The sequence below is a fragment of the Cervus canadensis genome, chromosome 20, assembly GCF_019320065.1.
Source record: "Cervus canadensis isolate Bull #8, Minnesota chromosome 20, ASM1932006v1, whole genome shotgun sequence".
Lineage (NCBI taxonomy): Eukaryota > Metazoa > Chordata > Mammalia > Artiodactyla > Cervidae > Cervus > Cervus canadensis.
In genome coordinates this window covers 31,812,838-31,956,294 of record NC_057405.1, presented here as the reverse complement: position 1 = coordinate 31,956,294, position 143,457 = coordinate 31,812,838, and the positions used below count along the sequence as shown (strand labels likewise).

The 143,457-nt window shown below is 38.8% G+C and overlaps 1 protein-coding gene and 1 long non-coding RNA gene across 4 annotated transcripts; one reads left to right on the top strand and one right to left on the bottom strand.

Moving 5' to 3' along the window:
* Positions 1-26,381: 26,381 nt before the first annotated feature.
* LOC122422792 lies at positions 26,382-44,158 on the bottom strand. Its single transcript, XR_006263963.1, has 3 exons — positions 44,148-44,158; positions 34,813-34,817; positions 26,382-26,509 (listed from the first exon to the last, which is right to left on the bottom strand). It is a non-coding gene; the product is annotated as an uncharacterized LOC122422792 (long non-coding RNA).
* LCA5 (lebercilin LCA5) lies at positions 32,097-87,829 on the top strand. Of its 3 annotated transcripts, none has more exons than XM_043439458.1 (9): positions 32,140-32,219; positions 35,101-35,178; positions 46,824-47,175; positions 51,431-51,960; positions 80,089-80,226; positions 81,159-81,255; positions 81,987-82,129; positions 84,392-84,524; positions 84,887-87,829. In XM_043439458.1, exons 3-9 carry the CDS (start codon positions 46,983-46,985, stop codon positions 85,744-85,746), a joined length of 2,094 nt encoding a protein of 697 aa, XP_043295393.1. In that variant the 5' UTR covers positions 32,140-32,219; positions 35,101-35,178; positions 46,824-46,982; the 3' UTR covers positions 85,747-87,829. The 3 variants fall into 3 exon arrangements, with proteins under 3 accessions (XP_043295392.1, XP_043295393.1, XP_043295394.1); XM_043439459.1 differs by lacking the exon at positions 32,140-32,219 and adding an exon at positions 34,647-34,661; XM_043439457.1 differs by lacking the exon at positions 35,101-35,178 and having other exon boundaries at positions 32,097-32,219.
* The last annotated feature ends 55,628 nt before the right edge of the window (positions 87,830-143,457 follow it).

The following is a 143,457-nucleotide window of genomic DNA, read 5'->3' as shown; positions in this document are numbered from 1 at the left end:
CAAATTTTTTTTTTTTGGGCTCCAAATTCACTGCCGATGGTGATTGCAGCCATGAAATTAGAAGACGCTTACTCCTTGGAAGGAAGTTATGACCAACCTAGACAGCATATTTAAAAGCAGAGACATTACTTTGCCAACAAAGGTCCGTCTGGTCAAGGCTATGGTTTTTCCAGTGGTCATGTATGGATGTGAGAGTTGGACTGTGAAGAAAGCTGAGCTCCGAAAAATTGATGCTTTTGAACTGTGGTGTTGGCGAAGACTCTTGAGAGTCCCTTGGACTGCAAGGAGATCCAACCAGTCCATCCTAAAGGAGATCAGTCCTGGGGGTTCATTGGAAGGACTGATGCTGAAGCTGAAACTCCAATACTTTGGCCACCTCATGTGAAGAGTTGACTCATTGGCAAAGACCCTGATGCTGGGAGGGATTAGGAGCAGGAGGAGAAGGGGACAACAGAGGATGAAATGGCTAGATGGCCTCACCGACTCGATGGACATGAGTTTGAGTAAACTCTGGGAGTTTGTGATGGACAGGGAGGCCTGGCGTGCTGTGATTCATGGAGTCACAAAGAGTCGGACCCAACTGAGCAACTGAACTGAACTGAACTGATATAATTGGGTAAATTTCTTAGCTTTAATGACTTCATCTGTAACCTCAGAGATTTGCTTTTCCTAATAAAACATCATGACAGAAGTGAAGTCGCTCAGTTTTGCCCGACTCTTTGCAACCCCACGGACAGTACCAAGCTCCTCCATCCATGGGATTTTCTAGGCAAGAGTACTGGAGTGGGTTGAATTAGCAAAAAATTTGCAGACTCAAGGAAAGTACAAATTAATATTGAATAAAAAGTTAAAAATTGAATAAAATATAATGCAGTTTTATGTTCTTAAACTTTCTCCTGCCAGGCATGAAGGTCATTGTCTTCTATTTACATACTGCCCAGTCTCTTCTTTGGCTCATCTCCCTCTTACAGTACTTTAAAAAAAAATTTATTTGACTGCATCAGTTCCATGCAGGATCTTTAGTTGTGGCATGTGGGATCTAGTTCCCTGACCAGGGATCAAACCCAGGCCCCTTGCATTGGGAGCATAGAGTCTTACCACTGGACCACCAGGGAAGTCTCCTTAGGGTACTTTCTAATAGACAGCTAGCAGAAACCAGTCAGCACTGCCTGGAAATCTCCATAGTCAGCTCCACAATTTTGTTAGCTATATTTTCTATCTTCCAGAGTACCGCAGGTGACAATTATGAATTGTTGCAGTAGTGTGTGAATGGGTCACCACTTTTTTCAGCCTGCTGCCGTAGTTTACTTATTCTTGTTCCAGCCTTCACTGGTGGTTGGTTCAACATTCTTTGCAGCCTTTGCTAACTGTTTCCTTGCTACTATCCCAGTCTTTGTTTACAGCCATGGTCCACAGCTCTTCCAGCCTCCGCAGATTGCCTAGCCCTAAAGTCAATTGTCACACATTTCAGATATTTGCAATAGCAATGACCCACTTACAAAAAAAATTTTTATATCAGTTCATGTTTGCTTGTAATGAACCACTCCAAAACTTAGTCCCTTAATAGTATAATCATCTGTTAGCTCACAAATCTGTAAATCAGCGATTTTGGCTGGACTTACCACGGTGGTTCACCTGGACTCACTGACGTGGCTCCATTCAGCTGGTATGTAACTGGGGTCTGGTTATTTATAAATGGGCTCACTGACATATAGTGGGTGACGGGAGCAACAGGGACATGCCTCCAACGTGTAGCAAGGAAGTCTAGGCTTCTTGTTATAGTTGCTGAAAACCAGGTCAAAACAGCAAGAGAAAGTGAGTTCCAATGCATAATCACTTTTCAAGTGTTTGCTTGTGTCATATTTTTTTATTCTCATTGGCCAAGCAAGCTCCTTGGCCATGCCAAAAGTCAGTGTGGGAGGTGATTATCCGAGTTTGTGGCTGTAAGGAGAGAAATTTTGTGAAGGATCTGTAACAAATGGTAGTGCCTGAGTTTGGTTTTGAATACCACAGGATTTTGTCTATTTTACAGACAGACAAGTAGGAGGGAAATTCATTGCAAAAATAGGGGACATTGTATTAAAAGCTGTGTAGGAGTAAACCCACCCTGAAAACATGGGATTTTGCCTTTTCTTCATATCACTGTCATTCAACACTGCATGACTCAAGCTTCAAAAGAGAACTTAGAGGGAATTCCATGCCGGTCCAGGGGTTAGGACTCCACACTTCCACTGCAGGGGAACTGAGTTCGATCCCAGTCAGGGAATTAAGGTCCTTATAAGCTGCGTGGCCGAAAAAAAAAAAAAACCAACTTAGATTATTTCTTCAGATGTAGAATTTTAATTCCAACCCATGCATATCCTGACAGAATAAACTTTAAAAATCATGGAGAGAACATGATTTTTTTAAAGGCAGTTCTATTGTCATTACTTTATAAATAGGATAAAATTTCAAGGGTTAACTCACAGACAAATAATAAAATGAATGATTAATATTATTTCCATTCAAAATGATTCAGATTGGGAGCGGTGACGGTGGTTGGCAGTGCGTGAAACCAATAAAGCACAGCAGTGGAAATCCTTGAAGAAAGAGACACTGGTGGCTATGATGGATTTTACATAGAAGGGGGACAAATGACTAAGTAAAGTTTATTGGTGATGGTCAACTGTATGTTGAAAATGGATTAACCACTAATAGTAGTTGACCTGTTATGTTATACACCTTGCTCTGTGCTTAAGTGACATTATTCAACTCTCAACATTCTAATATTCTGGAATCGAAAGAAACATCCATGTTTAAATGCATTTCACATTAGATGCATTTCACATTTAACTGCAGGGGCTTGCAAATTTTGCCACTGGATCTCTTTTATGCCACTGTCAAGGTGCCTGTTTTTCAGCATTTTACTTCTGTGATCTAGATGATGAAAATTGTTGTTCAAAGCAGTTGTAACCCAACTTTGTGTCTTGGTTCCCTCGTGACCTGTCTGATATGATAGTTTTCAGAAGAAAATGGAATACCTTTGAAAATTAGTGAGTTATTAAGCTGTTATATCTGGAGTTTTGCGAAACTGTTGATAATGAGTTTTTTTGGCAAAGGTGTGAGGAGATTAATCTGAGTGTGTTAGAGGTGAATTGGAGACTGGAGATATGGCCTTTCATCTGAGCACTGTCCAGGGAGCTGAAGGAACTTATCCAAAACTACAAGTCAGTTAATTGCATAGCTGAGCTCCTAACCCAGACCACCCATCAATACTATTGCTCTTTCTGCCACATCATGTTACTGCTCATCAAAATAAAGTTTGTGGTACAAATAAATCACGATTTCATAGCCATTTCAAAAAGTTTTATTTTCACAGCTTTTCATATTTATTTTCATAGCTACTTCAAAAGTTAAATATTTATTAGCATGGTGCTAGTGGTAAAGAACAGGCCTGCCAATGAATGAGACCGTGAATCGATCCCTGGGTTGGGAAGTTTCCCTGGAGATGGAAATGGCAACCCCCTTCAGTATTCTTGCCTGGAGAACCCCATGGACAGAGCAGCCTGGCAGGCTACAGTCCATAGGGTCGCAAAGAATTGGACACAGCTGAAGCGACTTAGAATGCACTTATGCATGCCCCAGTTCTAGGTGCCTAAGATAAAGAAAGCTGAGCTCCAAAGAATTAATGCTTTTGAACTGTGCTGTTGAAGAAGACTCTTGAGAATCCCTTGGACTGCAAGGAGATCAAACCAGTCAATGGCAAAGGAAATCAGTCCTGAATATTCATTGGAAGGACTGATGCTGAAGCTGAAACTCCAGTACTTTGGCCACCTGATGCCAAGAACTGACTCATTGGAAAAGACCCTTATGCTGGGAAAGATTGAAGACAGGAGGAGAAGGGGATGACAGAGGATGAGATGGTTGGATGGCATCACCGACTCAAAGGACATGAATTTGAGTAAGCTCTGGGAGTTGGTGGTGGACAGGGAAGTCTGGGGTTTTGCAGTCCATGGGGTCACAAAGAGTCAGACACTACTGAGTGACTGAACCTACTGAACTGAACTAAAGACAGGATAGTGAACAAAATATAGTACTGGCTTTCAAATGTTATTAGTATCAGATTAGTTAAGATATCACATAACAAATGATTTGTGTGATAAACAGTCTTATAACTGTTTGTCCATACATTCATTTGTTCAAGAACTATTTCCTAAGCATCAATAAAGTGTCATTACTTTTCTAGGCACTGATAAAATGTCAGTGAATCAGAAAGAAAATATCCCTATTCTCAGGGAGCTTGCAGTATAGTATTCATTTGAAAATATGTGAATTTTTCTTTATAAGTAAATATAAAAGTATAAATATAAAATATATAAACATAAAATATAACTAAATAAAATAAATATTATATGCATACAAACATTTATACACATAAACAATGTGACATAGTGCAAAGGCAACTTTCTAGGAATCAGGAGATGTGGGTTTTAATTTTGACTTTTGCCTTTCAAACTGTATGACTTTGAAAAAGTTACCTAACTTGCTGAGGTCCCTATTTACTAGTCTGTAAAACAGGGGGAAGAGACTACACTTGTATGATTCAGTATGGTAGCCGCATACCAGCCCTGGAATCAGCCATTCCTCTTAGAAGCCCTGGTTCCTTTCTGTAAGGATGACATCAGAGACCAAGGTTGTGCTACTTGCTATACTTGCTGTTTTGCTTTCAGATGCCTCTTACTGGCCTGAACGCTTCCTATTTCTTTTCCTTCAAAGTTCCTACCTTCTATTTATCTCAGTCATTTCTACCTGCTTCTGATTCTTTCATCCTGCTGGCTTCCTTTTTGTATTTGCAATATGCTGTTATTTATCAATCCCTGTTTCGCCAAAAGTTTTCACTTTCTCAGGTTTGAAGGATTTGTTAACAAAATAAGCCATTCATTATATACAAATAAATAATATAGATATTTATTAAAGAATTATGTAGCCTACTTTCAATATACTAATGTTAAAAGAAAAGAGAAATAGAGGGCAGAATACATCACCAAATTGGGTTTTTGACCAACATCCGGACTGAATCAGCCCTGGGAAGTCCCATATCATAGCACATCTGGAGTCCCAATTGGGAAAGAGTCCCAGGGAACCTGTCTGCTTGGGGCGGGGGGTGAAAATTCAAAGATTGCAGTTCGGATTCCTGTTTATAATCCCAGGACAGCAAACTGATTTCATCATAATGTGTGACCAAATTGCAGCTCTGGTTTCATGTTAATGCTGTTTGTTTTGTCTTGTCAAACTTGGAATGTTGCTAAACCGGGGCCTTGGTTGCCCAGTTCCCCTCCAGGGGCTCAACAATCTCAAGATTCCTCCCCCATCTTCTGTAGGGTGCTGCCAGTCTTGCACTCACAGCAGGCAGTCACTCACAGTCACTCCTGGTCAGGGCAGTGTCCAGGCAGGTTAGAAGCTAGCTCAGAGGCCTGCTCTGCTTTGTCTCTGAAGCCTAAACAAGACGGTCTGATTTCCCTAACAATCCCATCCCTCATTCCTGACGTGCCCCTTCTTCTACACCTCCAAAATAGCTCCTCTTTTATTCTTTGGAAAGCTGGTACATGTTAACCGCTTTCTTTTCTTCCTTCATTCTGGACCCTGGAAAGTGGATCAGCCTACCTTTTTGGTGTGTGTGTACTGGCAGGCAGTGGGGGGTGAGGAGGGGTGGTGGTATGTGGTTAGATTGTGATTCATTCTGTTTCATACTTTCATCTAACCAGTTTTAATATCAAACTGGTCTACTAGAGTGCAGTGTTCTTCCAACAGTGGTCTTAGCTCCCTTTTTCCTGTTACGACTTTGGGAACTAAATCCTTTTTTTTCTTGTAATTTGAAATTTGTTCATTAAATCCTTGCTTGGTATTCCAGAAAATAAAGAGAAAGAGAAGACACACCTGCCCGTGGTAATTCTAATCAAAGTCCATGCCATGGAAATATTGATAATTGTTTTCACTTAGTGATAGACACATGGAGATTCAGTATATTGTTCTATTTTTGCATATGTTTGAACATTTTGATAAGAGGGTGTGGTATATACACACAATGGACTATTACTCTCCATAAAAGATGAACTAATGCCATTTGCATGGATGGACCTAGAGATTATCATACTGAAGAAGGAATTCATAGGGCCTGGACTCCATCTGAGGCCTGTTCATGCTGATCATGCTCGGCCGCCTCTCCAATGGACTCTGCACTCTTGTGTTCAGTGTCTATGGAAACTACAACAGAAGGATAAGACCCCCTCCGGACAGGCGAACCTTGAAGATCGTATCCAGGTTACTCATCACCTAAGAGAACACATACACTAATCACCCCTTCCTCCAGACCTCCAGACAGGCCATAAGTTTTTCTGTACCTGCCGGAGTGTAACCTCGTGCTTATTGATTAATGGCTAATTGTTTAACTGTCTGAGCATAGGGCACATGAGTGATGGGGTTATTGGGGTTGTATTTACTCTTCCTTAGTTTATGTAAGTCTCAAGGAATTTGGGGTGGTGGGTTCGGACACGTACACATGGGATATAAAAGATTTTCACAAATGCTGGTCAGGGTCCTTGGCTAAGAGGAGACTCTGCCTTGGGCCCACTGGTGTAATAAACTGCACTCCACTATCTGCATTGTCCTTCTGAGTGAGTTTGTTTCCTGGAACGCATGGCTACAACAATACTAAGTGAATTGAGCCAAAGGCAAATATCATATGATATGGCTTATATGTGGAATCTTAAAAAATGATACAAATGAACTTATTTACAAAACAGAAAAAGACTCACAGACATAGAAAACAATTTATGGTTACCAAAGGTGAGGGAAAGAGACATAAATTAGGAATTTGGAATTAAAATATATACACTACTATATATAAAATAGATAACCAAAAAGGACCCATTTATGGCACAGGGAACTATACTCAGTATCTTGTAATAACCTATAGTGGAAAAAAGTCTAAAAAAAGAGTACATATGAATCACTTTGCTGTACACTAGAAACTTCCACAACATTATTAATCAGCTATATTTCAATAAAATTAGAAAAGTAAAAAATGAAAACTCCAACTTTTTTATTTAAATTAAAAAACAACACAAGTACCAAGGATGCATCTTATATATTCACGTCAGTTTGTCACCAGAATATTTTGCTGAGTAGTAGCCATCTCACCATTGGTCAGAAGGTCAATTAGAGATCTTTCTTATTTCACGGAAAATTTATATGTTACTATAGACATTGGGGTTCATGTATCTTTTCAAGTTAGAGTTTTCACTGCGTATATGCCCAGGAGTGGGATTGCTGGCTCAAATGACAGCTCAGTTTTTAATTTTTCAAGGAACATCCATACTGTTCTCCATAGTGACTGCATTCCCACCACCAGTTTAGAAGGGTTTCTTTCTCATTTCTTAAAAGTAAACCTATGACTATATGTTTGTTCTCCAAGTTTGGCCTTGGAGTACAAAAGGAAGCAGGGCAAAGGCTAACAGAGTCTTGCCAAGAGAACACACTGGTCATAGCAAACACCCTCTTCCAACAACATAAGAGACTACTCTACACCTGGACATCACCAGATGGTCAATACTGAAATCAGATTGATCATATTCTTTGCAGCCAAAGATGGAAAAGTTCTATACAGTCAGCAAAAACAAGACCAGAAACTGACTGTGGCTCAGATCATGAACTACTTACTGCAAAAGTCAGACTTAAACTGAAGAAAGTAGGGGAAACCACTAAACTAGTCAGGTATGACCTAAATCAAATCCCTTACAATTATACAGTGCAAGTAAGAAATAGATTCAAGGGATCAGATCTGATAAACACAGTGTCTGAAGAACTATGGATGGAGGTTCATAACATTGTATGGGAGGCAGTGATCAAAACCATCCCCAAGCGAGAGAAAAGCAACATGCAAAATGAGGCCTTACAAATAGCTGTGAAAAGAAGAGAAGCAAAGGGCAAAGGAGAAAAGGAAAGATATTCCCGTCTGAATGCAAAGTTCCAAAGAACAGCAAGGAGAGATAAGAAAGCCTTCTAAGTGATCAGTGCAAAGAAATAGAGGGAAACAGTAGAATGGGAAAGACTAGAGATCTCTTCAAGAAAATTAGAGATACCAAGGGAACATTTCACGCAAAGATGGGCACAATAAAGAACAGAAATGGTAGGGACCTAACAGAAGCAGAAGACATTAAGAAGAGGTGGCAAGAATACACAGAGGAACTATGCAAAAAAGATCTTCATGACCCAGATAACCACGATGGTGTGATCACTCACTTAGAACCAGACATCCTAGAGTGTGAAGTCAAATAGACCTTAGGAAGCATCACTATGAACAAGACTAGTGGAGGTGATGAAATTCAAGCTGAACTATTTCAAATCCTAAAAGCTGATGCTGTTAAAGTGCTGCACTTAAAATGCCAGCAAATTTGGAAAACTCAGCAGTGGCCACAGGACTGGAAAAGGTCATTTTTCATTCCAATCCCAAAGAAAGTTCAAACTACCACACAATTGCACTCATCTCACATGCTAGCCAAGTAATGCTCAAAATTCTCCAAGCTAGGCTTCAACAATACATGAACCGAGAACTTCCAGATGTTCAAACTGAATTTAGAAAAGGCAGAGATACCAGAGATCAAATTGCCAACATCTGTTGGATCATGGAGCCAGCAGAATTCCAAAAAAAATCTGCTTCATTGACTATGCTAAAGCCTTTGACTGTGTGGATCACAACAAACTGGAAAATTCTTCAAGAGATGGAAATACCAGACTACCTTACCTGCCTCCTGAGAAATCTGTATGCAGGTCAAGAAGCAACAGTTGGAACCAGACATGAAAGAACGGACTGGTTCCAAATAGGGAAAGGAGTGTGTCAAGGCTGTATATTGTCACACTGCTTATTTAACTTAAACACAGAGTACATCATGCAAAATGCCAGACTGGATGAAGCACAAGCTGGAATCAAGATTGCCGGAAGAAATATCAGTAACCTCAGATATGCAGATGACACCACCTTTATGGCAGAAAGCGAAGAGGAACTAAAGAGCCTCTTGATGAAAGTGAAAGAGGAGAGTGAAAAAGTTGGCTTAGAGCTCAACATTCAGAAAACTAAGATCATGGCATCTGGTCCCATCACTTCATGGCAAATAAATGGGGAAACAATGTAGACAGTGACAGGCTTTATTTTTGGGAACTCCAAAATCACCGCAGATGGTGACTGCGGCCATAAAATTAAAAGACGCTTGTTCCTTGGAAGAAAGTTGAAGTGAAGTGAAGTCGCTCAGTCGTATCCGACTCTTTGCGATCCCATGGACTGTAGACTACCAGGCTCCTCCATCCATGGAGTTTTCTAGGCAAGAATACTGGAGTGGGTTGCCATATCCTTCTTCAGGGGATCTTCCCAACCCAGCGATCGAATCCGGGTCTCCCGCATTGCAGGCAGACGCTTTACCATCTGAGCCACCAGTGCATGCTATGACCAACCTAAATAGCATTTAAAAAGCAGAGACATTACTTTCCCAACAAAGGTCCATCTAGTCAAAGAGCTGAGCTGTCTGCAGGGGTTAAAGTAACAGACTCCACACACATCCTCTCATCTGTTGTTCATTCCTCATGGCTATACTATCTCCTTCCCTACAGGAATAACTCATTCTTTTCATTCAAGTGAAACTCATTTGACCCTCATAGCAAATCAATGTGCTGATGTGTTTAAATTAACTTTTCTCTTTTAGGAGATTCATTTACGTTATTCATTTGCATTGTAAACATTTTCTCCCTTGATGATTCCAAGGAAAACAAGAGCCAAGTCAGACTTGAATGATCATGTCTTAAATCAGTGAAGTTCAAAATAATAAACTGTAATATACATAATTGTTTGTCCATTCCAGCCTGATTAATTCCAAACTCTGTGCAATCAAGGGTAACTTTTCTCCTGGAAGCATCCTGGAAAAAGTTTTGCATGCCAAATGGGACACATAAATGAATTGTAAAATATTAAAATTGGCTTAGAAAAAAGACATTCTCTGGATTTCTAATGTTTGCTGGCTGAAGCAGTGTCCTAGCAAGCTTATCCAGTACTAATTACAATGCATTTTCCTCCAGTGCACATTTAGTCCAAATATAAATATTCCAAACATAATTACCTTTAGTAGGCTACTGCATGGTAATATTTGCTACAATCTGGGAACACTCCCAGGGGAATAGCCATTGCTCTCATTTCTCTATTAATAGCTCCTCACATTGTTTATTTCATTTTACAGATGTTTTTGAAAATCTTTTCTGGATGCTTTTTGTTGCTCAATAAACTTTTAAACCTTTCATATTTTAATAACAATCTGGAAATTTAAAAATCTTCTCAAAGTCATTAATTCTATTTTTTCTTGTCATAAATCACTAAAACGATCATTAATTAAAAGGGAAAAATTTGATAGGTATCAATTTTAATAAAAATTACAGTGATTCACATTATAATTCTGTGTGTCTTCTTTACTCAATCATCTTACTTATCATCATTTAATTTAGAAATTATCTATAAAATATTATAAAATGCAAGTACTCTTTTATATCTGCTGATTAAAACAAACAAATCATGTTTTTAGATCAAAGTTTATTGAATTGTATGTAATAGCATTCTACTTGGACACCTTTGTTGTTGTTGACTCACTAAGTCATGTCTGACGCTTTGCAACCCATGGACTGCAGCCCACCACACTCTTCTGTACATGGGATTTCCAAGACTCGATAATTGTGTTTGTGGTCTGTGAAGATATATAAATTGGCAATTGTTATTTTATATATTTCTCACATGGCAGAAAAGCATGAATTGTTATAAAAGTAAATATGTTACTGAGTTTTCTAAAGTACTTTATCTTTTTCTAATCATAAAAGTTAAACATGTTCATAATAGACAAATTAGAACCTATATTTAAAACACAAATTCAAAAATATCCAGTAGTTCCATCATCCAAAGCTAGAGTTAATATTTTTGCACATTTATTATGCTATTATGCTGAAGTTTGTTTCTCGGGTGGAGAGGGAGGTGGGAGGGGGGATCGGGATGGGGAATACATGTAAATCCATGGCTGATTCATGTCAGTGTATGACAAAAACCACTACAATATTGTAAAGTAATTAGCCTCCAACTAATAAAAATAAATAAATGAAATGAATAAAATAAATGAATAAAAATAAATAAATAAATGAAAAAATAAATAAATAAAAGCTTAAGGAACATAACACAAGCTTTTGTAGTTGCAGTGAATAATAAATAAACCAATTTCAAATAAAATGCCTATAATACTGTGAATCAATTGTTTCCTTTCCTTGGGTAATGTTTGTTTTCATGGAAAAAATTCAGGATGATTTCCATTGGGAATTTTCATCCAAATAATATTAAAATCTTATCTTGTACTTATCTAAATTTCTGTAAAGTATTTTTCCCACTTTTAACATGTATAATATTCACAGATATTTTCTAAATGTTAGACAATCTCTCCTAATTAAAGAACATAAATACATTATATTAAAACTAAAAAAATAAAAATAAGAAAAATAAAAATTATTGTATTATTTCCTTTCCTCATTATAAGTTTAACATTTTTAATATTTCCAAAGTTTAATCAAATATGATAATATTTAATCACATTACAATTGATAGTATCTTCAATTTTCTTTTTTAAATACTTTCATGATTATTGAATTTCGCACATTATAATTTTTGTACAGAGGAATTTCTTCAAACAGAATAATTCTAAAAGTGGAATTATTGGATTGAGGGATACAGTCATTTTAAGACTTTGATATACTACTAACAAAACAATTCAAAGCAGTTTATACTACCAGAGTGTCTGAGAGTGCCTGTTAGAATACCTCCTTACCAGCATTCAATATTTTTATTTTTGAAATAAGAAATAAGTGGAGAAATGAAAACAGAATCTACTTGGACCTAATCACTTGATTTTGAAAAATTTTAAAGGCTTCTAATGATGTTAGACTTTTCCATATTTCTAACATGCATTAACTTCTCTTTGGGCAACTGTCTATATTTGTATCTTTTGTTTATATGCTTTACTGGAAACTTCTTTCACTATTTATAACTTTAGAAAGCTTCCTGCTTGCAGAAATTGGATAAATATTTCATGTTATACTTGCTTTTTATATTTTGAATATTATATTTAGTTCTTAAATTCATTTGGTATGTATTTGATGAAATAATATAATATATTTGTTATAAATAGAGATCTCTAAGTCTGTGATTTTCCCCAGAGTCATTTAATGAATAATTCTTATTTTTATTTGAGAAGTTTTCTTTATCATATATTAAATTTATGGCATATTAAATTAAATAAATTAGATAAATTAAATAAATAAATTAATTAATTAAATTAAATTAAATTAAATATATTAAATTTATGTTACTATTATAAAAACTTTGGTAGTGCTCTAATATTTTAATGTTTGAACATTTTATATTTCTCCTCATAATTATTAGTTTTCATTTTTAGCCTTACTTTGTATGCTTATTCATTTGAATATATTTTAAGATCATTTTGAAAAAAATTTTTAAATGGAGTTTGGACTGTCAGTGAACTTATAAATCAATTTGGGATGATTTGACACCTTTAAATTATTCAGTTTTCCTTTCCAGGGACATGGTATATTTTTAGCTTTTTCTTTATGTAGGTCATGAAATGTGACTACTGTGAATGAAACATCTTGTCTTTTACATTATCTAGCCAGATACTGATAGATATTTCATAACAGTATCTGTAATGACAATATTTATCTATATAATGTCTATCTCTTTCATTGTCTAATTAGATATTGCTAGGTATATAGTAATAATATAATAATATACATACACTTACATATACTTACACTCATTGGCCTTAGGGTTTACTACTCAATTATGTTATTTAGTTTACAAAAATCTGAGGAAATGAACATTTTGGCTTCCATTTTACAAACAAAGAAACTAAAACTCAGAGCGTTTTGAGTAACTTGCCCCAATATGCACCTTCTGAGTGACAGAGCCAAGTCTTTCTGACCTCTGACCTCAGAGTCTGTGTTATTAACCACATCACTCTGCCGTAGGAAAGCTATTCCATTTTATATTTTTGACTTATGTTCTGATGGACTGAAACTTAGGATTTGGAGGAAAGTATATTTGAATTACAAATTTCAAGTCAGCATTTTTTATTCCCTGTTGCAGACTCCTCAATAAATCCTCTATTGAATTTCAAAGAATACTCTAGAAACAAGAATTCTCAAATGACTGTCAGTAGAACTTGTCAAAAGAAGATTAGAAAGGCTCTATTAATATTTTTGCATATATTATGTCCTTAGCACAAACTTTGTGATTTAGAAATTATGTTTCTCTCCCACTTCTGGAATTTCTTATATAAAAATCTTCTAGATACTTCCAGAAATTCCTATTTAATTTTTTTCAGTAGACAGCTATCATGATGACATAGCATGAACATACCTACTATGATCACAACATGAAAAATAAGAGGGAAAACAGGTCATTTGCCTCTCCAAAGAACATTGAGAATTATAAGCTCTACACAGCTCATTTGGCCACATAATTTTAAAATGACATTAAGAAATGGATGATAAATAATAACTTATGGTCCCCTAAGAAATGAATAATAAATAATGACTTATGAACAATAACAGAATGAAGAACAGCCCTTTAAAAATGGGGACAGACCATATAATTTTCTCAGAAATCTGTTCATTATCAAAGACACTGAATGGAAAAGGAAGGAAGATGGCTCAGTCTTCCAAGATTAAGTCATCTAGAATCTTTGCTATTCTGATGGTTTCTGTCCATCATGACTGCAAAAGTCACTCTTCTTGTTTTGATGTTTACATGCTTGTCCAAGTGGTACATAAAAGGAAACAAGCCAAAACACACAATTTTTGGATCTCTTCTTTTCACTGGGGCCACAAGCATGGTTATCTTCATTTATGTGATAAACTTTTCCTTTGGCACTCAGTTCTTCTGCACATGTGTGTATCTTGTCTAAAATTGAAGTTTGTTGTGATTTTGAAGAGTTTCAATAGAAAATAGTCCTGAAAATTATTTCCACCCATCTTCCTCAACATTCCATAACTTTGATCGGAGTAACATTGGGACTGGCAGATACAAACTCAGAGACCGTGGCTAATTAGATGGTAAAACGAGAACTTTGTTCCTTGACTCACACCAACTACAAACTATTTTTTTCTTTCTTCACTTTGTTGTGTATATTATATAAGTTGCTTCTCAAAGGAAGATTCCAGCCATGATTGAAAAGCAGCTTCCATACCAAAACTGAATACTCTTTGGAAGATGAGATTCTCTCTGGTCTAGTGCAACACAATTAAAAGGGTTTGAATCACCAAGACAATGAGGGGTTGATTCCAAACCTTTGGCATAGAGTCTCATGCCTAGAGTAACTGCAATCTGAAATACTGCAGTCATTATGAGAAGCATGTAACCTCCCTTAAGTATCAAATAACCATTATAGAATGCTCAGATAGTATTTGTAAAATTCATAAATGAAGAGTCACTGTTTTGACAACTGAAAACATTCCCAAAGCAGCCTTGGATTCTCCTAACCTAATGCTTTTCAAACTTTGCTGTGTATACAAATCACCTGGATGAAGGCTTTTATTCCGTAAGTCTGGGGCGGGGCCTGAGACTAAGTGCCTCACAGAGATGCTGACACTGCTTGTTTGTGGACGCCACTTTGAGAAGTAAGATTTTAGCCAAAAATATCCCAGCTCACTTTAGTGAGCTCACTTAGCTCACTGCAAAGCAGCCAGGACTCCTTTAATATTTCAATAGCTTCTACTGCTCCATTATATAATAAAGGATTTAAGAGATGAGGCTTTCTAACTCTGAAGAACTTGTACATAATTCAAAATCTCTTTATAGCCTGCAATGCAAAAAGCTCACCTGTAGCAGTCCTGGGCTTCCCTGGTGGTCCAGTGGTTAAGAATCCACCTGCTAATGCAGGGGACACAGGTTCAATTCCTGGTCCAGGAGGATCCCAGACAGCAAATGGCAGCTGAGCCTTTACAACATGACTACTGAAGCCTGTTCACCTAGAACCCACACTCGGCAACCAGAGAAGTCACCGCCATGAAAAGCCCACATATCGCAACGAAGAGCAGCCCCCACTCGCTGTAACTAGAGAAAGCCTATGCACAGCAGTGAAGACTCCGTACAGCTTAAAAAAAGCAACAGTCCCCCAATTATGTATATTAAAAAATGGAGTAAAATCTTTAAAAATTGTAATTATTCTACTGTATACTTGAAACTTACATAATATTGTACACCAACTATACCTCAATAGAAAGATTTTCAATAAATAAAAGCTTGGAAATGGGGGTAAGAACAACAAATTTTGAAACTTTGTGAAAAAGTTCTCAATTAGCCTTCATCAGGGTTCCTTAAAATGATGGATATTTCTCAAGGAGCTCTTTCTCTGTAGTAGACTGGCACGCTCCCCTTTGTATATTCAAGTAACACTGCACCCTTGACTGTTGACTTTCATAGAAAATCTCTACTGGATGTTGCATGAAAGGATACACTCTTCTGGCACATTGGCAGAAAAAGTATTAGAAAGGCCCAGAGACAGACGCCGAGGTCATGACATCGAAGTCGCAGTAAGACAGGTTTGCATAACTATCTGAGACACAGATAGTTATGCCGGCAAGGCAGAGGCATCTTCTAGGGTCATCAGTTACTGAAGGACAGGGAAGCCTGGTGTGCTGCAGCCCATGGGGTCGCACAGAATCAGACATGACTGAACGACCACCACCACACCACACCATATGTGGTGACCACCCTGTAAAGAACTTAACAGCCCATGTGGTCTTGACTTGACCATTTGTTGGAATAGCAGTCAGGTGACCATGGAGGTAATTCTATAAGATCAGGTCTGGTTTCTATCAGACAGGACCAGCCAGCGCAAAGCCCGGAAGCAGCAGGTCTGGGTAGAGTAAGCCCTAATGTGGAAGGTCTCCTTAGTGACCTCTGCAGTGGTCAGGTTTTTGTCTCGGTTATATTAAATCAGGGAGGAAGATGGATATGCATGTCTCATCCTACAGAAGAATCTAGAGAAGCAGAGAAGCCCAGTTGGGGGGAAATTCAGGGGTGGCTCAGTAAACCCATAGCTGGTCAAACTCTCCATTCCAGTGTCCATGCAGAATTCATTCCTTTCTGAAACCAGTGCCAGTTTCTGCTCTTCAGGTCCAATTTCTGTCTCTTTCTGTTACCAGTAGTTACAAAACCAAGCCTCCTCCCTTTAGCTATATGTTGTTTCAAATTCTTTGTCTGCATGCATAATACTGTACAGCAAAGCCATGGTCATGACAGTTACTTCGTGTGTGTGTGATTTGAGAGCCTAATTTTTCATATCTTTTTAATTTTTTTAAATTTTTTAATTGTAGTATAGTTGATTTATAATGTTGTGCTACTTTCAGGCATACAGGAAGTGATTCAGTTTTATATATACTATAGCCTGCCAGGTTCTTTTCCATGGGATTCTCCAGGCAAGAATACTGCAGTGGATAGCCATTTCCTTCTCCAAGGAATCTTCCCGACCCAGGGATCAAACCTACATTGAAGGTAGATTCTTTACCACCTCAATCATCAGGGAAGCCCATAATATATTGTTTTTTAGGTTTTTTCCCTTACAGGTTATTGCAATATATTGAGTATAGTTCTCTGTGCTATACAGTTCCATAATAAAATTTTTTTTTCTATGATGGAAGTAATGGAGATAGTAAGCTTGGATAATGTAGAGCTATAGAAAACCCCCAAATGTCCCTAATTCTTATAATTCAAAAGCAATCACTATTAACATTTTAGTGTGTTTATTTCTGTTTTCCTCTTGAAGTGAAAGTGAAAGTCGCTCAGTCGTGTCTGATTCTTTGTGACCCCATGGACTATACAGTCCATGGAATTCTCCAAGCAAGAGTACTGGAGTGGGTAGCCTTTCCCTTCTCCAGGGGATCTTCCCAACCCAGGGATTGAACCCAGGTCTCCCACATTGCAGGAGGATTCTTTACCAGCTGAGCCACAGGGAAGCCCAATTTTCCTCTTACTAAACATTTAACAATTTATTAAAGCAATATCAAAACTTAGATATCTTCTAAGTGATACAGATTTCTCTAAGACTCCTTGCCCCTCCCCCCATCACCCGTGCCAAGTCTCACTCTCCAGGGGTAACCATTTTCATCTAGTCCTCTGAATGTAAAGGATTTTATTTTTTTGTGGTGGTTACCCTCTAACTTCTCACTTCTATTTATTGACATTAATTTTAGGTGGTCTTCATCAACTAGTTATGAAAGATGAGGAAATTAGGACATTTACAGATACTCCACCTTTTTCCTTCCTGCGTTTTGTTAAATTTTTTAAAAAATTGTTGACATTTATAATGCTGATAGGGCTTCCCAGGTGGCGCTAGTGATAAAGAACTTGCCTGACAGCGCAGGAGTTGTAAGAGACATGGATTCGATCCCTGGGTCAGGAAGATCCCCTGGAGGAGGGCATGGCAACCCACTCCAGTATTCTTGCCTGGAGAATCCCATGGACAGAGGAGCCTGGCGGACTACAGTCCACGGGATTGCAAAGAAGCGGATACAACTGAAGTGACTTAGTGACACACAAGCACATCATGCTGATAGTGTCTTCTGGCTTTAAGAGCTCTTCCATGCGTGCTGTTTGTAGACGGAGTTTGGGGATATAAACCCAGGGAAAGACAGAGAAAGAGAGGGAAAGGGGAGCAGGGAGGACCCAACTGTCTCAGTAGTTCTTTAATTAATTATACTGATGATAACCCCATCTTAAATTGACTTTTGCCAACAGTGTCTCTGAACTTGGAATTTCTCTGGGCCTCATTTAGAAAGGAATTCTCTTACCATGAAGTTTTAAGAAACTTTTAAGAAAATTAAATGTGCATTAATTTTTTAAAACACCATCCTTGTAGAGAAGGGGGACAAAAAGAAGCAAATGTAGAAAAATATGGGAAATCTATTGAAAATGTGTCCATTTCCCCAGTACCCCTATAGCTTTTCACTTCTCTATTTGCACCTTCAGCCTGATCCTAATTAGTTTCTGTCTTCTTGGATTTCTGCAAACTTTTGGCCAATTGCTATCTCTGGCCCATGGACGTATGTTACGTTTTTAATCTTTAAAATGTTTTTTAAGATTTATGTGATGGTTCTTCTATTATTTCCCTGGGACTTCATGGGACAGAGGGTTAGATGTGTGTGTTCAGTCCACACTTGGCAACACTAGGAATAACCTCCCCTGTATGACCATTGCATGGTTTCAGCCACGTTATTATGAATCTGATATCTCACTAATTGAATTGGTTAACTTAAATCTCAATAAATACAAAGCTGTAGCATGGTGTCAATATTTATTCAGATACCAGAACGTGAAGCTCCTTCCCTGGCTTGGTCCTACTAGCTGCCCTGCCTCCCGTCATTTTCTTCTGTTAGGTCTATTCTTATCCTAACCACCTCCTATGTGGTTCTCATAAATGCCCTCTGCAAAAACCAAAAGGAAATTGAAGAGTAATTACGTCCCATTCCTACTGAAAACTACATTCATTTTTTGTTTTAAACTATTTTGGTGCCTACTCTTGTGTGGATCCCTGTTCTAGGTGCCAGGCATATGACAGAGAATCAAACAGAGACAAACTCCCACCCTGAGGTGCTTATATTCTAGAAGGCAGGGACATGTTATATCCTTTAGGACTACAGCCATCAGCTCCATACAAATTGGCAAGCACCAGAAGCATAAAATGTGTAATGCTGCCAGCTTAGAAAATGCATTATCAGAAACTCCTGGCTAGCTTACCAATACCACAGACTCTTCTAATGGATTACTTGGTGGTCAGAATATCTTTGTCCATGGATCAGCGGATATTTAATAATGAAAATAATAATCACATTTAAAGGAACAAATAAATGCTAGAATTCTTAAAATTTGAAAACAACATCAGTATCCTATAATATTAATGGTTAACAAGTTGTGACATATCTGTAAAATGGAAATAGACTATTATAAACAATATTTATATAGATTTTTTTGCGAGTGTGAAGATTTTTTTAAGATGAGAAAATTGTTGTCATCAAGTGAAAAAAACTCATAAAAAATCATGTATATAGTTGGATTATGTATGTTAATGAAGCTGTCTCCATATTAAAAAATACAGCAGTATCACTGCTTTCCACTGTGTTCTCTTGAATTCCAGATTAACATCTTGGGCAGATTCTATAACACAGCTGCTACTTTCAGGGTTGGAAGTATATTTCAGTTTTAAAGCCTCAGGCTCATTTCTGACTCAATCTCTTTTCCTCCCCTCACATAGTAGAAGCTGGAGCTCTGAACACAATGAAAGGCAGGGAGCTGGTCCGGCTGGCTATGGAGTATGGAGGGGATCAACCTCCACCTTCTTCTGTGATGGCCCATGGGTCTCAGTGGGGAGGCATCACTGGTCTCTCTGTGGTTCATCACGTTCTTGTCTGATGCCAATGCCTCCGAGGATGAGGTGGTCCCCAGGCAGATGAAGTGTAGGTGCCTTGGGGCAATGCTCAGCTTTCCCCTGGTCCCCTCCGTTGGTGTGAGGAAGAGAAGGTCCAACCAGACTTCCTTCAGGTTGCCCTGCTGGTCATCCTTCCTGTCTGTCTGGGTTGTTCATCGACCACCCATGGGTCTCCTGGGCTGCTCCATGCTCTTCTGCTCCTCCTCTAATTCCCTGCTCCTGCACATGGAATCTTGAGGCTCCAGATGTCCCTGCCGTGTCCTTTAACACCAAGGCCGACAGACTGGGGCCAGGAGCCCTTCCTTCTTCTAGGCACACTGTATCTTCAAGTCTTATTGGGAGTGGCTTCTCTATTCTCACCATCAGAGATTTTAGCCTGGAAATGAACATTTAGTCTCTGCATGCCTCATAAACACTGGGAGACACCCCCAACCAGCTCAAATGCTTTAGTCCAATGGCAGCACAAAGTTCCCAAGAGGCTGCAACTTAGCAGACATCATTCAGAGACCAAGATGCTTAGCCTGCTCTTCTTCAAGGCACCTGATGAATCTCTCTGAATTATTCTCCTGGATTTCTTCCCCTCACGCCCAACCACTAGGCCTTTCCTTTGGTAAGATGAAGGCAAAGAAAGGAGTTTCTGAGGGTGGTGGTTGGTAGTGGTAAAGTTGATTCTATACTTTTTAATAAGCTCTGGTGGAACGTTTTGAGTCCTAATTATTTATGGCTCTTTAGAGAATGATGGGGCTTCCCTGATGGCTCAGACGGTAAAGAATCTGCCTGCAGTGCAGGAGATGTGGGTTCAATGCCTAGGTCAGGAAGATCCCCTGGAGAAGGGAATAGCTACCCACTGTAGTACTCTTGCCTGGAGAATTCCATGGACAGAGGAACCTGGCAGGCTACAGTCCATGGGGTCGCAGAGTCGGACATGAGTGATCGACTAACACTTTCAGTTCACCTCAGAGAATGAGCTCTGCTTTGGGCAGTAGCTACAACTCTGGACCAACAGGAAATCTCATGTAATACTAGGAAGTGGGTAAGGGGAAGACCAGAGATACTTTTCAAGTTCAATAACTTTTATCCCACTCTCTGTCTTTATATTATTTAATTTGTATTATCTGGTGAAAAGTCTTCTTAATTCATTCAACTCTTAGTTTTCTTAAATGTCTTAGGTAATGTCTTACCTAGTAACCTGCTGCCTCTTGATACCATGACCACAACCCCACTCTTGTCCTGTCACCAGGAGCAAGCAACTGGCCACTGTGCCTTTGACAAGAAGAAACAGTTCAGGGACACCAAACAAGATAAGTGGGATCTGGCTTCCTGCTGTCTCGTTTCTTGCCTGAGTCTTCAGATTCAGTGTCACGCATTCTTTTCTTTTTTTTTTTTTCCTGAAAGCAGCCATAGGCAACTGGGTATATTTGTGTTTCTTATTTATTTATTTACTTGGCTGCATCTGGCCTTAGGTGTGGTACTTCGTTGTGGTACTCCGACTTCTTAGGTGTGGCGAGGGGGCTCAAGGGTGCTTGGGGTCAGCAGCTGTGGATGGGCTTCTTTGCCCTGCAGCATGTGGGATCTTAGTTCCCCAACCAGAGATCCAGCATGCGTCTTCTGCATTGGAAAGCATATTTTTAACCACTGGACCACCAGAGAAGTCCCAGGTCCCTCACTCTTATCTCAGGATCCAGTCTAATGAATCGCACGGTTACTGCTGCTCAGCCACGGCCTAGACTTGCCCTGCATCCTGCTTTGCTTCTGAATTTTCAGGAAGGGCATCCTGTGCATGCCAGCTTCACTCAACTTTAAAGCCAGATGTGACCACCTGTGCCAGTTCACAACAGCTTCTGTCATCAAGGCTAAGAACAGCCATGAATTGCAATATTTTTTAAAGTTGTGGTAAAATATCCCTGGTAGCTCAGTGGTAAAGAATCTGCCTGCAATGTAGGAGATGCAGGTTTGATCCCTAGGTTGAGAAGATCCCCTGGAGAAGGGAATGGCAACCCACCCCAGGATTCTTGCCTGGAGAATCCCATGGGCAGAGGAGCCTGGTGGGCTACAGCCCATGGGGTTGCAAAGAGTTGGACATGACCGAGCAACTAAACCACCACCAAAATAAACATCACTGTGTAAAATTTACCACTTTAAGCGTACAATTCAGTGGCAGTAAATAAATGTAAAAGTTGCATTATCATCACCATTGTCTATTTCCAGAAGGCTTTCATCATCTCAAACAAAAATTCTGTATCTTTTAGACAGTAGCTCCCATCCGCTTTTCTCGCTTTTGTTTCTGGTTCTGTTCTACTTTCTGTCTCTATGAACTCGCCTGGATTCTGGATTGTTCATATGATATTAATGTTTTTCCCCAAGGCTTACTCACCTCTGCTACATTGATCATTGAGTGTCAGACTTTTGTAGGTTTTTTTTTTTGTTGTTGTTGTTCTTTTTTTCTATTTTTAAAATTGAAGTATAGTTGATGCACAGTATTATATTAGTTATAGGTATACAATTTTAATGGTTATATCCCATTTATAGTTCTTATAAAATATTGGCTATATTCCCTATGTTGTGCAATATATCCTTGTAGCTTATTTTATAACCAATAGTTTTATACCTCTTAAAATCCTACACCTGCCTTCCCCCTCCCATCTTCCCTGTCCGTACTGGTAACCACTAGTTTGCCCTCTGTATCCGTGAGTCTTTCTTTTTTGTTTTATTTACTAGTTTGTTTCATTTTTTAGATTCCACATATAAGTGAGGTCATACAGTATTTGTCTTTCTCTGTCTGACTTATTCCACTTAGCATAATATGCTCCAAGTCTATTCATGCTTCAAATGGCACAATTTCATTCTTTTTTTTTTTTAATGGCTGAGTAATAGTCATTGTATATATACACCCCATCTTCTTTATCTGTTTATTTGTAGATGGATGTCTCTGTATTTTGGCAATAGCAAATAATGCTGCTATGAACATTGGAGTGCAATGACCCAGCAATCCCACTTTTAGGTATATATCCAAAAAACAAAAACACCAATTCAAAGAGTGTCCAGACTTTGGAGCAGGAAAATAAGAGAGGTAATAGTTAAGAAAAGTGTACAAATCCATATCACCCCCTCGCCCCCTTCTCCACCAGAAAAACAGGACCTTGGCTCTTGACTGTAGCCCAAATGTGGAGAATTAAGTGTCCCATAACTGCTGCCTTCATGACTTCTGCTATTTGTTTGTATCATCTGTAGTATTTATTACATTTTTTTTAATGTAAAGAAACTTTAGATCACTGAAAAGTCAGTGTCATTCATAAATGAGAAGGAAACTATAAACATTGATAGAATGGAAAGAGTTAATACATTTTAACTAGAAACAATTGCTTGCAAAGCTTGTTTTTAAAAAATGCTTGTTTTTAAAAAAGCTTGTATTGATAAAACAAAGCCTGTTTTTAAAAAATGATCGGCAGATATTAGCATTAGTGCTGAAAACTGCCACCAGGCTGAGATTTTCTCTTTCCTGAATTCAGAAAGATTTGCAGCCAGTTATGTAATACTATACTTAGAGACCACTGAAGTCATTTCACATACTGGTTTTAAGAGGCCAACATTTTGGGAAGTGACACTTTGTAAATGTTTTACAGTTTGCTTATGTATTCCCAAGTGTTATACAGGCTCTCCAATCTTTACTTAGCCTAATACAAGTCTCTTATATACATGTGGTGAGGAGGAACTTTAAATATCTTTTGTAATTCCTTTTCCTTTGGAATCATATTTCTGAAATTATTTTTGTGTTGATTTAATTATCAAGAAAAGAGTTGCAGATCCTGAGATGAAAAAGATTATTTGAACTTAGCAAGGCAAAAAAGATTTTTAAAAAGGAAGAAAAGGAAAAGAGAGGAAGGAAAGAAAAGGCATGTTAATTCTTTAATAATTCAAGATTTCAGTGATCTGAAAGTACTGGGGCGGGGCGGGGGGGCAGCAGGGGGAAGTCACCTGCATAGTAATAAAGCATGCATCATTTGAATGGATTAAAGTTTAAATCACTCCAAAGCAGCTTATTTTTCACCCATCACCATGGATACAAAAAGGACAGCTCAAGTGCAGGCATCTGACATCACAAGCATGTCCAGACAGGCCAGGGAGGAGAGCCCAGCCACAAATGATGGGAAGAAAAGCCACGAAGGGAGGGGAGGCAGAGGGAGAGGGTTATTGTTAAAATGATGAATCAGATGTTCAGTTGGGAGGATTAAATAGAAGGAGGCGCGAAGCCAACTGAGAAGCTTGGAGACAGGCAGTCGTTTACAGTGACCTTTAAATACCTTCTTAGCCAGAAATAGAAGCAGAGAAAGACTGAGAGGTAGATCAGATCAGTCCCCTCTCAGATGGCAGTTTCAATAGTTTTTTTTTTTTAATGTTCTTATTTTATGTGTAGGCTTTCATTTTAACTAATGTTCTAGGGGCCGTGCAAAAGGCGATTACCTGTATGGGTTAAGGGGACCAAAGAAGAGAGGTGGGGGGGGTCACTAAAACTTAGGAACTCAGAGGAAAGATCCAACAGGGCTGGTATCTATACCCATAGGAGAGAAATCCAGGTATCTAGTCCAAGGAGCAGCGAACAACATGTCAGACTAGAGCTAACTGCTGCTGCTGCTGCTGGAGGAACATTATAGGAGCAAGGACATGAAGAAGAACATGGCTCTCCTCATTGCCTGCCTTCTAGCCTTTTCCATAATGCCTCCTGCTCTCAGAACCTGACAGTGAGCCAACTCGCAAGGGAGCCTGGGAGATGCAGTTAGCTGCGTTCTAATCTCAGCATCACATAAGAGAATATAGAAAGGGAGGCTAGGAACTGAGAAACAATAGCGTATAACTGGCTGAATTCCAGTTCAGCTTTGGCATGGACGTAAGTCATGGTACCTGGTCGATCAGTGACAGCCACCAGCGAAAACTGCTGGGTTCTGAAGACAAATGAGGTAGATTGTCACATGCTAGGGCAGCAGCCCTGCTCTCTTTCCTGAGGATTACCAGTGAGGTTAGTTGTAAGTATGAGATACTCTCTGGAAAGTTCTGGAAATTATTGATGGGGGTGTCTTGACAGTGGCTGCTGCTGCTGCCAAGTCGCTTCAGTTGTATCCGACTCTGTGCGACCCCATAGACGGCAGCCCACCAGGCTCTGCCGTCCCTGGGATTCTCCAGGCAAGAACACTGGAGTGGGTTGCCATTCCTTCTCCAATGCATGAAATTGAAAAGGGAAAGTGAAGTCGCTCAGTCGTGTCCGACCCCTAGCGACCCCATGGACTGCAGCCTACCAGGCTCCTCCATCCATGGGATTTTCCAGGCAAGAGTACTGGAGTGGGGTGCCATTGCCTTCTCCCTTGACACTGGAGATACTATAAATCAGAAGGGGTCAGCAGACAACCAGTTTGGCTGATCTTATATATATTAAAGACTAGGGAACTTAGACTTACATGTGCTTTTCTTAAACGAATTTAAAAATCACCAGATGCTATGAACCCGTTTGAATAAAAGTTTATCATCACCTTGGGGACATCTATTGGTTTTGTCCCATAATCCTTCTTTTAGTAGCAAGATTCCCATTTTCCTTTGGATAACCACCTCTCTCAACTCTCCTGGATGAACATGAAAATTCTTTTCTGCCTTCCCCACCCAAAGGATCCACCTGGCCACAGTAATTAGTTCATGCTCAGGTATGAGCAGAGATTTTAATACCAGGATTTCTTCTGGATCAATCAGAAAAGAGGTATTCTTTTCCAATGGGGTTGTTAGACGAATAGAATGTAAGCCTGGAGCTTTGGTGGTCAAACCTGACAGGGAAAGCCTGCCAGATATAAAACCTGCACATTAGAAGGTACGTGCAAGAGATAAAGGGAAAACAAAAATGTAATTGGGCTTCCCTGATGGCTCAGTTGGTAGAGGTTCTGCCTGCAATGCAGGAGACCACCTGCAGCGTAGGAGACCCGGGTTCAATCCCTGGGTTGGGAAGATACCCTGGAAAAGGAGATGGCAACCCATTTCAGTATTCTTGCCTAGAAAAATCCCATGGACAGAGGAGCCTGGTGGGCTACAATGCATGGGGTCACAAGAGTCGGACAGAACTTGGGGATAAATCACCACCATATTTGGAGCTGGGTCTATTTCTAGATTTTTCTATTAATTTACTCTTCTTTTTTATTTTTTTGCTAAGCCATTTTTAAAAATTGAGGTTAAGTTCACATACAGGGAAAAACATCTAAAGTATAAATTCTGATAAGTTTAGATAAAGGAAACACTCTTTTAACTACTACCTCAGTCAAGGTATAGTAAAGTCACATCACTCTAAAATTTTCTTTCACTCCCTTTCAGTCAACCAGTACCCTGACTGTTCTGATTTTTAGTGGTACAGATGAACTTTGTCTGTTTTGAACTGATTAATGGAAATATACAGAATATATATTTTTTTGTGTCTGACTTCTTTTGCTCAACATCATGTCTTTGAAATTTATCCATGTTGATCAGTCGTTAATTCTAGTGATGACCAGGATTACATTATAATTTTTATTCTCATGGGATGGGTATTTGAATTGTTTCCTATTTTGCCTAATATGAAGAAAGCTGTTATAGACACTATTGATTAAGTACTTTTTGGATATATATGTTTTTATAGCTCCTGTGTAAATGCCTTGGAGTGAAATTACTAAGTCATGTTAGAAATGTATGCCCCAAAGATATCTCAAACATGGTCACCAAACCACCTATTACTGTCCTTGACAAGTACCGTTCATACTTGTCCTTCTGTTCTCACCATCTTTGGTGAAGTGTGCGTGCGTGAGAAATCACTTTAGTCGTGTCCAACTCTTTGCAACCCCGTGGACTGTAGCCCACCAGGCTCCTCTGTCCATGGAATTCTCCAGGCAAGAATACTGGAGTGGGTTGCCATCCCCTTCTCCACAGATCTTTCCAGCTCAGGAATCGAACTCTGGTCTCTTTTACTGCAGGCAGATTCTTTACTGTCTGAGCTCCCAGGCAAGCCTGTCAATTCTTTCTAAAGCAGAGATCAAATCATATCGATCCCAAAATTTATTCGTCACTACCTCATGGCTTTTGGGATTAAACAGAAGCTTAAAAGGGCATTTAGGGACTTCCCTTGTGGTTTAGCAGTTAAAAATCCACCTTGCAGTTACAAATCCACCTTGCAACGCAGGGGACATAGACTCGATCGCTGATCTGATTGGGGAACTAGGATTCCCAAGCCTTGGAGCAGCTCAGGTCATGCACAGCAGCTAAAGAGTTCATGTGCTGCAATTAGTGAGCCCTCATGATGCAACAAAGATCCCGTGTGCTGCAACTAAAACCAGCACAGCCAAGTGAATACATTTAAAAAAACCAATTCATTTAAAATCTAGCCTTTGCTTCCTCTTCAGGTGTACACTGGAGAGAGGGCGCCATTCCCTCACCCAGTGTATGCTCTACGTTTCCCCACGCCCGCCCTGTGATGTTTACTGAAGGATTTGCCCTGCCTCTCTGGGCATGTGCTGTCCTGCTTGGGTATATACTGATTTATTTCTGCCTTATTTATTTCTTCCCACTTCTGGTTAGCTTTATGTGACATAAACTCTAATTCAAGAGTCATTTCCTCTGGGAAGCATATCTGGGCCACCAGGATGAGTTGAGAGCTTCTTCTCCAAGTCCCCTTAGCACCTTAGGCATATGTTTATAATTGCCCTTATTGCATAGGATCTGCAATCAGAAAGACTTACCTTTCTTGTTCATTAGATAGCAGGCAGCTGGAAGACAACTTCATTTTTCATCTCTGTATTCCCCCAAGTACTCAATATGTATTTAATGAATGAATGAAGGTTTCTAGTTCAGATTTTCCATTTTCCAAATGGCAGTTCTTCTATGCCATTTACCTGTTTTCACTGAAAAAATAGCTGGCTATTCTGCTAGAACTCTGAAGTAGTAGGAATATTTTTTCTTTACATAGAATGTTTATTGTCAATTAAAAATAGTCACTTATTTATTTTATTTATTTATTTTTTTTAGTCACTTATTTTAACAGAATCTCCTGTGGGTTATTTTCAGTTGAGAACAGACAAGTTATCTACTAAGGAAATTATATTATTCTCCCTTTCACATTGAACAATGTGAATACAAATAGAATTACATTTTCCTTCAATGCTAGTCCTACTGTGTTGAAGACAGCATTTTGATCTAAAAGTGACTTACTTAAAGATGTAATTGTGGAGGAACAAAATATGAAAACATGTATTAAAAACTAGCTTAAACCAACTTTGGGTTTCGTTCTTTTTATGCAAAACAAAGCTCAGATGGTAAAGAATCTGCTTGCAATGCAGGAGACCAGGGTTCAATCCCTGGGTCAGGAAGATCCCCTGGAGAAGGAAATAGCAACCCACTCCAGTATTCTTGCCTGGAGAATCCCATGGACAGAGGAGCCTGGTGGGCTGCACTCTATGGGGTCGCAAAGAGTGACAGGACTGAGCGATTTTCACTTACTAACACATTCATGCGAAACAAACGCAACACCCCCTCCCCCATTCAAATAGACTCCATGAAATTGAGAAACTATTAGTGATTTACTCACCAATTATGAAAGAAAAGTACTAGTAAATATCTCAATACTTTTCTTTCTCCACTAACAAAATAATTAACTTGTAACTCTCAAAGTGATCAAATAAAATTTATCCTTTAAAGAAAAGTATGTTAATCACTCAGCCATGTCCAACTCTTTGGGACTCCATGGACTGCAGTCATGTAGTACAGCATGTAGCAGGAAGCCCACTAGGTTTTTCCATCCATGGATTTCTCCAGGCATGAATACTGGAGTGGGTAGGCATTCCCTACTCCAGGGGAGCTTCCTAACCCAGGGACCAAACCCGCATCTCCTGCATTGCAGGCAGATTCTTTACCATCTGAGCCACCAGGGAAGCCCTTACTTAAATAAAGCAATAATCAAAGGGTATCAGCCTTTCTGTACTGCAAAGGCAAATAATAACAACAATCAGACTAAATTTGTTCTTATACGAGGAGACCACTTTCTGTGTCTCCAACTTTACTGTTCTTTATACTCAAGTTTTCTGAAGCCATTCAATTTCTTTTTTTTTTTTTTTTGGTCGTGCTGGGTTTTCATTGTAACTTCTCTAGTTGTGGTTTGTAGGCTTAGCTGCCGCACAGCATGTGGGATCTTAGTTCCCCAACCAGGGATGGAACCTGTGTCCCCTGCATTGGAAGGTGGATCCTCAACCACTGAGCCACCAGGGAAGTCACTCAATTTCTTTTAAACACTTGGTGTATTAGATTATGTTAAAGTTAATAGTATGTGCTGACAATCTACTATTTACCTGGAATTTATTAATGAATTTAAAATTTTCTAGCAATATATCACCAAAAGTTAGATTTAGAATTTTTGAATTTTGCATTATGTATCACATATCTAGGTAAAACACACAAAACTACGACAGTATTTTTTTTTAATTGTATACATGGACAACTGAATTTTAGCTAAGAGTAACTATATGCTGGTGAACTTTCTAAGTTGTGATTATTTTTAGTATGGCCATTTTAAATTATAGTTATTGTAATTTCTGGATTGTCTACAGGTGCAAAGTCTACTTACTACTCTGCCTATTAATTTCATGAAGCTTCTAACAAATTGTTCAAACACTTTAGTTTCTCCCTATGGAAAATGGAAATAAGTCTGTTCATAAGCATTTCTAGGAAAATCTTCATTAATATCATCTGTATCATTGGCCATATAGCATTAAACAAGGCAATCAGAGTACTGCAAAAAATTAACATTCAGTTAAATCTGGAGATATTGTAATACCAATGTAAGCCTAAGAGTATTAAAATAAAACTCTAAAGTGCTTAATGATTATTAGAATAATTTTTTCATAAATATAATCTTTAAAAACAAGAAGAAGCCTGTTTACTGTTGATTATAATTTCAAGTGGCAGAAATATAAAGGTGTAGTTTTATTGATTTTGCTTCCTTTTTTTTTTTTTTTGAAAAGCAGAATTCTATGTAGTATAGTGAAATGAGATGGCAAATGGTATAATCTTAGAAAATTCTAGTCCTATCAGAATATCAAAATCGTGTAAAATCACATAAAAACATCTGAAATTATCTATTTTGGGATAACCTAGTTCAATAAACTGATCTCTAACTTCTGTAGGTTTATAAATTCTTTTGATCATTTTCCTAGGTCCAATAAATTGATAGTCACTGTTATTTCAAATATGATAAGAGTGAATAAAACTCTACATTGTAAAGATCTTGAAAATGTGTCACATCCAATTAGACAATTTTATGGAGCTTCTTAAACTTTTCAGTTCTTTCTTGCTTTCCAGAAACTCTTACCAACTTGTTGGTGAAACATATTAAAGGCCTTAAACTTGAAACCTCGAATTTAGCTAACCTGACTTAAATCTTGGTTTAACCACTTACTACTTTGGTATCTAGTGGTAGGTCCTTTAACCTCTCAGAATCTTTTTCTTCAGGTAGAATGATGAATAACAATACCCGTCTAGTATCTGGGTGAAGATAGAATGAGATTACACTGACTATCAAATTGTGATGGCTGAATAAATACCATTCATTCTCAACTGTCCTTGAGTGCTAGCAAACCTCAGTTGATTCTGGAGACTTATTTGTCTTTCGGGTTTTTCGACTCTTTATACAACTTCCTTTAAAAGTAATCCACTGAACTATGTAGTATTAACTTTCAGTTCAGTTCAGTCGCTCAGTCGTATCTGACTCTTTGCGACCCCATGAATCGCAGCACACCAGGCCTCCCTGTCCATCACCAACTCCTGGAGCTTACTAAAACTCATGCCCATCCAGTCGGTGATGCCATCCAGCCATCTCATCCTCTGTCATCCCCTTCTCCTCCTGCCCCCAATCCCTCCCAGCATCAGGGTTCTTTTCCAATGAGTCAACTCTTCGCATGAGGTGGCCAAAATATTGGAGTTTCAGCTTCAGCATCAGTCTTTCCAATGAACACCCAGGACTGATCTCCTTTACGGAGTACTAACTAGTGAGCTATTTTAGTGAAGAATATTAGCATTTAAACAAATTAATGAAAAGTTATTTCAGTGCATTTTCTGACATTACTCATCTTTTTCACTAACATAATTACTTTCTTCAAGCGATTATTAGCGCATAGAGAAAATTATATTTAATTATGGTATTGTTTGGGCTTCCCAGGTGTCACTAGTGGTAAAGAATCCGCCTGCCAATGTGGGAGACATGAGAGATGAGGGTTCAATCCCTGCGTAGGGAGGATTCTCTGGAGGAGGGCATGGCAACCTACTCCAGTATTCTTGCCTGGAGAATCCCCATGGGCAGAGGAGACTGTCGGGTTATGGTGCATATGGTCGCAGAGTCGGACAGGACTGAAGCGATCACGCAGGCACACATGATATTGTTTAAGTGGGTTAATCTTTAACTTGAAATATATTGATAGGATAAAATGAAAGGTTTGAAAGTGTGTAAGTCTAAAACAAGGCCAAGCAAGAAAAGGAATTATCATAATTCATGGCAAGGGTTGATTAGAACACCTTTGCCTTCAAGAATTAGATTGTCTGCAGAATGCAAGTTCTAGAGCTTTTAACAATGGCGAGACAGCGGAGTGTGGTGTTAAACCATCTTGATATCATCAGAAGGCTTTGAAAGGCTTAAAAGGACCTTCATCACAAAGAGGATTTTTTTTTTAACCTTCCTCGCCTCCCGCGATTAATGCCGTTTAATACACTATTATTTCTAAAGGGAAAATATGCCATACAGCAGCTCTTAATAGTTACTGGCATGCGCCACAGATGTTTCCTTTAAAAAAAAAACACACACGCAAATGTTTCACATGTCATTCCACCTCAAACCCTTTCTAAAACACGGGGCGCTTTCGTCCTTCACGAAAGCCAGGACTTCGAGGCAGAAGAATCATTATGGTTACTCCACATCCTCTTGAAAATCAGCAATTTCAGGGCTAAAAACAGAGAAGCGACTGGCTGTTTCTAATCCCAAACCAAGTGATTTCCAAAGCGATCCGAGACAATTTTCAATGTTTTCAATTAGGCAGTGGCTCATTTTTACAATTCACTTCAGCAGAGGCTTTCACCTCCCAACCACCCACGAAGCCCCTAGACCCTCTGCAGCCATGACTGCCTCCGCGGAGCCTAAAAAGCGCCGAGAGCGCTTCTCAGGTCTGCGGCTCGCAGGGCTTCGGCCCTCTCCTCAGCTGCCACAGCGAGAGCGGTCAGCCAATGGCCGCCTTCCCTTGTACGCATCGTTCCGCCTTCCAGTTCCACCGAAGCCAATAGAAAGAGAATCCTGTAACAACAGAAGCCAATGGGAAGTCGGGGGCGGGCATATCATTGGCTGCCGGCGCCCCGCGGTGCAGTCTGGGCCTCCGCCTCCGTTACCTTGGAGCCGAGGTCGCCGCGCTGTGGCCGCCCGGGGCTTACGTTTCCGCCCCTGCTCTAGCGCCGTGTTCAAACCTCCCGCACCCCGGCCCCCTCCGCGCCCGCCCCGCAGCTTCCCCTGCCCCCCGCAGCCGAGTCAGGCACCCCCCACCCCCTCCTTAGCCGACAGACGCCGAGGCCCCGCGGAGAGAAGGCAAGGCGGCGGGCGCCGCGTCGGCGCTGAGGAGGGGCCGGAGAGGGTTGGAGGTGGGCTTTGGGGTGGGCGTGGAGACATGGGGGGAGTTGGGGGTGCGGGGTGAGGCCCGGCTTTTGGGCCGTTGGCGAAGTGTTTTTCGTGGATAGGGGCGTGCGAGTGGACTTGTTAAAGGATTAGGGATGGAGGAGGATTTGGGGGCGCGGGGAGGAGAAAGTCCCTAGGAAAGTAAATCTCGAGCCCGGCACGTAGGAGGGTCCCGGGAGGAGGGGAATTTGAGGGGAAAGAGTTGGGGGAAAAGGTTGATTTGGGAATCGGGAAGAGAAGGAAGGGAACGCATTGTAGGAGTACTTAGAGAAAGGGGTTCGGAGTTATTAGAAAACCCCAGAGGCCTGTAGACTGAAATGGGAAAGGAGGACTAGAGTCAAGAAGGGGGAAGAAGCTGTGAGCCTTTGGGTAGCTCTGGGATGATAAATGATGGGAAGTGGAATACTGTGGTTAGCGTGGAGAGGATCTTTGGTGCAGGCTGTGAAATTCTTATGAAACCTTCAGAGATGGGATGAGAGGAGGAACGAGTTGGCCAAAAAAAAATGCCTTTTTGGCGTAGATGAGTTGGAGTGGGTGCTCAAATACTTGGTGTTTTAGGTTGGCAGGACCACGGGATAGTGTTTAACAGTGGTGAAGATCATGGGTCCAGGTCGCCTGAGCTTCATCTCCTCTCTGACTCACCTGGGCTTAACCCCCTCTCATTGACTCACCTGAGCCTAAATCCCTCTCATGCACTTTGCGGCCTTGGATAATCTACAAACATTAATTAGTAACAGATTCCTGGCTAGGAACAAATTACTAGCATCACTTTTTCCCATTTCAGAATGGGAATGGTATAGATACCGTGAAGATTAAATTTATTGAGACTGTCCACATCTATACCTACATAAGTGAAAAAAAGAATTGGTTATTAAATAGTCTGCCCTGAGTGGTGATTTTCAGTTGTGGAGCACCCCCCTGAAAGTCTGAAGAAAGTTTTGGCTCCTGTCTCTACAAAAGTACACTTGGGCACCTACACGTTTATGATGGTCCTTTACTTCAGGTTGAGAGTTTGGATTAGCCATCTCTTTGGGATCAAAGTCATCATTTAAATGATTTTTGTTGTTGTTGAAGGGGCCTCATGCAATTTGGAAAACAGTAAAACAGAAAAGGATACAGTTCTGGAGATTATTTTTTGCTCACCTTAGTGTGGTTATTATTTTCATCTTTTTCAGTTGTAGTTTTACATTTGAAATTTATTTTACTGTTCTGAATATTTCACTTTAGGATTTTGCTGAATGTTGACTTGCATGTTTATTCAAAACATAATAGGAAATAATTTGTTTTGATTCTCTTAAGTTGACAGAGTGTCATTTTAGATGTCAAAAACTGTGACTTTAGAAAAGTGATTTTTCTTTTGTCAGAGTCACATCTCTTCTGTTAAACAATCATGGAACCATAATTCTGTATGACACAGTAGAGGACTGTTAGGATAAACAGGATAAACATGCTAATCTCTCTCCTGGTTCTTCTCCTGCCTGTCATTCCTCATCTCCTGTATGGAATCCTCCTTTATCCACCACTTAATTATTGTGTTTCCTCATAATTCAGTCTTCTGTCTTCTGTTCACTCTGTATTCTTTTCTTGGCTGAGTTCATTCTCAGGCTTTTGATAATTTTCACTTCCACCTTCCATATTTTTATCAATATACAATGCATTTTTTAATCTCTTTCCTGGAACACTTGAGGTAGCTACAAATTTATATAATTATTTTTTTGGTATTTCCACATAGATTTCCCATAGGCATCCTCAACTCACTGTGTCTGATATTGAACTCATCAGGTTTCCCCGCCAAATCTGTCCTGTTGAATGGTACCATATTCACCCAATTTTTCAAGGGTTTATTTAGGTTCGTTCTCCTACTCCACGTATAATAGGCCACAAAGTCCGGTTTATTTTACTTGATAAACATGTCTAAATCAATTCTGCATTCTGTATTTCTAAGTTACCGAACCTTAGTTCAAACTTCTGTCATTTGTCACCTGATCTCAAGGCCAGTTGTTATTATTCCTTAAGCTTTGTTGCTCTCCAGTTCTTGGGTTGAGGATGAATCATTCTATTTTTGAATCGTTGTCAGATCTTTGTCAGGGTTGGTCATTTTAATCTTATTGAAGATCCTTTGCTTTCAATCAACTTAGTATGGCATAAAAACCCTTCTTGTAATGGTCTCTTCCTCTTAATTCTATCTCACTTATTATTATCCATACTTTATCACTACCCCCAGCCAATACAATCATTTTAAACCAGCATTGTCCAATAGAAATATAATGTGAACTGTATATGTAATTTTCAGGAACTGCCCAAGAAAGTACATACAGGTGAAATTAGTTTTAATAATATATTTTATTTAACCCAAGATATCCAAAATGCTGTTTCAACACACATTGAATATTAAGATGATTAAAGAGGTATTTTATGTTCTTTTCATATACTGTTTTCAAAATCCCATGTGTATTTTATCTTTAACAGCTTATTTCTGTTTTAACTAGCTGTATTTCAGGTTCTCAGTCATCACTGCTTTGGACAGCACAGTTATGAACTGTTTGCAGTTTATCTCACGCCTTCTACTTTTGCACATGTTTCCTCTTACCGAAATAGAGTCCTGCTTCATCAGCTGTCTTCTTTGCTAACCTTAGCTGTCATCTTGCCCCCATAGAACACAAATACGCAACCCAAATCATACTTGTACTTGACCTCTGCTATACCAAATGACTCAATTTTAGGCATTTTCTCCTCTGGCAGTCTTCCCAAACACCCTTTGGTCCTGTAATCATAGTTTTGCGTTTCCTCAGCTTCTGATACTTCCCTTTATCATTAGTATTTAATACTATTTATCTTTCTTTTCAGGCTGGAAGTTTCTTAATAGTAGGGACCAGTTGTCTCATTTTTGTGTCTCCAGCTTTATCCATAGTTCAGTGCCTGATGGTAGGTATTCAGTAAATGCCGAATGAATGAATATTCTGTGATGTTTTCATTTAACTGACTGAAGTTTGGGAATACATACTGTAGTTAAGATGCTTTAGTTTGACCCATGTTTCAATGTGCTGTTTAAAAGAAGTTGATTATACCTTAAATCTTAAGTCTAGCCTTTACTGTCATCTGACCTAAAGTCTAGAAAACTATACTTAAAATCTAAACATAGTTTGATTTTTAAGCAAAAGTCAGTGCTGTGTAAATATATGTAGGATAAGGAACCACTTAGCAACGTCCTAGAATGTTGAGAAGTAGAGGAATGGAAACACTACTTGTTTCTAATCCTTTCTCCCTTATAGGAGAGAAAGAGTTATAGCTTTAATGCAGCAGTATTGTTTTTACCTTAATCTCATCTTCAGTTATTTGTGTTCTTAGTGGGAGAGAGGGTAAGTATTGTTCGTATCTTTCTCTCCTGGTTTATTTTTATTTCACTCATCTAGTTGGCTATTGTGTGAACTCTTGTTGGCAGCAGAGGTAGCCAGGTAGCAATGTTTTATGCAAAGAAGCTGAACACAGAGAAATGACAGGAAATGAACAGTTCTTTGATTTTACATACTTTTTTTTTTCTTTTTCTTAAAATGAATTTTTCTTAAAGTCATGTGGATCAGATGCTTATTATAATATTCAATATACAGTGGACTCTGCAGCTTTGGTTTACTTTCTGATTCATTTGAAACTGGATTTGTGTATCCTTTATAGGAGGCAATTCTGTTACTGCAGAAGCTTCTGGTATCTTTTTTCTGACCTGTGATGTGTACTACTTGGGACTTTATTTAAAGACCAGTTGGAAAATGATAAGTGGTAGGTTTGATGGCTTTCTAGCATTGCCACAGTAGCACTCCTGGCCACTTTTGGAAGATAAACAATTTAGAAATTGAAATTGGACAAGATTTATAGTTTTTGTTTTTATCTGGTTACCCTTGTACAATTAAGAGAAACAGATGAACAACTGTTAACTGATTCATTCTATGTCACAAAAAATTAGTTTAAATTAGCTGGAGAGTTATACGTGAAGTATAAATCTTCAGTGTTCTCTGTTGATAATTTTTTAAGAAAAAAATTTTGTTCACTTAATGTGACTAGTTTATATTTGTAACTTCAGGTGAAATTTATTTTGTCTGAAGCGCTACAGGTTATTTCCGTCATTTAAAATTAACCCAGTAAGAATATTCCAACTTTATGATGGGAATGGCTCAGAGCAAAACTTTTGACTTGTTCATTTTCTCCCTTCTTAGGCATTTTAGAGATTTATGTAAGTCTTATGCAATTAGTTGAATGTGGGATGATTTAATTATTTCCTTTAAAATAGAAAGGTACATTTTATTGAATGAAACTACTAATATTGTATTCAAAATAGCATTATAGATTAATCATTCATTTCACAAAAAGATTAATACATGGTATTGTGATTATTCTGGTGAACTAGACAGATAAGGTTTCTGTTCCCATGGGTCTTATATTTAACAGGAAGAGACAAATGTGAGATTATTCCCAATAGTAATGAAGTCTGTGAAGAAAATCAGAGTAATCTCACCCTTGTGAAGTTCTAAGGGAAGGTCCTGGGCAAAAGGTGCAGCAGATCGCTGAGTTGGTGACAGGTTTGGCACGTTAGAGGCACAAAAGAATGCCACTGTAGCTGCAGAAGATGAGGGGAAGAGATAAGGCGTGAGATCAGGATGGAGAAGTAGGTAGGAGGGCCAGATCTTACAGGAGTTTGTAGGTCTAATTAAGGAATCTGATGACTATTGGAAGCCATTGAAAGGTATTAAGCCGAAGATCTGCTTGATGCTGTCTGATCTCTGTGTCACGTAGCTTTCTGTAACTGGGGCAGCAAGAATGAAAGCAGGATATCAGTTAGGAGGCTATTGCAGAGAGAAGATGGTGGTTTGGACCAGGGCAGTAGCAGTGGGGATGATAAGGAATCATCCAATTTGGAATATGTTTTGGAGATAAACCAGCCTGGTTTTACAGATGGTTTGGTTGTGGGATGTAAGGTTAAGAAGAAATCCAGGATGATCCTTCAATTTGTGACATGGATAATTTAGTAGATGGAAATGCCATTTACTGAGGTCAGAAAAATAGGAAAGAGTTGGTGGGAGTAGAAATCGAACAGATCATGATTTTGTATTGGCATGTTTAGATACCTAGCTGGAGTTGTCAAACAGGAAAGTGAATATATGAATCTGGAAGGCAGGGTAAGTGACGTTTAGATGAGATCACCTAAGAAGAGAGTGTAGATAAAAGAGGGCCTAATACATGGTGTCTTGTGTATTCCAGCCTGTAGAGATCAGAATGAGGAGACAGATAAAGAAGACGAAGAGATAGCCAGTGAGGTGGTAAGAAAGCCAGGAAAGCAGGAGACTGTGGAAGTTATAAAGAGAATGTTGTAGGAAGGAGTGAATGGTTAGTCTTCAAATGCTCTCTGAGGTCAAGGACAAATAGGACAGAAAAGCGATTTTTGGATTTTGCCAGGATGAACCTCATTGTTTGTTTTGATAAAAGCTATTTCAGGGGAATGGTCAAGATGAAAACCTGACTAGTGCAAATTTAGAAAAATGTTGGGAAGGAAGTAGAGGTATAACGTTCTAGATTATCATATAGTATAATATTCTGGTATAGATTGGGCTTCCCTGGTGGCTCAGTTGGTGAAGAATCCGCCTGCAGTGCAGGAGACCTGGGTTCGATTCCTGGGTTGGGAAGACTATTCTGGTATAGATAGAATAGAATTCTTTTACTGGAAGATTGGAGTGGAGAAATTGGGTTGTAAATGCAATGGGGACCTGGAGCCAAGCAACAGCTTTAGTAGAGCCTGTTAGTAGGAATGACCCAGTAAAGAGGGCTGAATTGCAGGTGTGCAGTCCTTGAGTGGAGAGGAGGAGTGGAAAAGAAGGCAGGTGAGAAGTTTAGCTCTTAGAAGGAGCAGCAATGCTTCTTCAGTTTTAGCAGGGGAGTGCCATAAAGAGATGTAGTTGCAGATGGAGGCACCTTTAAAGATAAGGTATTTCTCACCGGATTGTTGCTATTGAAGTATTGAATAGGTCCCTCAACTAAGAATCAGAAAACTGGTAGTCCATTTCAGATTTTACTAACTCTGTGACCTTAGATAAATTGCCGTCTTGGGTAAATCACTTTGATTTTCTGGGTCTTAGTTTCCTTAAAAATGCAAAGAAAGGACCGATTTCTTAGGGTTCCTTCCAGTGCTAAATTGTTACATAATCTTGTTTAACTAGTAGTAATTCATGGGTTTTTATTTTCTTGTACTTTGTAACAAACTTATTAGTTATTATTCTAATAGTTGCATTATCTTGTCTGTATCCATTTCTTGCCTTTCGTCTTTTTGGTCTAATACTTTGTGTATGTTCTTTAACTTGTTTTGTTTTCCTGTTTGCTTGTTTGAACTGTTTTTTCTGGCAGCAGTGTCAGCCAGGCAACTGTGTTTTTATAAAAGAAAATTTTCACAAGTGTCTAAACTTCCATTCTCTACGAATGTTTAGATTTTCGGGTTGCTATACATTCTAAGGAATGCTTGTTTGTTGTCATAAAGAATTGTAACATAATATGCTATACATATTTTTAAAATAGCCTACCTTTTTTTGGCATGGATGCTAAGTAATCAGAAGTTTGCAAAGGGAAGAAAATGTTGTCTAGTGTTCCAGGGACTATTCTTTTTTTAATTTTTTATTGGAGTATAGTTAATTTACAATGCTGTGTTAGTTTCAGGTGGACGGTAAAGTGATGCAGTTATACATGTACATGTATCTATTCTTTTTCAGGTTTTTTTCCCATATTGCTTATTACAGAATATAGAGTTCCCTGTACTGTACACTAGGTCCTTGCTGATTATGTATTTTTTATATAGTAATGTGTATATGTTAATCCCAAACTCCTAATTTGTCCCTCACCCAGTGTTTCCCCTTAGGTAAAGGTGAGTTTGTTTTTGAAGTCTGAGAGTCTCTTTCATAAATAAGTTCATTTGTATCATTTTTCTTTTAGATTCCACTTGTAAGTGACATCATATGATACTTGTCTTTCTCTGTCTGGCTTACTTCACTTAATATGATAAATCTCTAGGTCCATCCATGGCCTCCACTGCAAATGGCATTACTTCACTCTTTTTATGGCTGAGTAATATTCCATTCTATATATGTACCTTATCTTTATCTATTGCTCTGTCAGTGGACTTTAGATTGCTTCCACATCTGGGCTATTGTAAATAGTGCTGCAGTGAACATTGGGTTGCATGTATCTTTTCAAATTATAGTTTTCTCTGTATATATGTGCTGTCCTGGGGCTGAATTTATCACTTTAAAAAATGCTTTCATGTAGTTAACATGTAATATTTTTAGGGACTATATAAAGGATACATAGTATAATTTACTGTGATTTTTTTCCTTAACTGGCCGTCATGGAAGAGCCAGACCCTACCTTAACTGAACTCATAGTATGTTTTGCTCATCTTAATTTCCTCATTGGCTACTAACGGCATCTGTAGCCATTAGTAATTTTTGTTGACTGAATTCAATAGGTGTATGAATTGAATAGTAATTTCATAAACTTTGGAAAAGTGATTGCTTATATCAAGTTCTGTTAAAAGTTTGAGCATTTTTATTAGGAATAGTTAGCCTAAAGATAACTCATCCTGTGGCTGATTCATGTTGATGTGTGGCAGACACCAACACAACATTGTTAAGCAATTATCCTCTAATTAAAAATAAATTTAAAAGAAAGAAATAGCCATTTACTTAAAAAAAAAGTTATATTTGCTGTTAAAGATGTAGATCTGACCATATGTATTTGTCTTTTCTTCTAGTTGGAGACAACATTAAAATCACATTAAAGATAAAAGAGAATAAACCTTTAACATTGAAAGGATGATAGAGTACTCTCAGTGGATGAGAGATTATTAATACAACACACATCTGAAACAGGAAAGGGAAATGATGCATGGAACAGATTAGAACAAAGAGAACTATGTCACAAGATACTCAGGAGGGAAAGAAGTATTCTGATGTATCCTGCAGATTCTCAGAGAATCTTAGGATTTAAAAAGAAAGGAAAAATTAAAAATGGGAAGAAAGAATAATTGAAAAACGATGAATGGAATAGTTGTTTCTCCTTTACCACCCAAGCCTGTTCACATCAACAGTCAGTGTGATTCTCTCTGCCCTTCACCCCTTCCTCTCTTTCCCATTAAAAAATACAGATGTAATTTCTTCTGGAAATGAAAACAAAGATGACACTTAAAAAGTAGAGTTGCCATGGTGGACATTTGTGTTTGGAGAGAATCCCTCCTCTTTGCTAACTCTCAGTCAGTCCCCCATATAGAGCTGATTCTTTGCTGCTCACCCTGAAGCAACGTCTGCTTGTCAGGAGGCCATGCTCACGTGCAGTTTTGTTCATCCTTTTTCTTCTTTCCTATGGGTGACCAAAAATTCAAAGAAATTAGCAGTATTTAAAAAGCCTAGGCTAAACAAAGTGAAAAACTGTAGCTATGTGAAACAGATAATTTCTCCATCAGAAGAGATCTTACACAAAATGTTTGTTTAGAGTGTTCTCAGGGGAAGAAAACGTATTGCCTCATTAAAGCAAGAATAGAATAATTGTTTTAAAAAAATCAGAACAAGAAAGAGTTCTTAGAAAATAAGATTTTTGCACAAATTCAAAAATCCTGGATGGTTTTGAAGATAAATTGAGTAAATGTCTTTGAAAATAGAACAAAAAGACAAAGTCTGTTATTTAACCAGTAGAAGTTTAAAAAAGAGTAAAGGGAGAGTCAATTATCAAAAATGTAACCTAAGCACAATAAGGAAGAAAAGGGCAACACAATGAAAAAAAAAAACCTCACACCTATGTGTTCATCTTTGTGACATTTCAGTATAGCAAGAGGGAAATTCCTAAAGGCAACTAAGGAGTTTTGTTTTTTTTTTTAAAGATTACCTATAAAGAATGAGAATCAGGTGGACAAAACTAGAGTGTAAACTCCGTAAGGCAGAGATTTTTCGTTGTTTTTTTCATTACTGTTGCATAATGAGAGCACAAGAAACATATGTTGAATAAAAGAATGACTGTCACATCTCATAAGCAGCTCTGAGGTTTTAAAGACAGTGGAGCGGTGTCTCCAAAGTTCTGAGAGAGAATGACTTAGAATTTGGAACCTATGAAAACAATCAAGTATGAGGCAAAATAAAGACACTCTCAGGCATACAAAGACTCAGAGCTTTCACTTCAGGTGACCCTTCCTGAAGAAGTTACGTGAGAATATGGAGCAGTGAACACAATGAAAACTAATAAAAATGACATGGACTCCTAGAAAAGGTAGATTAACATAGAAGTACAATAAAAATAACTCCAGAATGACAGTGGTACAGTAAGTAGAAAGTAATTGGTTTTAGTTAGAATAGGAAATCACTGGTCTCCAAGAAAAAATGTCCTTAAGAAGAAGAATAACAGATTTCAGGCTACAGATAGAATGACTAAGAAACTGATAGATATCAGTGGTAAGAAGAATGTTTTTTTTCTAAAAAAAAAAAACTCTGCATAACCAACGTGTAGTTGCGTGTTGCTAAGTCGCTTCAGTTGTGCCTGGCCCTTTGTCACCCTATGGACTGCAGCCCGCCAGGCTCCTCTGTCCATGGATTCTCCAGGCAAGAGTACTGGAGTGGGTTGCCATGCCCTCCTCCAGGGGATCTTCCCAACCTAGGGATGGAACCCAGGTCTACAATGCAGGAGACCTGGATTCAACCCCTGGGTTGGGAAGATCCCCTGGAGAAGGGAATGGACAGAGGAGCCTGGCGGGCTGCAGTCCATAGGGTCACAAAGAGTCGGACATGACTGGAGCGACTTAGCATGCATGTATACACACAGTGAAACTAACACAATATTTTGAATCAACTATAGTAATAAAAAGGAATAGTATAAGCAAAAAAGTATAGGCCATTAAAATAGTTGTCCTAGGCAACAAGACTTGGATAATGGGGCAACGGGTATTTCCTTGTTTCTTTTTTTTTTTTAAAAAGATGCATATATTGGGGGCGGGGGGGGTGGGTAGGGAGAGAGCTAGTGTTGGTACATATGAGATGAATGACAGGTAATGTTTTTGTGGATTCTTACCCTTTGCAAGAAAAGTTAGGTGGATTCCTGACTTAGAGGGGATAGGTCATAGGGAACTACTTCTGCTACATGCATATAAACAGAAATAATCCTCATCCGTATCATATAGTCAACTTTTAATTATGCTATTAAAAAATTAAAACCGAAAGTCTTTGACAGGGAATGTTAATCAGAATTTACCGAGCATCTTGTATGTTTGTATTATAAATATAATTATTGATATTTACCAAGTGCTTACTGTGTGATAGTAAATTATTCCATTTAGTTGTCACAGCAATTTTCTAAGGAAGATACCATTATTATTTCCATTTTACAGAGGAGAAAATTGAGATTTAGATGTAGATTGAAATTTGCACAGCTGATAAGTGATGGATCCACTTAATTGCTTTAATTCATTATCCTTTTTTCTTGGACAGTTTTTTACATGTGTAAATATTTTCTTTCATGATTTGCAAAGTGAAAGCTTCAGACTGATTTATATATTTCTAATATTAGTCCTTGCCTTTGCTGATTTCAGCTCAAAAAGCTAATTTTAACAGTGAGTGAGATTGCCAGGCAATAAAATCTAAGTTCTAAGTTAGTTTGCTTGATTTTTTAAAAATCTTTTTTTTACTAAGGGAAATTTCAAACAAATACAAAAGCAGTGATTTTAGAGTAATGAAGCTGCAGGTCTCCACAGTTTTTACATTGTTTTACTAACTCATGGCCAGTCTTATTTAACATATACTTTTACCTCCTTCTCCATGGATTATTTTGAAGTAAACTCCAGACATTATATAATTTTATCTATAAATATCTCAACATCTGCCTCGAAATATAAGGACTCTTTAAAAAAAAATAACCACAATATCATGATCTTACCTAAAGCAATAGCAGTTCCTTAATGTCATTAAATATCTAGTCAGTGTTTTAATTTTCTCAGTTTTATAATTTTATAATTTTCTTTTACATAATTTGTTTGAATTAGGATTGAAACAAGGCTCATAGATGGCAGTTGTTTGTGTTCCTGAGGCTTTTAAAATATAAAGAAAGCTCTCCCCATCTCTTCTTTTTCTGCTTGCAATTTATGTTAAAGAAGCCAGTTGGTCCTACAGAATTGGCCACATTTTGCTAATTACTTCCTTGTACCTCTTCCTTGTACCACATTTGCTAATTGCTTCCTTTTACCTCTGTCCCCTGTATTTTCTATAAATTGTCATTTCAGTTTAGAAGTTTGATCAAAGTCAGATTTTGTTTTTCTTGCAGAAGGAATCTATTACCTCAGTGGAACTGTTGCGTCTCCTCTGGAGGCACACCATGTCTGATTACTTTCTGTGGTGTTAGCAGCCATTAGTGAGCATGATCTAGTTTCATTATTTCGTTAGTAACTGCAAAAGACAATGTTCTAATCCTGTCATTCGAATATCCCCCTTTTTAATTTATTAGCTAGAATAATTCTGTAAATAAGTACTTCCTCTTATCTACTATTTTGTTGTTCTAAGATACAGCTTGTAACAGTGTAGACAGGATACATGTTGGATTTTTTTCCTCTTCATCTGTCAATTTTCAGATGAATGAGTTGGTTCCTTAGTATCTTTCAGAGGTAGCTCATTAGTTTTTTAAAATAACATATGACCTCGTGAATTTAAACACATTCTATGTGTTTTAATCCTTTGCTGCTAACAGTTCTCATTGAAGATGCAATTGTCCCATCGTTGACTGATCGGAGCTTCCTGGAGCACTGTCCTGAACCCTTCTGACACTCCATCACGAGTGTTTCATATCTTTCTTGCTCTCTAGTATGACCATATTTCTAGATTGTAGAATAATACCAGCAATGCAGTTATTGAACATTGTTTTTAGAAAAATTTTGGACCTCTTTCGTCAGTAGGATCATCTCTCTAGGGATTGTGTTCTTTAAAGTTGTTAGTACTGGTTAATCTGTATGACTTTGCCACCAACTGTATATATGAAAGTGAAAGTGTTAGTTGTTCATTGAAAGTTGCTTTGTTGGGTCTGACTCTTTATGACCCCATGGACTGTAGCCCTCCCGGCTCCTCTGTCCATGGGATTCTCTAGTCAAGAATCCTGGAGTGGGTTGCCATTTCCTTCTCCAGGGCATTTTACCCACCTAGGGATTGAACCCGGGTCTCCAGTATTGCAGTTGGATTCTTTACTGTCTGAGCCACCTACAGTTAGATTTTCTTTTGATTCATAGGAAATGCTTTTTAAAAACCTAATTTCTAAAAAGTATGATTTCCAGCGTTGAATCTACAGAAGTTAACATAAAGAAGTCTAACTCCTATCCCTGTCCCTCAGCTCGGCTTCCTCCCTTCCTCTGCAGCTGTATCGTCCAGTCAGCTAACCACCAGTGCATTTGGCTTTTAGCACTTAATTAAAATTCAACATAATTAAAAATTAGTTCCTCGTTCACACTTACCACATTTCAGTGTTCAGTAGCTGCATGCAGCCAGCTATCATCCCGAACTGATTTTAAACCATTTCTGTATTTTAAAATTGAAGTGTGGTTGATTTACAGTGCTGTGCTAATTACTGCCGTACGGCAAAGTGACTCCGTTAGACATATATATATACCTTGTTTGTTTGTTTCTAAATAAATACCTTCTTTTCCATTATGGTGTATCATGGGATAATGACTGTAGTTCTTTGTGCTGTGCAGTATCCATTCTGTATATGAAAGCTTACATCTGCTAACCCCAACCTCCCCCTCCATTCTTCTCCCATCTCTTTCCCCCTCGGCAACCACCAGTCTCTTCTCTAAGAACATTTCCCTTCTTGCCGACAGTTCTGTTGGACACCCCTGCCCTGAAGAACCCATTGTGTTTTCATGAAGGGTATAGTTTGTTCCTCTCCTTTTTAAAAATATGAAAGTTACATAGATGAATTTATAACCCTCCTTCAATAAGTGGTAGCACACTATGCATGCCTTTCTCCCTCCCCCTTTTCTTCGTGTATCTTGGCGATCACTGCAGACTGCAGAGAGTGTGCAGAGGTAGTCCTCATTTCCTTAAGAGCTTGGTAGCACAGTACTTCGCTGTGTGGAGGTGTACAGTGTAGGTAGCCAGTCCCCTGTTGCTGGTCATTTTGATTGATTTAGGCCTTTACCACCACACAGTGCTGCAGTCAACAGCAGCAATGCTGCCTCGTGTATGTCTTTTTCATTTATTACTAGACCCAGGGTTCTTTTAACACGCATTTCCTCAATGGACTTTGTTTCTTCTAAATATTAAGAACAGTTGTTCTGATTATAAAAGTAATCCGGTTTCATTTTACTAGAAAATTAAACTCTGTTAAAGAGACAGATAAACTTATCTAAAATTCGTGTTGCCCAGACAGAATTATTTTTGTGTACGTGTATACCTTGGTTTTTGCAGGGTTGTTTTTTTTTCCCCCAGTTCCTGAGTTCAGTTAAAAAGAGGACTCAGCATTTTTCAATGACTGTGTAGTTGAGATCATATTGTATACAACACTTTGAATTTTTCCTTTACCATAATAGTATAAGCATCTTCCTTGTTGACAAACTTTTTTAAACATTTCTGACATCTGCATAATACTATGCTGTATTAATTTTTTTCAATACTTTTCTTAATTTTTTATTTTGCAATGGTTAGACATTTACTTTTTTTTCTTTTTAATTGTGCCACATTCAACATTTGTGCATAACTTGCCCCCTGTTTTTAGGGTAATTTTCTTGGTATCCAGGAATAGAATTATTGAATCAAAGGTTAAAAGCATAATTAAAGTTTTAACCTATTTTGCCAGCTTTTTTTCCCCCAGTCTTGTTTTGATAGCCATTTTGGAAGCACTGAGTGTTATTTTGAGGAATCTTTGGTAATTTGATAGATTTTAAAATGATGCGTGAAGTTAAATATTTTTTTGTGCCTATTTTTGTATTGCCTGCTGTGGGTCTTAACATGTATTTGCCCATTTATCTTTTGACTTCCTGTCTTTCTTGTGGCATGATATGAGGTATTTATTGATTGTTAAGGATGGTCATGATTTTTCTGTCATGTTGCAAATATTTTTCTTCACATGCTTTAATTTGATTAATTTTTTGCATGGTTCAGTTTTACATTTTTATGCAGTCAGTCTTAGATATTTTTCTTATTTTTGTTAGCAGGCTTGTTCTTTACTACCTTTCCCCCCACCCCCACCACCAAAACCAAAAACTGGTGACTTTATTTTCACCTAGCTTTTGTGTTTGTTATAAATCTTAAGATTCAAGGGAGTCAAATTCAGTTAACATTTATTCAGAAGCAGGTGTATGTCAGGTACTTTACACATTCTCTATCTAGTCTATGACAGTCTATCGTTTTTCCAAATACTGTAGACAACTAGGTATGAAAATATAGATGAATTAAATTATGGCCTCTTTTTAAAGTTCTAAGCAATATGTTGTTTTGCTTTTGGTATCTTTCATTGTAATTAATTCTTGAAATCTATTTCATGAAATATGATGAGTTTCCCTCCCTCTTCCTTAATTGTAGAGGAAAAAAGCATATCTTCTGTACATAGAGAAAACAGATTGTACAGACCTGAATATTATCCCCAGGATCTGAAGACTCAAAATTGCTCTTCAGGCTTATTTTGGATTTTTCTGAGAAGACTCTGTGAAATTATGTGAATAGAGACTATTTTTCAAAGCCATGGGGGAAAGAGAAAGAAGTCCAGCTACTGATCGAGAAAGTAAGACAAGCAGACACGATTACTGTTCATCTGAATTTGGAACTACTCCCCAGTCTTCTGGCCGGTCGTCGCTGGTGCATCCCTCCCCACCTGCAAGTGTTAAGGGAAGACATCCTAAGAAACAAATTTCAGAGAGCCAAGTGCATCATCACGGTAAGCATCCTTTAAAAGACTCCAGTAGACCTAGCATATTCATTCTGAGTGCTTAAGGAAACCTGTGTGAAGGAGAATAGGGTATATTTTTATAAATGTTGCTCACAGTGTACTACCCTTTGTTACATTCACAGCCATACTGTATCCAGAAGAAAGAACTCTAACTGAGGTTTCTCATTTTTGTTTTTGCTTGTTCCTGAATAAATGATAGCCTTGGGGTTTGTAAAGGCAAAAAAAAAAAAAAACACAAAACATTTGTACCTTTATTTTCAGAAAGTTGTGAAAGGCATGGATATAAAGTGGTTAAGGGACCTTTTTATAGATTGGGTAAAATTACTTCTGCTTACTGAAAAAGTTCAAACTCAGCTTAGAAATGGAATTTGGGACCACCAGTCTGTTTTCTATTAAATGGTGTTATAATGAAACAGCATAAATCTTTAGAAATAATTTTTCTTGTTAGAATGTTATTAGTCTGGAGCTAGGTATTAATACATATTTGACTGCATAATGTTCTGGAAATCTCTTCTTCATCTTAATAAATCCCTAGTCAAGAAAATCTGTATGTATTTAGTAACAAAATATGTAAGGACTGATAGTACATCATAGGTAAGCTAAAGTAAATGAGGTTTTATTTGTTGTTATTCAGTCACTGAGTCGTGTCCGACTCTTTGCAACCCCATGGACTACAGCACGCCAGGCTTCTCTGTCCTTCACGATCTCCCAGTGTTTGCTTAGATTCCTGTCCATTGCGTTGGTGATGCTATCTAATCATCTCATCCTCTGCCACCCGCTTCTCCTTTTGCCTTCAGTCTTTCCCAGCATCAGTAAAATGAGGTTTTATAGTATCGGTTAATAGATACAATACAGCCATCACATTCGTAGCTTAGAGTGGTAAGATTGCAAGGCAAGAAGTAGTATGTGAGCCGAAAAGGAAAACAGGGTGAGGTCATGAAATGCCTAGAATCCTGTGTTAAGATATTGACTGTTTCTGTGGGGGGGATAGTTAGCTATTGAAAAGTTTGAAGCAGGGGTTTTATTAAATTTGCCTTTATAAATTTTTACTTTGAAAAGTAACATTTACCTTTTTAAAATCTGCAAAGAATGTGTGTTTCTTTTGAAAGCAACCTTTTTGTGAATCCTTGATCAGGCTTCCCAGGGATGTTGACACTTTTAACAACTTTTAACAACAACTTTTAAAAACTTTAAAAGTTTTTTCTTTTTTTTTTCTATATGGTTTTTGCTGGTATGTTTTTGTTTGTTTATTATTGCTACAAGTACAGTGCTGCAGGTTTCATAGTCTCTTCCTCCAAATCTGTCTCAGGGTCATTTTCTTGTTTTGATTTTGTGGTTGAGAGCATGATCTGATATTAAACTTTTGCTATATAATTAAGAATAAACAGACCTTAGGGTTGAACCTTAGAAAATGACTGTTTATTCCTAAGAAATCATTCACATACCTTGGGAATTATTGGTAGGAATACTTTAATTTTTCACTCCTTACCTAGAAGCAGTTTTATTTAAGAAGATATCTGAGAAAAAGCTGTGAGAAACAGTTTGAGTATCACCCAGAAAAATTTCAACCTGACTTGTACTGTTTTCTGTTTTGCATTGTCCTTTGAATTAAAGTCTGTGGTAATATGGCTACTTTAGTGCAAGCCAACAGGGCAAACTGATAACGTCCCTAATCACTGATTTCTTTCGGCTTAAGTTGGCAATTATCAGTGTCGACTAAACTAAGGAAAAACCAAATGTGATTTAAAAAGCATCTTGAACACTTGAATTTGCAAATTTTACATTTGGTAACATATTCTTCCTTCTTCCTTTTACATTTTCAGCTTATTTTATTATTTTAGAAATAAAATTTGTGCTCTATCAGAAGTTATATGTATAATACAATTTAATAATAATTTCAGTTATACATATTTATATATTACATATTATGTACATATTCTGTTTCTCATTTTATCGGTAATATAAACATACTACGTTTTTGGTAGATGCATAGTTTATCTTTGTTACATGTTTTTTTAATGAGTCATACTGTAATTTTAACACCTGATGGAAGGAAAACAGTATTTGTCCCACCCTCTTTTTGGTGGTAACAAGGGGGAGATGAAGAATGATTTCAACAGTCAGTCATCTTTCTTCTGAGTGTTACTAGCCCTGTATTTCATCTTGATCATTTTGAAAATGAAAGAGATAAATGAAAGGTGAGAGATATTTTTTGAGATCTGGTTAATAGAATATAGTAGAAAACAATGTTCAGATTTTGAGGATGTCAAATGTTGGTGGCAGAAACCCTTTTTGTCTGGCTATATCTTAGAACAAAATATTAGTGGAGAATTTGTAACCTGATTTGTACAATATCTAGACTTTCACTTCTCAAATTAAGTTTCCATGTGCATGAAATCTTATTTGCTGAGCAATATAATTTTATACATAAAAATCAGAGATTTGGGATGATTAACATTTATTCTTATGTACAACCATTTTTATGTATAAAGTTTCTGTCATTCCAAGAGCTGAATACATATTCTATAATAGCATATAGATACTAAAACTCTGTTTACTCAGTATGTTGGGAAAGAAAGAAAATTGGTGATAGATGCTTCAATTTAAAATTGGAGCAGTTTCTCCAATGGAAGTATTACGCAAATCACAAATGCAAGCCACACGTAAAATTTTTTATTGCCAAAAGAAAAACAAGTAGAAAGGTGGAATTAATTTTAATAATTTTTATTTAACTCAGAATATCCAAAATATTATCATTTCTAAATATAGTTAGTATAAAACATAGTGTGTGGAATATTCTGCATTCCTTTTTTTTTTCCTTTGAGTTAGGTGTTTGAAATCTGGTGTGTATTTCAGTTATGGGCTTAGCTTGGATCACCCACATTTCAGTTTTCAGTAGCCACATGTGGCTAGTGACTACTGTATTGGATAGCATAGTTTCAAAGTTACTAATAGGCTTTCCTTCATTTCTTTTTATTACTACTTCTTTTCAAACATTCATGCATGTATAGAGCTGGAATCCCAAATCAGTACACATTTAATATACCCTCTACAAAATTTCTGTCTCTTTAAATGAAACTTTATAATGTTACATTGTAAACATGTTTTCCTTGTTTACATGGTAAAATCAGGGTATCCATGGCTGGTGAAGTAGGTAGGGAAAGATTGGATTTTCTAGTTTTTCTTCATTTTTTTCCCCTCTGGAATGCATTTCCTTCTAGAAAAAATGCAGTCACCTTAGAGATTAAAGTTCGCTGTTCTCAACTATGGCAAACTTCCAGATGCCTCTTTTAAAGGGCAGGTGCTCTGTATATTGAGGCCAAGGTTTAATGAACTTTGAGTAAATAATATTCAAAATTTTTGTGAAATGTTGTGATATGTACACTTTAAAGATTTCGTGTGCTTTTAATTTTTTAGGCTGGAGTCGTTTATCTTGTTCTTAAATTATGCCAGATGTTTTTTATTTGAACATCACACAAAAGAAAGCCTCTGAGAAAGCATTTAGAATCACATCTGTACTGCTAAAGTGTTTTCCATTTTCAATCACTGATACGTGGGATTAAGTTCTTAATACTGACAGAGAATATTTGTGGAGAATTTTCTGTTTTATACGCATACTTCAGTTAATCCTCACAACAAAAGGGAAAATAGACCTGGAAAAGGTTTAAGTTGAATTGCCCAAGGATCTATTAAGTAGTAAATCTGAGCCCCAAATCTTCTTGCTGTCATGTTGTCATCTTCTTTCCTGAAATAAAGATTTCTAATTAATTTAAAAAATCATATGTTTCCATATTTCAAATTATGATCCTAAATATCTTGGCACAGATGACTTGATTATCATGATATTTTGTATTTATTAGGCACTGTGCTAATGCTGATGGTGCCTATGTTTGAATACTGGCTGACCATCTTATCTGCAAAGGTAAAAATGGTGGTCTGATGTTGCCATATTTTAAAACAGTGTAAAATAATTCCTTGTGAACCATGGCATATTGTTTTGCTGGATCAGAATATGTTTCTTGAACTGTCTTAAAAGATTTCAAACCTTTCTTAATAAAAACGACATGCTAAAAGCTCTAAGTAAAACCAAATATTTAAATATTATAGAATCATTTTTTTAAAATGTTTCCTTAAAGAAAACAAAATTACTAAAGAATATTATGGATTCATTTGTGTTAGGATGAGTCAATAATTCTACATCTGATACAGCTTTCACTTTACGTTATTACTGTTTCTTTTTCAGCCCTTAGGAAACCAAGCCCTAAGGGTTCACCAAACAGAAAGGGAGTCCGAGCAGGATTTCGCTCCCAGAGCCTCAATAGGGAGCCCCTTCGGAAAGATCCTGATCTTGTTACAAAACGGGTTCTTTATGCAAGACTGCTAAAAATCAATGAATTGCAGAACGAAGTAACTGAACTCCAGGTCAAGTTAGCCGAGCTGCTAAAAGAAAATAAGGCTTTGAAAAGGCTTCAGTACAGGCAGGAGAAAGCCCTGAATAAGTTTGAAGACACAGAAAATGAAATCTCTCAACTTATTGCTCGTCATAACAATGAGATTACAGCACTCAAAGACCGCTTAAGAAAATCTCAAGAGAAAGAACGGGCAGCTGAAAAAAGGGTGAAAGAGACAGAAGGTGAACTGCTTAGGACAAAAGTTTCCTTACAGAAACTGAAAAAGATCTCTGAAGCTAAACACCTACCTGAACGAGATGATTTAGCAAAGAAACTCTCTTCTGCAGAGTTAAAATTAGATGACACTGAGAGAAGAATTAAGGTAAAATTTCCACAGTTTCTAATTGTGCTGTTTTGTGTTATTTTTCATTGGGCATTTGATGTGCACTTTTAAGACTGCTTATTGCAGTTCAGCATTTGCTTGGAAATGAAATCTGATTTTTTTTTTTTTTTAGTATCTTTCTGAGTAAGAGATTAGGAAAAATTTAAGATTTTATCTTTAAGAGCAAGATGTGAAAAATTGTGTACATTAATGGGCCACATGCTAATAGATGTTTAATTCCCCAAATCTTAGTTATTTGGGGGAAATACACTGATTATGTGATTGTTTCTTGAAAATTGAAAATGATACTATAAGAACTATAGTATATAAAACTGACATTTGGGGCCATTGTGTAAGAAATGCCACATGAATAATTTCTGTTTTTATTTCTTTGAACATTTGTGAAAGATATATTTTGGGGCAGGGTGTGCTTCTACTCCCTCAAATAAGACTTGATGTGAAAAGTGGGTGGAATGATGCTGAGTTAATAGTCTGAGAATACAGCAGATCTTACAAAAATATTTTTTTTTCTTGAAATTAAAGGAAAAGAGTACTACCCCATGACTGTTATATGGAGAACTTATATTAGAAGCTACCTGATATATATATATATATATATAATCTGTTTGGAAAGCAAAGGTTGCAAAAAATATACAGACTCTATATACCAATGCCCTGCCCAAAGAGAGTGGCTTATTAAATAGAGTGTATATCAGTGGCCAGAAAAAGAACTTAGCTTATTCTCCAATATTAGCAATCATTAACTTTTGCTTCAGTATACAGAAAATATCTTATTGCATAGGTTCCACCAGTGATCAAGTCAAACTGCAGAGCAACCATATGAAAACTTTTTTTGAAGGACCATTTACCTACCTAGGTAGTGGGGTGAGGGTAGGGGATGGAAGCAATTATTGTCATGAATAGCTGATGTTTATTTTTAAAGGGAAGTACAAAATGTGCCCATATGGATTTTAAAATTAGGAACCAAGAGCACAGAAGGTTGATTATTAAGTATGGTTAAAAACAACCCACACCTTGTGTGTATTTCTGTAAAACTAGAGAGAACATAGAATTGTAGTGCACACACATGTATGCACACACCCCACACATGTATACTGCAGTTCTCTCTTATAGCTTGTTATGAAGGGGGTTGTTGGAATGGTAGAGGAGGAAAGACAGAGAAGAAAGGAAAACTTGAACAAATCTGTGGCTTCTGTGTTGTAGATGGAGTTGAATTATGTGGCTACTCACTTGAGAGCATGAAAATCAGTCATATGTGATAAGTCTGTGAAAGTGAAAGTATTAGTCACTCAGTCACATCCGACTGTTTTCGACCCCATGGACTGTAGTCCTCCAAGGTCTTCCGTCCATGGGATTCTCCAGGCAAGAATACTGGAGTGGGTTGCCATTTCCTCCTCCAGGGGATCTTCCTGACCAAGGGATTGAACCCACATCTCCTGTGTCTCCTGCCTTGCAGGCAGATTCTTTACCTGCTGAGCCCTCAGGGAAGCTTCAGGTCTTTGAAATACTTACTGTATAGTGTTCTCAATTCTTAGGTTTTTCTTACTGGAGTAAGAAATTTTTAAAAAAACTTTGGTGTTAATTGTAGATTTACATGCAGTTAAAAAAAAAAATAGATCCCATATACGCTCCGTCCATTTTCCCCAGTGGTAACATATAGCAAAAGTAGAATATAATATGTTATTGTTTAGTCACTTTCGCAACTCCATGAACTGTAGTACACCAGGCTCCTCTGTCCATGGGATTATCCTAGACAAGAATACTGGAATTGGTTGTCATTTCCTTCTCCAAGGAATCTTCCTTACCCAGGGATTGAACCTGTGTCTCTTGTGTTGCAGGTGGATATTCTTTACTGCTGAACCACCAGGGAAGCACATAGACAAATATAATATTATAATCAGGAAATTGGGAGTGATACATTGATATAGCTCATCCACCTTATTCAGATTTAACCAGTTTTACATGGACTCATTTGTGTTTGAGTGTGTATGTGTGTGTGTATTTAGTTCTGTGCAGTTTTATCACATGCAGATTCACGTGGCCATCACTGTGGTCAAGGTGCAGAACAGTTCCATCACAGGCTCCCCTGTGTTACCAACCTTTATAGGCATAGTTACCTTCCTGCTTTCTCTAGCACACTGGTGTGGCATCCACTGATCTGTTCACCATTTCTTTAATTTTGTTATTTTAAGAATGTAATATAAACAGAATCTTCTACTATTTAACCTTTTAAGGTTGGCAGATTTCATTTTTCCCCTTGAGCTCCATCAGAGTTGTTGCATGTATCAATAGTTTGTTCCTTTTTTATTCCCAAGTAGTATTCCATGACATGGATATACAAGAATGTTATGGTATATCCTGTTGAAGGACATTTGGGTTGTTTCCAGTTTTAGTTATTAACTAATGAAGCTACTGACTTCTCTGGTGGCTCAGACAGTAAAGAATCTGCCTGCAATTCAGGAGACCTGGGTTGGGAAGCTTTCCCTGAGAAGGGAATGGCAACCCAATCCAGTATTCGTGCCTGGAGCAGTCCATGGACAGAGGAGCCTGTCCAGAGCAGGCTACAGTCCTTAGGTCTATGGCCATTCATGAACAGGTTTTTGTGTGAACATTAGTTTTTGTTTCTCTGGGTTATATGAATGAAATTGTTTGATGAGTTGTTTGATAAGCACATTTGGTTTTGTAAGAAACTGCCATTTTCTTTTGTAAAGTAGTAGTATCAGTTTACGTTTCTACCAGCAGTGTATCAGTGATTCGCTTCCTCCACATCCTCGTCAGCGTTTGGTGTTCCCACTGTTTAAAAGTCTAGCCATTCCTATAGCTGTGTAGCAATATCTCTTGGTTTTAACTTAATATTATTCCTAATGGCCTATGATGTTGAACATCTTTTTAAATGCTTATTTGCCATTAGTAGATCCTGTTCATTTGTTTGTTTTTTGCCTATATTTCTAATTGTTTGTTCTTCTACTGTTGATTTTTTGATAGTTCTTTATATGTAATAGATACAGGTTCTTCATCAGATACATGGTTTGCAAATATTTTCTCACTGTGTAGCTTGTCTTTTCATCCTCTTACAGAGTCTTTCAGAGAGTTTTAAAAATTTGATGTGGTCCAATTTGTCAGATTTTTCTTTTATGGATTGTGCTTTTTGGTGTCAGGTCTAAGAATTCTTTGCCTATCCCTGTCACCCTTTGCCTGTAGCCCTAAAGATTTTCTACTATATTTTATCCAAAAGATTTACAGTTTTATGTTTTACTTTAAAGTTCATGATTCATGTTGAGTTGATTTTTATATAAGTTGTGAGGTTTAGGTTGAGATCATTTCTATTTTTTTTCCCCTGCCTATGTAGTGCCTGGTTGTTCTAGTACCATTTGTTGAAAAGGCTATTCTTCCTTCCTTGAATTTGGCACCTTCGTCCAAAATCAGTTGGGCATATTTTTGTGGGTCTATTTCTGGATTCTTTAGTCTCTTCTTCTGATGTATATGTCTTTTCCTCTGCTGACACCACATTCTTTTCATTATAGACTACGCTGTAAACCTTATTTATATGATTATGGTAGAGTGATTCTGCTCATCTTATGCTTTGTTTTTAAAATTTTAGCTAATTTAACTACTCTGAGTAGTTGTTTGTTTTTTTGTTTCAAGCCTCATTCAGTTTTTCAAATTTTACTTAATCTTTTTTCTTCCCAGCTCAGTACCACTGACTGTAAGGGTAAGGGAGGAGTCTAAGAACTATTGTGGTGTTTCATTTTGCAAATGAACTAAAATCAGAGAAAGTCCTGAGTGTCCCTTGAATTTGCAGTAAAATCCTTGTAGTGCTGACTTTTAAGTTTTGTGCCATTCTTTGCTAAGGATGAGTGGTGTTTTCTGTTTTTGTTTGGTGTAGCCTAATAGCTCATATGGTAAAGCATCTATATGCAGTGCAGGAAATCCGGGTTCAATCCCCGAGTCAGGAAGATCCTCTGGAAGGAAATGGCAACCCACTCCAGTATTCTTGCCTGGAGAGTTCCATGGACCGAGGACCCTGGCAGGCTACACAGTCCATGGAGTCTCAAAGAATCAGAAATGACTGAGCTACTAACACATAGCATTTTAAGAGTCCTTAGGCTGGAATTTGTGACAGGCAGGTTTGTTTGTTTGTAGATTGCCTCATCCCGGAAGGGATATTAAGCCACAATTCTTAGAACCCTTGTGTTATATTTTCTTTTTACGGGAGGCAAAAGAAAGCATTCTTCAAGGTTACCTCTGAATAGTTGAGCTGTGAAAAACTTATCTCTGCACCCTCTATAGGTTGATTACAGGTTTATTTTGTTAGTTGATGAAAGTGACAGAATGCATAGTCTCAGTTTTAGAATACAGTGGCTTAGAAGCAGATAGATGGTTAGACAGAACCAAAAAAAGTATGAGTCGGGACAGTCACCCATGGCAGTTGCTTCTTGCCAGCCTTGTGTGATGTGGTCTGCTGGGTCCTAGGGGGATAGAGAGCTGCTTGACAGGGTAAATTTGTTAAATTTAAAATTGGTTAAATTTGAACTCTGTCCAAAAGGGCAGACAGCTAAATCAGGTTGCATGTTTATTTCTTTATTTACAGTCGGCTTTATACCTTCATTTTGACTTTAACTTCAGTAAGATTGTTGAATAGAGTCCTGTCAAAGTATCAGCCCCATTTAAATATATTTATTTTCATATTAATAGTTATGTGCATATTATTAATATTTAAAACTGCAACAAATGTAAAAAGCTGCAAAAAAAAAACTGTTAAGGTGCTAACATTTGTGGCAGTAAAATATTAATAGTTATATAATGCAGCGATTCTCAAAGTTTTTGTTTTCAAGACCCTTTTATACTCTTAAAAATTATTGCACACCCCCCAGTACCACAGGAGTTTTGTTTATATGGGTATATCTATTGATATTTACCATATTAGAAATTAAAATTGAGAACATTTAAAAATATTTCTTAATTTATTTAAAATTAATAAAAACTTACTACATGGTATCATAAAATCTTTTAATGAAAAACATCTATTCTCTAAACCAAAATAAATTGGGACAAGAGTGGCATCATTTTATATGTTCACAAATTTCTTCAGTGTTAGGCTTAATAGAGGACAGCTGGGTCCTCATAGCTGCTTCCGCATTCAGTCTGCTTCGATATATTGTTGTGGTTGATAAATACAAGAAAATTCAGCCTCACACAGATGTCTATAGGAGTTAGAAAATAGAGGAATATTTAAAAGCTTTTCAGATAACTGGATATTCTTTGATACTATATCAAAACTTAGTAAGTGGTGTTCTCAAAGGTTTGTTGCAATGTGGAATCTAAAATCATATCAAAGAACTTTTTATACTCTAGCACATTAAAATCCCATGGTCTTCCCCTTTGAATGAATGTTTTATCCATGAATGGTTTTGTATTACCATACATTACTCATTTGGAAAATGTTTGTCATTTGGAAAATGTTCGTTTGTTGCATTAAGCAATAAATGACGTTTCATTCGTTATGTAGTATCACATGTTATATAGCCTTTTGAAAACTCTACCATACATTCATGATGGTGAGTGAAAATAGCAAGCAATATTGTATCATAAAGTAGTCCTGACCTTGCAGATTCCTGAAAGCGTCTCAGATCTCGAGGGTCCCTGCACCACTCTTTGAGAATCACTGATTGAATATCAGTGGTTCGTTGTTATCAGCTTCATTAGCAGTTTCCCCAATTTGCAGTTTCTATTAATGACTGCCCAACTGCAGCGTTGTTCACTGGGCCTGGAACTGGCCTCCAGTAGGGGCTAAAGACACCAGTTCTCTCCCATCCCTTGTAAGAAAGAAAGACAGTGGAGGCTGCTTTCCTGATCTAAGGATGTGGTAGAGATGAGTCAGAGCCACGAACAACTCTGTCATAAAGCAAATACCGTGAGTTGCTAGCTATTGTAAGTATCCTTAATCACTAAATGGGAAATTATCTACTAAGCTTTATGAAAAGATCATAAGTGTAATAGCATGTACATAATTGTTACAAGTACTCAAGTAAACTGTAGGGCACACATTTTTAATATATTAAAAAATCCAGCTCTGTTTTAACATCAAATTGGCACAGAGTGAATAACCTTGTCAGAAAAATATAATGGAACTATTAAGTAGGCTTTCTCTCCCTTTTAAAAAATTTCTAAAGATTTGGGGAAATTATTTGAGTAGCCTGAATATCACACAGCTCTCAAAGAAAGTTTGAATAGACTTTCTGTTTTGTCAGTTTTCCTTATGAGAAACTGGCATTCAGATTCCTTTCACCCGAAGGCTGCTTTCAAGTTGGTATTTGTTTCTTGTTGATAAAATAATAATATCGTCCTCCACTGGAAATCAGTTTCAGAAGAAAGAATTGATTCAGCCTTGTCTTCCCTACCCTTCCTAGTTTATACAGAATGAGAACTGAGCTGTGCAGTGTTGGCCAGGTAGAGAGTCCTGTTTCTGAATCTTTCCCTGCCATACCTTATTCGAGGCTAGGTCTCTGCTCTAAACTTCTGCTTAGAGTTTTTTCTGCTCTAAGAGCAGGTTTTTCTGCTCTTTTACTTCCCCACTCCTCCCCCCACCCCCTGAAACTCAAACCCAGAAGGCATGTTTGCCTCACCTACCTGCTTTGTGTCTTAGTAAAAGAATGAAGTTAACTAAGACAGAGTAATAGAAGTCAAACCAGGAGTTCAACTCGATTCTTCCCCTGCTCTGATGCTGTGAGCCCTCTTAATGCTCAAACTTCAGTTGCTTCATTTGTGGAATTAAATGATTCGGAGGCCACTCTCAGGTCTGAAATCTGATGAGTCTAAATCATGTTTTTAAACTTTTCATGTGTCAAAAGGTTTTAGTATGGTAAACCATATTTATTTAAAAAATTATCCTTATGTCTATTACTGAATGTTGCAGAAATGAAAGATTTCTAATGTTGAAAAAAGGAACTGATTATAAAATAAATATTTATTGAGATCCTATTAATTTTTTATTGCATAATAATTTAAGATATTGGCTAGATTTTGTTGTTTACAAGTTTCTTTTTTATCATTTTTGGTAGAGATTTACAATGAAATTATAAGATCTGTGATTGAAGGGCAAAGTTTAAACCATTGCAGAGAGTAAATTTTGTAGTGTTCTTAAAAACTGCCCATTTAGATAGAACAATTATTATAGAAATTTCAAGTTAATATTTAAAATCATAACTTTCTTCTGAAAAAATAATAGAAGCACTAAAAAAGGCCTGCAAGTTCAAATAATACAGAGAGGTGTGTAATGAAACACCAGTGTCCCGTCTATGCTGTCCTTTGTGACCTTCCCAAGAAGTAATTTCTGTTAAGAAATCACCTCTCCATGCACATGGTTATATGTGTGTATATTTTTTTACCCTCTAACTACAAGTGAAGGTGTACCATACACATTGCTTCATGTTTTTTTCACTGAAAATATATTTTGGTGCTCTTTACATATCCTTGTGGATATACGTGTAATATATATATGTGTGTACACTCACATACACATATATTAAATCTGCCTCCTTTTTATTTTCTGTTTTTCCGGTTTTATTGGGGTATAATTTGACATATGTATAAGTTTAATGTGTACAGCATAAAGATTTGACTTATCAATATTGCGAAGATATTACTGCAACAAGTTTAAATCTCCATCACCTCATGTAGATACAGTGAAAAGAAAAAGCAAAAAAAGAATTTTTTTTTTTTTGGTAATGAGAACTCTTTGGTTGCTCTGTTAAACAACTTTCATATATATTCTACAGCAGTGTTACCTTTAGTCCTCATCCTATATATACATCAAATGGCTAGTACTTTTTAACTAGAAATTTGTACCTTTTGACTACTGTCATCCAGTTCTCCTCACCACCCCTACCCCCTGCCAACTCTACCTCCACTTCTAGTAACCACAAATCTGACCTCTTTTCTCTATGAGTTTTTTTTTTTTTAAAAAGATTATTACATACACATGCATACACACCCCTTACAACTTCTTTATCCATTGATGAATAATGGACATCAGTGGACACTTATTTTATGTCTCAGATATTATAAATATATGCTGCTATAAATGAGAATGCAGGTATCTTTTTGAGTTAGTATTTTAATTTCCTTGAGATGTATTCCCAGAAATGGAATTGCTGTATCATATAATAATTCTATTTTTAATTTTTTGAGGATCCTCTATCCTTTATCCCGTAGTGGCTGTACCAGTTTACAATCCTACTACCCATCATGCTAATGGGTGTGAGGTGTTAACTCATTGGGGTTTTGATTTGCATTTCTCTAGTGACTAGTCATGTTGAACATGTACTTTTGGCCTTTCGTATATTTTCTTTGGAAAAATGTCTATTCAGGTCTTTTGCCCATTTTTTTACTTGGTTATTTGTGTCTTTTGTTAACAAGTTGAATGAGTTCTTTATATATTTTGGATATTAACCTCTTAGTGCAAATAATTTTTTTCCCATTCTGTAGGTTTTCTTTTCACTTGCTGATTGTTTACTTTGCTGTGCAGAAGCTTTGTAGTTTGATGTAATGTCACTTATTTTATCTGTTATTTTGTTGCTTGTGCTTAGGTGTCCTATCCAAAAAAATCATTGCCAAGACCTATATTAAGGAGCTCACTTTGAATGTTTTCTTCTAGGGGTTACATGGTTTCACGTCTTACATTTTTTAATCCATTTCAAATTGATTTTTGTGACATGTAAGATAGGGGTCTAGTTTCATTCTTTTATATGTGATTAATTATCTCAGGACCATTTGTTGAAGAGGCTATGTTTTCTCCACAGAATGTTTTTGACTCCCTTATCAAATATTAGTTTTAACTTTATATGCGTGGATTTATTTCTGGCTCAAAACTGTTCCATTGATCTCCTTGTTTTTATGCCACTACGATACTGTTTTAATTACTATGTGAGTGTGTGCATGCTCTGTTATGTCTGACTCTTCGTGACCCACCATGACTGTAACCCACCAGCCTCTTCTGTCCATGGGATTTCCCAGGCAAGAATGTTGGAGTGGGTTGCCATTTCCTTCTCTAGGGTATCTTCCCGACCCAGGGATGGACCCTACCTAGGTCTCTGGTGGCTCCTGCCTTGTCTGGTAGATTCTTTACCACTGAGCCACCTGGGAAGCCCCTTTAATTACTATATAGTATTAGCTTGAAGTCAGGAAGTGTGTGATGCCTCCTGCTTTTTGTTGTTCTTCTTGAGGATTGCTTTGGCTAATAGGTTTTTTTTTTTTTTTTTTTTTTTTTACCATTCAATATAAAATTTAGGATTGTTTCTTTCTGCTTTGGTTTAAAAAAAAAGTCATTAGGTACAGTAAAAAACCAACACAACATTGTAAATCAGATATACTCCAAATAAAAAACATAACTTAAAAAATACCATTGGAATCTTAATAGTGATTGCATTGAATCTGTAGATGGCTTTGGATAAGTGTGGACATTTTAGCAATATTCTTCCAATCCATGAACACTGTATGCCTTCCATTTACATATGTCTTCTTTGATTTCTTTATTAGTATCTTGTATCTTTCAGAGTAGAAGTTTTTTCATTTCTTTGATTAACTTTATTGCTAAGTATTTTATTGTTTTGAAGCTATTGTAAATGGGATTGTTTTCTTTCTTTTTCAGATAATTTGTTAGTGTATAGAAATGCTACTGATTTTTGTATGTTAATGTTAGGTTCTATAACTCTCCCCAATTCAGTAATTAGACCTAACAGTTTTTTGGTTGAAGTCTTTGGGATGTTTGGAATATAAAATCATGCCATCTGCAAATAGAGACAGTTTTACTTCTTCCTTTCTAATGTGGATGCCTCCTCTTCTCTTGCCTGACTGCTCTGGCAGGGACTTTCAGTGCTATATTGAACAGGAGTGGTGAGAGTGAGCACCTGTCTTATTCTTGATCTTAGAGAAAAAGTTTCAACCTATCAAAATTAAGTATCATGTTAGTAGTGGGCTTGTCATATATGGCCTTAATTATGTTGAGATATAATTCTTGTAATTTGTTAAGAATTTTTATCAAGAAGAAATGTTGAATTTTGTCACACTTTTCCTGTATTTATTGAAATATGAGTTTTTTTTTCCTGTTAATGTGGTGTATTACATTAATTGATTTACATGTATTGAGCCATCCTTGCATTCCAGCTATAAATCCCACCTAATCATGAGCAATGTTCCTTTTACTGTGCTGCTGACTTTGGTCTGCTAGAATTATATTGAGAATTTTTGCTTCTCTGTTCATCAGAGATACTGATTGGTAGTTTTATTTCCTGGTACTGATATTTTCTGCCTTTAGTGTTAGGGTGGTACTGGCCTTCTACAATGAATTTGGAAATGTTTCCTCTAGTTTGATTTTGTTTCTGTTGTTCAGCAGAGTTACTGGTGAAGCCATCTGGGTCCTGCGCTTTTCCTCACTGGGTTTGGTTACTGATTCAGCCTCCTTACTAGCAATTGGTCTATTCAGACTTTCTCTCTTCTTGAATCAGTGTTGGTATTTTTGTTGTTGTTGTTGAAGTGTAGTTGCTATACAGTATTATATAAGTGACAGGTGTACAATATAGTGATTCAACAATTTTAAAGGTTATACTCCATTTAGAGTTATCATAAAACATTGGCTGTATTTCCCATGTTGAACAATACATCCTTGTAGCTTTTTTCACACCTGGTAGTTTGAACCCCTGCCCCTGTATTGTTCCTCCCCGATCCCTGTCCCCACTGGTAACCGCTAGTTTGTTCTCCGTACATGTGAATCTGCAGACAGGCAGAGACTCAGGCCTTGCTCTGCATTCAAGTGCCGCTGTCAGCAGGGCTGTCGGGCGGGCTGCAGAGCCCGCTGTGTGCTCTGCTGAGGCTCCCTGGTCAGGCAGGCTGACCACTGTCTTCAGCAACAAGTGGGGCTCTGAGTTCGTTTCCTGACCCGAGCTCATCAGCTAAGGATCTCCAAGGCCACTGGTGCTCTTTGTGGTCCTGACTCAAGTCAGCCTGCGCCTCAGGTTCACTGGCTGAACAGGTGCTACTGGCTTTGCTCTGGGGGCCACGCGTTCTGCCCGCTCACCTGCCCATCAGCTCAAGAATTGCTGGGTTGTGCAGCTTCCAGGGTTCGGGTGTTCTTGTCAGCCCTTCCCATCAGATGGGGGCAGGCAGGGACCACACTCCACGGTGGGCAGGGCTGTGACCCGACTTCTGCCTGGGTGGAGCTGGGAGAGCCCACTTCAGGCAGCTCCCCACTTTTCCTGAAGAGGCTTTCTGGTTGGAGGGGCTGGGAGCCGTGATCCCCATGGAGGATTGGGAGGGGGGCTAAAACTCAGCTCTTCTGCTGGATGTGGGCAGACCAGGCTGCAGGGCTGGGAGAACTCTTCATTTGGAGACCCGAATTAGGCAGACTTGCGCCCCACCCGAGTTCCCTGGCCAGACTGTGCCAGCCAGCTGGGCTGCAGCAGAGCAGGCTGCTGGTTGGGTTTCTTGTGTGTGCTCTGCAGGCAGGAGCTCTGTCCTCCAAGACCCCATTGCTGCTGGCTGGAAGCCCCCCTCCCTTTGTCTGTCCCAGTCAGATTCCTAGTGGTTGAGCCCACAGAACTCTGTGATTCCCATGGGGTGAAACCAGAGCAGGAGTTCCCAGAGGTGACCCCCCAGTGCTGGGGGTGCTGGATGTCACCCCTGTGCGCTCCTTTGCCACTGGAGGAGCTGTAGGCAGGTGCCACACTGGGGAGAAGGCCCTGCGGTCAGCGCGTAGCTGTTCCTCTCACCCTTTAATGCAGTCTGTCTCGGTCTGTGTGGTGCAGGACGTGCATCAGCCTCATTTCTGTGTTCTGAGATTTGCTCAGTGATGTCTTCTTCTTGCATAGTTACTTGTTTTTCTTTTAAAGTGGAGCCAAGTCAGGAACAGCTGTGTCATCATATTGGTTATGCCATTCTTGCCTTCTTATTCTTCTTAAAGGCTCTGTATTATTCCACTGTATGTATCTCATCCTCTGTCATCCCCTTCTCCTCCTGCCTTCAATCTTTCCCAGCATCAGGGTCTTTTCCAATGAGTCAGTTCTTTGCATCAGGTGGCCAAAGTATGGAGTTTCAGCTTCAGCATCAGTCCTTCCAATGAATATTCAGGACTCATTTCCTTTAGAATGGACTGGTTGGATCTCCTTGCAGTCCAAGGGACTCTCAAGAGTCTTCTCCAATGCCACAGTTCAAAAGGATCAATTCGTCAGCCCTCAGCTTTCTTTATAGTCCAACTCTCACATCCTTACATGACTACTGGTAAAACCATAGCCTTGACTAGATAGACCTTTGTTGGCCAAGTAATATCTCTGCTTTTTAATATGCTGTCTAGGTTGGTCATAGCAAGCATCTTTTAATTTCATGGCTGCAGTCACCATCTGCAGTATTTTGGAGCCCCCCAAAATAAAGTGTGTCACTGTTTCCATTGTTTCCCCTCTATTTGCCATGAAGTAATGGGACCGGATGCCATGATCTTAGTTTTCGGACGTTGAGCTTTAAGCCAACTTTTTCACTGTCCTCTTTCACTTTCATCAAGAGGCTCTTTAGTTCGTCTTCACTTTCTGTCATAAGGGTGGTGTCATCTGCATATCTGAGGTTATTGATATTTCTCCCAGCAATCTTGATTCCATCTTGTGCTTCATCCAGCTCAGCTTTTCTCATGATGTACTCTGCCTATAAGTTACATGAGCAAGGTTCCAAGTCTCATTCTATTCTGGGCTAACTTTATGATGTGCTTTACCACTTAAATTATCTGAACCTGTTTTCAGTCTGTAAAACCTTGCAGGAGGTGATGAACCATGTTAATGTTAAAGTTTATAAAGTTTAGGGTTTGGTATTTATCGGCCACCTAATATATGAATGAAAAAAAATGTGCTGAAAGAAAAGTACACAATTTAGAAATAAATACTTCACAGTTAGTATCCTACAGTTTAAAAGAACTATGGAAATGATTTAGTGCATTGGTTTTCAAATTGAGCTCAGTGGACTAAGGGTTCTTTTTTAAGTTTACAAGTACTAATTTAGACAAAGGGTGAGCGTGAACTGGTTAGGGTGCAACAAGGGCTTCCTAAAGTCACTTGCCCAGCAATCCGAGGCCACCCATGAAACGCCTTCATAGGTACTCTCTAGTTTAGTGTAACACAGCGTTTAACAGTTGAGGAGGTTATGACAGAGATGTTAATTGCCATGTTCTATTATTTACTAAATAATAGGTCACACAGAGTCACACAGGTCATTAGGACCACATGTCTGGGATTAGAACTGCAGTCGTTTGTCTCCGATTCTGTTACTCTACTTTTCTATTTAGTAAAAATCCTTGCGACTTTATCATGTATCTAAAAGGTGAATAATACGTTCCTCTTATAATAGTTCATCTGAGTTTTTCCATAATTTTTAATAATAGCATAAATTAAGATATTAAAATTAACTTGGGCTATTTTATCAGCATCCTCATGTTAAAAGAAATCATTTTCTCAAAATCTCTCATCATATTAATTCTCTATATGTAGTTGGGTAGGAGCCACTTCTGAAATTTGTTTTGGTGCTAACTGCAGTAAATACAGTGGAGTGAAATCTAATGATGTTGAAACACAAAAATCCAGAGTAAGCAAAGGCTTGCAAACATTTTAAAAGTAGTTTCATTAGAATACTAGTTCCAAAATGCACTTCTTGAAATGCTCAGAAGAAGCATAACTTTTGGATTCTGTATTTGCTTCTTTCTTTCCCTGCTTAAAATAGATGAAGAAATAGTCAGTGATGGTAACTCATTAAAAAAAAATCTCAGTCTCCAGATTTAGATGAATTATGTACCCCAGAGGACTGAAGAATCTTGTGAATGTGATTCCAGAATCTTCGTCAGTATACTTTGAGGAGTCAGGAAGAATAAGAAAGGCAAGAAAAGTAACAGGAATCAAGTACCAGTGTTTTCAAAGATAGGTGAAAATAGATTAGGAATTATCAATCAGTATACAAAATGCTAATTTCTACCAAATTTGTGAGTATGTTTTGGAAAATATTACTCAGAGTGTCTTCACTTTTTTCCTCATAAGATTCTTAGATTGGTACATTAAGGTAAACTATTTATTATATATTCTGTTTACATATACTGTATACATCCTTATTCTAAACTATCTGCTATACTCTCTACAATATATACTACATGTTGTACTATACCACTTATATAGTATATAATATATGCTATGTACATCTATATTCTGTAGGTGTATACTATATATACTGGATTCTGGCAGGTATATCTTGACAAGTAGTAGATATAGTGTATGTCTTGATATATAATAGATAAAGTAAATTTTTCATGTTTGTGATTAGTGAAGGAATGTGGACTGGTTGAAAAGAATGTCGGAAAGCTTTACAGTTGATCAGTAACTGAACCCAAAGAGTACAAATGAACAAACAGCTCTCAGCTTGGAGAGAGCATTTCTAGACGGGTGCTTTGGGGACGCCATGTTAGGTCTTGTCCCTTTCAGCATGTTTATCAGTGAATTTGACTGGGCTCCTTAAGGGCACGAATAGGTCTTATTTGATTTTGTGTTTGCAACATTTGACATGCTATCTGGCTAGAATTAAAGAAATGAATGGATGGATAGATCAGTAAAATAAAGTGGCACTTATATCAGGTTCATAAATAGTAGGGACAGCTAATTTGATGGAGGAGAAGATTAAGAGTGAATTGATTTCCATAGGTTCAAAATCTGGCAGAAAACAAGCAAGGTAAAGTTAATCAAGTTCACTTTTAAGTTCTCAGTTTTTTCCTATCCGTTTTATGGCTACTCTATGGGAGACCTGACTTGAAAGTTACTAACGTTTTTTGAGTCTAAGGTTTTAGTTGAAGAACTTGTAATCGTACAGCTGTTTAAAATGATAAGTAAAGGAAAAACAGTTAATTGAAGATAGTGGTACCCAGGTTCTCGAGGTAAAAATAACTAATTTTACTGGCCAGGTCACATCTGATAACAGGTGTACCCACTTTTAGGTAACAAACTAACATGTAGAGAGCAAGCTGGAGAAGCAGGGGGGTCAAAGAACTGGCATATAAGGAACAGGGGAAGAAGCATGGAATTAGGGATAAGATTCAAATTAAGGGAAAACGTAAGTTCAGTATTTAAAGAGCTGTTGTGTGGAAGAAGAGAAATCAAAATGCTTTGGGGTATGCAGATGACACACCCCTTATGGCAGAAAGTGAAGAAGAACTAAAGAGCCTCTTGATGAAAGTAAAAGAGGAGAGTGAAAAAGTTGGCTTAAAGCTCAACATTCAGAAAACTACAATCATGGCATCTGGTCCCATCACTTCATGGCAGATAGATGGGGAAACAGTGGCTGACTTTATATTTTTGGGCTCCAAAATCACTGCGACTGGGAAGAAAGCTGAGTGCCGAAAAATTGATAACTGTGGTGTTGGCGAAGACTCTCGAGAGTCCCTTGAACTGCAGTGAGATCCAACCAGTCCATCCTAAAGGAGATCAGTCCTGGGTGTTCATTGGAAGGACTGATGCTGAAGCTGAAACTCCAATACTTTGGCCACCTCATGTGAAGAGTTGACTCACTGGAAAAGACCCTGATGCTGGGAGGGATTGGGGGCAGGAGGAGAAGGGGACGACAGAGGATGAGATGGCTGAATGGCATCACCAACTCGATGGACATGGGTTTGAGTAAACTCTGGGAGTTGGTGATGGACAGGGAGGCCTGGGGTGCTGTGATTCATGGGGTCGCAATGAGTCAGACACGACTGAATGACTGAACTGAACCGAAGGCCTTTCTAATTAAGTTACAGTAACACTGAGCTATACACAAAACAACTGACATTTATAGACCTGTTTTAACAAATGCAGTTATTAAAGTTTATATTGCTTTATTAACTAATAGAAAAATAAGTGAAAATAAGTTCAGTTATTCTTTGGGTTTACTTGCAAAAATTCATTTCTGTAAACCTTTATGTCTCTCTTTAAAGAGTTAGAATTCTATCTTATTTTTTCAGATATTTACATTTTTTTTCTGTAATGAAAATGTTTGTTACAGTTTTAGATGTACAGAAAGTGAATTAGGGGAAAAAACACCCATGATCCTTCCAATCAAAGATTTTTTTCTTTTTCTATCCCATATCTTCAGTTTCTTAAAATATTTAAAGTTTTTTCCTTATGAAATACTTTGAACATAGAGAAGACAACAATATTTAAAACATGCATCTACCTACTTGATATTTTGTTAATTTTGCTTTAGGTCAAGTTCTTAACAATAAGATGTTACTTTAAAGTTTCCCTTTACACTTTCTCTAAAACATCCGTCTTCTACTCTCTCTCCTCAGAAGTAACTGTTTGGAAGCTGATATATCTTCTTCCTTTTTTTTTTTTCTTTAAAGTTAAACATATTTTTGGAAATTGTCTTTTTATATAAAGTAGCACATGTACAGTTTTTAAAACTTGAGAAAAAGTCTAAAAAACAACGTTCTTATACTCAGATATCATCAGTTTTAGCATTTAATGTGTACCCTTCTTGATCTTTCTCTGTGTGTGTGTATAAAATATATTATAGATGAAGAAGTTCCTTCTATTACTAACTTGCTAAGATTTTTGTTTTAAATCACAGATAGTGTAGAATTTTATCAAATGTCTTTTTTTTTTTTTTTGCTTCTCATTTAATTAACATGGAAAATTACATTTATATATTTTTTCTGTTATACTGCTCTTACGATGTGCTTATCTGGGAGAAGTGCTGCTTGTGATATAGGCGTCATACATTGCTAAATTTCTTTTGCTGATATTTGGGATTTTTGAAGCAATATACATATGTAAGAATGGTGTGTAATGTAGTTATTTCAAGCTGTTCTTATCCAGTTTGGGGATCAAGATGATAAAAGTTCTCATGAATAATGACTTGGGGAGTTTCTTCTCTTTTACAGATTATAATGAAGATAGGGAATATCTCTCTCTTTAAATTTGGTAGATTATCACTTTTGAAACTTAGATCTAGTGCTTATTTCTGAATTTGTTTTTGTTTTTTCTTTAAATTTTTTTCTACTTATTCACTTCATTCATAGATCGGTTCAGATCTTATATTTTTAGTTAACTTTTAATAATTTATATTTTCTGGAAAATTATTTTATTCATTTTATCTCAGATTTTGTATTTGTCAGTATTAGGTTTTTCATAGTATTGGGAGAAAAGGAAAGGTATACCCAACTGAATGCAGAATTTCAGAGAATAGTTAGATAAGAAGGCCTTAAATGAACAGTGCAAAGAAATAGCAGAAAATAATAGAATGAGTAAGACTAGAGATCTCTTCAAGAAAATTGTAGATATCAAGGGACTATTTCATGCAAGGATGGGCACAACACATAGTAAGACCGTAAAAGAAACAGAAGAGATTTTGAGGAGGTAGAAAGAATACACAGAAGAACTGTACAAGAAAGGTCTTAATGACCCAGAAAACTATGATGGTGTGGTCATTCACCTAGAATAGGACATGCTGGAGTGTGAAGGAAACATTGCTTTGAACAAAGCTAGTAAAGGTGATGGAATTCCAGCTGAGCTATTTCAAATCCTAAGAGATGATGCTGTTAAAGTGCTGCAGTCAATGTGTCAGCAGATTTGGAAAACTCAGCAGTGGCCACAGGACTGAAAAGGTCAGTTTTCATTCCAATCCCAAAGAAGGGCAATGCCAAAGAATGTTCAAACTACCGCACAGTTGCACTCATTTCACATGCTAGCAAGGTAGTGCTCAAAATCCTTCAAGCTAGGCTTCAGCAGTGTGTGAACCAAGAACTTCCAGATATCTTGATTTAGAAAAAGCAGAGGAACCAGAGATCAAATTGCCAGTATTCATTGGATCACGGAGAAATCAAGGGAAAAAATGTCTACTTTAGCACTAACTGTGCTAAAGTCTTTGACTGTGTGGACTACAACAAACAGTGGAAAATTCTCAGAGAGATGAGAATACCAGACCACCTTACTGGTCTTCTGAGAAACCTGTATGCAGGTCAAGAAGCAACAGTTAGAACCAGACATGGAAGAACAGATTGGTCCAAAATTGGGAAAGGACTACGACAAGGCTGTATATTGTCACCCTGCTTAGGCAGAGTACGTCATGTGAAATGCTGGACTGGATGAATCACAAGCTGGAATCAAGATTGCTGGGAGAAATATCAATAACCTCACATATGCAGATGATACCACTCTAATGGCAGAAAGTGAAGATGAACTAAAAAAGAGCCTCTTGATGAGGGTGAAAGAGGACAGTGAAAAAGCTGGCTGGAAATTCAACATTAAAAAAAACCTGAGATCATGGCATCTGGTCCCATCACTTCATGGCAAATAGAAGGGGAAAAAGTGGAAGCAGTGACAGATTTTATTTGGAGGGGCTCCAAAAATCACTGATTGCACTCATGAAATTAAAAGATGCTTGCTCCTTGGAAGGAAAGCTATGACAAACCTAGGCAGTGTATTAAAAGGCAGAGACATCACTTTGTCAACGAAGGTCTGTATAGTCAAAGCTATGGTTTTTCCAGTGATCAAGTACAGATGTGAGAGATGGACTGTAAAGGACATGGAGCACTGAAGAATAATGCTTTTGAATTATGGTTCTGGAAAAGACTCCTGAGAATCCCTTGGACTGTAAGGAGATCAAACCAGTCAATCCTAAAGGAAGTCAACCCTGAATTGATTAGAAGATCTGTTGCGGAAGCTGACATTCCAATACTTTGGCCACCTAATGCAAAGAGCTGACTCACTGGAAAAGACCCTGATGCTGGGAAAGGTTGAAGGCAAGAGGAGAAAGCAAAACAAAGTCGCTCAATCATGTCCTACTCTTTGCGACCCCGTGGGCTGTAGCCCACCAAGCTCCTCAATCCACAGAATTTTCCAGGCCAAGAATACTGGAGTCGGTTGCCATTTCCTTCTCCAGGGGATCTTCCCAACCCAGGGATCAAACCCAGGTCTCCCGCATTGCAGGCAGATGCTTTACCATCTGACCCACCTGCAAAGGGGGTGGCAGAGGATGAGAAGGTGAGATAGCATCACTGATTCAATGGACATGAATTTGAGCAAACTCCAGGAGACAGTGGAGGACAGAGGAGTTGGTATGCCGCAGTCCACGGGGCCACAAAGAGTCAGATATGACTTAGCAACTGAATAACAACAAATGATTTTAAAATTTCTATTACTTCTATAGTTATATGCCCCATTTTTATTCCTAATGCGGTTAATATGTTCCTCTTCTTCTTGATAAAGCTTGCCAAAAAATGTAGCATGTATGGAAGCTGTGTTATTTATAGGTTCAGAATTAAAAAACTAAAATTGGTTCAGGTTTGTTTTACCTTTCTGGTGATTGTTTTGGTTTTTTTACATTAAATAAAAAATCCTCTCTCTCTAATGCTTTTGTCTTAAAGCCTCTTTAATCTACACTACTTTTATTTTTTTTCTTTTGCCTAATATATTTTTTCCTTTACTTTCATCTTTTTTTTGTGTTAATGTTTTATCTCTGTGCTTGTACAATATTTGACTAGATTAATTTTTAAAATGAATCCAGCATAAGAATATTTTGTTCCATATTTATTTACTACATTTGTTGGCGTTACTGAGATAGATAGATCTACATGGGTTATTTTTTTAAAACAAAGTTATTATCACCTTTTCTCTGCTTTTTTTTTTCATCCTGCCTCTTACTCTTTACCCTGCCTTTGCATTGATTTCAGAATGACAGTTTCTACTACTCTTCTTTTAAAGTTTAGCCTCGAATTTTTAAGATAATCTGTATTTGAATTAAGGGAGTCTAAAGTCTTACTGCTTGGAAGGAAAGTTATGAACAACCTAGATAGCATATTAAAAAGCAGAGACATTACTTTGCCAACAAAGGTCCGTCTGGTCAAGGCTATGGTTTTTCCAGTGGTCAAATATGGATGTGAGAGTTGGACTGTGAAGAAAGCTGAGCGCTGAAAAATTAGTGGTTTTGAAGTGTGGTGTTGGCGAAGACTCTTGAGAGTCCGTTGGACTGCAAGGAGATCCAACCAGTCCATCCTAAAGGAGACCAGTCCTGGGTGTTCATTGGAAGGACTGATGCTGAGGCTGAAATTCCAGTACTTTGGCCACCTAATGCGAAGAGTTGACTCACTGGAAAAGACCCTGATGCTGGGAGGGATTGGGGGCAGGAGGAGAAGGGGACAACAGAGGATGAGATGGCTGAATGGCATCACCGACTCGATGGACATGGGTTTGAGTAAACTCCGGGAGTTGGTGATGGACAGGGAGGCCTGGGGTGCTGTGATTCATGGGGTCGCAAAGAGCCAGACAGGACTGAGCGGCTGAACTGAACTGAACTGAAAGTCTTAATACCTGTGTTTTTTCAAATTCTATCAGGACAGTGGAACATTTTCTCTAGTCTCATGTCATCATATTATTATTGTCTGTTTTAATTTACCTTATTTTAAAATTCCTCAATTCTTTAATCATTTTTATGAGGTTTACAGTTAGTTTCTTGGCACATTGTTATTACTTGCATATCACTATTATTCATTATCATCCACTTTTCCTTCAGGGTTCACTTTCTTTCTTATCCTTTTGGTCATCCTTTCAATGAGGACTTTTGAGTAGTTAATTTTCTAGTCTTTCTATATAATTTATCTTCATTCTTGAGTGACAGTTTTACTGAGTCTTGGATTCTAGGTTGACAGTTACTATCATTTAGAATTTGATTTTCTCTTTTAACCTCCAGTAGATTTTTAAACATTTTGTTTGAGTTCAGTGGTTTCTTGTTTTGCCTCTAAGGTATCTAAAGGTATACTTATTTAAATTAACTTTTAATATGGGGATAATTTTAAGGTCATAGAAAGTTGCAAATATATACGTAGTTCTAACAACACTCTCATACTCTTTACCCAGATTCACCTTTTGTTAACATTTGCCCCATTTGTCTTATGTACACATATTCTTTCTCTGTCTTGTGTGAACACAAACATACATGTGCACATACATACACATGTAATTTTTTTTTCAATATTTGAAAGAAAGTTCTATGTGTTTCCTCAGTTGCTTAGTTGTGTCCGACCCTTTGTAATCCTATGAACTGTAACCTGCTGGGCTCTGCTGTCCATGGCATTCCCCAGGCAAGAATACTGGCATGGATTGCATTTCCTGCTTCAGGGGATCTTCCCAACCCAGGGATCAAACCTACGTCTCCAGCATTGGCAGGCAGACTCTTTACCACTGCACCACCTGGCAAGCTCCTGAAAGTTCTATACCTATGCTTTTTTACTCTAAATGCATTGTTTTTATTTGATAAGAGTAAGGATATGTCCTTGTATAAACATAGTACAATTATGATATAAATTTACATTTATAAAATAATATTCTAGAATCTCTCCACAATATATTGGTTTTTTTCAGTTGATGTAATAATGTCTTTTATACCCCTTTACTGCTGTAGTACAAGATTCAATCTAGAGTCAAGTATTGTGTTGGTTGTCCAGATAGCTTTAGCCTCCTGTAACCTGGAACATTTCCTCATACTTTTGTAATCTCTTTTATGACATTCACATTTTAAAACTTTTAGTTCCCTGACCAGGGATTGAACTCACGTCCCCTGATTGGAAGGCAGTCTTAACCACTGGATCTTAACCACTGGGAAGTCTCAACATTCATGTTTTTGAAGAATATGGTACCCCATCCCTTTTCATTTAATAGAATATTGTTAATTTGCATTGCTCTGATGTTTTCTTATTAGACTGAGGTTTTTGTATTCTTCTCCAGAATACTGAATAAGTGATGTGATATTTCCTTGTTAAGCTATCACAGCTGGAGGTACATGATGTTCACCTATCCTTTACTGTTGATGTTAATTTTAATCACCTTGCCAATGTATTGTTTGATAAAATTACTATTTTTCTTCTTCAGTGAAACCAAGAAGCAATCTGTGGTGAGCCACTTGGGATGTATAAATCTTTTTCCCCATTAAAATTTAACATCCACTGATGACTCTTTCCTAATTCAATCTTTATCATGATGGTTTTCCAGCTCTATTCTCTCTCTTTATATCTTCAGTTCTGGAAAATTTGTAGCATTTTTGTTTTGTTTTTAATATTGTTTTTCCCCATTTTGTCATTATATTCTAAATTCCTATTCAGTTCAGTTCAGTCACTCAGTCATATCCGACTCCTTGCAACCCCATGAACCGCAGCACGCCAGGTCTCCCTGTCCATCACCAACTCCCGGAGTCCACCCAAACCCATGTCCATTGAGTCAGTGATGCCATCCAACCATAAAACTGTTTATAAAGAATATGGATGGTCAATAAATATACAATTTAACTTCAGGATTATTAATCCAGGAAATACAAATTAAAATAGTAATATTCTGTTTTTTGCTGGTCCACAGATTTTAAAATGTCAGTATCTAGTCATTCCAAGAATATAGTAAAATAAAGGCTTCTAGACTTTTGAAGAGAATGTAATTGTTACAGTCTTTCCAGAGGGCATTTTGGTAATGCTTTTCAAAAGCTTTAAAATCATATAAATGTCTATCAATCCAGAAACTTCATTTCTTTACATTTACCCTGAGGAAGTTATATAAAACTAAGTTGAAATGTGATATAATAGGATGTCCACCATAGGAGATATTGAAAACGCTTGGCTGTTAAGAAGCAGAATATGGTTAAATAAATTATGATAATTTATTGTAGAATAAATTTGGCAGTGTTATCTCCTCTTCAGTTTTTTGGAATAGTTTGAGAAGGATAGGTATAAGTTCTTTACATGTTTGGTAGATTTCCCCCAGGAAGCCATCTGGGCCTGGACTTTTGTTTTCTGGGTATTGTTTTTATTTAATTATGAATTTTTAATTAAAAATTCTATTTTACTTCTAGTGATTGGTCTATTTAAATTGCCTGTTTCTGCTTGACTCAGACTTGGCAGACTGTGTGCTTCTAGAAATTTGTCCATTTCTACCAGATTGTCCAGTTTGTTGACATATAACTATTCATAGTATTTTCTTATGATTTTTTGTATCTCTTTTGTATTGGTTGTTATTTATCATTTTTCATTGCTTATTTACTCGAGTCCTTTTTCTTTTCTTTTTGATGAGCCCGGTTAAAGGTTTATCAATTTTATCCTAAAAAAAAAAAAGCCCTTGTTTTCATTTGATCTTTTCTACTGTTTCTTTTAAATCTTTATTTCCTCTCTGATTTTTATTATTTCCTTCCTTTTGATGACTTTGGCCTTTGTTCTTTCTATTATTCTTTAAGGTGGTAAGTTAGGTTGTTTGAGATTTTTCTTGCTCTTGAGGAAGGCCCATATCACTATGAACTTTCCTCTAAGGGTTCCTTTTGGTGTATTTTGGAAAGTTGTATTTTCATTTTCATTTCTCTCTAGGTATTTCTGATTTCCTCTTTGATTTTATCATTGACCCATTGTTTTTTTTTATTAGTATTAATATGTTATTTAATCTCTATATGTTCCTTAGCTACTTTTCTTTCTGTAGTTGATTTCTAGTTTCATACTGTTGTGGTTGGAAAAGATGCTTGAAATAATTTCTGTCTTAAATTTGTCGAGGCTTATTTTGTGATTTTGGTATGTGATCTATACTGGAAGACATTACATGTGCATATGATATGAATGTGTATTCTGCTTTTTTTTGCATGTAGCTTCATGTAGGTATCAATTAAGATTAATTGGACTGTTCTGTCATTTCAGGCCCCTGTGCCTTTTTGGTTTTCAGTCTTGATTATCTGCCCATTGATGTCAGTAGGATGCTAACATCTCATACTATTGTTGTATTATTATCAGTTTCGCTCTTTATGTTTGTTAGTATCTGCTTTATATGTTTAGGTGCTCTTGTATTGGGTGTGTATACATTAACAAGTGTGAAGTGAAGTGAAGTGAAGTCGCTCAGTCGTGTCTGACTCTTTGAGACCTCATGGACCGTAGCCTACCAGGATCCTCAGTCCATGGGATTTTCCAGGCAAGAATACTGGAGTGGGTTGCCATTTCCTTCTCCAGGCCATCTTCCCGACCCAGGGATCGAACCCGGGTTTCCCGCATTGTAGGCAGACGCTTTACCATCTGAGCTATCAGTAATACCCTCTTATTAAATTGATCCTTTTATCATTATACAAGGCCTTCCTTGCCTTCATTATAGTTTTTATTTTAAAGGGTGATGTGATTTTGTGTGAGTATTCCTACCCATACTTTGTCATTTTTATTTGCATGAAACATCTTTTTCCATATTCTTACACACTTGTGTGTCTTCAGCCCTGAAGTGAGTCTCATACAGACAGCATATTTAAGGGTCTTGGTTTTTGTTTTTAAATCCAGTCAGCCACCTATGTCTTTTGACCAGAGCATTTAGTCCATTGACATTTAAAGTAGTTATTAACAGGTATGTACTTACTGCCATTTTATTGCTTGTTTTCTGGTTGTGGCTACCATGGGGTTCATATATGTTGACTCATAATTATATCTACTTGTTTTAAACTTGGGTAATCTTAAATGTTTGAACTTAAATGTTCAAACACGTTCTGAAAGATCTACCTTTTTAAGCTGCATAACCCACATTTTGTGTATTTGATATCACCTTTTACATCTTCCTGCTTATTCCTTAACTGTTTTAGTTATAGCTGCTTTTCTACATTTTTCATCTTTTAATCTACATACTGCCTTTCCTACAGGGATTTTCTTACTTCATTTCAATTTACACAAGACCCTCAACATTTCCTTAGGGTAGTTTTTCGTATGTTGAATTTTTTAACTTTTGGTTGTCTGACAAGTTGTTTATCACTTCTATTCTAAATGATACATATCTTTCAGAGCAGAATATTGTAGGTTACAGGTTTTTCCCTTTGACTATATCATGTCACTCACTTCTAGCCTGCAGAGTTTCTGCAGAGAAATCAGCTGATAGCCTTATGGGGACTCCTTTTTCTTTGCATATGACTCTTCTCTTCTCTTACTGCCTTTATAATTGTCTCTTTAACTTTTACCGTTTTATTGTATGTCTTGGTGTAGGTCTGTTTGGGTTCATCTTGTTTGGAACCCTCTGTGCTTTATCTGAATATCTGTTTCCTCCTTCAGGTTTGGGAAGTTTTCAGCCATAATTTCCTGGAATGAGATGGGACCTCTCTGTGCAGTGGCTGTCACCTCTTTATCAGGATGGGGTCTGATCCCAAGTTGCCAGAGCAGAAGCCTTCCTGTCAGGCTCAAGCTGCCTCCGTTCCCTTTAAGCGTGTGCGTTTCTCTCTCCCAGCGCCAGGGCCTTTGCCCCCAAGCAGGAGTGCTGAAGCCGGTGGGGCCTGTTCACAGACAGAGGTTCAGCGCGCTGCTCAGACAGGTCGTCTGTGGCTCCTTTTGATGCAACCCACGGTAGAGTCTTCTCCCTGGTCGTGGCCATCCCATACCCAGTGCCACGCTGTGGCAGGGACTGAGGAGGGATGGAGCATTTGCTTGGCTTTGGCTGGGCACACAGTGAAGTAGTTTCAGGAAACCCAGAAACCAGCCAGACCTCTCCTCAGAGGCACGGCAGGACCCCTCACAGCTGATCACTGTCCCCAGTCTCCACTTGCCTCCACCGGGGGGGAGGAGCCTGTGTGGTTTCTCTGTGTTTGTGTGGCAGGGGAGATTGAGGTGTGGTACAGTGGCTGCTCCCAGAAACATGTCCTGTTTCTGGGCACCGCTTTAAAAAATGCCAAAAATGGCTGCTGCAGACCCACCTGGACCCTGCCCCAGGACTCTGCCGTCTCTGTGTCCCAAGGTTGAGTCTTTTCCCTGATCCTGGCTACCCCAGATTCATTACTGCATGGTGGCTTGGAGTGAGCGGGGCTTGACTGTTCACTTGGCTTGAGCTGGGGCCTGGAGGGACATGGTTGTGGGAAACCAGGTAGGTGCTAGAGCGGACCTTTCTCCACCCTGCCTCAGAGGCAGGCCAGTGTTCATGTGCTGCTCTTTAGTGGAGTCCAGGGTTCCCCAGCCTTTCCGTCTGTCCAAGCAGTCCAGGGTGCTTCTCTCCTCCACTAAGACCCCGGGACTGGGACCCCAGTCTGTGGCTCAACACACTTAACTCCCCATGCAATTTCTCATTTCCTGAGTTCTCGCCCAGAAGCACAAGTCCCTACCCAATCACTTTTCTTTCATTCCTCTTTACTTGTGTATCTTCCTTACAGCCTTGGTTGCACCGTCCTTTTTTCAGTTTCTAGTTAGTTTTCAGTGAGAATTACTCCATCTGTAGACGTATTTTTGATGTGTTCATTAGCACAGGTGAGCTCCATGTCCCCTTAACTCCACCATCTTGATCTCCTTTCTTCCATGTTGGGAATTTGATTACTGATTCAGTCTCTTTACTCATTATTAGCCTATTCACATCTTATGTTTCTTCCTGATTCATTCTTGGTAGGTTGTGTGTTTCATTTTTTCTAGGTTATGTAAATTTTTAGCACATAATTGTTCATACTAGTCACTTATGATTCAGAGCATTTCTGTAGTATTGGCTGTAATCGCTCCTCTTTCATTTCCAATTCTTTTTTCTTTAGTCCAAGGTAAAGGTTTGTCAGTTTTGTTTATCTTTTCAAAGAACCAGTTCTTAGTTTCATTGGTCCTTTCTGTTGTTTTCCTGGTCTCTATTTCAGTTACTTCCACTTTGATCTTTATTGTTTCCTTCCTTTCGCTAATTTTGGTCTTATTCTTTAGCTCCTCAGAGTAAAGTTAGGTTGCTTATTTGAGATCTTTCTAATTTATAAATATATGCATTGATGCTCTAAACTTTGAATTTTCACTGCCTCCCACAAGATTTGGTATGTTGTGTTTAATATTTCCAATTTTGTTGGTTTTAAGATAATTTTTTAAATCCCTTTTGATTTCTTTTTTGACCTAGTGGTTGTTTAGAAGTGTGTTCTTTTATTTCCACATTTATAAATCTTTTCACTTTCTTCTTGTTGATTGATAGCACTAGAGGTAAAGAACCTACCTGTCAGTTCAGAAGACATAAGAGACAAGGGTTCAGCCCCTGGGTCGGGAAGATCCCCTGAGGAAGGCCTGGCAACCCACTCCAGTATTCTTGCCTGGAGAATCCCATGGACAAAGGAGCCTCGAGGGCTACAGTCCATAGGGTCACAAAGAGGGTCAGACACAAGTGAAGTGACTTAGCACAAGCACACTGGCATAAGTGATCAGAAAAGATAGTTGGTATGATTTCATTCTTCTTAAATTTGCTAAGATTTGTTTTGTGATCAGTATAATCAGTCTTGGAGACTGTTTCATGTGTACTCGAGGAGAATAAGTATTCTGCTGCTGTTGGATGTAGTGTTCTGTATATATCTGTTATTTCATTTGTTCTAAAGTGTGGTTCCAACATTTCCTTGTTGATTTTCTGTTTGGACAGTCTTTCCATTGCTGATAGGTGGTATTGAAGTTTCCTGCTGTTAGAGTACTGTCACTGGTTTCTCTCTTAAGATCTATCAGTATTTGCTTAATATGTTTCAGTGTTTGGGTGTTGAGAGTATATGTTACGATTGTTATGTCTTCTTATGTATTGACTACTTTATCATTGACCTTTGATTTTTGTTACCTTTTTTGGCTTGGGGTTTATTTTACCTAATACAAGTAAAACTATGCCTCCTTCTTCTGTTTCTGTTTGCTTAAAATACCATATTCCATCCTTTCACTTTTTTCTTGTATGTCTTTTGAGCTGAAATAAATAAAAACTGGGATGCTGCTCTCTGCACCTTGAATAGTGCTGTGTAATTTTACACAGCAGTCTCAGTTTCTATTTGCTAAACAATGGTTCCCAAAGCCAGTGTTCCTCATCACATCCTTTAGCTGTCTTTTGCTTCCAATTTAAATGATTATCCATGTACTCTTCATGCAGCATTTATGTATAAATCATTGTGAAAAACAATGAAAGTGAAATAATAGACTAAATATCTTACTAAAGTGTTGATAAATCTATGTTCCATTTCATTGTATATTTATGAACACTAAGCACAGTCTAATTTGTGTGTCTTGTTAGGTACCACAAAAAATGTCATTTTGACACTATGTGCAGTATTTTACTGTTGAATTATTTTTTAAGTACTTTTTTCTATGTATTTATATACATATCATAGCAACTATCAAGAAACCTTGAGCTAAGTAGTAACAGTTTCCAACGACAGTTGCTTGCTGAAAGGAAAAGGGCATGTGAGGCTCATGATGAAAATAAACTTCTTCAAAAAGAACTACAAGGACTATATGACAAATTAAAGGTAAGCATTTTATTTTAAATTGCATCATTTCTCCCTATGATATATATTAGATGAAGACTCAATATTTTAACACTGTTATCATTTATATTTGGAACTTTGATACAATATCATTTACAAAATTCTCATATTTTTGACACTTATAAAGAAAATATTTGTTAATATAATCACTGTAACTAAAAATGAGACATTAGATTCACTAATGTAGATAGCAGTGCTACAACTGAAAAAAGTTATAGAATCCTGGAAGAAAAATTATGGGTCTAGAGTCTTTCTGTGTTGCATTGGTTGAATAATCTAATGTTCTTCCTCATATAACCCCATGATTGATTATTTTTAAAGTTGTTTCAAATAATGCCCTTTTTTTCCATAGTATTTAGAGAAAACATTCAAATTATTTAATTTTGTTGAAGTAGATGTTCTTAATTCTATCCAGAAGTCACTGATGGGTTGACATGTTGTACAACTTGCATTTATGCATTATCTTTCATAGAATTTTCATTTTGTTAATCAAATTTTCAGAGAGAGAAAGTCTTAGCTGCAAAATGGTGAAGAACACTTGTGTTTAAAAAAATGGTCTAATTTTTAACTCATCATTAATTTGGAACCCAAATTTGAGAGATGCTAATTAAATTCTTTGTCTCTGAGGCTAGGCCTATAAGTCAATTGAAGACAATAGGAGTGGGTAGAAAAAGACTTCTGCCTCATTCTGATTTTCTTGACTGCTAGTGTGTATTGGATTTTTAATGGAGAATCATTGGTCTACCCTAACCTAAATGCCCTAAAAGCATTCCTTTCTATAGTTGGTAGTTACAAAGGGAAGCTGGACTTAGGTGTATTCCAGTTTGATGAGGAAAATACCAGTGGACAAGATGAGGATTTTTATTTTAAACTGAAACTCTATACATTCTTAATTATATTGGGTTTGTTTTTAGGAAAAGGAGAGAGAACTGGACATAAAAAACATATATTCTAATCATCTGCCAAAGACTTCTCCAAAGAAAGAAAAAGAATTTACATCAAGAAAAAATGGTATAGTAGTTATTATTGTTGAAAGACATATTGCAGTTTTTATTATTAATAAAATAAATTAATTAATTTTTAGGTAGAAGGAAGATGAGGGGAAAGAACTTTATTGAAATAAATTTAAATTCCCTTATAGGTACTTTTCAGAAATCTTTCACTTTCTCAGTTTTTTCCCTTGAGGTCACTGAAATTATTTTTTACATGATTAAAATTTTTTTTATTACAAGTTATTTTTTTTATCTTTTATGAAAAAATATAAGCATACCCTAAATGGGAGATTATAGTATAATGAACCTTTATTTTTGGATTACCTACCTTTTAACAGTTATACATTTAACTAATTTTATTTCATCTAGTTTGTCTACTTTTTTTCTACCTTAGAGGAAATCCCAGCTGTTGCTCATTTCACTCATAAATACTTTGGAGTTTTTATGCACATCCATACTTTTTAAAAAAAACAAAAGTGTAGATTTCCTTCTTTTCTGAATTCCAAAAAGTTAAAAACATAAACTTTCTAAAAATAGGATTTATTTTTAGAAATAGGATTTATTCCTCAGAATTGCCTTCAAGTCACAAAATTGCCAGCAAATCCTAGAAATAAAAAAGTAGTAATAGTGAGTAGTCATGGAGCTGAGAAACATGAGTTATCTCATGTAGAGCATGAACATATACCAGTTGAATTCCATATATCTTAGCACTGTACGATTAGAAAAATTCTTTTATAATTTTCATGGTAGCTGCATGCCAGAGTGATTTTACAAACCAGTGTACAAAAGGAGTACAAACCAGTGAAGACTTCAAGCTGGAGGAATATCCTATAACACCACAGACAGTTATGTGTTATGAAAACAAAAGGGAAGAACCCGAACGTCTTTCTTTGGTGAGTTTAGCAATATGATTAGGTACTAAACTCTAGGTGTGAAGTATTCCTAAATACACAATATCAAACATTTAAAAATTTCAACAATGAAGCGAGTGCTGTAGCTGTATAAATATGCAACTAGCCTTTTATAAGGAAAAAGATAACATCTGTGCATTTTATTAAACTCCTTTGGATTGACTGTCAGTTAACACTATCTTTCAGGGGCTTCAGAAAGGTTGTACTTTCTGGTCTGGAGAAAGAAGAAAAGTTTTTAAGTGTCTTACCTTTTGTGCCTCTTAACAGATAGTCTCTAAAAGTCCTTCTTGCTTTTGTGTTTAATAGCAAACTATAGTAGCTTTCAAATGATTTGTCAGAATTTGACTATATCTTTTTGGCCTCCTGCATAAGAGACTTTTATAGGTTAGATGAATGTTGAACAAAGTAACTGCAGTAGAATCTGACTTTATATCATTCAAATTAGAGTGGCATTGAGGAGCTCTGTGTTGGGTCCTCATTAAAAAGGATGCATTGAGTACTGAAAGGTCCTTTTCTCTAATAGGGTTTTGTCTTTGGTGTTTACAGTTGAGGTCTCTTCCTCAACTGTTTTATACCTGTGGTATAAAACAGAAAGGATGGACTAAATTAGTTCCTGTGTGTACTCCAGTTTTTTCCTTTATTTCATTTTGTTTTACAGTTTAAAATAGTTATTGTATCTCCGTGTTTCTGCCTCCATTTGAATATCATTGAAACTATGTGTGCATGCAAAGTCAACGTGTCCAACTTAGCGACCCCATGGACTGTAGCCCACCAGGCTCTTCTGTCCATGGGATTCTCCAGGCAGGCATGCTGGAGTGGGTTGCCGTGCCCTTCTCCAGGGGATCTTCCCAACCCAGGGATCAAACTCGCGTCTCTTATGTCTCCTGCATTGGCAGTAGGGTTCTTTACAACTAGCGCCACCTGGAAAGCCCATCATTGAGACTAGATCATACTAATTTATTTTTAAAGGTAAACTGTAGAATACCAAAGTAATTCTTAATTTTAGAAAGGTAAAAAAAAAAAAAATTGCTCTTTTTAAGAGTCAGCGCAAGCAGCAGCGATCTAGTATGGTGAAAGAGAGGATGTGGCCTTGGAGTTAGTGCTGCTTTTTAATTAAATTATGATTCTAACATTTTAGTGACTTGTATGACTTCTTGGAACATCAGTTTCCTAATCTTTAAAACAAGGAGGGTTACCCTTCATGTCTGTGGTAGTAACTAATCAGGAAGCTTATCCTGTAACTTTAAGGGGTCCCAGCAGATGGGAGCTGTTACTTATTGGAAAGAGACCCAGAATACAGTGGCTCAAGCAAGATTCAAGATGCTTTCTCTGGTAGTAAACTGAAGGTCAGGGGATAGTCCAGGATAGGTAGAAACGTTTGTTCCATGGTAGCCATTCTTTGCCTGTTTTTCAGTCGTAAAGAGTGTAACCTCATCTGTGTGGTTGGAATTGGCTTATGACACCTGGGAGAAGGAGGAACAAGGAAGTGGAGGGCAAGCAGTTTTTGTTTGAATAAATGTGGTCAGAAGTTGCATACATACTTCCACTCACGTTCCACTGGTCCTGTCTAGCTTCAGAGGAAGACTAGCAAATGAGACCTCCAGTTAGGGAGCCCTATGCGCTGCTGAAACTCAAGGGATTCTGTAACTAAAAGGAAGAGGGAGGAAATGGATACTAGGGGACAATTCTTTCTTCTGCATGCCCACTAATTATATATTCTACTTTTATTAAGAAAAATCACACACACACATGAAAGAGACCATAAGAAACAATACATTTTAAGTTTACATTTTTATTTATTTATTTTTTTAAGTTTACATTTTTAATTGATTTTAAATGTTATGAGATTTACTAACTGGAGGCCTTGGGCATAGTATAAACTTGAAAGATTGAGTGTGTCACTTGGGCCTTTAATAGTTGATGAATAAATAGCCTTTTCTTGTTAACTGAATTCATCAGATTTTGTTGTGAAATGTATGAAGTAAGGGTACTTTAGAATTTTATGTAGGATATTGGTTCTGATATGTCTTCCAAATGCCTCTTTAAAAATTTTAACTAAAGTAAGAATTTTGTGTGCTTGTGAAAATCTTCCAAAGGCAGTAACTTGTGGCTTTAGAAATGGAAAATTTGCTTTAACTTCTAACTTAGTTGGAATATGCTTAATGGGAGATAAATTTATAATACTTACTTTTCCCCCTTTTCCGGCATGTGAACTTGCATTTTTTTTAAAAAAACACATAATAGGATCTGGAATCACAAGAGAGAGATAATCTTGGAGAAGCTGGGATCCTAAACCCAACTGTGGAAAGAGAAGACAAATTTGCTAAAGATCAAGGACTCCGTGTTGTGAAACAGGATGTTGAGAAGCTGGAGAATGGTAAGAGTTTAAGCAAATGATGAGTCAACATCCCTTGGGAAAGAATGGGTTAATATCCCCTAATATCTTCCAGCTGAACAGTGAACTGGTTATTCGGAACAAGAGAAGGTTGAGACAGTGGTAGGGGGATTCTTATCAAGAGTCACAAACATCTGAAGTTTTGAAGGAAAGAAAAAGAATGATGACTTTAAGTCTTTAAGTATATTTAAACACAGAATATCAAGTATAAAAATGAAATTTATAGTGAACTGATCATACACAAATTAGCTAAAACTGGTTTGTAAATTAAGATGAGAGTTGTTTTCTTATTTGAAAATACTGACTACTATAAAATCCCGTTTTAAAAATTTGATTTCATACAGGGTGGGAAAGAGAAGAACTTTCTAAAAAGCCAAAGGAAAAGACATCTTTGTTGGAGAGACAAGGAAAGCCAGTGTTGGAAACTGGAAGATACCAAGTGGAAATGTACCAAGTTCAGAAAATTGATAAACTGGAAGAAGAGGAAGAAGAAAGGCTAAAGAGAGAAATACTACTTGCTAAACTGAATGAAATCAACAGAGAACAAGACTCTCAGAATGTAAAATATCCTTCTCTGTCATTGCTTCCTGACTTGAAGCCAAAACTGCATTCCCCAAAGAGAAACCCCAGAACACACATGTCCTCCGGATCCTCAGAGAGATTATTTAACGGGCATCATTTGCAAGACCTCAATCTTTCAACAACGAAAGGAGATGGTCAGAATCCAGGCCACTCTCGAAGCCCAGCCTCTCCAGATGAGCTTGTGTTCGGTAGCTATGTGCCTTCGTTTGCAAAAACATCAGCGAGGTCAAATCCAGTTAGCCAAAAAAGTGACCTTTTGGATTTCTCAGGAAATAATACAGAGAAATTTAGTAAAGACAGTATAGATTCAATTACCAGACAAAAAAGAAAAGCCACCCTGATGGAACAGCTGTTTGGTACCAGTGGTAGCAGCAGCCTTTCCTCTAAAAGCAGTGACCCAAATTCTCTGGCTGTCACTAAAGAAGACTGTGACCCTCTAAATTTTCTCCCTGGGGATAAAAACAGCCGGGGTAGGGAACATAGTGATGATGATGACTTTTTCCTCAGCGAAGGAAGAAGTTTTAATCCTAGTAGACACCGATTAAGACATGCAAACAGTAAACCAACAGTAAAAGTAGTTGATTCTGCAGAAGATGAAATTGAAGAAGTAGTGCTGAGATGACTGACTAGAATGTTTTTTTCCAATTGTAATTATTAGGATATTTTAATACAGTATTTATTATGAACATTTAGGCTTTCTAATATTAAAAAGTCCTCATTAGGGATAATTTTTAGTATATAAATACAGTGAAAAGTAGCTGATACCACTAGTAGCTACACACATGTAGCTAGTTTGCCAATAAGGAAGGAGGCTCTTTTGAATGAAACCAGAAATAGAGATGTATCTTACTTTCTTTGTCCAAATAGAGATGTATCTCACTTCCTTTTTGCAAATAGGTTTTACCTCTTGAATCAACTCTATGAGGAGTTTTACTCCATAGGCATACACATTCATTTTCTGTTTTATCCCTATTATTATTGATCCTATCCTCACTGAGCTAAGTACAGTTTTCCTGCTGATGGTTGTGTGGAAATGGAGAGATGCTGTAGGGAGCTGGTGCTACTAGGAACCTCTCCACTGTGACGAAGAGTGAAGGGGGTCCCTTTCTTATACGCCAAGACTGAGCTACTCTTAAGTGGAAACAGTGACAACATGGGAATTTCCCATTCTTCTGGAGGTAACCACAGTTAAATGGTACTCATTTCTCAGTGACAGAGTCTCATTATCACTTACCTACAGCTGTGCTAACTCATTAGGCTGAATTCGGAAGACGTCTTTCTGTTGGCACGAACGACGCCCTCCCTGTCCTGGCTTCCAGAGGCTCCGGTGCAGTGTAATCGGTAATTCCTCTCCTTGAACTCCTAATGCTATCTGTGTCTCAGTGACTGGTTGTGAGAGGTCATACCAAATGCATAGAATGGAAGAAATTTCACTCCACTGGAGCGAGATTTGCAACTCAATTATGATTCCAGAGTAACGTAACTTGGAAATTTCGGTATGTACTTTAAGATTTGAACTTACTGTCAAACCAAAGAGACAATGATCATGTGATACCATTGGACTTAAGAGGACTAGTTTTAAAGCAGCCTTGGTGAAAAGTGCTTTACAGATGGAGCTCCTCCCTTGCTGAGTAGGGTGGAAGATGTTTCTGTGCAGAAGGACACACTGTGCAGAAACATCTTCCACCCTACTCAGCAAGGGAGGAGCTCCATCTGTAAAGCACTTTTCACCAAGGCTGCTTTAAAACTAGTCCTCTTAAGTCCAATGGTATCACATGATCATTGTCTGCAGCTGCAGAGGAGTCAGGGACCTTGGATTATGCTGGGCATGATTGGTCACTAAGAAGCAGAAATATACCAGCGGCCTAGGAGAAAGCGCAGTGCGAATGAAGAGTGGTGGGAACAAGTGTATCAGGGCAAGAATAAGTGGTGATTGGCACTTGTTCTAAAATGAACTGTTGTTTTCTAGAATTTGCTACATATTTGTTCATAGTAGGATTTCTGATGCCAGGCATACATACTGATCAGGGGATTAGAGTTACTATCTTGAGTTCATATAAATGCTTATTATTGAATATAATTTCATAATTATCTGACAAGACTTACTGGTTAGGTCTCTAATTACAAGATGTACTACCTACATCTTCTAAATTGTGTTCCTGTTACTTACTAGGAACCAAATCTCTCAAAAGTGCTAAACTATATCAAATTTTTTTATAAAGAGATTTTTGGATTGATATAAATAAGCATTTACTACATTATAAATCATTCTAATATATGTAAACCACAATATTTTTGTAATGCAGGTCTTGATAAAATATTATGTAATGTTAATGTTTTTCATAGCTGCTAATTTTTCAGCCAAAAGTATTCTCATTTTTAGGCTGTTTTTGTATTAAAGGCTCTTTTCTTTCAAAAGTCCTTTAGTAAAGTTTTAAATTCAGGTCATTTTAATTAGTCTCTTTTTTCTACTTGATGTTTTCCAGTCTTTTTAACTAGATGTAATAAGGCAGAATTGTTAAAATTAAATCTAAAATTAAGTTATAGACTTGAAGCATTATGGAGTTAAGCATTAAAATTGGAGATTAAAGTGTACAGAACGAGTTTTTCTTTATGAACAAACCTTAATGGATAACTTTTTTTTCTAAATGTCAAGTTAAATTTATTTGTACTCCAAACTATTGCTAATAAAAATTTAAAATATGCTGTGACTCTGTTTGAATGATACTTTCCTTAGGTCACTTAGGAAATATATAGTGGAAATAAAACCTGAAAGGTTTTTATTTCCTTATTCACCTTTTTAATTTTCCTTTTCGGTATTTTTAGTTGAAGTAGATGAATTTGCCTTAAATCAGGTTAGACAGTATGCTTAGTCTGATCAGATAATTAGTTTTAATTAATCATTTCACCCTTAATAGCTATCATAATGGCATATATTGCTCATAATATTCAAAGGTAAGGAGGATTAAACTGAATCATAAACCCACTTCACAGCTCACTCACTGTTGTTCTGCTCCTCCTCTCCACCTCATTTTCAGACATACCTCACTTCTGCTGTCCTGGACTGGGTGTTACTCGGGTAGAGCCCGCAAGTCGGCCTGGTGAAAAGGGGACGGGAAATTTGTGTTACTGTGACAGTGTGGACTTTCTAGGATTAAAGAAGTTACCATAAATTGTCAAGAAAGGATCTGCTCTTAAAGCTTTTTTTCCTTCTGCACAATAAGTGCCCCTTTCACATTAAAGTCCTCTTTTATATCACTTGAAAGTGCTTTTTTACTTTTGTGAAGAGCATGGCATGTATTCATTCATTAACTGAGTGCTTCCTGAGGGTGCCCTGCTCAGCATTAGGTGCCAGGAAGAGGAAGACCCTGCCGCTCCCTCAGTGTGGACGTGGAGCAAGGCCACCCCTGCCCTTTGTCCACTCCCCAGGTGTCCTCGGGTTCCTGCACTCACTGGTCTCTTATAATACTGCTTGGGCTTCCCAGGTGGTGCTAGTGGCAAAGAATCCGCCTGCTGATGCAAGAGATACAGATTCAATCCTTGGGTCGGGAAGATGCCCTTGAGTAGAAAGTGGCAACCCACTCCAGTATTCTTTCCTGGAGAATCCCATGGACAGAGGAGCCTGGTGGGCTATAGTCCATGAGGCCACAAAGAGTCAGACGTGCTATGAGGAGTAAATACTTAGGTTAAGGTTTGGCAGGGTGCCTGGTACCTGACAAATAGTAAACTTCAACTGTCGTCACAGCTATTTATAGACTTCCCTTTAGGGAATAATTGGAAAAAAATAGAGCATAGATGTGTACATGATATACTGACACTATACTTTGAGTACAATATAAGCAAAAAGAGCTTCTAAACCTCTGAATTAAGAGAAAACATCTGTACCAAATAGATCGTGCCTCTTAGGCCTGCACTTGGCATATCCCTTACTGTATTCAGCACTAACCATGCAGCGTGATTGATGAGCTGCTTCCCTAATATACAAATGAGTAGAATAGCTAAATTTTGGAAAGGTTTTCTGAGGACAGGTTTAGTGACATAAGGAGGAGTGAGAGTTAGCCTCATAAAACGACAATGAAATCCAAAAAACCCAGGACTTCAATCACTTAATGCAACGATTTGTGTACCAGAGCTCCCTCAATGTCTGTGTGTGTCCCTGGATACCGCCCTTCCCCTCTATAAGATGGGCTAATTATAGTCTCTAGCTTGTGGTACTTGCATACGTTAAACGAGTTGATGCATGAAAAACACTTAGGACTATCTGATGCTCAAGTTGTTGATATTTTGGAAAGGTAGTGGAGGAAAGGGGGAATGATGTGGTATTGTTGAATTCTATATGTGGCTGTTGGCATTTTTAATGTACATGCTCTATTTCATTGAATCCTCACAAAGTTTTTTTCTAAAGAAGGTACTTATTGCTCTCCTTTTATCATTGAGACTAACAGGTTGCAATATGTGCCAAATCTATCATACACAGGTAATAGACTACATTCACTAGTCTCAGTTTATGTCCAGAGAAATAGAATATTTTAGGAAGAGTTTTGCATTAGTACTTTTTAAGTGGTAAAAGACAGATACCTAAATTTCTGAACCAGGAGATTATTTTGGCTTGAATCTGGCAGGTTCAAGAAAATGTAGTTTGCTCTGGAGATTAAAATAGGAGTCCTTACTCTGCCCACCTCTCTGCCTTGCTGGGTATCATTTCCAGTTTTAACTCTACGTTTGCTAATAGTATTGGAATTAGCAGCCTCAAGCCACAGCATCCCTTCAGCTTGCACCTACCTCAGAAAGAGAAAATCTTTTCTGTAGTTTTGGCAAAGGTCTGTTTGGCTAGTTGATGTAACGTGCTCGCCTGTAGGGCTGGTGGCAGGGGAGGGGTAGACACCCTAGTACATCTCTTCATGGAATGATCAGTATTGCTGTGGAATGGGGAAGGCATTTTTCTCTGATGACACTTTGGATACATAAAAAGAAAACCATATTTACTACATTGCCCAATTTGTTAAAAATTAATGGCTATTGCCTGGTGGCTCAGATGGTAAAGAATCTGCCTGCAATGCAGGAGACTCAGGTTTGATCCTTGGGTTGGGAAGATCCCCTGGAGAAGGGAATATCAAGAGGATTCCATGGACAGAGGAGCCTGGTAGGCTATAGTCCATGGGGTCACAAAGAGTTGGACACAACTAAGTAACTAACACTTTCAAAGAAAGAAATATTGGAAGGTTCTCAGTGGAATAGCACTAGTTACTTACTCAACAAGCCTTATTCCTAGGAACAAGCCATTTTGGGGATAAGATCTTGCTATGAAGTTCATTTTGTTAAAGGTGAGCAGTTTCAGCAATAGATGAGTCTGCAAGACATTTAAACTATGCTTTAGAGTTTATCGGAAAGGCTTAGACATCCAGATACATATTTTCTCATACAAATGCTACATTTGTGAAATCTACATCCATAGAAAACAAAGATATTCCACCTCAATCCAGAGCAGAACAAAAATTAGAAGTAAGTGACCAGGGTAGGGGAGAAAGAACCCAGGCTTTGGGGTTGGGAGTTTGTAACTTAAACTACTTGCTACTTTGGTCAAATAATTTTTCTTAAGGTTCCTCAGATGCAAAACAGGGCAGATCATATCTTACAAGGGTATTGTGAGGATGAATGAGATGATATATTCTCCAGAGAATAAAACTGTAGCATGTCAGCAGAGGGAGAGCACCACCTCATCAGTATTTTACTTCTATCTCAACACCCCAAACTTCTCTTTAACAAGAGACACTTGCTAATGTGGAGCCGAAGAAGCTAAACGTGCTGTTTTACCCTGTGATCTGCCATCTTGGAAATGGCTCTTGTCTTTACAGACCCACGCGGAGGTTACGGTCTTTCGCAGAAGGCACTTTGCTGCTTCTGGGAATCAGCAGCCCTTGGGAGGAGTAGTTTTACACACATAGTTTTGCTTCACCAACCGTTTCCATGGAGGAGGAATAGATGGCAATCAGGAGCCCACACTGTGGTCTGCAGACGGCATTGAAATGCAGGGTGAAGCCTCCTGGCCTCGGAGCGAGGGTTGCCCTGAATAGCATGGCCAAACGTGGCTGCCTTGCCTCTCTCTTTAACTGACCTGAGTATCAGATTTCAGAATTCCTGTCCCACGTGATATGTGATATTGATCCTGGCTAGGTATACTTTTCACCCAGTCTATATAAAACAGGACATCATAGATGTCAGATTTTTTTTTTTAATCCTGATGAAAAGAACCCAAGAGTTACCTACCTACGCAATCGTGGATACTGAAAACTGGGTACATCTGGGAGCAAAGGTGTAGTGGAGTCTTTTCCTTCTCTAAGAAATTCCCCCTCTAAATCTTTTTTTTTTTTTTTTTTTTTTTTTTTTTTTTTGGGGACTGCGGTCACATCCCCGCCCGCCGGACCAGCGGCTCCGCAGGGACGGGCCTGCAGCCCCTAAATCTTAAATTTAGCTTCAATATTTGCTTTTAGTCTCAATGATATCTGTAATATTTGCTCTCCCTAAGCACTTACAGAGGAGCTTCTTGAAGTAATCAGCACAGATTTGTTCTTTACCTAAAATATTTTCAGTCGAGAAGAAAATCTGTTCATGTTATCACCTCAAACATTATCACCAGGGTTCAGAATCAGTGCTGCCTGTAACTCTGAAGTCCAACTGTATAACAAATACACACTCCTTGGTCCCAAGCAGGAGTATGGCATTTCCCTGGACAATAACCACAGTTTTCCTCTTGAAGAACAGACTCAGCATCATTTAACTAGACATTTGCTTTATACTTGCAGTAGTTCTCAAAGTGTCTCACCCCCCGACACACACCCCGCAGAGCTGCTGCAGTGTCCCCTGAGAACTTGTTAGAAATGCCAGCTCTTGGGCTCCTCTCCAGACCTCTGGAACCAGAAATTCCCAGGGATGAGACAGTCTGTATATGAAGAGTCCCTCTAGGGCATTTCAATGCAGCTCAAGTTTGAGAACCGTTGCTCTAAGGTAACACAAGGCGGTGAGGGTGGGGGAATGTTGCTCTACAGACAGACATGGCTGCCTGCAGGATTTTGCAACTTTGAATCCAGCACTTAGGACTTGGGGTCACAGTGTGCAGATTCAGGATATGGACTCACCTTTGTCCATCACACTGCCTGCAACCTAGACTAGAAATACTCCACCTTTTTATGGCTATAACCAGATACGGTCTGTCAGCTCTCTGTGGATAATGTATCAGAAGATTTGATCTAGTCTTCTAATTCAAACTAGTCTTCTATCAGAAGATTTGAACTAGGAAAGCGAAATGCCTTTGAACAACCAGCGCCAAAAAGATTGGGTCACTCCTCCATCACAGCCTATAACCCCCAAGCTTCCAGAAAAACCTAAACATCCTCCAACCCTCCCTGAAGCAAAACTAATCAATGGGGTTTACATCTGAATTCTTTGTGAACATACATTTTGTCATAGAAACACTTTTTTAATTTAATTTTTATTTTATATTCAAGTATAGTTGATCCAGGTGGTGCAATGGTAAAGAATCTGCCTGCCAATGCAGGAGACACGAATTTGATCCCTGGGTAAGGAAGATCCCCTGGAGTAGGAAATAGCAACCCACCCTAGAATCTTGCCTGGACCCTTTAAAATTTACAAAGCACTTTCCTAAGAGCTTCCCTGGTGGCTCAGACGGTAATGAATCTGCCTTCAATGCAGGAGACCTGGATTCCATCCCTGGGTCAGGAAAATCTTCTGGAGAAGGGAATAGCTACTCGATCCATCATTCTTGCCTGGAAAATTCCATGGACAGAGGAGCCTGGTGTGCTGCAGTCTGTGGGGTCACAGAGAGTGGGACATGACTGAGCAGCTAACACCTGCACTTTTTTCACTTCGTTGTTGATTTACAATGTTGTGTTATTTTCAGGTGTATAGCAAAGGGACTCAGTTACACATACATTCACTCTTTTTCAGATTCTTTTCCCATACAGGTTATTGGAGAATTTGAATATAACTCCCTGCTATATAGTAGGTCCTTATTATTTATTTTATATATAGTAATATGTATATGTTAATCCCAAACTCCTAATTTATTTTCCCTTTCCAAGACCCAGTCAATTTCTACAGTAAATAAATTTTAAATGGTAAATTTCAAACAGTAAATAAATAGGTGTCATGGAGAAAATGTAAAGAATAGGAGCTGGTTGCTATTCAGACCCTCAGAAAATAGGAAAAAGACAAACTGTCTTGGAGCAAGCTACTCAAAATATGATCTGTGGGCCTGTCCTTGTTACTGTTATAAGTACTGCAATCAAGGGCAAACATTTAGAAACTTCTAGGGCAAGTTTATTGGATGAATTAGGAGTCTGAGATTAGTAGAAAGTTTCTTAAATTTAAAAGTTCAGCTTTCTTAAGTTTGAGAAGTATATATGTGTGTGTGTGTGTACTTAATGACCCAGGCAAGTAGCTTCTGTACCTGAGGTTTAAGAAATATTAAAATTATCTAAAAGAAATTAGCCTGTGTGCAGGGACTATGTTAAATAAAAATGAGACCTAAGTATTCAGATTTCTTGAGTCCATTCCTTAGTGTTGGTGAAGGCAGATGTAAATAAACAAGAATGCCTATAGATGTCCAGAGGAAGTTTTTATTTATAAATAAAGTAGGTCATGTTTTCACAAGTGTGGATTTTGTTTGCTATACAGAGTCTCCATCTGTCTTTCTCTGGCTTCTTAAAAAAAAAAAAGAACAAACCCTACCTCATCTAGGACAGAACTGTTTCTACATAATCTGTTATAAACAGATATAGATATAAACAGATACAGATGGGGCCAAATATCAAGCCAGGTAAAATAGTGGGGGTGATTACTGGGTGTGGGGGTGATTACTGGGGGTGGTTGAAGGAGGTAGTGGTGATGAAATTAGCTCTATTTCCAAGTGTATGGTCAAGAGAAATGTGTTTCTCCAGGGCTTAGTCTCCTTAAAATACATCAATGCATCACCACTAGAAAACATACATGTAGGCAGTACCTTGAAAATGTAGTTGGGTTTCAAGTTTATCTACCAAGCTACTAGTATTCCAATGTAATTTTTGACCCTTAGACTAGCAAGCTCTTAGAGTAAATAATATATTGGTTCTGACACCCCTACTATTATCATAACTTTACCAATTTCATTGCTACTCTTTTTGATAAACATGTTCCAGAGTAAAAATTTCTCTTTATAGTCAAGAAATTCTTCCCTTATGCCCTTTTACCAACAGTGCTAATTTTCAGCTGTGGGCTTAATTTCTGTTTCTGTTAAAATTCTGTTTAAGTATCTTTTTGATTAACTGCATAGTTTGCCGGAGACCAGCAGCATAATTAAACTGGTGTATATTGTCATCTGGGTCTTTCCTTAGCTCCTGAGGGGTTGCTGGGATACTCTTTTACAGGCACAATTCTCTTGACTAACTGTAAAACCCAGATTACCCAAAGTAGCATTTTTATTGATTCATAAAAATACAGGTCAGGATTACATTTAAATTTATAGCAAGATGAGTGTTATATATCTCTGGAGGCTTTAAATTTTATAGAAACGTGTGTAGGTACCCTTACAAAGGTTGTGTTTTGAATAACACATTCTTAATAATTTAATGGATGAAAATTAGTCACTTTTTTTGGGGGGGGAGGAATATTCCTTTGTGTTGCACAACATATATATGGATTTAGCACTGAAAGAATTCTGAAATTTAAATTACCACTAAGAAAGACATCTCTACTGTGTCTATAGTACTGCCAAAATCCTCTTGTGATTATTATAAATATTATTTATTGGTCTTTTCAACTCCAAAATTTCTTAAAATTGCCATCATCATCTCTGGTTGATTTAATGAAATAAAATCAAGAAACTTACAAAGAAAATCAATTTCATCTGTAATGGTTTGGTGTGATTGGACCGCTGTTTCATAGGTTAAATTCTAGCAAATGGTTTTAATTGGTTGATATTTCTTCTAACAATTGATTTATAGCTAATAAGTCTGAAAATAACTGTACCTAAATCTACTCACTGCCCATCATCCGGGTGTTCACTTATTTGTCTATTTAACAAGACTTTATGGAGCTTCTGTTATACAAAATGCAACTTCCTAGAAGTCAGAGAGGACTTTTGATGACATAAGGGTTTCATTTTGGAGCAATTACTTCTATACCAATGTGGAAAATGGGTTCAACTGTTTAGGAATTGCAGATCAGAAAAAAAGAATGATGCCACCAAGATGGTAACACAGATCATTCCTGACGTGACTCCCCTTCCCAAAAGAACAACTAACAACTATGCAAGAAGAAGACATCACTGAGCAAATCTCAGAACACAGAAATGAGGCTGAAGCACGTCCTGCACCACACAGACCGAGACAGGCTGCATTAAAGGGTGAGAGGAACAGCTACGCGCTGACCGCAGGGCCTTCTCCCCAGTGTGGCACCTGCCTACAGCTCCTCCAGTGGCAAAGGAGCGCACAGGGGTGACATCCAGCACCCCCAGCACTGGGGGGTCACCTCTGGGAACTCCTGCTCTGGTTTCGCCCCATGGGAATCACAGAGTTCTGTGGGCTCAACCACTGGGAATCTGACTGGGACAGACAAAGGGAGGGGGGCTTCCAGCCAGCAGCAATGGGGTCTTGGAGGACAGAGCTCCTGCTTGCAGAGCACACACAGGAAACCCAACCAGCAGCCTGCTCTGCTGCAGCCCAGCTGGCTGGCACAGTCTGGCCAGGGAACTCGGGTGCACCCAAGTCTGCCTAATTCGGGTCTCCAAATGAAGAGTTCTCCCAGCCCTGCAGCCTGGTCTGCCCACATCCAGCAGAAGAGCTGAGTTTTAGCCCCCCTCCCAATCCTCCATGGGGATCACGGCTCCCAGCCCCTCGTACCAGAAAGCCTCTTCAGGAAAAGTGGGGAGCTGCCTGAAGTGGGCTCTCCCAGCTCCACCCAGGCAGAAGTCGGGTCACAGCCCTGCCCACCGTGGAGTGTAGTCCCTGCCTGCCCCCATCTGATGGGAAGGGCTGACAAGAACACCCGAACACCTGGAAGCTGCACAACCCAGCAATTCTTGAGCTGATGGGCAGGTGAGTGGGCAGAACGGGCGGTCCCCAGAGCAAAGCCAGTAGCACCTGTTCAGCCAGTGAACCTGGGGCGCAGGCTGACTTGAGTCAGGACCACAAAGAGCACCAGTGGCCTTGGAGCTCAGACTTAGCTGATGAGCTCGGGTCAGGAAACGAACTCAGAGCCCCACTTGTTGCTGAAGACAGTGGTCAGCCTGCCTAACCAGGGAGCCTCAGCAGAGCACACAGCGGGCTCTGCAGCCCGCCCGACAGCCCTGCTGACAGGTCAAGTGGCGATTGAACAGACAGTACAGCCCGTGTCTCTCCCCGTCTGCAGGGCAAAGCTGCTGGCCTCACGCACTCTTCAGCACACGCACTCTTGCCTGATTTAGGTCCCAAAACAATGAGCCTCCCAGGCCCTGGGTCCAATCCTGTAACCCCGCGAGGGCAGGGACGCTAATTCATAGCCCAGCCCACTGCTGAGGATAGCACCGGGTCTGGACTGTCTGGTGAGACATCCAGCGAAGCCAAGCAATAGCGAGGCCATCCTGCAGCCCCACCTTTGCAGGGAACCAAGCCAGCCGTCCACCCAGCTGCGCTCAGCCAGAGGCACACCCACCCCTCCTGACCTCAGAGCTCAAGTAGTTGCCTCAGCCAGAAACAGACCTTAAAAGCAGCCCCCTACCCCTCGACCCCATCCAAGGATGTGACCAGCAGAACGCATCCAGAAACCCAAACTGAGCTGACTGGTGAAGAAATGTCTCTGCCCAAGCAAACCTGGAAAGTTCAGAAGAGCACACCACTCAAACACAGAGATAACCGATGCCAAGAATCAAGGATCCAAAAAAAAAGAAATCAGGAAAATGTGACACCACTGAAGGAAACTATTAAAGCTCTGATAACTGACCATAAGGAAATGGAAATCTATGAACTTTCAGTCAAAAGGATTCACGATAATCAGTGTATAAACAAAACAAGAAGTTCATAACAGAAACAATGAAAAGCAAACAGAAATTCGATAGTTGAACACTAAAATAACTGAAGAATTCAGTAGAGAGCTTCAGAAGCAGAGTTGACCATGTGGAAGGAGGAATCAGCAACCCGGAAGCAGGACACTTGAAATTATCCAGTCAGAGGAACCCAAAGAAAAAGGAAGGAAAAGGAGTGAAGAAAGCCTGTGGGACTTACAAAATGAAAAGAAACAATATTTGAGCTATGCGAATTCCAGAAGGAGAAGAGAATGAAAAAGGGGAAGAAAGTGTATTTAAAGCAGTCATGGTTGAAAACTTCCCAAATTTATGGCAAGAAACGGACTTCATCTAAGAGACCCAAAAGACCCCAGGATGCTGAACCCTGATAAGGCTAGACTGAGATACACTGTGATTAAGTTGTCAGAAGTCAGACTTAGATAAAAGCAACAGAAAAAGGGAGGGAGAGAGCTACATAGAAGGGAAGCCCCACAAGACTGTGGGTAGATTTCTCAACAGATCAACAGTGTGAACAGACAGCTAACGGAATGGCACAGAATATTTGCAAACCATATATCTGATGAGAGGTTAACAAAATCACAGCAGGATCCTCTATGACCCACCTCCCAGAATATTGGAAATAAAAGCAAAAATAAACAAATGGGACCTAATGAAACTTAAAAGCTTTTGCACAACAAAGGAAACTATAAGTAAGGTGAAAAGACAGCCCTCAGACTGGGAGAAAATAATAGCAAATGAAGAAACAGACAAAGGATTAATCTCAAAAATATACAAGCAACTCCTGCAGCTCAATTCCAGAAAAATAAATGACCCAATCAAAAAATGGGCCAAAGAACTAAACAGACATTTCTCCAAAGAAGACAAACAGATGGCTAACAAACACATGAAAAGATGCTCAACATCACTCATTATCAGAGAAATGCAAATCAAAACCACAATGAGGTACCATTACACGCCAGTCAGGATGGCTGCTATCCAAAAGTCTACAAGCAATAAATGCTGGAGAGGGTGTGGAGAAAAGGGAACCCTCTTACGCTGTTGGTGGGAATGCAAACTAGTACAGCCGCTATGGAGAACAGTGTGGAGATTCCTTAAAAAACTGGAAATAGAACTGCCATACGACCCAGCAATCCCACTTCTGGGCATACACACCGAGGAAACAAGATCTGAAAGAGACACGTGCACCCCAATGTTCATCGCAGCACTGCTTATAATAGCCAGGGCATGGAAGCAACCTAGATGCCCATCAGCAGAAGAATGGATAAGGAAGCTGTGGTACATATACACCATGGAATATTACTCAGCCATTAAAAAGAATTCATTTGATCCAGTTCTAATGAGATGGATGAAACTGGAGCCCATTATACAGAGTGAAGTAAGCCAGAAAGATAAAGACCATTACAGTATACTAACACATATATATGCAATTTAGAAAGATGGTAACGATAACCCTATATGCAAAACAGAAAAAGAGACACAGATGTACAGAACAGACTTTTGGACTCTGTGGGAGAAGGCGAGGGTGGGATGTTTCTAGAGAGCAGCATCGAAACATGTATATTATCTAGGGTGAAACAGATCACCAGCCCAGGTTGGATGCATGAGACAAGTGCTCGGCCCTGGTGCACTGGGAAGACCCAGAGGGATCGGGTAGAGAGGGAGGTGGGAAGGGGGATTGGGATGGGGATACATGTAACTCCATGGCTGATTCATGTCAATGTATGACAAAACCCACTACAATATTGTAAAGTAATTAGCCACCAACTAATAAAAATAAATGAAAAAAAATATATATATATATAATGAACTCTTATAACCCAATAGCAAAATTCAAATAACCCCATTTAAAAATGGGCAAAAGACATTCTTCCAAAGAAGATATTTGTCAGGCCATCAGGTACATGAAAATGCTCAACATCACTAGTCATTAGGGAAATACAAAATCAAAACCACAATGAGAGATTACCTCACACCTGTTAAAATGGCACCATCAAAAAGACGAGAGATGACAAAGGCTGGCTAGGATGTGGAGAAGGGGGAATCCTTGTACACTGTGGGTGGGGTTGGAAAATGGTACAACCAGTATAGAAAAGAGTATGGAAGATCTTCAGAAAATTGAAAACAGAACTACCATATGATGTGGCAATTCTGCTTCTGAGACAAGGAAATGAGAAGAGACTCAAAAATAATATCTGCACCCCCATGTAACAGTAGCTCTAGTTACAATCGCCAAGACATGGAAACACTAAATGCCCACTGATGGATGAATAGATAAGGAAATTGTGAGCTATATCTGTATCTGTATCTATGTCTACATCTTCCCTGGTGGCTCAGCTGGTAAAGAACCCACCTGCCAATGCAGGAGAGCCAAGAGATGTGGGTTCGATCCCTGGGTCAGGAAGATTCCCTGGAGGAGGGCAAGGCAACCCACTCCAGTATTCTTCCCTGGAAAACTCCATAGACAGAGGAGCCTGGCAGGCTACAGTCGATGGGGTTGCAAGAGCTGGACATGCCTGAGCGCAGGTGCACACGCACACACGTCTGCGTCTGTATAGAAATGTTAAAACAGCCATAACAACCAGGGAGATTCTGCCATTTGCAACAACATGGCTGGACCTCAAGGGTATTACGCTTGGTGAAATTAAGCAAAATAACTCAGAGAAAGACATATACTATATGATCTCATTTATATGTGGAATCTAAAAATGGACAAAAAAGCTCATAGAAAAAGATATGTGGTTAACAAAGAAGGCAGGGTGAAGCAGGGGCAGAGGAATTAGAGGAAAGCAGTCAAGACTACAAACTTCTAGTTTTAAGAAACCTAAGTATAAGGGATGTAGGGTATAATACAGTGACTATAGTTAACCCCGTTGTATCTTATACACTTGGGGAGGGCATGGTAACCCGCTCCAGTATTCTTGCCTGGAGAGCCCCATAGACAGAGGAGCCTGACAGGCTACAGTCCATGGGATTGCAAGAGTCAGACACGACTAAGCAATTAACACATACACATATGTTATACATAACTGTTATTAAAAGAGTAAATCCTTACAGTTTTCATCACAAGGATTTTTTTTTTCTTTTTTGGCTTTTTTTAAAAAAATTAAACTATAATCAGATGATGGATGTTAACGAAACCTATTGTGGTCATCATTTCACAATATACGTAAGTCAAACCACTATGCTGTATACCTTAAACTTATACAGTGATGTATGTCAATTATATGTCAATAAAACTGGAAAAATAGAAATAATGAGACAGAGTCAACGGGAATGCCCCATGGATGAACTGAGTTACTTTGAGAGAACTGGCAGCACTTGGTAACCCACTGGATATGGGAGCGGGGAGAGAGGAGAGGTGCCATGTAAGTGAGGAGGCAACAGTGATGCAGGCTGAGACGGGGCCTGGACAGAGCAAGTGCGAGAGATGGGGAGGGGGGGCGTGCTGAGTTTGTTGTGGGTTGTCCACATGGACACGTCCAGCAAACTGAAGGAAGATCTACACCAGAGATACTGATTTGGGATTCAGTCACACATGTATGGGATTTGTAGCCACGGGTCTGCACAAGGCTCCGAAATATAAGTGAAAAAGTGAAAGTTGCTCAGTCGTGTCTGACTCTCTGCAACCACATGGACCATAGCCTGCTAGGCTTCTCTCTCCGTGGGATTCTCAAGGCCAGAATACTGGAGTGGGTTAGCCATTCCCGTCTCCAGGGGATCTTTCCGACCCAGGGATTGAACCCAGGTTTCCCACCTTGTGGGCAAATTCTTTACCATCTGGGCCACCAGGGAAGCCCTTCTAAATATATAAAAGATGCAAATAGAAACATCAGTCATAGCAGACATGATCCTGTCAGTTCCCCTAAAGATCATTTCTCACTTTCAATTGAGTTTCATGAATACCTGTGTTGTACAATTAATGAAGTTGCTGGACCTTTCTCCTTTCTTTTGCCCTTCAAATCCTACAAGGGAAGAAATGTATCTTTAAAAAAAATTGGAGAGGCTCTCAGTTTTTTAACATTGTTATGAAGATGAATTCTCTGATTCTCAAAAGGCTTTGATCCATAATCATTTCCCTCTGCTAAACTTTCCAAGAGCAATTAAGGACATTTAATTATTTTTCTAGTGCTTCAGAAGAAACAAATTCATTGAGGAAATAGACAATACAGATAGGGAAAAAATGGTGTGTGTGTTGTGTGTGTCTATTATTGGACTTTGTGACTTGTTCTAATGATCTGCCTTTTCTTACACCAGTACCACAGATCTTACTGTCTTTTTTTTTAATTTTAATTAAACATTTTTGCCTAGGTAATACCTTCCATGGTTCAACAATTAAAATATGAAAAGGTTTCCTTTCCTCGTCCCTAAACAATTACACAGAGGCACACATATAACTATGAGAATCCTTCCAGAATTTATGCAAATACAAATGATAAGAATTCTTATTCTTACTGTTGTAAATAAAATGGAGCATATTTTATATACTGTTGTGAACCTTGACTTATTCTTCACTTAATATATTCTTGGCGATTGTGATAGCTCATTTTATGTGTCAACTTGGCTAGCTGTGGTACCTAGTTATTCAATCAAACACTAGTCTAGAGGAGAACACCACGTGAGGATGCAGGCAGGTATTAAAGTGATGTCTGCAGGTGAAGAAACACCAAGGATTGCCTGCAACCAGTAGTATCTAGGAGGAAGACATGGAGCAAACTTTCCAGGATCTTCAGAGGGGATGTGTACACGCTCAGTTGCTCAGTCCTGTCTGACTGTTTCAGACCCCATAGACTGTAGCCTCCCAGTCTCCTCTGTCCCTGGGATTCTCCAGGCAAGAATACTGGAGTGGGTTGCCATTTCCTCTAACAGGCGGTCTTCCCAACCCAGGGATAGAACCCGCATATCCTGCATCTCCTGCATGTGCAGGCGGATTCTTTACCACTGAGCCACCTGGGAAGCCCTGAAAAGGAATGTGGCCCTAAAAACATCTTGATTTCAGACTTCTCATCTCCAGCAAAAGGACAAATTTCTGTTGTTTTAAAGCCACTCAGTTTGTGGTGATTTGTTACCGCAGCTCTGAGAAACTAACACAGTGATCTTTTTACATTGTTACATAGAAAGCATCCTTATTTTTTAAAAATAGCTTCTTGCCAGAAGATACATCATTTGTTACTTTGACAGATATTACAGTATTACCGTCTATGGTTTTAACCAATTCATACTCTTATCAGCAATATAAGTGCCTGTTCTGCCTTTCTGAAGATCTCTAATATGGCTTTTATTTGTATTTCTCCTACCAAGTGTGGGATTGTTTTGTTTACACAAAACCATTGTGTAAATTGTTTTACATTTCTGAAATGCCCATTCATATTTGTTTCCATTTTATAGTAGGTTATTAATCTTTATTGCTAGGATTTATTTACATATTAGATAGATTAGCTCTTCACCTGTGATATAACTTAGAAACTCTTCCCCCACATTATCACTTTTCTTTTGACTTGCTTATATGTTTTCTCTTTTCACATAATTCATTTTTATGCACTGGTCATTTATTTTGAATCACTATAGGGTTCTAATTGGAGAAGGAAATGGCAACCCACTCCAGTATTCTTGCCTGGAGAATTCCATGGACAGAGGAGCCTACTGGGCTACAGACTATGGGGTCGCAAAGAGTCGGACATGACTAAACAAGTAAAACGCACATAGGGTTCTAATAGGATTCATCCTTATTTTCATCTAACAATTTCTTAGTCTCGTTTTCTATAGAATTTATACTCATATGCTTCTCTGATGGCTCAGTGGTAAAGAATATGTCTGTCAACACAAGAGAGACGGGTTCAATCCCAGGGTCTGAAAGATCCCCTGGTGAAGGAAATGGCAACCCATTCCAGTCTTCTTGACTGGGAAACCCCATGGGCAGAGGAGCCTGGCGGGTTACAGTCCAGAGGGTTGCAAAGACTCAGACGTGACTTAGCAACAACAACAATCCTTGTATATACTGGGAGATATGGCTTCAACTTAATCCTCTTCCCAAATGGCTATCCAATTGTCATGACACGATTTGTAAAGAGTTCCTCTTTGGACCTTGATTTGAAATTCCGTCTTTACTATATACTAAATTATTTTATCTATTTGGGTGTATTCCTGGTATATCTATTTTGTTCCTTTGGTTTTCTGTCTAAGTATGTGCCAATATTACATTGCTTTAACTTTTGAAACCATAAAATACATTTCAATGTCTAGTGGTACTAGACCCTCCACCCCATTACTCATTTTATGTTTTTCAGAGCTTTCCTGAAAGCTTTCCACCTTATATATTGCTTATATATATATATAAGCTTATTTTATATATATATATCCTTATATATTTCCACCTTATATACTGCTTTCCACCTTATAACATTTAGAATCATTTTGTCTAGTTCTTTTAAAACTTTCTGGTATTTTTATTAAAATTATATTAAATTGATGCTTTTATATTTAGCTGACTTATCTAAGAATATAGTATGTGTTTCCATTTGTTCAATTTTTCTGTATCTTTCAGAACGTTTTACAGTTCTGTTATTGTTTTTGTATGTGCTTAATCACTCAGTCATGTCCAACTCTCTGTGACCCCATGGACTGCAGCCCACCAGGCTTCTCCGTCCATGGGATTCTCCAGGCAAGAACACTGGAGTGGGTTGCCATGTCCTCCTCCAGGGGACCTTCCTGACCCAGGGATCAAACCCAGGCCTCCTGCATTGCAGGTGGATTCCTTACTCTCTGAGCCACCGGGGAAGTCTTGTTTTTGTATAGGCTCGCACGTTTCTTGTTAAGTTCATTCCTAGGTTTTTAATATTTTTGCTGCTACTGTAAATAGTAACTTTACTTTCATCGTGTATTTTATCTGATTATTATTTGTGTGTGTAAAAGCTACTCTTCACGTTTTCCTGGTTTGTGATTACTTTGATAACAGTAGTTTTAGCTCTTTGGTTTCATTCCACATCTCTAATTTCTTTTTTGTTAGTGAATGCATTGGCTCCTTTATCCAGCACAGTTTTATATAATAGTTGTGATAGCAGTCATACTTGTTTTGCATATGATTTTTTGATAGAAATATTTCTATTGTTTTCCCTTTAAGCATGATACTGACTTCTGGGCTGAAAAAGATTTCTTTTATCATGTTAAGCAAATAATCATACTTTCCCATTTCTCTTGAATATTTGTAATCAAGAATGATTGTTCAGCTGTTTTCCAAATGCTTTTTGGTGACTGGTGACTATAGATAGGATTATATGATTGTCTCTTAAGGTCTAGTAATGCAGTAAATTATATTAGTATTAGTAGACAGTGTTTCTGTTTCTCCTCATAGGTTCTGTAATTTTTGTTTATAAAATTGCAGCAGCATTATTTGGTGTACAAAAGTTTCTTAATTACATGCTTACTGAGAATTATGCCCATTTAGGGTTAAGAAAGTCTTTTTTTGTGTATATTGTTCAGTACTTTTTGGTATGAATTCTACCTTTTTTGATATTAAGATCCTGACTCTATTTTTATTTGGGGAAGTCTTTCCTTAGTATTTATTTTGAAATGTTCCAGATGTTTAATTTTTTTTACACTTAAAACATTATACTTATTTATTTATCTTGGCTGCACTGGGTCTTCATTGTTATGCAAGAGTTTTCTCTAGTTTCAGAAAGTGAGGGCCACTCTCTAGTTGCAGCGCGTGGGTTTCTCAGTGTATGGCCTCTAGTTGCAGAGCGCTGGCTCAGGGCACATGAGGCTTAGTTGCTCTGCAGCCTGTGGAATCTTCCTGGACCAAGGATTGAACCCATGTCCCCTGCACTGGCAGGCAGGGTCTTAACCACTGGACAACCAGGGAAGTCCTAGATCATATTGTTTTAGATCTGACTTTTGTATAAAACATACAGTTGGGTATTATTTTGTGATCTAATCTGAAAATCTTTCTTTCAATACATAAAGTAAATCTACATTTATTAATGTTCAGATCAGCTTAATCTTTGTTCCCTTGTATTATTTTATGTATTCTGTTTTAGCAGTTTGTAAAATGTCTTGCATTATGTGGCCTGTTTTGTTTGCATGTAAATATGCCTCAGTGTGTATATTTTGCCTGATATTAAGAGAGGTTTGTGGGTTTTCTTCCCCCTACTACCTAGTACCCTCACTTAATCTTCCATTACTGTGGACAGTATCTACTAATTTCCTACCCTGCAGTGTTAAAAAAGTTAGCATGTTTTTCCCCCCATCCCCTTTTCTTTTTTTTTATTTTTATTTTTTTTTTTAAATTTATTTATTTATTTATTTTTTCAGTGGGTTTTGTCATACATTGACACGAACCAGCACTCCAACAAATTTTAGCTGATATTATCTTCTTGTTATATTGTTAAACGTTATTATATTTCTGCTTCTTGGGTCATTGGCCTTAAATGATATCTTTTAATTCTAAACTATTACAGATGAAGAAATTAATGTTCTCACAATAGCTATTTCATTCTCCCTTCTTTCCCCAAGTTTTATTAGTTTTATCATTTCCCTAATACCAGGACGTAAAACATTTACACTCTGTTCTGACACCCTGCATTTGCTTTAGTCTTAATTCTAAAGTTAAATATACTCAGCGCTCATAGGCAGCCATCCTTTCCTGGCAATATTCTGTCCTCTCTCAACCTCTTGAGGTTCATCTCCGCACAGTGGGGTTCTTATTGCCACCTGACTGGTGAATTGGGTTTCAGATACCATCCTGAGGGTAAACTTTCCAGAACCTTGCTTGACCTAACTTGTATTCCTGGGAAAGGAGCAAGTGAGTCTGAGACAAGAGTTTGTGGACAAGTAGTTTTTTGGGAAGTGATACCAGAAGCAGATGGACTTCCCCAGTTGGTGAGACAGTAAATAATCCACCAGGAATCCAGGAGAGGCAGGAGATGTGGGTTCAATACTGGGTTGGGAAGATCCCCTGCAAGAGAGCATGGCAACCCACTCCAGGATTCTTGCCTGGAGAATCCCATGGACAGAGGAGCCTGGTGGGCTACAGTCCAAAGGGTCAAAAAGAGTCAGACATGGCTGAAGTGACTGAGCACGCACACACACACGAGGAGCAGGAGTGAGCGTCTAGGGGAAGAAGGGACATTCAACGCACGTGTACATTATTGAATTGATGATCATTATGTGAAAATGGCCCTTGATTTTAGAAGGACATTCTGAGAACTGCATTGAATGTGTCACAAAATTGTCTCCCGAAAGGACAGGAATAAGAATTTCTTCTCCACTGACTCCCATCCCCATTGGTTGAGGTCTTAACTTACCCACACATCCTGGTTGAGAATCCATGAGCCCTGAGTATGACCCACCCTTGAGGGGCATGGCAGTCCACACAAAACAAGCTGAAGCTGAAATACTTGCTCAGATACAGATGGAATAAGAGGTGAAACCAAGAAGGATGCAAGGTGCACAGGCAGCATATGATGTAATTCATCTTAGCTTTCTGAAACTGTGACTTGAATTGTTTCTTCCACTAGCAGGTTTTATTGTTATGGTTCAATTGCTAATTTGCGTCTGACTCTTTGCAACCCCGTGCACTGTAGCATGCCAGGCTCCTCTGTTCTCCTCTGTCTCACAGAGTTTGCTCAGATTCAAGTCCATTGAGTTGCTGATGCTATCTAACCACCTCATTATCTGCTGCCCTCTTCACTTTTGCCATCTATCTTTCCCAGCATCAGAGTCTTAGTTCTGAGTCAGCTCTTCGCAACAGGTGACCCACTGTATTAGAGCTTCAGCACCAGTCCTTCCAATAAATATTCAGGGTTGACTTCCTTTAGGATTGAATAGTTTGATCTCCTTGCAGTCCAAGGGATGCTCATGAGTGATCTCCAGTGACACAATTTGAAAGCATTAATTCTTCGGTGCTCAGCCTTCTGTATGGTCCAGCTCTCACATCTATACATGACTACTGGAAAAACCATAGCATTGACTATACAGACCTTTGCCGGCAAAATGATGTCACTGCTTTTTAATATGCTGTCTAGGTTTGTCACAGCTTTTCTTTCAAGGAAGAAGTGTCTTTTAATTTCATGGCTGCACTCATCTCCACAGTGATTTTGGAGCCCAAGAAAAATAACATATGTCACTGTTTCCACTTTTCCCCCTCCTATTTGCCATGAAGTGATGGAACTGGATACCATGATCTGTTTTTTAATGTTGAGTTTCAAGCCAACTTTTTCACTCTCCTCTTTCACCCTCAGAAACTAGGATTACTTAATATTTTTAGTTTATTTAAAATTTTAGTTTACTGTTATTTGTATTGGTAATTTTCAGTTTTATTTTTTTACAGTCATAGGATATAGCAGGTAGAATTGTCACTTGTTGAATTTTATTGAGTTTCTATTTGGGCATTAGTATATGAACAAATTTTGTAAATTTTCCTAAGAATACATAAAAAGAATGAGTATCCTCTCTGTTCACAGAGCACAAATTTCAACATACCTTTTCATTTCTGTTCTTATTATTTGTTCAAATTATCTATCTCCTGTTCTGTTTTTTGTCCTTTCATTAAGGATTGAAACAATGTTTAAGTATTCCTTCTAGAATGTGGTTTTGTCAATTTCTGCTTATACATTGCTTTAATGAATTTTCATTAAAGTTAATGGCCCCCATTTTGGAGGTTTGGAGGGTATAATTACCAAGAGCTCTCTTTTCTAGTTTGTAAACTAATTGGGAAAGATACTCAGAAATCAGATTGAAATGAAATATTAACTTTGTTGTGTACTAAACTGAACTAGAAGATTTAGCTTGGATTTCTGCCAAACTGGGCTTCCCTGGTGGCTCAGATGGTGAAGAATCCACCTGCAATGCAGAAGATGTAGGGTTCGATCCTGGGTCAGGAAGATCCCCTGGAGAAGGGAGTGGCGATGCACTCCAGTATTCTTGCCTGGAGAATTCCATGGATAGAGGAGCCTGGCGGGCTACAAGTCCATGGGGTTGACAACAGTTGGACAGGACTGAGAAACTAACACGTTCACTTCTAGCCAAATTATTTCCACTACTTACTGACTTCATTTAGCCATTAACTCAGCAGTGGCCAGAGGACTGGAAAAGGTCAGTTTTCATTCCAATCCCTAAGAAAGGCAACCCCAAAGAATGCTCAAAGTACCGTACAATTGCACTCATCTCACACGCTAGTAATGCTCAAAATTCTTCAAACCTGGCTTCAGCAATACGTGAACCATGAACTTCCAGATGTTCAAGCTAGTTTTAGAAAAGGCAGAGGAACCAGAGATCAAATTGCCAACATCCGCTGGATCAGTGAAAAAGCAAGAGAGTTCCAGAAAAACATCTATTTCTGCTTTATTGACTATGCCAAAGCCTTTGACTGTGTGGATCACAATAAATTGGAAAATTCTCAAAGAGATGGGAATACCAGACCACCTGACCTGCCTCTTGAGAAATCTGTATGCAGGTCAGGAAGCAACAGTTAGAACTGGACATGGAACAACAGACTGGTTCCAAATAGGAAAAGGAGTATGTCAAGGCTGTATATTGTCACCCTGCTCATTAAACTTATATGCAGAGTACATCATGAGAAACGCTGGGCTGGGTGAAGCACAACCTGGAATCAAGATTGCTGGGAGAAATATCAATAACCTCAGATAGGCAGATGACACCGCCCTTATGGCAGAAAGTGAAGAACTAAAGAGCCTCTTGATGAAAGTGAAAGAGGAGAGTGAAAAAGTTGGCTTAAAACTCAACATTCAGAAAACTAAGATCATGGCATCTGGTCCCATCACTTCATGGCAAATAGATGGGGAAACAATGGAAACAGTGGCTGACTGTAATTTGGGGGGCTCCAAAATCACGGCAGATGGTGACTGTAGCCATGAAATTAAAAGACGCTTACTCCTTGGAAGAAAAGCTATGACGAACCTAGACAGCATATTAGCATATTAAAAAGCAAAGACATTACTTTGCCAACAAAGGTCTATCTCGTCAAGGCTATCGTTTTTCCAGTAGTCATGTATGGATGTGAGAGTTGGACTATAACAAAGCTGAGCACTGAAGAATTGATGCTTTTGAACTGTGGTGTTAGAGAAGACTCTTGAGACTTCCTTGGACTGCAAGGAGATTCAACCAGTCCATGCTAAAGGAGATCAGTCCTGAATGTTCATTGGAAGGACAGATGCTGAAGCTGAAACTCCAAAACTTTCGCCACCTGATGCAAAGAGCTGACTCATTGGAAAAGACCCTGAAACCAGGAAAGACTGAAGGCAGGAGGAGAAGGGGACAACAGAGGATGAGATAGTTGAATAGCATCACCGACTCAATGGAGATGAGTCTGAGTAAACTCCAGGAGTTAGTGATGGACAAGTAGGCCTGGCATGCTGCCATCCATGGGGTCGCAGAGTCGGACACAACTGAAAGACTGAACTGAACTGAGCTGAATGGAGTAGTCAGAATGCAAAAAGCAGTAGCCCCAGGATTTCTATATTGTTGGGGTGATTTTGTATAGTGAAGTTGGCAGAGCGTGGCAGGGAGCAGACCTCAAATCTGGGTCTGCAGAGCAAGCATACTGTTTCACTGTTCATTCTAGTGGCTTCAGTGGGGACATGGCAAGGTTCCCCAAAGCCGCTGGCTAATGGAATCGTTCTATGGTCCAGGAAGATTTCCAAGTGGAACTCATTATAGTTTTAGGTAGGTAGCTCTAAGAAATTGTGCCCAGAGAGGAGTTCATGAGTGTACACTGATCCTTGTCTGATTTCACAGATCATAGAAGCCATCCCTTGGAAGGGACATCAGAAAGCAAAGGACAAAGTCCTTCTGCGAGGTCAGGCGCTTCTATATAGGGAGGGAGAAAATGGCATCTCTCCTTCTGGTCATCATTGTGCAATTTTCAACAACATTAAAATCTCCCCTTTTCTCCAGATAATTATTGTTTTACCTTGAGTTTTATATATGGGGTATTGATATCAAGACCTCCAACTTCTTTATGGTGTGCATTTCTTATGATATCTTGGTTTATCCCTTTAATTAGTTTATGCATTCTGTATGATTTTGTTTTTGATAGATTGCTTATAAAAAGCATATAGCTGGATTTATTTAAAAGCCAGTGTGTTTTCGGTTTTTACACTTACAATTGTCATTATCCACTTTTATTTTACATCTGTTAAATAATGCTAGAATTTCTTGGTGCTTTTTCTCTATTAGGCTTTCTTTCTCTCCTTATTTGAAAGCTATTAATCCTAATATTTTGCTGTTACTTTAGCATTAAATATGTATGTATGTATGTTTTTATGTGTATGAATATATTTATTTTGTAAATTTTCTTTTTAGCATCAAGAATGAATCTAATCAGTGTAGAATATAAAAAATTAGCATACTTTCTTCATTCCTCCTCTTCACCTCCTGCCTTCAATCTTTCCCAGCATCAGGCTCTTTCCAATGAGTCAGTTCTTCGCATCAGGTGGCCAAAGTATGAAGAGGACAAGAGAGGATGAGATGGATGGATGGACTTGAGTTTGAGCAAGGATCGGGAATTATTGATGGACAGGGAAGCCTGGCATGCTGCAGTCCATGGGGTCGCTTAGAGTTGGACACAACTGAGCGACTGAACTGAACTTCAATCCTCCTCTCCAACTTATTAGCTTTTTGTTGAAGTACTATAGGATTTTAAATTTATACTGTTACTATTATCTTACTTTACCTTTCAAGACTTTTGCTTAACGTGCATTTTAAGTTTAGTAGCCATATTAACAATTATTTAGACTAAATATTTTATTGGTTTTATTGTTTGCTGACTTTTCTTCTAAATCCTGTCTCTGCTTTTTAAATTCTGATATTTTTTGGTGCCTCAAATATTTCCCTACTAAGGTACTATAAATACTAAGTTGCTTTAAGAATAATTACTAGGACTATATTTTTTACATCAAATTGAAGTGCACTGGCATTTCCAAAATAATGACTCTCATTCTGAATGAGTTTGTGAAATACCAGGGTCAACAAAATTAAGCATGCTTCTTTATTGTAAGCTTCTCAGAGTCTGTACTGTGCAATTACATATTATGAATCTTTACATGGAACATACCTCATTTCCAAAACTTGACACCACTCCAGTTCTCTTGCTGTTTAGTATTAGAGAGAACTATTATTCTAATTCAAATCTCCTCCCCTTAGTAACTTCTTTTTTTGCCTAGATTTTCTTTCTTTATTACTGAAATTAAAATGTCAGCAGGCCACGTTTACTGACGGCGTCTCCTATTTTTCCTGGTACTCAGCGTATCAGAGTTTAGCATAAGACAGAAACCACTCTAGAGACTTTGAACAGAAAGGATTTAACACTGGGAATGAAGTGCTTGGGCTTCCCTGGTGGCTCAGATGGTAAAGAATCCACCTGCAATGCAGGAGACCTGGGTTCGATCCCTGGGTTGGGAAGATCCCCTGGAGGAGGGCATAGCAGCCCACTCCAGTATTCTTGCCTGCAGAATCCCACGGACAGAGGAGCCTGGCGGGCTACAGTCCATGGGGTCATGATGTTGGACATGACTGAGTGACTAAGCATAGCACATATGAAGTGCTTATGAAAATAGAAGAACTGGAGGAACGAGGTCTAGACTGGACTCCTACAACTCATTCCCAAAACACTGCCTGACTCATCACTGCACACAGTCAGGGGCTCCCTCTGATTTCAAGAATGCATTATCAGGGACTTCCCTGGTGGTCCAGTGGTTAAGACTCTGCCTTCCAATACAGTAAGTGTGGTTCGATCCCTGGTTGGGAGCTAAGATCCCACAGACCTCACAGTAAAAAAATCAGGACATAAACAACAGAAGCAGTACTGTAACAAATTCATGAGGACTTTAAAAAATGGTCCACATTTAAAAAAAAAAAGAAAGAAAAGAAAAACAAAAAACAAAGGACCGAGTTACTGCTGCTGCAGTCAGGGGATTAAAAGCTGGTACTGGAATACCGTCACCACGATTGCTGGACCCTGGAGCCCGGAGTTCAGTTCCTGCTGCCTCAGCAGTAACTGGAAGCTGCACGTAGGGTTTCCACAGTCTTGGCTGCCAGCAGGAAAAAACAAAGTGCCCCAAACTGAGAGAAGGTAGCTTTCACTTCATTGCATCCAGAACCCTAAGTACATGCAAGTCTGGGGAATGTCATCTTTAGCTTTCTAGTCTTTGGAATTCAGGAAACTGATGGGTTCCTGACCGGTGGAATCTTAGACAACTGGGGTGAGCCAGTCTAATGGAGGCCAAATGCCTCCAGGGATTGACCCTGTAACCTGTACAACTGCAGAAAATGTCCTCAGGGTTCATTTGCATTCTCTTTATCAGCAGGCTCAGAAAGCAGTTCTGTTTGCAGTGCATATTCTGCACCAAGGCTCATTTAGGTAACGGGCCCACGGACCCCTACCAGCTCTTCCTTCCTCATCCTGTCTTGCATGTGTGTGCTCACTTGCTCAGTTGTGGCCGACTCTGTGTGACCCTATGGACTGTAGCCCGCCAGGCTCTTCTGTCCATGGGATTCTCCAGGCAAGAATGGAACAAGTTGCCATTTCCTCCTCCAGGGGAGCTTCCCGACTCAGGGATTGAACCCCCATCTCCTGTGTCTCCTGCATTGGCAGGATTCTTTACAACTAACAACCCTGGGAAGCCTCCATCCTATCTCACTGCACTTCAAATCTATCCCAAACTGCTCCTACTCTTCCGGTCCCCAAAGCAATGCACAAATCCAGCAAAACAGAAGTAAAATGTGTGAGAATAATTGCCCCATTATCCACAAGAAACATCATGAATGATTCTATCATTCTATAATTGAATGACTATGGTGTTCTGGCAGAAGATTCCCGTATACACAGGACACAATCCTTTATCTAACTGATGTAGCACCCACACCCTGTCACTCTGTACTCCCAGCCCAACACAGAGCAGAATCCTAGTATCAGGGTCAGTTTTCCTGAACAGCCAAAAGACCTGTGATGTATTCCTGAACATCCTACAGGAGATCTGGAAAGGTGCACATTTACTCACTGTTTTTCATCACCTACCCCTAAAAGCCACAAGAAAATGCTGTCCTTTTCAGCCCCAAATTCTTACCCAGACAGTGAACACTTCAAGATACTGGTCTCCAGAAAGATCTTAAAGAGGGGAGACCAAGGTGGAGTTACTTCCGATCTCTTCTCATTAGTGTTAGTTCCTTTTTCAGATTGCATCAATGTCTTCTCCTTAGTGTTAGTTCCTTTTTCAGATTGTGTCATGGAAATCAACTGCAGGAAAGAAAGAGGATGGGTATACGACAGAAAGCAGAGAGCACAGCTCACACAGTGGAGCCAAGGGTGGTCAGACGGCCAAGTGTCCTCAGACCCAATCATTTCATTTCTGCCTTGGTTTCCTAGCAGCGCGGTGGGGATAATAATCTTTGCTCTTTTACCTTGTGGAGTTGCAGTCCATGCCATGTTCAAGCAGGACAACCATACCAAGCAGTATAATAATAATCATTCACAAGACAAGGCAGAGCTGGTTTGTGACAGTGAGAAGAGCCACTCCCAGTGGTTATGGAGTCAGTAGCACGGGGGTTGCCTGGTGGCTCAGACGGTAGAGAGCTTACCTGCAATGCAGGAGACCCAGGTTCTATCTCTGAGTCAGGAAGATCCCCTGGAGAAAGGAATAGCAACCCACTTCAGCACTCTCAGATGGAGAATTCCACAGATAGAGGAGCCTGATGGGCTAAGTCCATGGGGTCATACAGTCAGACACGACTGAGTGAGTAACACACATAGTAACTTACCAGCCCCCTCTCCCACCCTCCCTGCTCAGAGCTGCAGGCTCTGACCTCAGACAGAGTTTAGTGCATAAAACAGAAATTACTGGGGACTTCCCTGGTGGTCCAGTGGCTAAGACTCCATGCTCCCAATGCACAGGGCCTGGTTCAATATCTGGTCAGAAAACTAGTTCCCACTTGTTGCAACTAAAAGCTGATTCCATGTGCCACAACTAAAAGAGCCTTCATGCTGCAACTAAGACCCAGCAGAGCCAAACAAATAAATATGAAAAGAAAAAGTACTACTTCTGTTCACTGGCCAAGGCACTGAAGGCAGACAGCTTCTGACCCTCAGTTGTACTTAGACTGTTTCTAAGTTAGAAGCTTTCTTGCTCACCCATCCAGAAACCCCCATGAGCAGAAACTCCATCAAGAGCCATTTTGTTTTTCCCCTAAGTGGAGGCTTGGTTCCAGAAAAGAATTCTGAAAATGCTGGGAGAAGGCCACCCACATCCCACCCCACACTGAGATGGGCAGTCAGAACCAGGGAACTCTGTGATCCGGGCCCTGCCAGCTATTGTGTTGGGTGGTGGTGGTGATATAACCTTAGAAGTACATCTTCAGCACCTACATTAAAATAGCCTCCAAGTTGAAAAGGGTAAGTCATAGGAGGAGGGGTTTTTGTGTAACCTCCTGCCCTGGAGATTTAAAGAAATCTATAGTTTCCAGAATCTGCCTTTTCCAGGAGCTATTTGGAAGGGAAACTGAAATGAACATTTAAAACCCCCTTTAACTCTAGCCTGTGAAGTTCAAATGCATTCTAGGAGGACCGTGAGTCAATGTAGTGCTGTAAGTGAGCCATTTGCTCCTGGTAGCTTCCACACACCTGCTGCTCTGATGATATGCCTTTTAGCTTCAGTCGTAGTTTGGGGAACCTGCTAAGAATGACTCTAATTGCTGTAATTCTCCAGTCAAATGAGTCACATCTAATTAAGATGGTACTTGCTCTACTAACCACGGGCTTCCCTGGTGGCTCAGTTGGTAAAGAATCTGGCTGCAATGTGAGAGACCTGGGTTCAATCCCTGGGTTGGGAACATCCCCTGGAGGAGGGCGTAGCAACCTACTCCAGTACTCTTGTCTGGAGAATTCCCATGGAGAGAGGAGCCTGGTGGGCTGTGGTCCATGGGGTCACAAAGAATCAGACACAACTGGGCAACTAAGCATACACACTTACTACTAACGATAGCCATCTCTCCTGAACCACCCCAAAAGGTGGGGGACAGCCCTGCTGTGGCTGACTGATCATTTTAGCAGGTTTTTTATTTCCTTTCATCTTTAACCTCACATATCTCCAGGTGTTTTAATATTCTAATCAATAAGTAGCAAAAAGGATCATGAGAAATTAAATGCTTATGAGGTTTCTTTCATATAATAGGCTCTGTTATTGTAATAGTTGACCTCCTCACATCACAGGGTCAGTGGGAGGCTCAATGCAGTCTTATATTTCGATGTGCCAGGTCTCACCTGCTAAAGGAGTATGTGCTGAGTGCCAACCTCACCGTGATCTTTATTGTCTGACAAAACTGAACATGAAGACTGAAGCAGCAAGTTACAGCATGCATTTGTGAGCGAGAGAGCAAGGACCCACTCATGTGCATAAGGGAGGTGTGGCCTTGGGACAGGAGTGCACTCTGCAAGGAAGACAATGAAAAGATCAAGCCCTGAGCGTTTGAAGTGGAAGCACTGACTCCAAAATCCTAGACTACTGGAGAACTAACCCCAGGGAGTTTCAAATAGTGAGAACTCACACTAAGGAAACCACTGGAATACAAGACCTGGCATCACCTAACCACCAGTAGCACCCTGTACAGGACACCTCATCTAAACAATAGACAAAACAAAAATACAAACCCAATCATCATTAGACAGGATTACCACCTCACTCAGCCTTGCCCATCAGAGGAAAAACAAACAAGCAAACAAATAAAAGGTCAGCACAAGTCTCAGCCTATACGAAGCTTACACAAACCACTGGACCAACCGTAGGAGGGCAGAAACCAAAAGGAAGAAGGAATTCAACCTTGAAGCTGGGGAAAAGGAGACCTCAAATATAATAAGTGAATATATATATATATATAATGAAAAGGCAGAGAAATACTGCATAAATGAAGGAACAAATTAGAAACACAGAAGTCCAAATAAATGAAGAGGAAATAGGCAAAGTACCTGAAAAAGAATTCAGAATCATGGTAGTAAAGATGATCAAAAACCTTGAAAACCAAATGGAGAAAATGCAAGAATCAATTAACAAAGATCTAGGAGAATTACAGAATAGACATACAGAGAAAAACAACACAATTACTGAAGTTAAAAATACTCTGGAAGGAATCAATAGCAGAATATCTGAAGCAGAAGAATGAATTAGTGAGCTGGAAGATAAAATGGTGGAAATAACTTCAGAAGAGCAGAATAAAATAAAAAGAATGAAAAGAACTGAGGATAGTCTCAGAGACCTCTGGGACAATATCAAATGCACCAACATTTGAATTATAGAGGTCCCAGAAGAAGAAGAGTAAAAAAGAAAGGGTGTGAGAAAATTTTTGAAGAGTTTAGAGTTGAAAATTTCCCCAACATGGAAAAGGAAATAGTCAATCAAGTCCAAGAGGTGCAAAGAGTTCCATACAGGATAAACTCAAGGAGAAACACACCAAGACACATACTAATCAAACTAACAAAGACTAAACACAAAGAAGAATATTAAAAGCAGCAAGGGAAAAGCAACAAGTAACATACAAGGGAAATCCCATATGCTTAACAGTTGATCTTTCAACAGAAGTTCTGCAGGCCAGAGGGAATGGCAGGATATATTTAAAGTACTGAACAGGAAAAATCTATAACAAAGATTACTATACCTGACAAGGATCTCATTCAAAATTGATGCAGAAATAAAAAGCTATTCAGACAAGCAAAAGTTAAGAGAATTCAGTACCACCAAACCAGCTTTACAACAAATGTTAAAGGAACTTATATAGTCAAGAAATACAACAGAAGGAAAAAGATCTACAAAATCAACCCCAAACAGTTAAGAAAATGGCAATAGGAATATATATATCAATAATTACTTTATATGTAAATAGATTAAATGCTCCAACCAAAAGACACAGGTTGGCTGAATGGATACAAAAACAAGACATATATATGCTGTCTACAAGAAATCCACTTTAAATCTAAAGACACAAATAGACTGAAAGTAAGAGGATGGAAAAATATATTCCATGCAAATGGGAAGCAAAAGAAAGCTGGAGTAGCAATCCTCATATCAGACAAAATAGACCTTAAAATAAAGAAGATTACAAGAGATAAGGAAGGACACTATTAATGATCAAGCAATCAATCCAAGAGGAAGACGTAACAATTGTAAATATCTATGTACCCAACATAGGAGCACCTCATTACATAAGACAAACATTAACAGACATAAAAGGAGAAATTGACAGTAACACAATAAAAGTAGGAGACTTTAACACCCCAATGGACAGATCATCAAAACAGAAAATTAATAAGGAAACACAAGTCTTAAATGATACATTAGATGAGATGGATCTCATTGATATATTCAGGACATTCCATCCAAATGCAGAAGAATACACGTTCTTCTCAAGTGCACATGGAACATTCTCCAGGATAGACCACATCTTGGGTCACAAATCAAACATCAGTAAATTTTTAAAAGTTGGAATCATATCAAGCATCTTCTCTGACCACAACGCTTTGAGACTAGATATCAATTACAAGAAAAAAACTGTAAGAAACACAAACACATGGACATTAAACAATACATTTCTAAATAACCAACAGGTTACTGAAGAAATCAAAAGAGAAATAAAAAAATTTCTAGAAAGAAATGACAATGAAAACACGACAACTCAAAACCTATGGGATGCAGCAAAAGCAGTTCTAAGAGGGAAGTTTATATCAATACAATTCTACCTCAAGAAACAAGAAAAACATCGAATAGACAACCTCACTTTACACCTAAAACAACTGGAAAAAGAAGAACAAAAAAACCCCAACAATAGTACAAGGAAAGAAATCATAAAGATCTGAGCAGAAATAAAAGAAAAAGAAATGAAAGAAACAATAGTGAAGATTAATAAAACTAAAAGCTGGTTCTTTGAGACGATAAGCAAAATTGACAAACTTTTGGCCAGACTCATCAAGAAAAAAAGAGAAAAGAAATCAACAAAATTAGAAATGAAAAAGGAGAGGTTATAACAGATAATGCAGAAGTAAAAAGGATTATAAGATTATTATGAACAACTATATGGCAATAAAATGGATAACCTGGAAGAAATGGACAGGTTCTTAGAAAAGTTCAATCTTCCAAGACTGAACCAGGAAGAAATAGAAATTATGAACAACCCAATTACAAGCACTGAAATTGAAACTGTGATCAAAAATCTCCCAGAAAACAAAAGCCCAGGACCAGACGGCTTCACAGGAGAATTCTATCAAACATTCAGAGAAGAGCTAATGCCTATCCTTCTAAAGCTCTTTCAAAAATTTCAGAGGAAGGAACACTTCCAAACTCATTCTACAAGGCCACCATCACCCTGATATCAAAACCAGACAAAGACAACACAAAAAAAGAAAACTACAGATCAATATCACTGATGAACATAGATGCAAAAATCCTCAACAAAATTTTAGCAAACAGAATTCAGCAACACACCAAAAAGCTCATACACCATGGTCAAGTTTGGTTTATTCCAGGGATGCAAGGATTCTTCAAAAAATGGAAATCAATCATGAAAGATAAAAACCACATGATAAACTCAATAGATGCAGAAAAAGTCCTTGACAAAATTCAGCACCCATTTGTGATTAAAACTCTTCAAAAAATGGGCATGGAAGGAACCTACCTCAAAATAGTAAACGTCATATATAAGCCTACAGCAAACATTATTCTCAATGTGAAAAACTGAAAGCATTCTCCCTAAGATCAGGAACAAGACAAGGGGGCCCACTTTCCCCACTATTATTCAACATAGTTCTGGAAGTCCTATCTACAGCAAACAGAGAAGAAAAAGAAAAGGAATCCAGATTGGAAATGAAAGAGTAAAGCTCTCACTATTTGCAGATGACATGATACTGTACATAGAAAACCCTAAAGATAGTATCAGAAAATTAGAGCTAATCAGCGAAATTTAGCAAAGTTGCAGGATACAAAATCAATACACAGAAATCACTTGCATTTCTATATAATAACAATGAAAAATCAGAAAGAGAAATTAAGGAATCAATCCCATTCACCATTGCAACAAAAAGAATTAAATATCTAGGAATAAACTCACCTAAGGAGGCAAAGGAGAAGGCAATGGCACCCCACTCCAGTACTCTTGCCTGGAAAATCCCATGGATGGAGGAGCCTGGTAGGCTGCAGTCCATGGGGTCGCTAAGAGTCAGACACGACTGAGCAATTTAGCAGCAGCAGCAAGGAGGCAAAAGAACTACACACAGAAAATTATAAGACACTAATGAAAGAAATCAAAGACTACATAAATAGATGGATAAATATTCCATGTTCCTGGGTAGGAAGAATCAATATTGTGAAAATGACTATCCTACCAAATGCAATCTACAGATTCAGTGTGATACCTATCAAATTACCAATGGCACTTTTCACAGAACTAGAACAAAAAATTTCACAATTCATATGGAAACACAAAAGACCACAAATAGCCAAAGCAGTCTTGAGAAAGAAGAATGGAGCTGGAGGAATCAACCTTCCTGACTTCAGATTATACTACAAAGCTACAGTCATCAAGACAGTATGGTACTGGCACAAAAACAGAAATATAGAACAATGGAACAAGATAGAAAGCCAAGAAATAAATCCATGCACCTATGGGTACCTTATATTTGACAAAGGAGGCAAGAATATACAATGGGGCAGAGACAGCCTCTTCAATAAATGGTGCTGGAAAATCTGGACAGCTACATGTAAAAGAATGAAATTAGAACACTTCCTAACACCATACACAAAGATAAACTCAAAGTGGATTAAAGACCTAAATGTAAGACCAGAAACTATAAAACTCTTAGAGGAAAGCATAGGCAGAATACATAATGACATAAATCAAAGCAAGATCCTCTATGACCTACCGCCTAGAATAACGGAAATAAAAATAAAAGTAAACAACTGGGACCTAATTAAACTTAAAAACTTTTGCACAGCAAAGGAAACTATAAACAAGGTGAAAGGACAACCCTCAGAATGGGAGAAAATAATAGCAAATGAAACAATGGCCAAAGGATTAATTTCCAAAATATACAAGCAGCTTATACAACTCAATACCAGAAAAACAAACAACCCAATCAAAAAGTGGGGGAAACACCTAAACAGACATTTCTCCAAAGAAGACATACAGATGGCTAACAAACACATGAAAAGATGCTCAATATCACTCATTATTATAGAAATGCAAATCAAAACTACAATGAGATATCACCACACACGGGTCAGAATGGCCATCATCAAAAAGTCTACAAACAATAAATGCTGGAGAGGGTGTGAAGAAAAGGGAACGCTCTTGCACTGTCGGTGGGAATGTAAATTGATACAGCCACTATGGAAGACGGTATGGAGATTCCTTAAAAAACTAGGAATAAAACCACCATATGACCCAGCAATCCCACTTGTAGGCATACACCCTGAGGAAACCAAAATTGAAAGAGACACATGTATCCCATTGTTCCCTGCAGCACTTTTTACAAATGCCAGAACATGGAAGCAACCTAGACATCCATCGACAGATGAATGGATAAAGAAATTTTGGTACATATACAAGAAGGAATATTACTCAGCCATAAAAAGGAATGCCTTTGAGTCAGTTCTAATGAGGTGGATGAACAAGACCCTATTATACAGAGTGAAGTGTGTCAGAAAGAGAAAGATAAATATCATATTCTAACACATATATATGGAATCTAGAAAAATGGTAGTGAAGAATTTATTTACAGGGCAGCAATGGAGAAACAGACATAGAGAATAGACTTGTGGACATGGGGAGAGGGGAGGAGAGGGTGAGATTTATGGGAAGAGTAACTTGGAAACTTATATTACGGTATGTAAAATAGACAGCAGATGGGAACTTGCTGTATGGCTAAGGAAACTCAAACAGGGTCTCTGTATCAAACTAGAGGGGTGAGATGGGGAGGGAGATGGGAGGGAAGCTCAAAAGGGAGGGGATATATGTATACCTATGGCTAATTCAGGTTAAGGTTTGATAGAAAACAACAAAATTCTGTAAAGCAATTATCCTTCAATAAAAAATAAATTAAAAAAAAGACTGAAGCACAGTTTTCAAAACATACATAACGCTCTCTATGTGTAGTTTTGGCCACAGAAGAAATGAAATATTTTGAACTTTATCCTCAGCCATCTCATTATGACAATAACCTGCTTCGGCAATTTATATCTGGGATTAACATCTCCTGTACTTATTGACTTTTAATGTCTCTAGGGCAGATATTAATCTCCAAAGCTTATCCCATTCCTAACCAATAGTAACAATACAAAATTGTGCCCAATATTTCTTGTAACATTATCAAGTCATTTGTGACTAATTCTCTGTGTATCATGCAAGACAGAGGAAAGATGAAAGATTAAATCACAAAATTAGATGGACAGATACAAATCCATAAATGTTTCATATCATTATTTTCTTTTAATTTATGTATGTTTTAGCCAGACAAGACTGCCTGTCCCCTTTGAATTCAGCTGACTTGGCTGTCTTCCCAATATACAGGTTCTACGAGTTGGCCCAGGGCAAAAAGCTGATGAGGCTTCCTTGGAACTCAGTCCTACACACTTTTTCCTTCCAGGTGGCACACCTTCCCACCCGGGACACATACCTGGATTCCCTGCAGAAATTGTCACTTTTTCCCTTTCCGGGAACCTTCCATCTGGATGGTGATAACAGATCACAGTGAGCAGAAGAATGGTCTTTCTGCTCCAATAGTCCTGAATTGGGGTGGGCAGCTCCAAAAGATACTTATGACAAGGGCTGGACTGCATTCTTTTTATACCTTTGAATTCATTTTTGGATTTACAATTGAGTAACATTTTAGCAGAATGGCTGCTGAATTAAACCTGGATGTGGAATGTACCTCACATGGATTTCCTTTAGAGGGCACTATTGATTCTCTGGAACCATGGAAACCTTCGTGTTTCCTTGGTAAAGTTGGCCAATTCTGAAATCATATTGGGTTTCATATCTACTCATGCAGAGAACAGTAGTACGATACTCATTACCAAATACATACTTTCAAAAGATTGTCCATGTACAGAACATTTCAGAAGCTAAACCAGAAAACTGGTTGTTAGGAGAAGTCAATATAACACATATAGTTCTATATTTGGAAACATCAACTGGTCTATTTGCTTTTGAAAATCCTCTAAATGGAAATTTCCTTTTATCTGGTGATGCGAAACAATCAATTCAGTCTTTTGTTTAGGAAGACAAATTAGCACCTTTTAGGAAACTAATGTTTCATTCTACAAATGGATAATTATTAACATATTTTTGGAAGAAACCATATTTATGGTATTTTCATTCAGATATTTATTAAAGACTGGAGGTAAGTTTACTCAAATTTGTTCTTCAAATTTCTTGTGTTTCATAGCCTCTGCCAATTCACAGACTTTTGATAAAGCCCACAGGGAAAATTTTTCTTTTCTTTTTTCATTCTTTAAAGTGAACAGAAATAGAAATTTGTAAGCTAGTTCACTGCAGTCTATAATTTCAAAACAATAGGAAATTGAAAATAGTTCAAAGCTCAGGAACACAATTTTTCAGACTATAAAATACATTCATGCCACCATCTACCAGAGTTCACTTACTTTTCATAGCCTAAGATACTATTTCAACACATGGGCCTTGTATAGTAATTTTTCACTACTTTACAAATATCCTGGGATAGTAATGGGTAGTAATTCCACAAGTGTTTTGCAAAAAATAAATAATAAAAATGTCATTCATGTATGTAATAAAAATGAGAGAAAAAGTGATAGATCTTCAAAATTTAAATATAAGTTCATCAAACCAGCCTTTAAGACTCTTCCCAGGATGGTTCTAATCTGTCTTCCTGGCCTCAGCTTTCTCTACCAGTAACCTAAGCTCCCAGCAAAAGGCACCACCCAACATTACCTGGACATTCATGCTTTTCCATATTCCTGCCTTTATTCACCCAGAGTCTTTCACTAGAAATGTATTCTCCCTTTCAATTGCCACCCCAGACCCAAAAGAAGTTCAGTTCTTTGAGTGCAATTTTGAATACCCCTAATTGAACTGAGGGTTTCCTAACTGACTCAGTGGTAAAGAAATCTGCTTGCAATGCAGGCAGTTCAATCCCTGGGTTTGATTGCTGGATTGGGAAGATCCTCTGGAGAAGGACACAGCAACCCACTCCAGTATTCCTGCCTGGGAAATTCACGGATAGAGGAGCCTGCCGGGCTACAGTCCATTGGGTCGCAAAGAGTCAGATGCAACTTAGCGACTGAACAAGAACAACAGTTCAAATGCGCTCCCTTCAGAAGTGGTCTACCCATCCTGTGAATTTCCTTGGCTAGTCAGGCATCATTTCCATGTGAAAGTTTTATCCATTTTTTGTATTTAAGTGGTTTAGGTGGTCATTGCATCACTTTTCTAAACTCTGAATTTTTTAGAGTTCATTTCAGGATCTGTATCAAACTAAGTGTCCAACATGTGGTAAAAACTCACTACAGTAAGTCCCCTACATGCTACCCTTCAAGTTTTGAACTTTCAAAGACAGCAACATGTGTGGGCATATCCAATCATGTAAATTAGCTCACGTGTCTGGCATACAATGTCACAGGGGCGCGTCCTCTACAAGTAGTTGTACTTCTAAGTACTCTACTGTACAGAACTGTATAGAGTACACTATCAAGCCCAGGATGTCTGGAAGCAAGCATAAAAGCAGAGCTGATGAAACTTATACTGCTAAGAAATGCCAAGTGATAACGATGGAAACAAAAGTAAAAATAATTGAGAGAATGGAGTGAGGCAAAAAGATGGTAGACATTGCTCATTCTTATAACATGAATCATTCAACCATCAGCACAATTCTAAGGAACAAGGACAAGATCAAGGAACACATGAAGTCTGCTGTGCCAATAATGTTGACAATATCAAAGAAACGTGGAAAATCAAGGAGATGAAGAAACTTCTCAATGTGTGGATGCAGGATCAGCATCAGAGTTGAGTCTTGCTCAGATTCATGCTGATTCAAGAGAAAGCTAAAAGCCTCTGAAGATCTGAAGAAGAGACATGGAGAAGAATCAGATGGTGTATCCTTTAATGCCAGTTGTGGCAGGTTTTATGGGTTCAAGGCTAGAGTCAACCTTCACAATGTAAAAGTAAGTGGCAAGGTAATGAGTGCAGATATGGTAGATGCCGGGAATTTCCTGAACTGCTTCAAGAAATTATTGACAAAGGCATGTATTTACCTGAGCAGGTTTCTAGTACAGATGAGACAGGACTGCACTGGAAGAGGATGTCAGACTGAAGTTACATCAGTGAGGAGGAAAAGTTGATACCAGGCTATAAAACAGCAAAAGATAGGCTAACTCTGTTGTTTGGTGGCAATGCTTCTGGTGATATGAAACTGAAGCCTCTCTTAGTTTATCATTCAGAGAACCCAAGAGCCCTTAGAAACATAGCCAAGGGCTCTCTTCCTGTCGTGTGGAGCGTAACCCCAAAGCCTGAGTTGTTGTTTAGTCACTAAGTCGTGCCTAACTGTTTGTGACCCCATGGACTGCAGCCCGCCAGGCTCTTCTGTCCATGGGATTTCCCAGGCAAGAATACTGGAGTGGGTTGTCATTTCCTTCTCCAGGGGATCTTCCTGACCCAGGGATCAAATCCATGTCTCCTGCATTGGCAGGTGGATTCTTTACTGCTGAGCCACCGGGGAAGCCTCAAGCCCAGGTTACACAGGCCATTTTCCAGGACTGGTTTTCCACCACTTTATCCTGGGGATAGAGAAATATTACTTGGAGAAGGACATTCCATTCAACATTTTTTTGCTATTTGACAGTGCTCTGGGCCACCTCCATCCACAGATGACTTTCATCCCAATGTCAAAATAGTGCATCTGACACCGAATACTACGTCACTTATCCAACCTATGGAGCAGGGAATTATAGTGACTTTCAAAAAATATTATTTACGTCACACTTTTTGTCAGGCAGTAAAGGTGAGTAATGAGTCAAGAACAACCTTGTGACAATTTTGGAAAGACTAAAACATCTGCAAGGCCATAAAAGACATTGACTTTGTTTGGTGTGAGGTCACGGCTATCACCAAAGAACTTTTGCCTGAGTTTGTTCCCAATTTTCATGGAATTGAGAAGGTGGAAGAGGAGTCCAAAGAGGTCTTCAGCACCTTTGTGACCCTCAGCGAGAAGCTGGAGCTAGATCTGCCAGAGGACGACATCACTGAAGTCCTTGCTGTGAACATGAGGAGCTTACAAATGAAGACCTGATGGAATTGGAGGCCCGGAGAAAGGATGAAGAGAGACAAGAGAAAGAAGTAACTGGAGAACTGAAGAGATCCATGTTGCAGGAAATGACAAGGGGACTTTATTTGGGGAAGTGCTGTTAGATTTTGAGGCACAGAACCCAAACATAAAATGGTACAGGAAGGTTGCAGCAGCCATTCGGAATGAATCATGATATGGAGGAGGAAATGGCTACCCACTCCAGTATCCTTGCCTGGAAAATTCCACGGACAGAGGAGCCTGGCAGGCTACAGTCCGTGGGGGTCTCAAAAAGTCGGACACGACTGAATGACCAAACAACAACAACGAGGCACTTGGACACCGGGTCTGCTCTGGATGACCTGTTTTAAGAGGCATGCCAACAATCCAACAACCTCTAGATAAGTGTGTCAGGGCCATGGAAGGGTCAGGAAACCACAAAAAAAGATCAAATAAACTAGGGATGTTACACTGAAGGAAAGAAGATTTAGGGAGAAGGAAGAGCAGTCTTTAAATAACTGAAGAGCAGTGATGTGTAAGGAATTGGATTTATTCTACCTGTCTCCCGAGGGCAGAGGGGGCCCCGGCTAGTGGAACCTATAGGGAGGCAGGTAGGAGTTTCAGTTAAGAGAGAACTCCTAAATATTTGGGTCAGTCTGTAAATGGAATGAGTTATCCAGTGACTTCATGAGTCATTGAACTCAATGACCTCAAAGTCCCTTCAACTCTAAGATTTAAGGATTTATCATCTTTCAAATCTTGTCTAGTTCATGCAGAGAGATCACTACTAAACTGGTATAAACAGGCTGTCAGGGTTTTCAATGCATGTTTATCTGTATTTTGTTTTTAATTTTCATGTATTTACTTTTAGCTGTGCTGGGCCCTCACTACTGCGCACAGGCTACTCTCCAGTTGCAGGGTGTGGGCTGCTCACTGCGGTGGCTTCTCTTGTTGTAGAGCGTGGACTCGGCAGCTGTGGTGTGCGGGCTGAGTTGCCCCCGGGGCATGTGGGATCCTCCTGGACCAGGGATCAATCCCAGGCCCCTGCATTGGTAGGCAGATTCTTAACCATTGGACCACCAGGGAAGTCCTATATATATTATTTATTCATATTCTATGTATTTTATCTTCATAAAGTAAGGACTTTTCTGTATATACTGATTATAATCTGATTTTTTTCTCTGAACCCATACTGAATATTTTTCTGCATTATTACATGAGGTGCATGCTATACAACTATGCAACCAGCCCCCTATTCTGGGATGCTTACGTTGTATCCAATTTTTAAATGATTACGAATAATCATGTAATGAATCTTTCTATGTTCTCTTCAGCGAGAAGGAACTCATCTTTAAGGAGAAGAGGTCTCATGACTATATCAAGCAAACCAAGATTCAGGCCAAATAAAAGAGCTTACTCTTGTCCATGGAGAAGGAAATGGCAACCACTCCAGTATTCTTGCCTGGAAAATTCCATGGACAGAGGAGCCTGGTGGGCTACAGTCCATGGGGTCGCAGAGTCGGCCACGACTGCACACATCAGCTTGACATTTTAAAAGCATCTGATTTTCCTTAGCCTGGGAACATTTTGGGGTAGGAATTCTGGCTCTTAAATATTCTGTGCAGCAGGGAACACACCAATCATTTTGTATAATTTTATATTTTTCCATTTATAAAATTGTCCGCTTCATGTTAAAATTGCCTCAGGGTTCGAGTACAAACTACAAAACATTTAATTAAAATATATAAAGCAGAACACTAGAATGGAAGCAAAATCAATGTTAATGACAATATGAAAATACAATAGTGATTTTTGAGAACATCAGAGAAAACCCTAGGTTAGTTTTTAAAATACAGGATATGAAGTATTTCAAATTACAGTTTCAAGTAATAAGATAAAGTACCACACGTGACCACCTTAGATACAAACTGCATTATATTTAAATAATGCTGTTTACATTCCCTATTTATTTCACTTCACAATTCTGATATAAGAGCACTGGAAGCAACACACTTAAATCAAGAGGGTTTTTTGCCCCAAGATCAAAAAGCAGATGTGGGTAGGTATGAGCATATTTGAAAGGGTTTCCTTTGGCAAATAATGATCGCTTCTTTCAATTCAAGCCCTCTTATTTTTGTGCTGTTTGATTTTGTTAGATAAGTGCTTATGGAAAATATTTTATTTGCAAATAAAAACCTTTAGCATTTTTAATGTAGGCCTAAACCCAAAGCTGAGCCAAATCTATTTTTTTCCAATAATTTTTTAAAAGTGTTTAAGGCAGGCAACCCTCATGGAAATCTCTAGAGATGTTTAAGCAAGCCTGAAGATGAGCTATGATTCAAAGTGGTGGCTGATCTAGGAAGAATACAGCTCCCCATTATTGGAGAAGGCTTTCTCAAGGCTAAGCATTCACTGAAGGATGACCAAGAAAAAGAATCACAGGTAAAACAAAAAGACGCCTGGGATGGTTTTAAAGGGAACTGTCTCAAGGCTTTAAGGCAGCCTGACCTGAATCACAGAGTCACTTTTCTTGAGGTAACTTTTTTTTTTTTTTTAAGATATCTCATTGTTTGAGAATACCTGGCCCCAGAATAAGTCTTCAACAGTCCATCCCTGGCAGATAGGGGTGGTCCCTATGTTACCAAGAAAATCAGACTTTTAGTCCTTGGCCCCCAAGGTAAATTTTGTTGTAATTTCCCAAGTTAATAGAACTTGCAGATAACATTCTCTAGGGACCGGGCATCATGAGATCTGCCCAGCACCCTCCATGGAGTTCATCAAGCTGAGGATAAAGACATGTCACTGACCCTGTTCTCATTTCTTGCAGTCCAGTCATTACAGACTGTAGCCTGATCTGACAGCAGCTGAGAAGAGGGTGTTTGGGACACAGATTGTTTTGAACCTTAAAAGATTTGGAGAAAGGAAGAAGGAAGGGACAGAAATGTGAGGGAGAAGGGGAAAATGGGTGAGAGAGTGTAACTTCAGTGTGTGGTAAAGAATTAACCATACCCAAAGGGAGGTCTGGCTTTTCCCCTTGGGAGGTGACCACTGAACCCTTGAAATGTTGTGTATGATCAGACTGATGGCCACTGTCCAACAATGTGGCTCTCGGGGGGGGGAAGCTTTGGGTCATGTGGTACAAGTGAGACCCCCAGAGGGGCTAGATACTGAAGTCAGCAATGTGGGTGGCCATTCAGGTCTACATAACTGAGCTCTAACAAGAACTCTGGACATGAAGCCTTGGGTGAGCTTCGCTGGTTAGCGTGCTGCAGTCCATGGGGTCCCAAAGAGCCGGACACGACCAAGCGACTAAACAACAACAATACTTTTTCCCATTGTCTCACATTGTTCCTGGGAAAGTTGACATGTTCCACACTCCAGTTGGAAACTCTGGGTTCAGACCTCTTCTGGACTCTGCCCCATGCATCTCTTCCCTTGGTTCACTTCCATCTGTATTGTTTCACTGTGATACGTTATCACCCTGGTTTAACATGGACAATAGCTTTCAGTAAGTTCTGTGAGACTTTCTGGCAAATTATTGAAACTGAAGTTGGCCTTGGGTCCCCCTATACTTGCACTTGGAGTCAGCATGAGGGTCGTTTTGTGGTCAGCTCCCTAGCTCTGCACTTGGCAACCCTGCAGCTCCCTGACATTGTTCCTTATCATGTTCCACCTGTGACCTGTCATCCCCTCTTTGGCCCCCATCCCACCAGTCTATAATCCAGCATGTCCACTGCTATATAAGATTGCCCACCAAAATATTTCTCCTTAACCTTCCATTACGCCCCCTCCAGGAGGAACCAGCTGTCCCCGTCTCGCTGCTCCCCCACTGGTTTCCCTCCCACATGGATATACCGTCTTGGGATAATTTTGTGGGGAGGGGTGATTTTTAAAAATCTTTTTATTTTGTATTGGCATATAGAGGATGAGATGGTTGGATGGCATTGCCGACTCAATGGACATGAGTTTGGGTAAGCTCCGGGAGTTGGTGATGGACAGGGAGGCCTGGCGTGCTGCAGTCCATGGGGTCACAAAGAGTCGGACACGACTGAGTGACTGAACTGAACTGAACTGAACTGAATAGCTAATTAACAATGCTGTGACAGCTTCAGGTGGACCACAAAGGGACTCAGACACACACATACATGGATCCATTACCCCCTAAATTCCCCTTCTAGCCAGGCTATCATATAACATTGAGCAGAGTTCCCTCTGCAATACAGTAGGTTCATTTGGGTGATATACTGTCTATTCTCAGGCTGCTTCTCTTCCTTGATTGTCCTTTTCCCCTCATTCAAATCCTACCCAGATGAACATTCAAAAAGAGAGGGAGAAAAACTACGATGTCTTGGAAAGCTTGCTTGAAATCAAGGTCAATTATAAATTATACAATCAAGGTCAATTATATCTCTCCTTGGGTTCAGGAGAGAGAATATTCTACAGTAGAGAGATAATATTCTCTCTACAGTAGAAGGTAAGAAAATAGAAACAATACTGGGTATCACCAGAATCCAAGCCACAAAATTCTTCATCTATTTCTGAGTGACTGTAATTTGCCGATATTTGATTCTACTAAGGAGCCTCATTATCCCAGCGAAGAATGACATGATTAGTGCTCTGTGCTCACCACTGTCTTCCTCACACCCAGGCAGCAGTAGACTGTTTGGGGCTTAAACATTCAACCTGTTCCAGGTGGATGATATTTCTGATTCGAGGGTTCTCTGTGGATTTGACTGAAACATTATTTGTCCCACTCCCAATTTTCTGAATGTATTCTTTCTCTTTGTACAGATATAAGGAATAAAGTAAAAATACAGTTATACTGCATGGCTGGTGTCTTGGACAGTAAAGAATCTGCCTATACTGCGGGAGACCTGGGTTTGATCCCTGGGTCAGGAGGATCCCCTGGAAAAGGGAATGCCTGGAGGCCTGGCGTGCTGCGATTCATGGGGTCGCAGAGTCAGACACGACTGAGCAGCTGAACTGAACTGAACTGAACCCTCTCTAGTATTTTCTCCTGGAGAATCCCCTGGACAGAGGAGCCCAGCGGGCTACAGTCTGTGGGGTCACAAAGAGTTGGACACAACTCAGCAACTAACATACACAGTTTTAACCCAATAGCACCAAAACATAGAGACATACAAATGACCTAGAACCACCACCAGCTTTTGAGTTGCTGAAAAGACCGCTCTGGTATTTCTCTGGTGACCTGTATAAGACGCACAGCCGTTTCCCTAGGGCTCAGGTGGGGCTGGTGACATCAGAGATTGGTCATTTAAAGATCAGAGGAAACACACATCTCGCCTAAAGCTGCACGCTACTACAAGTTATCCATAATGGGTTAATTATGTGATTTATGTTATAAATATAATAGTAGAGTTACAAAATTGATAATCACTCAAAAATATCCTTTTGAAACAATTCCATGTCAGACTTGCATTCAATTCTGTAGTAAATGACCTTGTACCATTTCTGTACTTGTTTGTTCACAAACAAAGAATCTGTATGACATTTAAAAAAAAGAAAAAACCCTTTTCACCTCTCTGGGGAAATAAAGTTCTTAAAACGTCATGTCCTGACTTTAGTGGGATGTTTACAGATTTTTCCTGCTGCCCATTTATCTCAATATAGACGAGGGGGTGAGACATCTGAAAAGAGTGGGTTACTCGGCCTTGGACCTACTGAGAGTTCTGGTGGTAGCCCTGCCCCTGTGTTTAGGAAAACCCCAGTTCTTCAGCTTTGGGGGTGGGGGGAAGCTTTAACACAGCATACAGTTTTCCCACCTCTTTTCATTTCAGAGCGGCTCCAAAGTTCACATGTCCTTAGGCAACTGTCAGGTTTATCAGATAATGTATGAATAGCTGTCAGGTTTTTGCTAAGCTCACCACTGCCTCAAACACAGTTCAGCTGCTCCTTTCTCTCAAGGGGAGTCTTTCTAGCATCTTTCTTTCTTCCCCCATCGACATCAGTTGCCCTCTTCATCCCCCTGCACCTGCCTAGCCTCTTCCATACCTTTGACACCCAGATAATCTTTTCTCTTTGCCTCATCTCCCCAACCTAGCAGTCCTTCATAGCAAGCCCCAGTAACCTCCTTCATCAGGAAGGCCTCTCTGCGAAAACTCCTTCTAATTTTAATTTCTCACCTCTCTGACCTCCAAAGGAACTCATATATTCACACACTCATAAAGCGTTTAGTTGGAAGGGACTTGGGAGGCTTTTCAATTCAGCCTCCCTCTGAACGCAGAACTCAGTCTGTGTCTGGACTGGGAGGAAATCACGCTGCGGCTGGCCAGTGTGCCTCTCGTCGGCTGTCCTGTTAGGCGTTTTCCCTCACACTGAGCAACGGCTGCTCCCGTCTGCCTCCGTCTGTCCTCTGCAGCAAAATCACATTCAACAAAGTCACAACGCAGCCAGAGTTTTTATTTTAAAGTAAGCAGATGAGTTCAGTATGACTCTTGAAAATCTCAGTCATCACTCAGAAATAATAGTAAATCATTTCTGAATGATGGTGTACATAGTACATCATTGAGAAAATCCATCATGGCCCGTTCTTCCCTCCATTTTGGGGACAGATTTCAACTTCTTTGGCTGAACGGAGGCTGCAGTTGTTGACTTGCAATTAAAGGTCATATATATAAAACACTTAAAAAAAAAAGAATTACCATCACATTGATAAGAGAGACTGACAAGACACATGAGACCAGTCAAAATGATGCTAGTATACATTCCTCCAGGACACACCTATTCCCTGTCATATATGATGGGGTGTATATATATATATACATATGTGTGTGTGTGTGTGTGTGTGTGTGTGTAGAGAGAGAAGTGGAAGTGCTAGTCACTCAGTTATGTCCGACTCCCTATGACCCCATGGACTGTAGACCGTCAGGCTTCTCTGTCCATGGGATTCTCCAGGCAAGAGTACTGGAGTGGGTAGCCATTCCCTTCTCCAGGGGATCTTCCTGACCCAAGGGGGATTCAACCTAGGGTCTCCTGCATTGAAGGCAGATTTTTACCATCTGAGCCACCAGGGAAGCTCCATACATACAAACACACACACACATATATTTAATTTCTCTTTCATTTTTTTAACTTTTTGGCCATGCCATGCAGCATGAGGGATCCTATTTCCCTGACCAGGGATTGAATCCACACACTCTGCAGTGGAAGCTGGAGTGCCAGAGAAGTCCCCAGCTTCACATACTTAACGGTAAGCCTCCCCAATTATTTGTGTTGCTTTTGCCACTTCGATGATCCTCCCTGCCTCCCACTACTCCCCAGTGCCTTTGTTCTTTTACCAGACAGCTCTGATGTTGACATTGTGAACCTTCTGGGTTTTCTGAGAAAGAATATAGCTTCACGTTTAGAAATTTTCTGGTGAAAGTGGAACAACCAAAAAAGAGAAGACATTCCGGGAGGCAGAGAGAGAGGCAAAGTATTACACCTGGAGTTCAGGCAAGAGATCAGAAATGAAAACCTAAACATTTAGAACCATGCTTAGGAAGGTGACCATCTTGGCTTCCCAACGAGATTATATACGTTCCAGAGGCAGGACTGCTCCATATATTTCTCCGAAGCCTCACATCAGAGAACAGCTCAGCAAGAACTAAACATATATGTGCTTGATTACCAGTCAATCCAAGTTCTAGGGAGCCCAGAATAAAAACACAAGTAATTTAGAAAAGAGGGTGCTACTGTTGAGCGTGTTACATTCTTATGAACAAGAGAATCACTTTCATCTCCACTGGCCTCTAGACAGGGCTTCCCAGGTGGCGCTAGTGGTAAAGAACCTGCCTGCCAATGCAGGAGACATAAGAGTCACAGGTTTGATCCCTGGATAGGGAAGATACCTAGAGAAGGGCATGGCAACCCACCCCAGTATTCTCGCCTGGAGAATCCCATGGACGGAGGAGCCTGGTGGGCTACAGTCCAGAGAGTCACAGAGTTGGTCACAACTGAGGTGACTTAGCACGCACATACACACCTCTAGGCAGGCCTGCACACATACGTGCTCCCTGCACAGTCCTTGAAAGCAGGTCTGTGCAGAATCCCTCAGATGCAGGGAAGAGGACAGGTTGCGGGGGGGTGGGTGCTCTCCACTCTGCCTCCAGCAAAGCAGCCCTGTTTTTAATCTATTCACACAGAGCCTTCTGGTAAGAATTTCTTTGACAAAAGCATTTGCAAGAAGTAGCATCTGGAAGATGACAATGAGGAAGAAGGAGAATAAGAAGGAGGGGAGAAAGAAGGGAAGAAGGAGGGGGAGGAAGAGGAGGAGGTTATAACCATCACTCCAGCCGACAGGAGAAGACCAATGTGAAAGCCATCTGGGCAAAGAAATCTCAGGCTGGGGCTGTCCAAGTCCTCATTCTCAGGGTTAATAGATAAAGGATATTCAGTCCGCCTCTTGCTTCCACTATGCTCACTTCAGTTCAGTCTCTCAGTTGTGTCCGACTGTTTGCGACCCCATGGACTGCAGCATGCCAGGCCTCCCTGTCCATCACCAACTCCCAGAGTTTACTCAAACTCATGTCCATTGAGTTGGTGATGCCATCCAACCATCTCATTCTCTGTTGTCCCCTTCTCTTCCCACCTTCAATCTTTCTCAGCACAGGGGTCTTTTGAAATAAGTCAGTTCTCTGCTCAAGGTCCATCTAGTCAAGGCTATGGTTTTCCCAGTGGTCATGTATGGATGTGAGAGTTGGACTATAAACTGAGCGCCAGAGAATTGATGCTTTTGAACTGTGATGTTGGAGAAGACTCTTGAGAGTCCTTTGGACTGCAAGGAGATCCAACGAGTCCATCTTAAAGGAGATCAGTCCTGAGTGTTCATTGGTAGGACTCATGTTGAAGCTGAAACTCCAATACTTTGGCCACCTCATGCGAAGAGTTGACTCTTTGGAAAAGACCCTGATGCTGGGAAAGATTGAGGGCAGGAGGAGAAGGGGACGACAGAGGATGAGATGGCTGGATGGCATCACTGACTCGATGGACGTGGGTTTGGGTAGACTCTGGGAGTTGGTGATGGACAGGGAGGCCCGGCATGCTGCGGTTCATGGGGCTGCAAAGAGTCAGACATGACTGAGCAATGCAACTGAACTGAATATTTTGTTGAACTCATAACATGTACCATGGGGCACCACTGAAGAAGAGGTTATAGCTCTGGCAAGTATAGCTCTGGCAAGTCTATAGCTCTGGCAAGTCTCTATATATAGCTCTGGCAAGTCTAGATTTTGCACTTTGGAAAACTGAATACAATGCTTCTCTCTCCAGGGTTTGTCTCATGACAGAGAAGTCTTGATAATCTCTAGAATGTGTCTGATCTATGGCTCTGGTTCAGTGAAAAACCCAAACACTCCTTTGCAAGGGAGGATATACACATGGCAGTTGGGCTGAGTAGTGAGATGTGAAAATAGAAGTTTGAACTCTAATGAGTGGAGGCAGGACCTGGGAGCACACAGCTGGGGGTGGGTGGGGTGTGAGACCCATCCAGTGACAATTGGCAGGTAAAGCTGAAGGGGGTGGGTGTCAACTGGGGAGCCCTAAGCACCCACCCAAACAACCTGGACTTTGTTCTCTGGGTAAATCCAGCTCTGCATATAAACTCTGTGACCTCAAGGAAGCTACTGCAAAATGGGATGATAAGAAGAGGACCTACCTTCTAGGGCTGCTGTGAGAATTAAATTTGAGGAATGCAAAGCACTTAGTAAGTATACTGCTACCAGCAAAGTGAGAGGTATAATTAGGATATTGTTTGAGGGAATGGAAAGGAGCAATTAAATGTGAGCAACGTTGTTAAGATGGAATATGATGATGACTATCTGTGAAAGATATGGTAGCCTCAAGATAACAGTGAGAAATCCCTTCTTAATGACCTAGAGAAAGTGGTGTCATTAAAAGGAACAAAGCCAGAAGCGGGATAAGCCAACTTGGAGGACTCAAATTCATGAGCTTGTTTTGGGGTTTCTAGAATGTGCTGACAAGACATTCATACGTAGCTGTCCAGAAGATAAATGGCATTACAGGAATGAAACTAAAGATCAAGGCTAGGGCTGCCTACAGAGGCCACAGGTGTTTATGTGTCAGAATCGGTGTCTGAAGTTGTGACATTGATTGAGATCACCAAGAAGAGTGTGAAGGAAAAAATGACAGAAGATAGACATTTTGGGAAGTTGAGAAAAGTCTCCCCCCCTTATTAAAAAGCTTTTTTAATTGAAGTATAGTTAATTTACAACATTGTGTCAATTTCAAGTGTACAGCGAAGTGATTCAGTTACACATATACATATCTATTTTTTTCAGCTTCTTTTCCATTACAAGATATTGAGTATAGAGAAAAGTCCCTTTAATAACTAGTTTTTAATTGTAAAATGTTATCTTTCCAGTATAGTTTAAGAATGAGGAGGGAGAAAGGGAAAAGTCATGTGTCTCATGACTTTTAGGAACTTTTGAGCTATTATAGTAACACTTGCTCCCTGTAAATAATTCATAAATACAGGAAAGTGCAAGAGAAGGAATAGTAGTAGCCCCAAAGCCCACTATTAACATTTAAATACATTTACTTCCAGATAACTTTATTTCTGTCTCAATGAGAATTGTACTATTTTAAAAGTTTTATATCCTAGTTTTCTTTGTGTAGAAATTGTCTGATCCCCCCAAGAGAACTTTCTCCTGTCACTAAAGATTTTAAGGAAGTATCATAGTGAATGGCTGTATAGACCTTTTACACACACTTCTGAAAATGGAGAAGTCAAACATGTCATCAAGTGGGGCATAAATATTTCTATCTGAATTTGAGAGGGAAGAGGAGTAGCCAGGGCTTCCTGAGACATGACACCTCCCATCTCTATGTCAAGACTTCTAGCATCTCACTCTAAGGAAGCAACCACCCCATGAAACATTTAAGCTGGAATGAACAAGAACAGCTGCTAAAAAACCAAGGGTATTATTCACACTCAGTCATTGCCAATTAGAATTTTCTTTCTAGAAACAAGTATAATCCACCAGTGTTTGAACACCACCTCTGAAGAAAGGCATTCTTTGGCTCTTCAGCCAGTAGACTCTACCATCTTCCACATTAGTAGTAAAGACTTGATCTCAATAGGTGACTTCAGCCTGACCAAGAGCATGAGATTATCTCTCACACAATTAATAGCAATACTAGATGGAAAAAAAGTGCTTATTACCTTTTTATCAGAATCTCACAAGTTAAACAGACGATTCAGGAGAAAGGAATTTGTAAATTGTTCCCCTAAGCTCATAAATCTGAGTTATCTGCAAAGGTGTAATACATCAACTTCTCCTGTTAAGTCTCTTTATCAAAACAATTCTACTTTGTTTACTCACCAGAAAACAGAAGAAGGTGAAATTAAAACTTTGTTGGCTTGTGATAATAAAACATATAGGCCGAATGATGGGAAGATCCATAAATTCCCCTTGAACCCTGCCTCATCTGCTCAGGGGCAAGATAAATCTCTTAGCTAGCACATGTGATGGGTTCCCAAGTTATTTATGTTCAGTAGATGCTGCGGAATTGCTCAGATAATCCAAAAGACAGGTTTATCAAAAGAAGGAGAGAAAAAAATTATTTCCAAAATGAATTTAGAATCTAAGTAAAATGATCTCTCTCCATTTTCTTTTATGTTTTTCAGGATTCATGTAGTTTGTATAGACAAGAGGCAGACTCTTGCAGAGAATGGAATATACCGGCCTTTTGACTGAAGCATCAAGTTGGCTTATAATCAAGGTATTTTTTAGATAATAACGTATTCGCTATTGAAATTCCAATTAAAACACAAGATTTCAGAATGACATATAAAGCAAAAGAAAATTGAAAACTTCAGCAAAAAGCTTTATTTCAAAGGAGATTAATATCTCATGTTCCTGCTTTTTTGCCATGAGAAGAACACCCTTTGTTTAGCTGTTGGTCTAGGGAGAATGACAGGCTCTTGGAGCTGACCTGAGCCCAACCTGTAGTGTGAGGCAACTCTAAGCAATCCACAGGTGTGGAGTGAGAAATGAATGCTTATTGCTTTATGCTATTGAAATTTTATGGTTGTTTGTTACACAGTGTTATTGCAGCAATGGCTGACTGATACAACACATATTTAAACAGTACTATAAAGTGCCATATGTTCATTCGGTATTTTAATCCTCACAACAACCCTATAAGGTAAGTACTAGTATCATCACTATTTATGGTTAGGAAGCTGAGGCATAGAAGTTAATGAATTTACCTGATGCTCCATAGCAAACAAGGGGTGGCAGATTAGAACGCAAGCCACCCAGCCCAGAGTCTGAGAGTGCAACAGCTGCCTCTTATCACAAACTGCTGATGCTTCCATCCACCACCTTTGAAAAGTTTTTCACTCACCTGAAGCTAATTATAAGAAAATTCATCATTGATTCAAATATCTAAATATATTAAACATTTTCTAAGTCTAATATTTTTGTAAAATGTGAGTTGAATGGGGCTTTTCCTTCCATTTAGTTTTGTATACCTTTGGATGAATCACTTACTGCTCAAATGAGACAGAGTTCAGATAGAGAAAATCTTGTTCCCATAAGTAAGAAAGAATCTGTTACAGCAATGTCACTCAATTTCTTGAATTCCATTTGAGTTGCATGCCCAAAACAGAATAATTTATTTTACTATATCTTTATTTTTTGGCCACATTGCATGCATGCAGGATCCTAGCTTCCCAGCAAGGGATCGGACCCATACCCCTGCATTGGAAGTACAGAATCTTAACCACTGGACTGACAGGGAAGCACCTACGTAGTAATTTGTAACACAATATTGTTTTAATGTTTTTACATACTGTGTATCTTCTACTTATCTTTCTACATCCAAGTCATCCTCTTCAACCCCAACTTGTGTCTGGAGGCTGACCTGTCCAGACTACATCAACATGCTTTCTTGCCCTCTTGTTTCCAGTTGGGTTTGGCCAGTGAAGATCTTTTGGCAGGAGATGATGGGAAGAGAAGGCGATCTATTCTCCTGGCTCCTTCCCTGTTAAGTTCTCTCTCCCTTCAGGGTGACCCTTGTGACTATTTCCTTGTGAGTTCTGGGCAACTCTCCATCCTCTTATCCCTTCAGGTCCAAAGACAGTAACAACTTTCCTGTTACTATCCCTAGGGCACTGTACTATTTGGGGGGGGGGGGGGTTTCTCTATATCCTACTCATACTTGTCAATAGCCCATTTAGTAAATCTTCCTGGAATTATTCTCCTAATGTGCATATACCATATATTCCTTGCCATGTGACCATGGGTGGTTGCCATGGCTCATCCAAAGTATTAGCAGACAACACAGTTATGTTCTTCTATAAGTTTTTTTGAAAGAAAAGAATTATATACCACTTAACCAGCAAAAGGACTTGTTAGACCTGAACTGTCCAGTACAGTAGTCACTAGTCACATCTGGTGAAATTTAAATTAATTAAAATTGGTATTTAAAATTTAATTCCTCAGTTACATAAACCAGATTTCAAGTGCTCAAAATTTAAATATGGTTGATTGCTACAGCATCAGAGAGTGCTTCTATCATTGAAGAAGGCAATATGCTAGACAATTGTGAAATGGTGATTATAAAACTAAAAATATATATTGGGACACTTACAGTTTCTAGAAAAACTCATTTACAAGATGAAAAATTATTTTTCTTATATTTGTTGACCTATAAAATCATTCAACTCAAAAAACATTTTTATAATAAAAATTTTCTGAAGATTAATAAATAATAATGTATATCAACATAGATCAAGAAATTTTGGGAATAGAACCTGGTATCAAATTGGACAAGACTTGGAGAGTCTTTGCAGGAGCTAACTAAGGTTTACATGTGGAAGTGATGTAAACGTTAGTGGCCTGAGGGCAGACTGTAGTGGGCTTGTCTGCAACTAGAGCCAATGATAACTCATCTCATCCCTGTATGCCTGTTTCACTTCTCTGACCAAGAAGGCAGGTCTGTCTCCCCACACCTTGGATCTGCACTGGACTTGTGATTCACTTTGACAAGTTGAATGCAGCAGAAATGATAGTTTGGGATTTCTGAACCCAGGCCTTCAAAGTTTGTATAGCTTCTGTTTTCTATTACAGGGGGAACCAGAGGACATTTAAGGAATCCTTGTAAAGAGAGGCCATGTGGAGAAATAGAGGCTTTGGAGTAGAAGAGTCCATGAGGAGAGAGGAAGGAAATGAGAGAGACAGAGAGAGCCAGAGAGTGAGACCCAGCCAGACCCCAGTCATTTCAAGCAACCAGTTAAGAAACCAAACATGTGAGGAGGGCTATCACAGATTCTGCAACCAACACCACATGATGCAGAAGTGAACTTTCCCTTCTGAGTGCTATCTGAATTCCTGAACAACAGAATTGTGAGGATTAAATAGTTGTGTGTGTGTGTGTGTGTGTGCATGTTCAGTAATGTCTGACTCTTTGCAAACACATGGATTGTGGTTCAGCCATCAGGCTCCTCTGTCCATGGAATTTTCTAAGGAAGAATACTGGAGTAGGCTGCCATTTCCTTCTCCAGGGCATTTTCCCAATGCAGGGATCGAAACTGCATCTCCTGTGTCTACTGCATTGGCAGGTGGATTCTTTACCGTGGCACCACCTGTAAGCCTATTAAATAGTTATTTTAAGTCAATTAGTATTGGGAAGGTTTGTTATGCAGGACCACCCAGTTTCTTTTTTTTTTGCATTTATTTGACATGCACTTGAATATTACTTCCCATGTGTTACAGACTGATGTTTGCATCCATTCCCTCAATTCATATGTTGAAGCCTTAACCCCTCAGTGTGACCATATTTGAAGCTAGGACCTCTAAGGAAGTAATTAAAGTTAAATGAGGTCATGTGGGTGGGCTGTTATCCAATAGAATTAGTATTCTTTTAAGAAGAGACACCACATGAGCACAGAAGAAAAGCTATGTGAGGGTGTTGGGAGGAGGTGGCCTGGAAGAGAGGTCTCACGAGGAAGCAAACCCAGCTGGCACCTTGATCTTGGATACCCCAGCCTTTAGTACTTCAAGAAATAAACTTCTGTTGTTTAAGCCTAAGTCTATGGTTTTGTTGTGGCAGCCTAAGCAGACTAAGATACCACACTTGCCACCTTGTTTGTTTTATCAGGAAAGCTCTGCATGCTGTCTTTGATGGGTGAGTGTTAGTTATGTCCATGTGAAAGGGTTAACAAAAGAGGGAATAGGCTGTTGCTGGCCACCCTTCAGATCTAACCCATGTCAAAGCAACAGCTCTTCTCTGCACACACCTGTCAGAAGTCGGAAGTACAAAGTAGAGGTCTACCAAACCCATTCCAGGTGACTTTCATTCAACTCTTGGTAATAATATTGAGGTAAATATTAAAATATCCAGGACAAATGCTAAACTGGATGGGATGTTGAGGCCATCATCCAATATTCTGCCAAACTAAAAGCCTTCAGTCTCTCAGTTTTTAGTAAATATACCTTGATACTATATCAAGACTTTAACCAATTGATGGTTAGTTACACCTGTTATACTCTCTTTAGGGGCGTCTCATTTGTGGAGCTGGATCTGAACCAAACCTGGTAAAAACAAATCTCATGAAACTGGAGACTGAAATGATTTTTTCTTTGCCCACAAACAAAGGCCTATTTTATGCCAATTTCAATATTCTAGGCTGACTCGAAGGACCTTAAAAAGGCATGACAGATGGCTGTAAAGACAGACAGTTGAGAATGATTACATATGGACTGTTTAGGAATTTCATTTCCTGGATGAAAATTACTAAGTTTATGATTACACACTTGACAGTATTAAAATATCAACATTTGAGTGGAAAGACCTAATCCTTATTAAATAAAGATGACTGTCTAAAGTTCAGGTTATTACATTGTAGATTGCGCTTTGAGAATATTTTGTCATATACCTAAGTAGATGCTCTACTTTAAAGAGTGCAATTTACTCTTCAGGGAATTAACAGCAAAGAGAAAGTATTCAATCCCTAGAAATTGTAGAGTTTACAAAAAGTGAATAAAATGGTTGTTGTTAAGTGCATTATCTATAGAAGAGCAATGTGAATCACATAAATAAGTGGAATGAATGATGAGTGTCAATGAGGAGGAAATTTGTGCTTATGTTAAAAAAAATTTCTGTTATCATCTTAAAAAATTTTATGCAAGTAAACATGGACATTTTTATCTCTTCTTCCTTAAAATCATGCAAAATACGCAACTGAGACACAGGTCAAGACACAGGTTAACAACATGAATCACCAAGCTCATTCTCACTGTGAATTGTCAACAGGCAGACAGAACACATTTCTTAGCTGATTGTAAATTCCCGGCATGCTTTTCATAGTTCAATATTCTAATTCCATGATAAACAGATAAAAACTTTTGATGAAAAAAATCATTTCATAAATCTGTCACCTGCATGAAATGAGGCATCTAGACCCTAGATATTTCTTACTGATGATGATTTTTTTTTCCTGTGCTATTTTTTTATATGTTAAGTAGTGAGAGGCTTTTCTACCCTGAAAGAATGCAACGTGGCTGGATTCAAGAAGAAGGAAGACAAGAAGTGTGTTCTTGTTGGGTGAAGTGAGAGAAAGAGGGTAGTGAGCAGAGGAGATGGGTGTCTGTGGGCGGATGGGATTAGGACGCGGTTCACACAGTGGTGAGGGTCTGGAGCCTTTAAAGCTCCACACAGTAGGGCTCTTAGGGCCATTGCCATGTACACTATAATCACATATGCTTATATGACGAGCACTGCCTTTCATTGTTGTACATTTGGTAATCAAGCCCTTTTTAATTGGTTTATCCATAATGGATTTACATGCATTGTTATAGCCTGAAGTGTTGATGTACTCATTTCTGCCCAGGAAGCCAAGAGTATTTCATGTGATTCTTATTTTTGTGACTTTCAGTAGGATAAGAATTCAAATTTACGCATTTTACATCATCTGTCTGTGCTTTCCCTATGTGCTTAAACGCTTACATATTTTTTGAATCCAGGCAGAACTCACCTGATTTAATGATGCCAATCTGTTATTTTCAAGAATTTGATTTCAAAAATCCCCCTTTCCCTATGAATATCATGTGTCTGTGGCTTTAATTTAAGAATAGTTTCAGAAATTTTATAATTTTATGAGAGACAATTTAAACAGGCTTACTGAGTTTTTTTTCTTATTCTGTAACAAAGCTTCATAATAAAGATCATTATTTTGCAGATTAATATTTTGGGCAAATTCTAAAATGCATTTCTAGTGATGATTTCCACACTTCGTCACGAGTAGAAAGCAATCTGCTTCTGTTTTTCTGGAACTAGAAGTGGATAGTACAGTGATAAAACTTCTTATTCAAAACACCATTACGGCTCCATATTAAAAACACTTTTGCTTAAATAATTAACATTTTTTGCTTATCCATAAAGAAGCCACATGAGAAAGGGAAAAAAAAGTTTTCCCAGATGGTTCTTTTTTTCGTTAATATTACTAACCCAGACATCAAACACAAACAATAAGGTGTTGAAATGTATAATATGAGCCAAAATATCAAAGCCTTGAATGTTTAAAGGACTTTGCAGTTTTAAGAGGACAGCTGGGTATGCATGGGAAGTCAGCTTGGCTACGCCTCTCACCTCTCTTATGTTTCCCTCTTCTCTACAGTCATTATGTGAACAGCTTCCTTCTTGTGAAAATGGAGGAAGATCACTGTTCAACCATTACCGAACTTGGGAAAGACACAGACATGTTTATCTGTTGTAAAGGAAAAAACAAAACCCAACCTAGAGTCAGTTATTTTTGTTTGCCTGGTATCCATTTATTTTTTTTTTTCCTAGTAAAATAACCCATATGTGGGGGGAGAACCACCACTTTTCCAGTCTTATCCAAGTGACAGTAGTAACTTCAGGGCTAAGCTGTGATCCAGGTTGGCTGATCAGAGATTCAAACTTCTCAGCCACTGTGATTGGTTCAGGAAGGGCACATGCTCCAAATT

Coding starts and splice junctions, on each gene's coding strand:
- LCA5 (XM_043439457.1), top strand. CDS start 46,983: ATGGGGGAAAGAGAAAGAAGTCCAGCTACTGATCGAGAAAGTAAGACA. Junction 51,961..80,088: donor ACACTGAGAGAAGAATTAAG/GTAAAATTTCCA, acceptor TACATATCATAG/CAACTATCAAGAAACCTTGA. Junction 80,227..81,158: donor GACTATATGACAAATTAAAG/GTAAGCATTTTA, acceptor GTTTGTTTTTAG/GAAAAGGAGAGAGAACTGGA.